General features: G+C 41.7%; 1 protein-coding gene across 1 annotated transcript; it reads left to right on the top strand.

The window, feature by feature from the left end:
• The first annotated feature begins 73,730 nt into the window (after positions 1-73,730).
• Positions 73,731-137,386, top strand: RASSF3 (Ras association domain family member 3). The gene is made up of 5 exons (XM_045553438.1): positions 73,731-74,023; positions 127,565-127,672; positions 129,591-129,828; positions 131,551-131,660; positions 134,574-137,386. The coding sequence occupies exons 1-5, from the start codon at positions 73,913-73,915 to the stop codon at positions 134,721-134,723; spliced, it is 717 nt and encodes a 238-aa protein (XP_045409394.1). The 5' UTR covers positions 73,731-73,912; the 3' UTR covers positions 134,724-137,386.
• Positions 137,387-139,490: the final 2,104 nt, after the last annotated feature.

The raw sequence follows: 139,490 nt of genomic DNA, 5'->3' as shown, positions 1-139,490 counted from the left end.
CCTCACAACAAGTTGCATAGTAGACAACTAGACATTGGTGTCTACTGAAATTATATTCTGTGATGCTAAAGAAAGGTCTAGAGAATTGTTCCACAAAGGGTTAAAGATCAAAACAGGACCTTGGAAAATATCTTTTTACACATTTCTTAACTCATAAGAATCAGTGAGTTGGTTTTTTTCCCCCTCTAGGACAAATTCCTGCCAAGGTTAAAATACCTATTTTTCCAGTAAAAAATCCACAAAGCAAATGGGATCAAGGCTATGGTTTTAGGAGATAGTTTGTCATTCACTGCTAAATCCTGCAAATTGCCATGGACAATTCTTTTGGAGGCTGAGTTAGTGGATACTGGTTTTGGTTTTTTTTTTTCACTCTAAGAAAATAATTGTGTTTTTATGAAAGAGGTCAGGAAGTTCATGCTTGAAAATTGTCACGTGTTTCCTAAGGCTAGAGTTTCTTTTAAAAAAGACTTAAAACTCTTTCTTTAGAAAGAACATCTATTAATACAGTTTCTAGTCGTGAGGGCCAAGGTCTAAAGGACAAGCCAAAGGAATGACAGAGGAAGGGGATTTAGGGCGAACAGGTGGTCCCCAGACATATTGGCTGAAAGGAAGTTCACAGCTAAAGTGTCATATGTGGGTGTTACTGTGTTCCCCATCCATGCTCTCTGTAAAGAGTCGTTCTGGAACACTCTTAGTTCTAGCCATGGCCATAAAAAGTGACTTCAACAAGACTTTCAGAAGAATAGCCCAGCTCTTTTACTGGTTCCCCAGATCACTGAACTGCTCAAAGAATAGGAAATCCAAGTTGCTCTGGAGGCAAGGTGGAGGTAAGTTAACTCAGGCAAATGCTTCATTTCAAATAGTTTTTTCTGCTACTAAAATGGAACCTCCCTCCAGTGGGGGAGAAAAGGAAGGTCTCAAAGCCTTTAGAAGGCATTATTTAACATGGAAAATAAAGAGAAAATGAAATTAAGCAATTGGAGGGTGAAGTATTGACATTTGTAATTCAATTTTATGCTTTTTAGGCATATAGATTCAGAAAAGTTTACTGGAGAGAAATGAAGAATGTTTAGTTTTAAAAACAACAAAAACAGCTTTTCATTTTCCGTGAACCTTAACTTGCTTCTAGTACTAAAATATCTTAGAAGAAACAGAAAAGAATACATAAATCACAGTGAGTTCCCCTCTTTTCCCTAGAAAACTAAAAAGGTCATGGACCTTATATATTTTTTGTGGGGGTCAGTTTATGTAGCATATTTTAGGTATTTATTTATGTGAGGGTTTTTTATGGGGTTTTTTTTTGTTTTTTTTTTTTTTTTGAGACAGAGTCTCACTCTGTCACCTAGGCTAGAGTGCAGTGGCGTCATCATAGCTCACTGCAACCTCAAACTCCTGGGCTCAAGTGATCCTCCTGCCTCAGCCTCCTGAGTAGCACGGGCATGTGCCACAACACCGGCTATTTTTTTCTATTTTTGGTAGAGACAGGGTCTCGCTCTTGCTCAGGCTGGCCTCGAACTCCTGACCTCAAACCATCCTCCCGCCTCGGCCTCCCAGAGTGCCAGGATTATAGGCATGGCAACGTGAGATTTTTAAGCACCTTAAATACGCTACTGCACAAAACTCTGCGTTTCTGTCCAACCCTGCTGGACTGGAATGTGCAAGGGCAGAAGAGAGGGGGATCGAGGGGGCAGATGACCCCTCCAAGTCTGGCATCTGAAGCTCCTTCTGCAGAGCCCAGCTTGCAGAGAGACCAGTGTTGGTTGTACCACTTAGACTACTGTAAGCAAATGCTCTCACTTCATAATGTTTCATTGCAAGCAAATCAAAATTCTAGTTATGTTTCTTCTAAACCCAAGTAGCTCAGCATCTTATGTAAGTGCTTAACAATTACCCTTTGTTTGATGTATCATCAAACATAACCTGACACTATTATAGATTATCCAGCACCAGATGCTCTTTTAATTAAAACAGAAGTGGCTATGATCTATAATCACCAAGGAAGGTATCTGATGAAGAAATTTATAAAATGTGAGGCCCACTACATTTCAATCGTCTACTTTCCCCTGAATTGATGTTTTCTTTCATTCTTGTTCTGTATCAAAATATGGAAAATTTAACTTAATGGTTTAAGCCTGTTTATAGGTGCCATCCATCAAATATGGAATAGCATAATTTGGGATGTTACAACCTCAAGGGAACTTAGAAATATCATCTTCTCCAATTGCTTCATTTTAAAGATGAGTAAACTGTCTTCAAAAGGTTAAATACCTTAACCACCCTAAACTATTACATGAGAAGCAGAACTTTATCCTGGATTATCTAATTCTTGGTCTGGTGCTCTTCTAACCACACCACAGTGTTGTGTATAAACAACAGAGGATGTGAACATATGACCCTCGCTGACTATTTTACATATAGCCTTCATCAGTGGATAATCTACACCTAGAAAATGCAGTTATCTATTTTTCCAAAGTAAAGCTCCCTAGTATTCTCATTAGTTTGGAGAGTAATGGCCTGTTTCTAACAATCTTTTTACTTATGGAAGACAGTTCTTTGTTGAGGTATTACTTATCATAATGAGATTATTTAAATATATGCCTTAAGGATTCTAGAGCAAGAGCAAGAGCTGCCTTTCATTCTGTCTGTAATGTTTAACACAGTGTTTTGTATGTGGGCAGTCAATACTATTTGTTTTACTGAATTGATTTATGAAGATAGCCACATGGGATTTTGAGGTGGATAAATTAAAAGAATGAATTGACTCTCAGAAATCTACTAATCCCTGGGGATCCCTACTCCACCCTTCTGTGTAGATTGATGGATTGTGGCCACCTATAAAATATAGCTCAACACCAGGTCATCTCTTCAGGATTAGGCTCTTTCTGTCACTCATCAATAGCCCACAGTCATCTAAAGGTTGAGAGAATTATGCCAAGGGTTCCCTAAGTACCTCAATCCCATTCAACCCCACTTGCAAACTTAAATGGTCTCAAGAGAGGGGTCCCAAGTGGCTTTACCACCTGTGACTTAACACAACTCAGCTGGCTCTCCTTCAGTTCTATCTCCCCATGTCTGCCTTAGAAGACAATAAGTCACACCAAGTATGAATTAGGAAGAAACGTAGAAGGAAAGTCACAAATCTGAATTCAATATATATCTTAAGCACGGAGCTAATCTATGGTCTTGTAGGAAAAGAATGAGGAGAGGTGGATGAGAAAAGCCCACATTCCGTAGCCTGGGCCCATTTCTAATCCAGTTGAGGAACCGCAGCTCTACACGAAGGACCAGGGCTCATGAGCACCGTAGTGTGGGGTGCTTCACAGTCAGACCTGGCTTCCGCTACTGAGAGCTACGTGACTTTGAGCAGGTCACTTAAATCTCCCGGCTTGAGATTTCTTATCTGTAAAATACGGAGATTGAACCTGATCTTAAAAGTGCCTTCCAGTTTCACAAATGCCATGAAACTAATGCAATATAGACAAAGCAGCTGCATAGTTGCTGAAGAGCGGGAAGGAGGAAAGTCAAATAGCATGTCACATGTCACTCACCTACAGAAACAGGACTTGCGTTGTTAATTGTCATAATATCTGAGACCTTATGTTAAATCCTGCTTAAGGAGCTTACATACCAAATGCAAACATATTCTTTTCTTTAAACAAATACAAGATTTAGACTCTCCATATACAGGGACAAGACTTACATTTTTACAGGCCTAGATTTTGTGAAGTCATCTTATCCATTTTCCTGTCTGTTGCCTCATTAATACACTGAGAATAAATCTAGCGGGAGGTTACACCGTACTCTCCAACAGGCAAGACACTAGTATCCATTGCTCTCCTCTGACAATTCTTCCACCGCTAAAGGGGTTGTCCTGTCCGGGGTTCTCTTCCATAGACATGTCCTTGAGAAAGCCATGCAATATTGGGGACAGTGATTGAGCCAGCTTCATTTGGAAATATGTATGGAAAACGGACTTGTTTTATGTGTAACTTGCTCCAGGAAACTTTGGGGTTCCCAGTAATTATCCTGGTCACTTCATTTGTATGGCAAGGCCATCACTTTCACAGCCCAGCTGTTCATCCATTTGCCAAATCATTACTAAACCCCAAATGAACATTATTTCCAGGATTCCTTCTTGGAGACAAAACCCTATCTTTTTTTTTTTTTTTTTTTTTGAGACAGAGTCTCACTCTGTTGCCCTGGCTAGAGTACCGTGGCATCAGCCTAGCTCACAGCAACCTCAAACTCCTGGGCTCAAGTGATCCTACTGCCTCAGCCTCCCGAGTAGCTGGGACTACAGGTATGCACCACCATGCCCAGCTAATTTTTTCTATATATATTTTTAGTTGGCCAGATAATTTCTATTTTTTTTTTTTTTTCGGTAGAGACGGGGTCTCGCTCTTGCTCAGGCTGGTCTCGAACTCCTGACCTCGAGCGATCCACCCATCTCGGCCTCCCAGAGTGCTAGGATTACAGGCGTGAGCCACTGCACCCAGCCTTGATTTATTTTTTAAAAATGTTTTCTCTTTAACTCCTTTTCGTCACTGCTCATAGAACAACCAGGCTCTCTCAGGATGGTCAGAAATCAGAGCTAGAAGACCTAGCTGGTTTTGGTGGGCTCTTTTACACTAACAATCTCTGGTTCTCCCTCTCATGCCTTCCTGCCCCGGGTTTTAGCAGTTAAGTCAATGAGATCTGATGCCTTAATGAAAGCCTATTGCTGCGTGTAAGGACGCAGATGGAAGCACAGCTGGCACACACGGAAACCCACCTCCCTCCACAGGCAACAAGGCAATGCGGGGAGCCACTCACCAGACAGCACCCCAACCGTCCCCAATATTGCATGACTTTCTCAAGGACATGTCTGTAGAAGAGAAGCCCTGACAGTGACAACCCCTTTGCAGGTAGAAGAACTGTCAGAGGAAGGCGATAGAGCGATGGATACTAGTGTCTCACCTGTTGGAGCGTAGGGTGTAACCACCCACTAGATTTATTCTCCATATATCAATGGGGCAACAGACAGACTAATGGACAGGATGACTTCACAAAATCTAGGCCTGTCCTGTTCTTAGTGGCCTATGAAAGTAAACTATCTGTCTCTAAGTGAGAAGGAGCAAGCTTGAAACAAATATGAAACTATCACTGTAAAAGGCTAGTTATCTTCCCTCTGCAAGGAGAAAGTTTAGACACAAACATTCTCTCTCTCTCTCTCTCTCTCTCTCTCTCTCTCTCACACACACACACACGTTCTTACCAGTGGTTTAACAATAACTCAGATCCTTAACAATATCATCAAGCCATCCTAATTAAAAAAATCAGAATTTATTAATCCCTGAAATATGGAAGCAAAGGATGGGGGGGGTCTTCTATATTAAGTGGAATTCTCTCTCCTTTAAACAAACAAGATAATCTTTCCCTTTTGTTCTAAAGCACCTCTCAAATGAGCGATCTTATTCACGTCCATGTTCCCCAAAGTGGTCACAACTTCAAATTGTCCTCAGTTGTAAGGGAAAATGCGTTTGTCTAGACAACAGGTGTCTTAGGCCAAACTCAGATGGCTGCCGCAGTGTTTTCTCCAGCCCAGCCCCCTGGTTAGCTGGCTTTCGGGGTGGCGTGAGTCAGCACACTCGCGTAACCAAGGTGTTATCTCCTGTGTGACTCCGTGTCGTCGCGCTTTCCCACGGCGTGTTGCCACTGTTGTTCAGAGCCACATATAAGCGCTGCCGAGTTCTCGGCCATGCTTTTCGCCGCTGCTCTATCCCACCCCCCGACAATAAAGAGCACGTCTTACCTGCCCGCTGCCACTCGCCTTTTCTGCCGATTTCCGAAGCCTGTGCCGGGGCACAACCCAGCCACAGAGCATCCTCCTCACGTCAGTGAAGTTCCAGCAGGAGGCGGCCTACGTTTAGTGGAAGACGATCCCATGAGAAATTGGCTGAAGTAGAGACGCTGCTTCTGAAGGCCTCAACCCTCAGCCCTAAATAAAGCCGTCCCAGCTGCTGAGCGAGGAGCCAGCAGCCTCCCGGCAGGTGACATGCATAAGCAGCAGCTCTCTCCCAAAGCAAAGGTCTCACAGGTGGGCTAAGAAACCTCAGAGACAAACGACGTAACGCATTGGTCAAGCAGGCAGAAGACTCAGGAGAGGGTGTTAAAAGACAGATTTCACCGGAAGATACCAAAGTCTGATTAGAACCCTCAAACCTCAGGAGACATATAATAAACCTTACACTGAGGGGCCAAAGAGATTCTGAACAGAGTCTAGATTCGATGCAAAACCTCTGCAGTTGGAGACAGAGAGGCCTTGAGCAGGTGGGACGCAAGCGGTCTCAGATATGCACATTATTACCGAGGGGAGCTCCCGTCCCAGATTTGGCAGCAGGGGTCAAATCTGCAGAACCTCCAAGTTGTTCTGGTCTAGTCAGCCTAACACCCTTGGAGAGAAACCTGTAGACCAGGTGACAAGGGAGCCCTCTCACCAGAGAAACAGTGGGGTGTCTCACCAAAGGAAATGACAGAGTCATTATATTTTAGAATTTGGGGGCAGGGTGGAGTTTAGATAAAATTGGAATGAAGCAGTGTAGGTGCAAAGCAGGGATGCTTTTTCTGTGTGAAGGGGTCAATGCCAAGTCTGGACTGCAGAGGGGCCCCAGGCTCCTGTTTTCCTTAGAAACCATACAAAGTTAAGATGAATGTTATGTTCAGAATGTCATGTTCAGAAAATCCTTATCTGAAGTTCTGCACTTGGATTGGAAATCAAGGCTGCCTCTTTGTGTCAAAGTGGCTTAGATCCTTTGGGTAAGAGTGGGATGTTTCATTCTTACTGATGTTATTTCAATTAGCAAAGTTTCTCATAGTGCATGGTTTTAGGGATTTCTCAGGGGATCATTAGGACACTTTACAGCTGCAGTGTATCTTTGGGAGAAACATTAGCGTTGTCTGTTTCTATTTTCCCAATCTGATGAATAGTAGGAGAGAGTTTAACTGTCTCAGTCTAAGCTAATGTGTACTCTCTAATTCTTTCCATATTTTTCAATAGCCTCTCAATGCAATTTTTCATATAATGAATATTGTAGATAGCCACACCCCCACCTGCACCCCCACTCTCACCTCCACCCCAAATTCCTTTCTCTTGCCCCAATATGGAGAGTTCGCTTTCCCGGCCTGGTTGAGCCTTTATCCTGGGAATTCCTTCCCTTTATGTCTTTCTTGAGTTGGATCACCTGCTTCTTGAGTCTTATTCCTTCCCCAGTCTTTACTCCCTCACTTTGATGGAGAATATATAGTAGCTTTCTGCAAAATGGGTACATAAAAGTCATTTCATGTCTAATAATCAGAAATTTCCCAAGGAAGTGCTTTAGAGTGGGCCTTTTAAACATTATTTATTTAACCAGACACTCACTGGGCCCTTTCAAACTGGAAACACATTTCTTTTAGCTCTGAGAAATTGTCTTGCATTATTTCTTTGATAATTTCCTACCTATTTCTTCTATTCTCTTTGAGGTTGTTGGACTTCTTAGATTGAGCTTATCTTTTCTTCCCAAGAAGTCACGGTTTGTCTTCTTGTCCAATGTCACATCCCGGCAGCTGGCTGTGGCTCCATGAGGGCAGAAGCGTACGTCACTTCTTCATCCCTAGTCCCTGCCCCAGGACCAGAAACTCTTGGGCAATTACTTATGAGTCTAAGAAATTCTAGAGAGACCAGAATTACTTCTTTTCTGTTTTGCAAATTCTTAAATATGTAATTACTTAAGAAAGACAGAAATATCAGACAAAAAAAGGACTGAAAGTAATGAACATTAAAACACAGTTTATCATAATCTCTTCTGACTTCATAGCATCTGGGCTGGGTGTCTACTTGCTTTTCTGTATGTTGTGAAAAAAGAGTTGGCTCAACAAACTGTTAGAGAAAGAATGTAATGAAGACTTTAAGCTGCATATGAGAGTAAAATATTTCTAATCAAAGTGCTTGATTCTATTAACCATTGCTAGTTATAAAAATAATGCTCATCAATTTTATTAAAAAGACTGAAGCTTTACCTGTTAAAACTAGCCATCAGAAAATTAGTTTATATGTGCATAAAAATAGGAAACCAAATTTCTTAAGCAATATAAAATAACTTAGACTTTTTATTTGTTCAGACTGATGTTTTCCTAATCCACCTAATTGCAAAGATTTAGGTTATCTAAGGTATCTTTGGTGTTCATTTTGGGAGTGCAAATGTGGTTCCATATTAAGAAACTATTAATGAAATTCATCATATCGATAGGTTAAAAAATAGAAAAAGCCTCTGATCTTTTCAATATATACTGCAAAGGCATACAATAAAATTCACCATCTATTTCTGATTTTTTTTAATTTAGTAAAATAGAAATAGGTAGAAATATATTTCCTTGACATGGTTTTTATACATCCCTCAAACCAAAACCCAACATCAATGTCTGATATATTCCTATTAAAGTCAGCAGTAAGGCAAGGATTTCCACCATCACACTATTTTGTAATACTGTTTTAAATGTACCATTAAATGCAAAAAGAAAAAAAAAATCAAGAGAATGTAATGTGGCCTAAAAATTTTGGAAAGGAAGTTTGCTCCCAACTTGATTATATATCAAGAAAACTCAAGATAATTAATTAACTAAAAATAATTTTAGAAACAATAAGGAATTCTAGAAGGTATCTATCTATAAAACTAGTATATCAAAATTAATAGTTTTTCTTTATAAAATAATAACCAAGAGAAAACAAATTCATAGTACCAATAAAGAAACAAAATACCTAAAAAATAAACCTAACAAGACACATATGAGGCCTATAAAAGATTTACAAATTCTAGTTAGAAACATAAAATACAACGCCAGTAAGTGGAAAGGTATCCCTTGCTCTTAATAAACAAATTAAATATTCTATTTATATTAATTCCCCCCTAAATTAAGCTATAATCTTAATGTGGTTACAATTAAATTTTTAAAAATTTGTGGGGAGTAAAATAAAATAATTCTAAATTTCGTCTGGAAGAATAAACAAGGAAGAACATCAAAGAAGATACTAACCCTACCAGATATTAAAATATATTACAAAGCTACTAAAAAGAATGGAAGAGACCTGGAAGTGTTGATGTGGAAAGAAAAGAGAGAAAACAGGTTGCAGAGCAAGATGTATGTATGATGCCATTTGCACACAAAAAAGTGGGTGTACTGTACATACATACATGCACTCACACTTTATGTAACTATAAAGTTTGTTGGGAGGCCAAGGTAGAAGGATCACTTGAGCCCAAGAGGTCGAGACCAACCTGGGCAATAGTGAGACCCTATCTCTACAAAAATTTAATAAAATAGAAATAGATGGAAATGTATTTTCTATAGTCCCAGCTAGTCGGAAGGCTAAGGCAGGAGAATCGCTTGAGCCCAGGAGTTTGAGGTTGCAGTAAGCTATGATGATGCCACTGCACTCTAGGCCAAGCAACAGAGTGAGACTGTGTCTTAAAAAAAGGAAAAAAATAACTATAAAGTTTCTATCAAGCTTCTAAATGTTGGGTTACTCTGGGTAGTGAGATTAAAATTTGGAACAGGAAAAAAAATGGGGAAGTTTTCTTTTACTCTCTTCTTTTTATGACTGCCCTTAAAAGATTAATTAGGCAATACCTCAAAATAAAGGGTTTTAAAAATAAAAATAAATAATTTAAAAAATAAAACACAAAAAAATTAATTATTTATAATTAATGAGAAACAAAATGAAGTAGGAAGTCAAAACCTTTTGCAGGATGGGTTTCAATTCAGCATATTTTATGGTTGGCAGAACACTCATTGGTCTTTGATATAGTCTATCATAAAAGATTCAGAGGTCAATGAGTTTGAGAATCGCTGCATATCTTACTGCCTTAAAACACCCAACATAAATGATCACATTAAAGGTCTACAGTGGCTGTGAGTGGTGGGTCATGCCTGTAGTCCCAGCACTTGGCAGGCAGGAGGATCACTTGAGGCCAGGAGTTCAAGGTTACAGTGAGCTATGATTGCACCACTGCGCTCCAGCCTGGGAGATGGAGCAGGACCCTGTCTTTAAAAAAAAAAAAAAAAAAATTGCAGTAGAGAAAACAGTTTAACTTTGTGGAAACATTGTTTCTAAACTTATTTAAATTTAATTTTGGCCTCCGCATATTTACTTACTTTTATTGTTACTGTCTCATACCTCCTAGACACCAAGAACAGAGGGAGATGTGGTCCCAAGAGAGGGTGAAGAAAGATAACAGATGCCAAAGTGTGATGGGGATACTTTTATCACCAAACATATAATCTCTTAGAGGGAACACATTTTGGGAAATACTGGCAGAGTCATTACTTTCATTCTGTAAGTAGGAGTTTGAAATCCCAAGAAGTCACAAGATTGTGCATGAATATATGATTTGAAGACCTCTCTCCTGCCTCCCTCATATTACTTTCAAAAATATATTAGCAGGCTGAGCGTGGTGGCTCATGCCTGTAATCCTAGCACTCTGGGATGCCAAGGCAGGTGGATCATTTGAGCTCAGTAGTTTGAGACCAGCCTGAGCAAGAGCGAGACCCCGTCTCTACTAAAAAAATAGAAAGAAATTATATGGACAACTAAAAATATATATAGAAAAAATGAGCCGGGCATGGTGGCGCATGCCTGTAGTCCCAGCTACTTGGGAGGCTGAGGCAGTAGGATTGCTTGAGCCCAGGAGTATGAGGTTGCTGTGAGCTAGGCTAATGCCATGGAACTCTAGCCTGGGCAACAGAGTGAGACTCTGTCTCAGAAAAAAAAATATATATATATATATATGTATGTACATATATATATATATATATATATATATATATATTACCTATTAGGGCAACAGAAATCAGATCAGTGGTTTCTTGGCCAGACTGGGGACAGACTGGGAAGGGCCATGCAGGTGGATGTGTCATTATGTTGCGTCTTCATTGGGTATTGGGTGTGTTTACATGGATGTGTGCATCAAAACTCACCCAACTGAAAATCTGTACATGTTACTGTATATAAACTGTACTTCAAGGAAATGAATCTAAGTGTCAGTACACATTAGCCCTGAAGAGATTTAAGAGGCAGAGTAGCATTGTGGTTAAAAGCACAGGCACTAGAACCAAACTGCCTAGTTTCATAAGCCCAGCCCCACCACCCTTTGTGTGCATAACCTTGACCAAGTTCCTCACTCTGTCTGTAAAATAGGGATGATAATAATAGTACCTCCCTTGTCCTTAAAGATTCAGTGAGTTGACAGAGATAATGCGCTGAGATCAGAACCTGGCACATCATAAGTACTCAATAGATGTTCGCTTCTAAATCTAGTCATAATGGCGCATTCAGGAAAGCTGCTAATTTGGGATCCTCTAAAACAAAATAACACCAAAAAAAATGTGTTGTAGGTTCCCAGACTGGGAGCCTAGAAATATGAGTTAAATATGAATTTAGTGTTTCAGTTCTCTGGATTTCTGTTACTATTCCTGCTAGCTGAAAAATATTGACGTCATAATTGAAAGGAGGACATTGGGGAAAAAAAGGAGAAGGACAAAAAAGCCAAGATGACTGATCGGAATTAGAGGTGTTGGTGCAGCCTCTGAGGACAGGTGGGAGATGGGGCTTAGAGCAACAGGAGCTGCACGAGGTTCTTTGATGGAGAAATCTATCCCCACTCCTCAGGCAGCGACAGGGGAAAGAGGCCCAAAGTTCCTCCTGTGAGGCTGAGGTTGGGACCTCAATCAAAATATGTCATTTCTGTTCTTTCATGCCCGCCCCTACCTGGACCACATTCCTTCTTGAGCATGTCCTCGGTGTCAGGGAGGTGTACTAATAGGGCATCAACTCTAAAAGTGGGCAAACCTCTGCCTCAGCCAAAACGAAAGTCAGAGAAGTCTGTCTTTTAATTTTGAAAGTCTTCACCTGATAATCTGATGCTGGCAAATGGCATAGGGGTCACATAACACAGGCGTGAAGGAGGAAGGAATAATTTCACAGGTGTCAAGATTGTGGGTAATATTTTCCTTCCTTCCATGTGTCTGTGTCACTGTTTTCCAACCATCCATCATGGTCATCATTACCATTTGTTGGATGGCTGCTGAGTATCTGAAGTCTATACTGAAACACTGCAAATACTATTATTCCCCACCCCACTTTATTTTGACCAAAGAAAGGGTTTCAGAGGCTCAAAGAGGCTAAATAACTTTCCCAGGTCATGCAGCTAAAAAGTGGCACAATGAGAGGAAGTAAATTTTAATTTTAGCTTTGCCTTCAGAACCCACTGGGGTCTCTTCCCCCAAATGCTGGGAACACAGCCCTTCTGCTGGCTCGGTGGATTCATCTCAGGAGGGGGGAGTCTGTGAAATTATGGAAAGCTCGACTTTGTGAAGCTCCAAAATTTTAGTTTCACACTTATGAGTTTTTTGGGAACAGCAAACTTTTTGGAACACCAGGAGGCATGAAAGCAAATGTCTTTGGAAATGAACTGTGTTTTCCATGACATGGTTCCCAGACAGATCTCGGAAGCTCAGTTAAAGGAGAACATCTTTGAAAACACCAAAAATTCTGTGTTATGGGATGGATCTTCTCCAGGCTCAGAACTTTTTTTTTATTTCTTTTTTTGAGGGCATAGAGAAATAAAAAACAGAGATTGCAACAGAACTTCTGTTCTCCAGATGTCAAATCTATTATTTGCATCTCAGCTCCTGCTGGGGGGTGTGGGGAGAAATCAGTAGGGACCCGTCTTCAGTGTCCTTTAGCCACCAGGCACTCACACTGTGGCAGGGCGTGCTCAGTGCTGCTGATGAAATATGTAGTTAAAAATGTCTATCCCTTTGTCCTGCCCTCCCTCCTCCCCCCACCCAGCCCAGCACGTACGCAGAAGAGCACAAATGTTACCCACATATACACACAAGCACCTATCAAGTATCTTGTCAAGAGCCATTTTAGGATTGGTAGCTATCAGATGGTTTGGAAGATCTACCTTCTTAGATTTTTTTGCCAAGAGGATTGAGAACTTATTCATGAGAATGACTGTGAAAGTTGTGTACCAAGAGTGCTAACCCAAGAAATTAGGAGACTAGAAGTTTTTCCCATCCCCATCCTCAAAACCATCCTCTTGGCTCTGATTTCCATAGCCATCCACCTATACCGTTTCAGCTAACAGAGGCTGGGAGGACAGAATGTCTCTGTCCCAGCAGGGGTGTAAGCTGCAACAAAACAGATAACGGAACTACTCCAGGCCATCAGGCTCCTGGACAAAAAAAGGTGGGGGAAAAATATCTTCACTTCTGTTCCCTTCCTCCTACTCTGGGTTGCTGAGTCTCTCTGGGAATCCAGGAAACGAGTATTGCCTCTAGACCAGCTATGTTCCCCAAATCCAGGGTGTCGGGTACAAGGCTGGAGGGATGGGGGAAGAGTTTTGATTCATTCCAGGGCAAAGGAGGATGCCTGTATTTTTTAAGCTGCTGCCCTGTCCTTTCTCTGGAATGCCTTCTCTGTTCATTTGCTTGAAAAAATGGGCTTCCTTTTACAGGCACTGCCTTGTGTATAAAGATGTCACCTGAAGTTCCAAAAAGCACTCTCCTTGCCCCAGAGGTCCATCAGCCTACGCCAGGAGCTCTCTGTGAGGACCAGCTCCCGAATTCACATGTGATCCGGAGTCACTTGTAGACTAAGACCAGAGACTGTGAACTGAAGGGAGGGAAAGGGGAAAAAAGGCAACAGGGACAAGCGTTTTCAACAAAGTGGTCTTCACCACCGTGGTCTGATCTCCCGCCCCACCTCCCAGCTCCTGAGCTGATCAAGGCGACCAGTTTGGGGGGAGCGGGAAGCTGGCGGTGGGGCGAAGGTCCCAAGTCCCACCCTGATTGCTGTCACCACTTGCTAGCTGTTCTTGCTCTTAATCATCCTTCCTCCCTTTTGTCCTCCAAGCTTCCCCCAGAGTGATGTTTCTGAAGTACAAATGTGCTCATGTCATCCTCACGTCACACTCTGTTGTGGCTCCCTATTGCCTAAAGCTTTAGTTCTCAGCTGTGGTTCCACGCCATTCTCACGTACAACACACTCCCAGAAGAACAGTCCCGCTATATGCAGTGATGTTAAGGTGCAGGGGCCTAAAGAGGGGTGTTCCAGTTGAGACCCACTGCCTCCTAAGGTGCAAACTCCTTTGCCTGGCACTCAAGGCCCACGTCAATCCAGTCCGCATGGCCAATCTCATCGCACACTTTCTGTGTCACATCCTCTGCGACAACTGCATTAGCGCCCACGTCATGCTCTAAACCCAGCATTGCAAACTCTTATGCTCACAGGATTCTGAGCAGAGAGTAAATGAATGAAAGGGGTCGAGAATAAGAAAAATCAGAAAGGACGGGAAGTAAGGCAAGCCAAAGAGCTCATGTTCCACCTTCATCCTCTCCGTCCAATTGTTGGGTATCAGGTCTTAGAAGTTTGAAAATATTTTCATTCATTTGCTCCCCAAACTTGAGCTACATCTGTTTGAAAATATTCGTACTTTTTTGTGGTACTCATTACCATTTTGTACTCCAAATTGCAGTTATTTGTGTACATTTCTTAGCTATTTTCAGGATTGTGGGTCTGAGGGGGAATAGAATCAGAAGATCACCTCCTCCTTTGTAGATGTTCTGAAAGCATCCTCACTCCTTTTTCCTCTTTTTTTTCTCCGTCTCACTTTTTAGCAGGGCTGACTGGCAAAGCCATGCGTGGGGCACAAGCATCTCTTTTCCTCACTGCTTCCTGTGAACAGTCACATGCACTCTCCCACCTCTTTTTCAGCCTTTTCCAGCTCCTTCTACTTGGCCCACTTAAGATCCTAATGAGCCTTGGCTGCAGACGGGGAAAGTGTGCTGGCAGGTGGCAGTGGGGACTCGTGGGCGAAATTCCTGCAGGGCCAGAATTTGTTTGAAGGAATTTAGATTTAGTTTGTCAAAGTCTACTTTCCTTTTGTTCTCTGTAGTTTCTTGTATCACTGGTGGGGTGAGCAGAAGCATGTAGATCTGCCATCAGAACAGACGTGCAAATAAATGTCACATGATTCCTCGCTGCTACTGTGGTGTATGTAAAAGGACAGGTTGGAAGATGCACACCGTCAACGTGTTACTTCTGTCCCTCAGTGTGAGTGACAAGCCAGGAGCACTCAACGTGTTACTTCTGTCCCTCATTGTGAGTGACAAGCCAGGAGCACGAGGGAGAACTGCATGCAGTGAGCTCCTCTCCCAGTTAGAACTCATTAATCTAATGATTCCTAGGATTGTCTTCATTTCTCAACAGGAGACCGTAGGTCCACCTGCTTCAGAACTACCTGGGGGGAATTGTTAAAACTTTGCATTCCCACAACCCCTCCAATGGAAGGGCCAGGATTTCTGGAGAAGGGGCTGTGAATCTGCATTTCTTAATTAGTTTATTTATTTTTAGTTGGCGAAAATTATACATATTTATGGTGTATAACATGATGTTTTGAAATATGTATGTATTATGAAACGGCTAAATCAAGCTAATTAACATATGCATTACCTCACATCCTTATCTTTTTGGTGTTAAGAACACTTAAAATCTACTTTCTTAGCAATTTTCGAGTAGTTGACATATTGTTGTTAATTACAGTTACCATGATGTACAATAGATCTCTTGAACATATTCATCCTGTCTAACTGAAATCCTGTGTCCTTTGACCAACATCTCCCCAAGCCTCGCCACCCCCAGCCCCTGGCAACCAACATTCTATTCTCTGCTTCTGTGAGTTCGACTTTTGTAGATTCCACGTAAAAGTGAGATCGTGCAGTATTTTTGTCTTTCTGTGCCTGGCTTATTGCACTTAGCATAATGTCCTCCAGGTGCCTCCATGTTGTTGCAAATGAGAGGATTTCCTTCTTTTATAAGGCCAAATAGTAATCCACTGTGTATACCACACTTTCTTTACCCATTCATCCTTTGCTGGGCACCTAGGTTGATTCTGTATCTTGGCCACTGTGAATCACGCTGCAATGAACATCGGGGTGCAGTGAGTCTGCATTTGTAACAAGTGCCCCAGGTGAAACACATGCTGCCCTCCTCTGGGAACTGCCGAATTACAGAATCATGTCATTGAGTCCCAGTGAGTCCTTCACACTCAACCAAGGTTGCCAGCAGAGTATAAGAACTAAGAAGGAGGCTTGAGGGCAGCCCCTGGCTCTGCCATGCACTGGCAGACAATTGTAAGAAAGGTATTTAAGCTCTCCATATCCCAGTGCCCTCCTCTATAAAATAAAGGCGACAGTAGCCATTGCTTGAGATTATTTCAAGAATTAAATAAATTAACGCATATACAGTGCAAGTTTCCTGTCACAAATAGTAGGTGCTCAATAAATGGTAGCTCTCATTCCCTGCCCAATCCAGTGTTTCCCAAACGTCATTCACAAACCATCTTCATAATTTTCACCATACTTACATAACCCTGTACTAATGTTTACTTAATATTTTTAACTAAATAACGTGTGCTTTTTACTTAGCATCAGCCTAAAAAGTGATACCTGAGAAATTATTTGTTACACTATTATAGTTTTTATATTAAATTTAATATAGAACTACCAAAATTTCAAAATGTTCATTTTCGGTACTGCCATGATATATCTACAACCATCAGGAACCACTGATCTCATCCAACTTTAGTTCAGGCAACTGAGACTCAGAGAGGTCAAGTGAATTTTCAAAGGTCACACAGGGAGTTGTTGGAAAAGCCAGAAATAGAGGAATTCAGGTCTCCTAACTAGGCCAGGGCTCTTTATTCCACATCAACCTGCTGGTTTTACATGTTCTTAAAGGGCACGTTGAAACGTACTGAAAAGGGAACATCCCTTTGTTAGCCTGACATTAGGAAACTGAAATAAACCTTATATATTAGATTGGCTACAAAGGAAACCTCCTTTTAGCATTAAGCTGAAGAGGAAGTTGAAAGCATAGGTTCACCTCATTTCGTCCCTACCAGCCCTTGGAGAACAGTGCACAGGACAGGGAAGGCCAAAGGGGTGGCGGGGGACAGACCCCCCGCAGCTGTGACTCCCAGACTGGTAATGCTGCAGACAGGCGTCTGCCTATGGCGAGAGCAGCTAAGAGCACAAGCTTTAGTCGGATGGGCCTTGGTTTTTAATCCTCCTCCCCACTCACAAACTTGACCTTGGACAAGTTACTTAGCCTTTCTGAACTTCAGTTCCCTCATTAAATACTACCTAGACAAAATGCTTAATACAACAGGGGTAGCTTTTATTTTTACTTCATTGTGCATTTTCCTAGACTGAATGATCATAGGCGATGAAATACAATTAGTTTTTAAGCACCACTTAAAAGGCTTAGGGGATAGAAAACCTGTTATACCGAGTGATGAGCCTTAAATGTCCCATCTAATCATGTGAGTCCACAATTCTATGTATCTTTAATACAAAATGCAATTGCTTTCCAAAAGTCAAATTTTCCAGAAATAAATTAAGCACCACATTAAACTAATTGTTAGTTCTTTGTAGGGGTTAATGTTGAAGATGTAGTGGATATCTCATTTTCCTTGAGGAAACATTTGTTCCCTACTTGCAGTTGATCCATGAGTAGACACATGACCCAAGCCTGGCCAATCAGCATTTTCTAACACCTAGACATAGACATTTGATATAAGTCTATCCAATCAGAGCCAATCCTGACCTTTCCAGAGAACTCAAGGGAATATTAATAAGTACTCTGTCTATGAGACATAGGCCTAGGGCTGCTGAAAGCCATTTGCCATCATGAGAGAAGACCTTCCTGAAAATTGAACCATCCCAGAGGAAAGGTTAGCAGAGAGATGTAAATAGATCAAGAGCCAATGATCTTGTTTGAGCTCCTGGATCCAGCCATACCTGAATGTAGTCTACCCCTGCACTTATCAGTATGTGAGCCAATAAATTCCCTTATTAGCTTAAGTCAGCTTGAGATAGGTCTCTTATTACTTATAATCAAAATATTTTCATCAGACCAGGCACAGTGGCTCACATCTGTAATCTCAGTGCTGTGGGAGGCTGAGACGGAAGGATTACTTGAGCCGAGGAGTTCAAGACCAGCCTGAGCAACATAGCCAGACTGCATCTCTACAAAAAAAATTAGGTGGATGTGCTGGCTCACATCTGTAGTCCCAGCTACTCAGGAGGCTGAGGTAAAAAGGATCATGTTTTTCTGTTTGTTTGTTTGAGATGGGGTCTTGCTCTGTCGTCAGGGCTAGAGTGCAGTGGCATCATCATAGCTCACTGCAACCTCAAGCTCCCAGCCTCGATCAATCAGACAGCCTCAGCCTCCCAAGTAGCTGGGACTACTGGTGCTTGCCACCACACCCAGCCAATTTTTTCTATTTTTTTTATAGAGACTGAGGTCTTGCTCTTGCTCAAGCTGGTCTCAAACTCTTGGCCTCAAGGGATCCTCCCACCTGGGCCTTCCAGAGTACTAGGATCACAGGCATGCGCCACCATGCCCGGCCATCTTTTTATTCTCTTAACGGTATCTTTTGAAGAGAAGAAATTCTTAATTTTAATGAAGTCCAACTTATCAATTTTTTCTTTTATGCATTGTGTTTTTGGCATCATATCTAAGAAATCTTTGCTTAACTCAAAGTCACAAAGATTTATTCCTATGTTCTTCTCCAGAAATGTTATAGCTTTAGATTTTACATTTAGGCCTAATGATCTATTTTGAATTAATCCTTTTATATGGTGCAAAGTATGGATAAAAATTTTTAAATAGTATGCAAAAGGGATATGCATATCTAATTGTCCCGATTTTATTTATTAAAAGGATTATTCTTTCTCCACTGAATTACCTTTGTACTTTTGTTGAAAATCAATTGACCAAGTATGTATGGGATTATTTCTGGACTCTCTAGTCTACCCAAACATTGCTTTCCAGTTTTTTTATTGTGGTAAAATATATAACACAAAATTTGCCATTTTAACCATTTAAAAAATATATAACTCTGTGGCATTCATTATATTGTGTTGTGCAACCATAACTACTATTTTTTCCAAAATGATCATTTTTTTAATCTCACATTTTTTTCTTTAAAAAACTTTGAGTTGCATTCCACAATAACTACAGTTTTGTTTTAATATGAAAAATAACATTGCTGCTCCAGAAAGATGAACCTTATTTAGCCCATAGCTTTGTGTGATCCCATGGCATCCCTCCCCTGACCCCCAGGGTGTGCAAACACCAATATGAGATTCTCAAAGGAAATCAGAGAATTTACAGGGACCTTAGAGGTCTCCTGGGAGCGTCCCTTCATGTTACGAATGTGAAAATTGAGAACACGGATCACACGGCTGCTAAGTGACAGAGCCAGCTGAGAAATAAGAAATGCTATTTTTGTGCTGCTGAAGGGTTTGCACCAAATCCTGACAGCCTCTCTCTTCGAGATCTGGCTTTGGTGAAATCAACTCTCCTCTGCCTCAGAACGCCAGAAAACTGAAGCAATGCAACCATTCTCAGAGCACTGACTTGAAAGTTTAACCAAGAAGTAAAAATGCCTCAAAGCCAACAAACCTTGGGAGACCAGGGAGAGAAAAGCACAGGTACACACAGGGCTTCTAACCATTAGCAAGGTGGCCGTTTGGGAGAGAAGGCTTAGGAAGAGTCTGAGCACAGGGCAAGGACAGCACTAAGCAGCCCTTCCTCCCATCGCGACATTGTTGGCTGCAAGTGGGAGTAGAAAGCAGCTCCTCTTGCAGACCTGGCTGAAGAAGGCCAGTGACAAGCTCTCCTCTTAATGCTTAATGCTTGGCTAGTATCACAGTGGTCCCTTTCCTCCAAATGCTGGGAATCATGATCTAATTTGTCATGTGAAGGGGGCTGTCCTATATTCTTGGAGGTAGTTATTAATAGAAACCAGTACCTGAATCCGTCAGCGGCACCCTGCTCATAAATACAAATTTTCTTCGCAAGAAACGCCCAGTAAGTGGTCACCCTGAAAGAGCACTTACTATGATGCTGGGTACCATTCTAAGCACTTGTCATACTTATCAAAATTCAGGGGGATGGGAACTATTGTCTTCCTCATTTTGCAGAAATAAAGGCACAGAGCAGTTAAATAAATTGCCAAAGATCACACAGCTCACCTGAAGTGTCTGGGTCCTGAGGCCTTAACCACCACATTACAGACACCTCCAACCAACTCTGTGGTCTGGGAGATGCTTCCTTGACCTCTCCTAAGGTGACTTAGGGCGTGGTTGTGAAAGCCTGACAGCCCCGTGAGTGGCGTTACTGAGCACGCCGCTGGCCGGCTGGGAAAATGCGTGAAGCCAGGGAGTGGAGGGAGGCCGGGCCTCCTGCCTGGTGGGCTCTGATCGCACAGGTCAGCCGGGGCTGGCCGGCTCAGGCTGTCACCCTCAGCTGTCTCTCTGTGCTGCTCAGCAGGGCCAGGGCTCGGAGATGGGAACTGCGATTTATAAGCTCTCGGGCAAAATCAACTTTCAGGTGAAGAAAACCCACATACCTGGTAGGTTATCCTTGCTTCGGATGGTCTGAGGGCACCAGGGCTGCTGGGAGAAACGAGTCTCCACGTTGGTTCAATTAATTGTTTGTGCCTTTGATGTTACAGAAAGGTCCAGCTGGCTCTCGGGGCCGGGGGTGCATGCCTCAGCCAGGCCTGCTGTTGTGGTTTCTTGTCATCTGAGTTCACTTAGAAGCCATTTCACAAGGAAGCTTTATTTCTTGTAGACAAATGTGCTTTCAAATTTTGCATGCGTTAAACAAAGGATGGAGACGACAGAGCTCTGCAGGGTCTTTCTATTACAGGACAGCTCAGGAGGTTTAATTTTCCGTAACAGATGTAACATTAACTCCAGCGTTATTTTGACCAGTTATAAATATCAAGGACATGTGTTTTGCAGTTCAGATTCTTCCTAAACGGACTCAAGAACTTCCAGGCTTTAGTCCATGGCTCCCAGGTCTTTCCTGGGAAGCAAGAGAAGATGCATTCAGGCTTGCCGTGCCAGGAGGAAAACGCAGGTGGGAGGTGCGCAGGTACAGCAGCGCACCTGTACGACGCCCAAGCGCCTGGGAGAGCCTGGGGCTTCCTGCGGCTTCAGGAAGCAGATAGATCTTTGTACCAACAAAGTCTAGATGAAGCTTTAATAGAAACTAAATATTAAGGAGAAGAGGGGATTTCCTACTTTTCTCTTGCCAGTGGCTGATAGATGACCAGTCCCAAGTCTAGTAAAGACCTCTGCAAGGTTGGGAGGAGGAAGGAGGGCGTTCACAAGGGGTGTGTGTGTGTGTGTGTGTGTGTGTGTGTGTGTGTGTATGTGAGAAAGAGAGAGAGACTGAGATGGAGACAGAGAGAGTGTGCGTGTGTGTAGGGTGAGAAGGGTTGGAATGGACTCAGAGAGGAATTCCACTTGATCTTAAGCCACTACCTGCTTGTTTCTTAGCATGGGTAGCAAGACGCCTGCCTTTATGCTAAGCTGTGGAAAATGTTGCTGGAGCTGTGTGGTTTGCCACGTGACCGTCTTACTACTATTATCTAGAGGCTCTTACACCACCAGTAAGCAGTTGCTTTTCTAGAATAGTTTGCCCGGTATTAGCACATTTCCTCAGATCTAAGGCACCGTCCATTGCGACAGAGGCCATCATTTTATGTATCACTAAGAATGGAAAATGCTGTCAATTACAACATGACTGGTCACCGATTGTAAGATGTATGTCCATCTCAGGATGTTTACGTGTAAAAAAATGCCTTTTAGTGTAAATGAAATTCAGTAGATAGCATTCCCAAGTTCCTTTTAGTCTTAAAAATTGGTGCTACTGCTGTAAATCAGTGCTTCCTTGTAAGAGCATCCCCATTCTATTAAAACTACATTTACAATAAGGGGATAAATCTTTCCCAAAGCTTGGGTTATGTTTTCACTTTTTTCACATTGGTTTTCAATAGAAGAAAATAGTGGGCCTGCCACTATTTCCTTGGCATTGTAAAGGTAGAGGTTAAAATTAATTATGAATGAGAAACAAAAACGCATCAAAAGAGAAAATGTTTCTTAATTCATTAGTGAATCCCTCTTAGAGTAATGTTGACTAGTACACAGCTCTCTAGTTTAATTTCTCTATGTTGGGTTTATTGTCACATAGGCACACATAAACCATAAAATAATAACTTTAATACACAGTCTGCCAAGGGGAAGCATATGGAATAAGGAATTGGAATGTATCATATATTCCATTCTATTTTGAATTTAAATAAGAAATTCTATGGGATTCCGGTTCTGGTCCCATTCTGGGGTAGACAACAGAGGATGAGCAGACAGGTGAGGGATTCAGTGTCCTTTTCCCTCTCAGTATCATGTCTGCATTTTATTGAGTAAGAAACGATGTAGCTGGTGTTCACATCAGGATCCTTTTGCAGGCAGGATCTAGCCCCACTTTCCTTCACTCCCCCACTGCCTGGCAGAGCACAGTTAGATTTCTTGAAGAAACGGTCTACTCCTGTGTCCTCATTCCCCCATCTCTCACTCACTTCAAAGTGATGTCGGCCAAATCCCCTGCACTCTGTTCCATGCTTGTCTGTGACACATCCCATTGCCGACCTGATTGTCTTCTTGAAACTTTCTCTGATCTTGACTTCCCTCCCTACACTCTTGCTTTCTTCTCCCCCTACCTCTCTGAGTTCTCCTTCTCCGTCTCCTTCCAATGCTCCCCTTCCTCTGAGCACCCCATCAATGTCAATGTTCTGTCCCTGCCCTAGTTCTTACCAACCTAGAAATAACCGCTGCTTTGTGTGAGCACCTGCAACATTCTAGAAGGTAACGTGGTGCATCATTTAAGGCTCACAAGCACCCCAGGAGGCCCCGTGATCCTCTTGGTCTCACAAATGGTAACTTGAGGTTCTGAGTGGGATAGGAACTCATGCACAGCCTTGCAACTAGTAAGAGGAGGAGGCAGAATTCAAAACTAGTCTGGCCAACCAACAGTGTTCTTTCCAAAAGTAGGTCGCTCTTTCTCAGAATGCTCTGTCACGCACGTCTTCCCACACGACTCAATAAGCTAAATGACTGCCAATCTCCAGCCCCGTCTCAGCTCTCCCCACCCGAACTCTGGACTCACATAACCAGCTACCCTCTGGACAAAGTATCTACCCTGCGTTCCACCAGCACCCAAATCTCAAATTGTCCCGAACTCAATCTTTCATCTTTTCTATCTAGTTCTATCTAGTTCTTTTCTATCTGTTCTTACTAGAGGTCAGCTTAGAATCCTCCCTACCCACATCAAAACTACGACCATATTATTGTACAGTAAGTCCTCCCTTAACGTTGTGGATAAGTTCTTGGAAATTGTGACTTTAGGCAAAATGAATGTACAGCAGATCCCTGAATAACATATTAATAGTTTAGTTCAATGCCATTTTGTTATAACATTAATGAGGGGGAAAAATGGTTGCATTATACATCATCTCATTTGAAGTCGCAGTTTCCGAGAACCTATCCAGAAAGTTAAGTGAAGGACTTACTGCATTAGTTTGCTAGGGCTGCCATAACAAAATATCACAGACTGGGTAGCTTCAAAACAGAAATTTATTTTCTCACAGTTCCGGAGGCTAGAAGTTCAAGATCAAGGTGTTGGCAGGTTTGGTTTTGGAAGCCTCTCCCCTTAGCTTTGCAGATGGCCACCTTCTTGCTGGGTCCTCACATTATTGTCCCTTGGTCTGTATGGTGTCAGTATCCTAGTCTCTCCTTCTTATGAGGACACTAGTCATATTAATTTAGAGCCCATCCATATGACCACTTTCACTTTAATTACCTCTTTAAATGCCCTATCTCCAAATACAGTCACATTTTGAGGTACTGGGGGTTAGAACTTCAACATTTGAATTTTGGGGGGGATACAATTCAGCCCATAATACTATTTTTTTTCTGGTTTATTTTAGATTTTTTTTTAGAGTCAGTGTTCAGTGGTGCAATCACAGCTCACTGTAACCTTGAACTCCTAGGTTCAAGCAATCCTCCTGCCTCAGCCTCCTGAATAGCTGGGATTACAGGCATGCGCCACCACATCCAGCTAATTTTTTTATTTTTTGTAGAGACAGGGTCTCACTATGTTGCCCAGGCTGGTCTCAAACTCCTGGGCACAAGTGATCCTCCCACTTCAGCCTCCCTAGTAGCTGGAACTACAGGTCCACACCAACACACCTTGCTTGCAATTTCTTAAAATAAGACTACAATCAATTGACTTTTCCTTTCACAAAAAAATTCTCTGTAGCATGTGATGTTGTTTGATAGCATTTTACCTACAGCAGAACTTCTTTCAAAATTGGAGTCAAGCCCCTCAAACCCTGAGGCTGCTTTTTCAGCTAAGTTGATGTAATATTCCAAATCCTTTGTCATCATTCCAATAGTGTTCACAGCATCTTCACCAGAAGTAGATTCCATCTCAAGAAACAATTTTCATTGCTCATCCCTAACAAGCAACTCCTCATCCATTCAAGTTTTATCATGAGACTGCAGCAATTCAGTCACAGCTTCAGGCTCAAATTCTAATTCTAGTTCTCCTGCTATTTCCACATCTGCAGTGACTTTGTCCACTGAAGCCTTGAACCCTTTAAAGTCATCCACGAGGGTTGGAATCAACTTGTTTCAAACTCCTGTTAATGTTGATATTTTTACTTTCTCCCATGAATTACAGATGTTTTTAATGGCATCTAGAATGGTGAATGCTTTCCAGAAAATTTTCAATTTACTTTGCCCAGATCCATCAGAGGAATCACTATTTGTGGCAGCTATACCCTTATGAAATGTATTTTTTAAATAATAAGACTTAAAAGCCAAAATTATTCCTTGATCCATGGGCTGAAGAGTGGATATTGTGTTAGTGGGCCTCAGAACAATATTAATGTCCCTGTACATCACCATCAGAGCTCTTGGGTGACCAGGTGCAGTGTCAACGAGCAGCAATATTCTGAAATCTTTTTTTCCAAGCACAGGTCTCAACAGTGGGCTTAAAATACCAGTAAACCATGCTATAAACAGATATGCTGTCATCCAGGCTTTATTGTTCCATATATAGAGCCCAGGCAGAGTAGAACTAGCATGATTTTTAAGGGCTCTAAGATTTTCAGAATGGTAAATGAGCATTGGCTTCAGGTTAAAGTCACCAGCCGTGTTAGTCCCTAACAATGAATGAGCCTATCCTTTGAAGCTTTGAAGCCAGGCATTGACTTCTCCTCTCCCACTATGAAAGTCCTAGATGGTACCTTCTTGCAATAAAAGACTGTTTTGTCTACAATGTAAATCTGTTATTTAGTGTAGCCACCTTCATTGGTACCTTCTTCCAATAAAAGACTGTTTTGTCTACAATGTAAATCTGTTATTTAGTGTAGCCACCTTCATCAATGATCCTAGCTAGATCTTCTGGATAACTTGTTGCAGCTTCTACATCAGCACTTGCTGCTTCACCTTGCACCTGTATGTTATGGAGATGGTTTCTTTCCTTAAACCTCATGAACCAGCATCTGCTAGCTTCAAACTTTTCTTCTGCAGCTTCCTCAGTCTCTGTAGAATTGAATAGAGTTAGGGCCTTACTCTGGATTAGGCTTTAGCTTAAGGAAATGTTGTGGCTGGTTTGATCTTCTATCCAGACCCCTAAAACTTTCTCCATATCAGCAGTAAGGCTGTTTCACTTTCTTATCATTCATATGCTCATTGGAGTAGCACTTTTTATTTCCTTCAAGCACTTTTCTTTGCATTCACAACTTGGCTGTTTGGTGCAAGAGGCCTAGCTTTTGGCTTTTGTCATGCCCTCCTCACTAAACTCAACTGTGTCTAGCTTTTGATTTAAGGTAAAAGACATGTGACTCTTCCTCTCATTGAACACTTAGAAGCCACTTTAGGATTATTAATTGGCCTAATTTCAATGTTGATGTGTCTCAGGGAACAGGGAGTCCAAAGGAGAGGGAGAGAGACAGGGGGACGGCTAGTCAGTTGGTGGACACACAACATTTATCGGTTAAGTTTGCTGTCTTATATGGTCACAGTTCGTGGTGCCCCGGAACAATTACAATGGTAACATCAAAGATCACTGATGACAGATCACCACAACAAATATAATAATAATGAAAAGGTTTGAAATATTGTGAGACTTACCAAAATGTGATACAGAGACACAAAGGGAGCACATGATGTTGGAAAAACGGCACCGATAGACTTGCTCGCTGCAGGCTTGCCACAAACCTTCCATCTGTAAAAAATGCAGCATCTGTGAAGGGCAGTAAAGCAAAGCACCATGAAAGGAGCTATGCCTGTATATTCCCAAATTGCCTTCTAAGAAAGACTGTTTCAATTTGTACCAATGGTGTTTGAAAGTAGCAAATTAGCATTCTTACCAGCACTGTGTATTTTCCAGTTTTCTAGGGAAAACATGTTATCTGGTTTTCACTGGATGATTATAGTCCTGGCTGTCTTACAGTGGATTCATATCTACACTACAGCATCTGTGAAATGGACTGTGGCCTAATCTAACATTCCCAGGCCTAAGGCCTGCAGTCTACCCCTCCTCTTCCACCCCCAGCTCTGGCTTTTAGCACACAGGGCCTTGTACCCTGTCCTGTGACACCACAACCCATGTGTCTAAACCCAATCAACACTGCTACCCCAACAGCTGCCCCCAGAGCAGCCCTTAGGCCTCAAGGGGAGCACACTGGCATTTCCCAGGGGAGGCAGGCCCAGCCCGAGGCCTGCATGGGCACTGGGAGCAGGCTGGAGGCCGTTTGGGCAGAGGAGTCTGAGTCCTGGGTACTCAGAGGGTGAAACCCAGAAGCAGCAATGTTAGTTCCAGGTGAGCATGTCCCTTGACCCTTGTGACAAAGGCCACGACCAAAGATCCAAGATAGGAGTCCTGGCAATGCTATGTGTGGACCCTCCAGGCCTGCAAGGTAATCCGTAAAGGACCAAGAAGATATGAGACATTCTATTTATACTTAGTTTTCAATGCCATCCTTAACATTTTTTATTCTTGTATGTCTTATTATTAATATGTATAATGCATTAGTATAGTAGTACCTGTATAAAATTATGAATAAATATACAGCTTAATCTGCCTACATTAGAGGTGCTATTCAATATTTTTATCTTTTTTTACTGACAGCAGTGTGGGTTCAAAAATGTTTAGAGACTTTACTGTAGAGATTATACTGATTATCAGTGACACTAAAGAAATGACATTCTAATTTATCTCCTTCTCTGAATCTTTATGGTTCCCTCATCCACCCCCACACTGCTATCAGAGGGACTTTTTTTTAGAGACAGGGTCTCACTCAGCAGCCCAGACCAAGTGCAATGGCACGATCATAGCTCATTGCAGCCTAAAACTGCTGGGCTGAAGTGATCCTCCCATCTCAGCCTTCCCAGTACCTGGGACTAAAGGGGTGCATCACCATGCTTGGCTAATTTGTTGGGGTTTTTTTAATAGAGATGGGGTCTCACTATGTTGCCCAGGCTGGTCTCCAACTCCTGGGCTCAAGTGATCTTCCCACTGTTGGCCTCCCAAAGTGCCGAGATTATAGGTGTGAGGGTGCAGAGGGACTTTTTTTATAGTACAGACCTGCTTGAAATATTTCCATTGTTTTCCACTGGCCTCTAGTTTAAGCCTGCAAGGCTTTTCAGGATCTCCCGCCCAGCATGCACTTGATCTAATCAACCCCACCAAGAGCCAGCCCCTGAGGTCCGTCCCCAGGCCTGCAGCACTCTATCCAGCCCCCATAACTTGCACATCATGCTTCCTCTGCTGGAGATGGCCTTTCTCGCACCTCTCCAACCCCGACTGGCTAATTCCTAGACCACTCCACCTCAAGCGTAACCTCAAGTGAAGTCAAGCCTTCCTTGACCTTCCTAGGCTGACTTGACTGTGTGTTCTGTGTCTCCCCCAGACTATTAAAGCACCTGCCACCCTGTACTGTGAGCATGAGCACTGCTTCTCTTGTCTGTTTCTCCCACCGATGGCAGAGGCTGAGTCTTCCATTGCTGCAAACTTAATTGTCTACACCAGCCCCAGTGTGAAATAGGCAGCAGGTGTTTTTGTATGGATTTAAGAATATATACATGCATGAAGAAGAAAGCTCTGCACATTAGTTGAATTTGACTCCAGAGACTGTGGCTTCTAGGCTGCCTCTCGATTGTAAGCCAGGTCCCTGTTATTCTGTATAAATTTCATCCTGCCATCAGCACATGAAACATTTGTGTAATTATGATGATGTAGATTGCCTTATCCTGGACTAGAATAAGAATTACATGTACAGCCGCCATTCTAGATTTTCCTCCAGGGATCTTTTTGCCCTGACACCACTTTAATATGTAAAGTTCTTTCTAAGAAGGCTCTTTAAGTATTCCATTATGTAAGACCCCTCTTGTGTAGGCTCCATTACCAGACTGGTGAAGAGAATTCTATTTGCTGGTGAGCAGAGTTACGGCAGTTCTTACATGTGTGTCATGATGTGGCTGAGAGAGACGTTTTTAAAATATTTACATTGGAAACAGTTTGGCAGATCCTCAAAAAGTTAAACATAGAATCACTATAGGACCCAGCAATTCTACTCCCAGGTATACACCCAAGAGCATTGAAAACATTATGTGCACACAAAAATTTGTACGTGAATGTTTGGCCATTATTCATGACAGCCAAAAAGGGGAATCAACCCAAATGTCCATCAACTGATATTTTGAATAAACAAAATATGGTACATTCATATAATGGAATATTATTCAGCTGTAAAAGGAAATGAAGTGCTGATATGTGCTACAACGTGTATGAACCTTAAAAATATACTAAGTGAGAACAGCCAGACCCCAAAGGCCACATATTACATGATTTCATTGATGTGAAATGTCCAGAATAGGCAAATCCATGGAGATAGAAAATGGATTAGTGGTGGCCAGGGAAACGAGGACTGCCTGCTAACAGGTACGAGGTTTGTTTTTTGGGTGATAGAAATGTTCTGTGATTAGATAGTGGTGGTGGTTGCAGAACATTGTTAATACACTAAAAACCACACAATTTTACTTTTTAAGGTGATGAATTTTATGTTATGTGAATTTTGTCTCAATTTAAAAATTGCAAAAAAAAAAATGATGGCAGCTTAATCTTTTGTCTTTGTAAAAGGTATTCAGTGATATTAGGATTGGATTTAAGAGAAAGCCATGACAGTCTAGGTTTAAATGGCTTAGCAGTTTGTTGTGAACAGGTGATCTCAATATAAACTCATTTTTATTACTCTGGGTCAGACGCTGGGTTTTAGGGGTGGGGGGTTAAATTTCTCTCTGCCTGTTGGATGGAGACTCACATACATCTAACCAGGAACCTCATGTGCTTTCTCTTTCAGAGGGCAAATATATATGTCACTCTCACTGCCAAGACCTGGTACATCTGGATTATCCACAAAATGGGAAGGTACCAAACAGTATGCCCACTTCTGAAGTAAGACATTCAAGCAAAAAGAACATTCAGGTAGGCGCTATTGGTGCTTGCAACATTCTGAGTGTCAGGCAGTCCCATGTGCCGTAGAACAGTCACTAGACCTCCGTGGCCTGCCTATGTGTCTTCAGAGATCCAGCTCATGTGCATCCTTTGCCATTGCGTCTTTCCTCAGGGCCTGTTGCATCAGGAGCTGATATGATAGACTATATCATTAGTTTTATCCAACAGATTTGTCATAAGATATGAGGCTTTCATCTGCTTGATTACTTGTCACATTCAGGATCCAGTCTTGTTGACAGACATACTTCCTGTTGCTGAAAAGAGAACATGAAATTTGCATGTGTGCGTGGGTTGTTTTTTCATCTGTTAAAGCAGCAGTCCCCAACCTTTTGGCACCAGGGACCGGTTTCATGGAAGACAATTTTTGCACAGGCGAGGTGGGGAGGGGTTGAGGGCGCAGAACTCAGGCAACGGTGCAAGCGATGGGTAGCTGAGCGGCTGCTCGGTTTGGAGGGGGTGGAGCTCAGGCGGTGATGCTGCCCGTTCCTAACAGGCCCCAGACAGGTACCACTGGGGACCACAGTGTTAAAGAACCTGAGCGTGAACACCCTGCTGGAGAATCCGTAAGTTTTTGCTGGTTAAAGCAAGAATCTCCAACTAGTAGATCACAATCTACCTCCTAGTAGATCCTTAGCCTGGTTTCTGCCAGCACCTCCACCCTCACTCTGTTCTCTCTGGTTTGCTGAGATTCCAGAAGGAAAGGGGTACAGTTGGCAGTGATGCCTGCTCCTCTGCACACTCTAGTATTAACAACCCCCTCCTGATGCATCAAAGGTTTTTCTGAAAAAGTAGGCTATTTTGTTCAAAAGGGCAGGATGCACTTGCAGTAAATGATCTCTGAGCGTCTTGTCAGTTTCTGGGAGCTCATTGGCATGTCTGAATAGGATTACTGAAATTAGGCAGCAATATTCATCCTTCCTTCATGTGTGAATGAAACTATTATTCACTTTGGGCCAGGAGGCTGACTCCCTACTGTCCCCTGACCAATGCTGAGTACAAAAGACCAGATACATGGCTTTCCACTTGTTTCTCCCCTAACAAAGTTAACTCTTGATCAGAACAGTAATAGCTGTTTTCAAGAGTTTGTTCAGCGTGTGTGGTTCACATATGCTAAATTCCCATTCAACTTAATTACACTTGGCAGGGACATAGGAGGCCAATGGGGAATCTGTAAAGGGCATGAATAATAGCTTTTCTGGCACACTGATGGCTTCATTTTAAGTAGTGACTGATGTGAAGTTTACAAATGGAGCCGACTGGAGTTTCTGAAAGTTGTACTAGCCTTAAAATTAACTTCAGAAAATGCCTTCATCTCAGGAAGAAAAGCGTGGATTAGGGATGCAGCCTGTAATTTAACAGGATGACTTTGGAGAGAGCAGCAAGGATAATAGAGATATTATGAGAAGAAGCTCTAGGGAGAACAAATATAAGCTTGTTCGGCCTGAAAAAAAACGTAGCGTTCAAGTGTAAAGTTTAAACAAATGCCTTGAGAAGTTATTCAAAAGGTACCTGAGCTACTGATGCTTGAATAATTTACATTATTTTCTTATATTCATTTTTTAAAGTAATACTGAGCTCCTCAATACTGAGATCAAAATTTTAGAAAATGATAAAGTAATTTGATATTTAATTTATTTTAGTTCAATTATTTAAAAATTATGGAATTTAGGATTCACAGTTTGATGTCTTAGGGAACCCCAGATTTGGTTCCCTAGACAGGGCCATGCAGATCATGTGAGAAAAGCCTTCCCAAAAGGTGGAGTATAAAATTCTCCTGGAGTAGGGTGTTAATCCCCATTTGGGAATGCCACCTAGCATGTAATTTCTTGTATATACATCTAGGGAGAATGATATGTACCCCATAAAGGGTCGTGAATATTAAATTATATCCTGAATATTTTCTTTTCATGAAGCATACCCAAAATGTGGTGCTATAATACATTGTTTTAATATTCTATCTAATCTATCTACTCTTGTGAATTGATTTGATACTGCACTTAGCTTTTTTCCCTACTGGCTTTAAAGGTGCAAAATGATAAATGCAATGGTTCTAAAGCTGTTAACAGGAGTCTAAGTCTTGGTAATATCTCGAGACTCAGGATTTTAGCCTTTTGGAAATGTGTATCAGCCGATTATGTTACAAGATCTCTTGGTCCAATTATAATCTCCAATGTTACTGGCTTCGGCCACAGAGAGAGGGATAAACTTCAGAACGGTCTGAGTTCAGTGAAGACTCTTGAAAAGAACTGTTCAAGCAGAATCTCCTAGAAGTTATAGAATTTGGCCAAGAACCAAGAAAACCACTCTCTCACTCTTATCTTGCTTCTGCTTTATGATATGGAGAGGACTTTGAACAACTGCTGAAAAGCACTTCTCAACTATGAAATATTTTAAAATATATTTAGTTGTTACTTTAGTTATATTTAGTTGTTTAGACTTTGATGAAACCTGGTATTCAGTTTCTAAATTCAATATCATGAAGATTATGAAACTCAAATTTGATCAACTTTTGAAATCAAATTGCTTTTGTATTGCATATATTATGGTGATTATGAAAGTCATGCATGATTATTGTAGAAATTGTGGAAAATACAAAAAAGTCTAAGAAAAATGTTAAAATTGCCTATAATCCCGCCACCCAGAGATAATCACTCAAGATTTTAGTGTTTTTTATTCCTCTCTTTTTTCAGTGTCCATTGTCTGTACGCATTTCTTTGTAAAACTGGAAATCATTATATGAGTAGATATAGCTACATATACATCTTTACTCTTCCTTACGATGTGACCATGTTCCCTATCACTCTGTATTCTCTGAAAACATGATCTCTAAGGTATAATATTTCATCTTATGAATGTTTCATACCTGATTTAACAATTCTCCTGTTTTGGGTGCTATTTCTTACTGTTGTAAATAAAGCTGCATTAACATTTTTGTATGAAAATCTCTTCCCACATTTCTGCTTATTTCATTAACACAGATTCCTGAAGGAGAATTACATGGTCAAGAGCTTTAATGGTTCTTGATACACATTGCCAAGTTCTTTAACAGGAAGTTTGCACCAGTTTACATCCTGACCAGCAGTTCATAAACAAGCTTAGCTCACTGTAAATATAAATTCACCTATAGTTTCCTGCATAATGTATTGCACTTAAAATTTATAAATTTTTGAGCCATTTTAAAATTTCTTTTTAAATGGAATTGATTTAAAGGCCCATTGACATTGCTGTGTACGTCTTGTACTCTATTTGAAGACAGTATTTTAGAAAAACTGGAAATATTTTTAAAATATTTTATAGTTGTAAAACTAGCCATGGACCTTTGCAAGTTGCTTAGCCTGTCTAGAACTCAAGTCTCCTCTTCTGTTAACCACAGACTTCTGCAAATCATGGTTCTATGCCAAGTTCTATGCTAATTGCGTATAAAATAAATGATTGTGTGGTTTGGTTTATTCTAATTTTCAAAATTGTAATTAGTCAAGTTAGGACTCAGAGATCAGTCATTTTTGTAACCCCTCCATCTGATCTTTCTCAAAAGGGCTATGCAGAAGGTGTGGATTCCACAATCAATTGTCCTCGAGGTCCTGAGAGTGGATCTTTTTTTTAAAGTAGGGAAGAAAAGGGAGGGTCTGAGTGAACCACGAGAAAAGAGGGCACGTTAGCCCACCACCACCTGTATTTCTGATTGAGGTAAGGGGGAGGGATTTAAGGGGAAAGTGTTAGAAGAGATACAGGAAGTCAGGAAAACGGCCCTAATTATTAAAATCCAACGTGAGGAGAGACTGTTCTTCCAGCTGTAGCTCCTATAGGCCACAGAGTCATTCTTGAAGTCTTTGTGTGTTTTATTTCCTTTGCTGTGTGTCTGTTTCCTTTGTAACTGATTTAGCACTTTAAACTACATACTCAGCTTCTTAATTACATCCCCTGTAGTAGCAATTACTAGGTTCAACCACATGAAATTGCCATTTTTTGTTGGTAATGGTTGAATACCAGCTAATTCCGTACAATTCAACGTCATACCCAGGGAATTATTCTTAATCATTAGAAGTTAATGGTAACACTTTCTGATGAAAGCACTGTGGCAACGCCCCCACCGAGGCCCCGTCCTTTGGGAGGTGCTCACCTGGAAGTCAGCAGCCCTGCAGAGCCTGTCTCTTCCTGCGTGCCACGGAGACGAGGGTGGGGACAGAGTGGTTGGTTGTGTTTGTGAAGGCGCAGCCACCAGAGGGAGCTCTAGCATTGACTCCTGTATGTGCGTTCGCCACAAATCGTGAAGAAAACCAGTATCATATGATTGCTAGTATTTGTTGAGCACTCCCTGTCCAGTCCTGAGGTTCAGGCACCACCATATCGCTATTACTTTTATTGTTCACATTAATTAAGCTTCTGTGTGCCTGTCGGATATTCTTTCATTTCATACTTACTAGAATTCTATCAGCAAGATATTATTATTCCCACTTTTACAGATAAGGAGATTAAGGTTTACAGATGTTAAGTGATTTTACAAAGGAGGAAAATAACACTGAGATTTTTACCTACAGGCTCAGCCCCTCATTAAAGTTCCTTTCCTTCCTTCCTTCTTTTTTCCCATTGGGAATCTAAAGGGGATAGATCCTTGCTTTAAAAAAAAAAAAAAAAAGATGAAGAAGGAGAAGAAATCATGCATTTTATTTTGTATAAATTATTCCTCAATATATTTAACATTTGGGGCGGGGGAGAAAAGGAAAAGGAAGGAGAGAAGAGGAAAAAAAGAAGAGAAGAGAGAGAAAAGAGCTGAGGCTCATGTCCATAAAATCCCCAAAGGTTCCAGTCCTGCCTGCTCCCTGCTAAGGTGATACTTCATCCTCCAGCCCCCAGCCCTGCCCCACACATTTCTCAGGCTACTGTTTCTGGGGATTTTTCCCCCCAACCCCCACTCCAACCTTGCCCTAGATGGCTATTTCGCCTTGGTTTCACCCTCATTCAAATTCAGAGGGTTAGGGGACAGAGAGACAAGGGGAAGATGTTAGGAATCTCCATAACCCCCAAAGATGGCCACTATTCTTCCTTTCATAGCAGCTTGCAGTCTACGTACAAAGTACCTGTGCACAGTGATTAAGAGCAAGGAGGTTCAAGGCATATATACTTGCTAGGTGGACTTGGTTAAGTCACTTAACCTCATCCATAAAATATATGTAATAATGCCTAATTCCTAGGGTTGTTGTAGAGATTTAATTAGACAATGCATAGAAAAGTACTGGGCCCAGGGCTTGGCAGGAAACTTCAATTAATGTTAACTAATATTATTATTTTCTTTAATTCTCCCAACCACCATATAAGGCAGGCATTTAGCATAGAACTTGCTGTAGACTCACAATTTGTAGTGTCTGTGGTTAACAGGAGACTTGAGTTCCAGAGAGGCTAAGCAACTTGCTGAAGATCCACAGCTAGTTTTACAACTACAAAATATTTTCCGTTTTTCTGTGAGACTGACAAATATTACCTTCAAATAGATTAAAAGATATACACAGCAATGTCATGAGCTGAGACCCTAGACCCACAAGACCTTGGGCAAGAGATTTGAACCCTGGGCTTCACCGTCCTTATTTCCAAAATTAGTGACTTGGAGTCTACTTCTAAAGTCCTGTGATTTTATGAATATTTTCTTTCTACCATCAGCCCACAGATCTTTCCACATTCTCTTTTAGATATCATACAATGTTACATATGCTCAGTATCAACTTTAGAGGTAGGTCTAAAAGTTGTCGGCTTTTTCTTTTCAGTAACTTTACTCATATAATTCTTTAATGGCCAATTCAGTAATTATACTAGGTTCAGTCACTAACTAAAGATAAAAGGTGAACTTATTTTGTGTATTGGAACTGGTGGAGCAGTAAATAGGAAGCACCACAGCCAAAGAACCGCTAGAACTGGGCCATGAGGGTTCTCTGACCTTGGGTCAGGATATCCCTGACCTTGGGTGAGGGAGGGTTGAAAGGGTAGTATTAGTGAAAGTTGTTGTATTCATAAATTCCTGCTAAGAAATTTGGAATTTTTATTTTAAATTACAGTAAGATGCATGTTTCAGGATAACATGTTTTTCACAAAGAGAAATATGTCATTTGGGATCAAAACACATCTGATGCACTATCGAGGCCACAGAATCACCAAATCCCAGAAGGGGGTGAGATCTTGGATGTCAGTCAACCTGACTTCCGTCCCAGTCAGGCTCACCACCAGCAACAGGTGACCAGCCAGCCTCTGCTAAACATTTTCCCTGAAGGGAAGTGTATTAATTTAAGAAGTTGCCTGGGACATAGGACCATAGACCTTCTGATACTGAGCATATATACATCTCCCCGTAGTTTTAGGCTGTTGGCCCAAGCTCTGATCCAGGGAAAAAAAACAGAACATGTTCTTCTCTTTTCAGACCACTGGCCATCTCACACTTCTCTAGGTCATTGCTCCTCTTAAAATGTGATGAAAACAGAGACTCAGGGTCAAAATGCAGATGGGATTCAGTGCAAAAGCCTTTGTTAGGTACAGAACTCTGGCAAATATAAAAACAGAAGTGAGCAGGTTCCAGGAGGTATCATGACAAAGTGTATGTTAAGACTAGCCAATAAGCTGGCAATTCCTTGAGGATTGTCCTTAGGAGATGCATGACCCAGACTTTGACTCAGTTCAACAATATTTATTGCATCTCCAATCTGCCTAAGGCAAAACCATCATTCCTGAGAGCCTGTGTTCTTGGCAATCATGCCATTTTGAGACTGGGGGTTGCTACGTATGTTCACACATAGTTAGAATCGAGCAACGGAGTACCAGGAGGTGCCCAAGAGGATCACACAGGTTCCACATAAGTTCTTCCCTGCCTCCATATGCAAGCACAGCCCCACCTCCTCCTGCCGACCAGCACCTACTCCTGCTGCCACAACGCTGACTCTTTGTCTCACCTGCGGGTCCTTAGACACAGGAGTCCACAGTGTCCTGGCAAGAGCTGAAGCTTTTGATTCAGTGTTCCCTTTGGAGACCAGGATCTCTAACTCTGCAGTGCCCAGAGCGTAAGGATGGGAAGCACAAATCCCCCAGTGGGTCATCAGGAGTGATGGTGAGTAGGGCCACTCCTGCTGCCATCCCTTGGTCCCAGACCTGTATATTCTTTCTATGGGAAACACAGCATTGTGGAGACATCTTTGATTTAATGCATATTCCTCATTTCAAAGACTGGCACTTCATATTTGCATAATGTGGCCTCTGAGCTGGTACTTTAGCTGTCTTTAGAACGTTCTATTGTGTCTGATTGCTTCTGGATGGTGTGATACATGATATAACCAGTGGATCCCATGGTTATGGGCCCGCTCCTTGCACCTCCTTTGTTATAAGTGGGTTCCCTGGTCAGGTGCTGTGTTGTATGGGGTTCCATACCTGTGGATCAGGCATTTTATAAGACCCTAGAAAGTGATGCTGGCTAAGGTTCTTTGGGCAGAAAGACAAACACTGTTTTATGGTCAAACACTTCTAGGATACTCAATGTAGTAGACTTGCCAAAAAGTGACCAGTTGGCTTCCTCAAGGAATAGTGCCATATGAGGGCTTGTTGTCCGTCTCTTTTGCTGACAGTTGGACATTCAAAGTCAGCATTTGCTAAATCAGCCTTGAGAAGTGAGAGTTCACACTGTTGGGACCATAGGCAGACTCCATTTCTGCCACTGTGGCTGCTCCATTCATGTGCACAAGTTGTCAGGGGGCCATGGCTGATGATGAAGGCTGGCTAATGTCACCTGGCTAAGTCATTTTGCCTACTTTGTTGATCAGTACCTTTTCCACGGGAGATGCTTTCTGGTCATGTCAACATGTGAAGCAGAATCTTCATACTCTGTGCCCATTCCCGTGTGTCCAGCCACATGCCTCTGTTCCTATTTTATGACTGGCAGATATGACAGAACCTAGGTCATAAGGGACAGCTCTGAGGGTGTGGTTACTCGGTGCACCATGGTCAAGCATTCTTTCTCTGCCAGAGCCCAGTAAAATTCAAGAAAGAGGCTGGCATACCTCCAGAAATCAAGGCAATTTAGACCTTATGTCCAATGGTCCTTGAAATGACTGTATATTACCCTTTCCCTAGTTTACAGTCACCAGAGTAAATGGCCAAAGGTCTCTTTGAGGAATGGCTGCAAGAATTATTACAGCATACAGTCTGGGAGCGGTGGCTAATCCTAGCACTCTGGGAGGCCAAGGCGGGTGGATTGTTTGAGCTCAGGAGTTCGAGACCAGCCTGAGCAAGAGCAAGACCTCATCTCTACTAAAAATAGAAAGAAATTATCTGACCAACTGAAAAATATATATAAAAAAAAATTAGCCAGGCATAGTGGTGCGTGCCTGTAGCCCCAGCTACTCGGGAGGCTGAGGCAGTAGGATCATTTAAGCTCAGGAGTTTGAGGTTGCTGTGAGCTAGGCTGACGCCACGGCACTGTCTCTAGCCCGGGCAACAGAGTGAGACTCTGTCTCAAAAAAAAAAAAAAAAAAAAAAAGGAATTATTACAGCATATATTTACTGCAGTGTTTCCGGGTCCTTCCTCCTAGGAACCCTGCCACCTCTTCAGTCAATGGGTTCTGGATCTGAAAATTGGCTCCATTGTGGAAACTTTGAAGGGATTGTGGCTTTTCACTGGAGTGACCTGTCAGCCTCCTGCTGCTCCATTCCTGCCTTCTGCAGGCTCTTGGCTACCCAGCACTTTTGCCCCTATGGACACCATGCTCTGCCAACTATCTCACAACTCCTCCAGGTCAAGCCCCTTGGCTGCCTTGCTAATCGTTATGGTCATTGTGGCCTCCTGGCTCCTGACACTTAAGTGCCACCCACTAGTCTCTACTACTCTGGGACTTCATCATCCCCACGGATATTAACAAGCCCAGTTCTGTCACTGCCACTTCTACCATCGGCCCGGACCTGCAGAAGAGGGCCACCACCAAACTTCTAGTGATGCCGGTGCCACTCTCAAGTCCGGAAGGTTTTGGTGAATGGCATCTCCTCTGGGTCTTTGTAAGTCCATTTGCCTCAGATCCTTTATTTTTTCCTCTACCATTTGCCAGGGCAACTCTAGCATTTCTCCTTTTCTGCATTGCCCGCCATTTCTCCAGGCCTCTAAGAGCCAGCAGCAAGTTTGACTCATCCTCTGGGGTCCTTATCAGGATGTTAAATCCTGTGTCTGAATAAAAGTGTCCCCTAGTCAGTAAGTCTTGCTTTTCTGGTCTTACATTCTAGCCTCAAGTGCTCTCAGATCTGATTCTAAGGCTATTCCCTGGCTCCTGTGGTATACACTAGCTAGTTCTTACAGGTCCCTTGATGTAGAATCTCTTTCCTCCCTATCAGGCCCAACACATTCCCATCTTGATTATACTTGGTTTAGTTATTGGCCAGGCAGCCAGTAGAAGAGTTGGAAGTAAGAGGCCGGGCATGGTGGCTCATGCCTGTAATTCTAGCACTTTGGGAGGCCGAGGCAGGAGGATCGTTTGAGGCCAGGAGTTTGAGTTGGAGGCAGCTCCTGAGAAGGCATCTGGCTGGGGAGAGATCTCTGCTGTGTCTTCTACCATGGTGAAAGTGCTAGCTCTTACTATGAAATGGTGGGCCAGCCCTGCAAGCTTGCAGGGTTCAGGGGGCTCTGCCAAGCCAACATTCTGAAGGGCACCCCTTCAGGTGTCCCTATGTTATGTCTTAGAGTCCCAGATTTCTCCAAATAGGGACCTGACCTTAGCCCAGCAGACTTACCTTAGCTGAGCATTTAAACATCTCTGGAGCTCTGTGACTTTATCAGATCCTCAGTCTGCTCCTGTGTCACTTTTTCCACTGCAGAAGATAAAGGCTTCTTTGTAAGTTACCAAAGAGGTTCTCTGGCTCTCACACCTGGTCTTTACTGCTTGTTATCCCTTTATGCGGCATCCGTACAACTTAGTAGTAGCCAAGCCAACTCTGCTCTCCTCGTATGCATTTTCCCCCCATATCTTAAATGCCTGGAACATTGCACCTGCCACAGCATTCTCTTCCACCGGGACATTTTCCCAGGTCGCTGTTGGTGAAATCTTTAGCAATTGTGCCATCACCTTGTCACAGGGACTATCCTCTAAGCCTCCTGAGCAATTAGTGAGCCCACTCTCCAAACCCTGTCTCACCTCTTGTTTTCTCAGACCACTGTTGGTACCACTTGGTTTAGTTCAAGTTCTTTGAAAAGCGGAAGCTAAGATGGGATTAGGTGTACAAGAAATTTATTGGGGGAACACTGTGGAAAATAAGGGGGCGGAAGCCAGAGGAGGTAGGGAGAGCCTTCAGGTTCAATACAGGCCTGACCCCTGGGGGCGGGGGGAGGACGGAGGAGCTGCTAGGAGAGTCTCAGCCTGCAGTAACAAGAACGGTTCAGCCTGGCTGATGGAGAGTCCTTAAGCCAAAGTCGCTCAGGAATTCTGCATTTTGTAGGAGTGGGCCTGCATTAGGACGCCCTCCTCGCTCAGTCATTGGCTAGGAGTATCCCGCGGGAAGGGTGGTTTCCCAGGGAGCCTCTGGGCGGGTGGAGAAGGTCTGCAGCTGGGGCCATCAGTCAATCACGCTCCATAGCAGGAGAGCTGAGGGCTGCATTTTCACGGCCACAACTTCCCACCAGGTCCCCTGAAGCCTACTTATATCATTATTGTTTGTGTATCTTGTGAGTCATGGAATAAGGAGGCTGGATCCAACCTCAGAGATGATCTCATCTAATGTCTTCATTTTAAAGATGAAGTAAGAGAGACTTGGAAATTATAAATAAACTTTCCCAAGGTACATGCATTTGGAATCGGAACTTTGTTACTTCGTGTGAAGATATTCCACACTTTGCAGCACATTCCTGGCTGCAGGGGCTAGATGCCAGTAGTCCCCCATCGCCACCCCCACCCCCGCATGGTGACAAACCAAAGTTGTTCCCCCAACCCTATTTCTGAGAGCTCCCGGGAGGCTGTAAAGTCCCAAGTAGTACCACTGAACAGCTCATTGATATCAGAGTCAGAATCACGCCCAGATAAGACCCCTGTATAATGCACGTCCCTAACATCAAGAGAACCACAAAAACAAAAAATGCCTCAGGAAGCCCAACCATCCTGACCTCAGAGAGTAGTCTGCACCTTGGTCGCGTTAGTCTTGCATATCTAAGCTCCTCAGGCAGCCTGGGTAGGAGAACCATCACAGGCAGTTCTGTCACGGTTCAGATTGCCTCCTGGGTATCTCCACATGAGCAAAGGAACGTACCTTGACACCAAACTGTTGCCTTTCTGTCCTTCCTCATACCGCTCCTCGCATCCCTACCCCAGCTTCCCCTTCTAATGACACCTGTCTGCAGCAGCTTGCTCGAGCCAAAAGCCCTGAAACCTTGCTGCAGTCTTCTTTTGTTCTTAGCCCCACCCCCGTCCAATCCATGAGCAAATTCAGTTGGCTCTGGCTCCAAAATCCAACCAATGTCTGTCTCCTTCTCTCCATGTCCACAGCCACTGTCTCGTGCAAGGCCACCGTCTCTCACGTGCACCACTATAACAGCCTCGAGTCTGTGTTCCCTGCTGCCTTGACACACAGCAGAGAATATTTTTTAAATGTAAATCAGATTACATCACACACCTGTTTGAACCCTTACTTCCCTTAAAATAAAGTGCACGTTCTTTACCAAGTCTGACAAGGCCCTGTGCGATCTAGCCCTGCCTCTCTCACTGATCTGGGCTCACACCACTGCTCCACTCGGGCACTATATACCAGCTCTGCTCACTCCTGCTTTGTCCCTTAAATATGCCAGGCTCAGCCCTGAGGCCTTCTGCTGTTCACTTTGGCTGGGATATTCTCCCAAATTCTCTCTTAACTGGCTTCTTTTTTTTTTTTTTTTTTTAGACAGAGTGTCACTCTGTTTCCCGGGCTAGAGTGAGTGCCATGGCATCAGCCTAGCTCACAGCAATCTCAAACTCCTGGGCTCAAGCAATCTTCCTGCCTCAGCCTCCCATGTAGCTGGGACTACAGGCATGAGCCACCATGCCCGGATAATTTTTCTCTATATACTTTTAGCTGTCCATATAATTTCTTTCTATTTTTAGTAGAGACGGGGTCTCGCTCTTGCTCAGGCTGGTCTCAAACTCCTGAGCTCAAACAATCCACCAGCCTCGGCCTCCCAGAGTGCTAGGATTACAGGCGAGAGCCACCGCACCCGGCCTTAACTGGCTTCTTGATTCAGGTCTTATTTCAAATGATATCTCTCAATGAGGCCTTCCCTGACCACCCCAACTAAAGCAGCTCCCACCCCACAACATCCTCTAATGTATTACATACTGTTTTATGTTCTGTTCTTGTTTTGTTTTGTTTTATTTGTTCATTTGTTTTTTAGAGACAAGGTCTCGCTCTGTCACCTAGGCTGGAGTGCAGTGGTGGGATCATAGCTTACTGCAGCCTCGAACTCCTGGGCTCAAGCAATCCTACTGCCTCAGCCTCCCAAGTAGCTGGGACTACAGGCATGCACCACCATGCCTGGCTAATTTTTTTCTATATATATTTTTAGTTGGCCAGATAATTTCTTTCTATTCTTAGTAGAGACGGGGTCTCGCTGTTGCTCAGGCTGGTCTCGAACTCCTGACCTCGAGCGATCCACCCACCTCAGCCTCCCAGAGTGCTAGGATTACAGGCGTGAGCCACCGCGCCCGGCCTTGTTTTGTTTATTTCTTGTCTCCCTCATCTAGAATATAAGTTTCATCAGAGAAGGGGCTATGTTTATTTTGGTCATGGCCCTACCCCTAACATCTATTCCAGCCTGGCACAGAGTGGGTGCTCAGAAATATGTGTTAAATGAAGCCAGGCTTGGTGGCACATACCTGTAGTCCCAGTTCTTTAGTAGCCTGAGGCAGGAGGATCCCTTGAGCCCTGGAGTTTGAGGCCAGCCTGGGCAACATAGCAAGACTCTCTCTAAAAAATAAAAATAAACTTTTAAAATATGTTAAATGAATGAGTAGTACCTTTGATATACATGATCTCTTTATATCTAATGTCACTGCAGATTTTGATCATTGACTTAGATCTTTTGGCTTTCAATATACAGCATCCCAGATGCTGATGGTGTTTTTTTCATATACTGTCAATTGTAAGTATTGACTTCAACTCTCAACTGACAGACAATATTTGCTGTTTGACAATGGAGTATGTATAATTCAAAAAAGAGTCTTTCTAAACAAAAAACTGAGGGGCCCTTGCACTCTGATAACTACTATCTTACCCCTATTGGATTTGGAGCTGATTCTTCTTTGTTAAACCTCCAAATTCAGTAAATGCTTCCTCTCTCCACCACATTTCTACAAAGTGCCATCTCTAACAGAGAAACAAACATGTTCTTTAAGAAAACAGTTTGGTTATGTCTCAACACTTTTTGCATAAATTTTTGACAGCCGCAAAGTAAGCTCTGCACAGATAAGTAGTAGATGGTAAACTACAAGTATATTGGGAGCCAGAAACAAAAGTCTGGTCCATAAATAGAGAAAAAGTTCTTCCTTCTATTTGCAGACTGTGTTAGGAAGGAAGCCACTGGGGGGACGTCTTTTTGCACCAATTACCGAAGGGTCTTGCCGATAGAACTCTATCCAGACTAAGAGATGAGGGAAGCTTTTCTAAGAATGCTCACCATTCTAGACATTTCTGCTTTTTTTCCTCCAAGGAATGCAAACCATCTTGTTTTACATTTTTTAATTTTATCATTTAATCCATTTGCATGGCACTGTTGCAAAGCATTTGAAAAACACATTCCAAAGCAGAATTCACTGGAAGCAATGCCATTGGCTTCAAAATTCAGTGTCCGGCAGTGACTTGCACCTAGTGGGCACTCAGTAAATACACTAAACAGACCCAGGAAATGGAAAAGGTACCACAAGGAGACAGAGTTCCCATTTGCAATGACTAAGTCCTGAGGTTTGTTGCTAAAATGACCAAGACTATGCCTGAAAAGGTAGGGGGCTGAGACGGGAATGAATGCATCTTAAAATGATACCACTGAGAGGGCTAAACAAATATGAATTTGGGGTTCCACACATAGACACTCAGGAATTTTCTTAGGCAGAGACTAAGAGACCACAGGCTGTCACTGACAGAGGCCACAGTGAGACTTAACCTTAAAGGGCAGGTTTCCTGCAGGTGAAGAAGAAGTCTACTTTTCTAGCATTCTATATGCATTGATTGCAAAATAGAAATGATCGTGCATGCCTATCCCTATCTCCCTTAAGGGAGACTCTTGAAACTCTGAGGTGGTGTTTTCATTGTTGCCAGGTGGGGACCGAGGGCAAAAAGCAGTTGTTCGAGTGATTAGGTGCAGATTAAGCACAGCTTTATGGGCCGAGGCGGAGACCTTGAATCCTACCCTTTGGCAGATCAGCCAAGGCTGCAGTTCATGGAGGGCAGGAATAATTGATTCTCTTGCTACCAGCTGAAGGAGTGAAGGAGCAGCTGGGGTTCGCAACTGTTGGGGCAGATCGATTTCAAAAGAGGCCTGGTCAGAGGAAACCTGTTACAGGAGCCAGGCTAGGAGACAAAGGCGTGGGTGACCACAGCAATGTCCCGTGGGAGGGACCTGGGTGACATTTTGCCTGAACCTAAGAGGGTGATAGTCACACCCTGGCTCTTGGCTCTGCCTTTATCAGTGACAGCTACAGAAGCAGCTCTCTTGCCTGAGCAAGTGCAGACACAACGAAATGGAAGGAATCTCCTCCCCATGGTCACAAACAGGCACTTTGAGACCGTGCTATCAGCACTCACCAAACCCACCTTCTCCTCTTCTCCTCCATTCCTTTTCCCGGCCTCCCTTGAGTTCAGTGCGGCCAGGTGACTGAGTTCCAGCCAATGAACTGTGAGTGGAAGGGCTGTAGCCACTCTCAGGCCTGGCCTCCCCAAACCTCCCAGGCACAACGGTCACTCTCTCTCCACTGGCTGAATGGAGGTGACTTTGGGAAGTTGAGGCTCAGTGGGGCTATGACGCTGGGCCCTGAATGACTGCTCTCCCACATTAGGCTATGGCATGAAGACTAGGCTTTGGGGGTTCCCTACGCCAGTTAAGATGCCCAGAATAATACACTTTTGGAATGGCAACTGCAAAAACCCTGATCCCAGAAAGAGTCCCACAAAGTCCCATTGATGGAGCTGCTGGCCTGGGAGAGGTGGCTCCACAGGCCGCTGCTGGCTGCAGACTCCGCCTCTGCCCCTGCTGCCCGGGTGCCCCGTGGGGAGGCAGCTCTACCTCAGGCGGGTGAGGCTGCGGCCCCTGCTCCAACTCTGAGCTGGTGCTGGAAGAGTCTTCGCAGGGACTCCCCTGCTTTTCCCCTCACACCCAGAGGTGGGTATCTGCGTCTGTGTTTGCTTGTGTGTGTGTGTGGTACGATTTATATATCAGGAATTTTCTACGTTAAACATTTGCTTGTTTTTCTTCTTTCTGTTACAACAGAGGGCCTCAGGCCTCGGTAAGGATCATTCATCCCCATTCAGGTGGGATGGGGCCACTTTCCACAGCTACCTTTCCTCATGTCCTAGCACATGATCTGGTGGCCATACCTTCTTCCTCCTGCTCTGTCTCCAGAACAGCCTCTGGACTCCACCAGAGCAGGCGCCATAGACAGGCACCCCCATCTGTTTGGGGGGCCCACTCTCCTGAAAAGGCCAAGAGGAATCTTGTTCTCATTCACCCTCCAGCACCAGCCCTAAGGTGTTATGAGTCTTTTCTGAGTTCAGTTTTAACTGCCGCCCCTCACTGAAGTAGCCAGGTCAGTTAGGGGGTCTCAAACTAGAATAAGGGAAGAGTTAGTGAGGACTAGGCTTTGCTTCCAGAAGAGGTTTTGGCCGGGGCAAGTTTCTACCCACTCAGGTGTTCGGTGGTCCAGGTATACAAATCTGCATGTACATGGCAGCTTCTCCCTTGCATCTCTCCCTCTAATATTCTCTCACCCTTGATTCCCCCTTCTAGAAAACCATCCTTTGCTGTTGCTATTGGAGCCTCTAGAGGCTCTAGAGTTAGAGTTGGCACAAGGTAGCAAAAGGCAGCCCCTCTGGCAGACACAGCCCTGCCCTGGAGCCCCTGCTTGGCGGGTGGAGGACAGGCTCAGCCTCCCACCAGCTGCCTTGTGCAGTGCACAAACTGCACAGCTGCAGTGCCAGCCCCTCCCAGATGGCTGTTGAAGCCTCCCCACAATGTTGCCATGAGTTACTGCCAGTTCCTCCCACCTCCATCTCACCACTGTCACCCTCGGGGCTCTAAGGCACAGACTTGGGGATCTTAGGGTGATCGGAGGCGATTTTTAGTTACGCTGTGCCAAATGGAATTCTGTGGACTGATCCAGGAACACAAGTATCTTAATATTATTGTTCCTGGGAGGAAATGTATTCCTGGGTCTTCTCAAACAACCAGTCTGAAAATACATCTTTAGGGGACAACCTGCCCATTAAAAAAACAGGGTCTGCCTAGAATGTGTTCGACTTCCCTCTCCTCACCCCTCAGGCTTGCAAACATCTGTAGCTCACTGGAACTCTGGCCTTGGCTGTCTCACATCTGACCTTGGCTGTCTCAGACTTTGCCCTACAAAGTATACAAGCTTTAGAGAGTAGATTTCTGGATGTGGCACTTCCTTTGAAACCTGAACCCCAACAGAGGATGTGTCTTTGTAAATGGTTGATTTAATTAAAAAGTAGGCAGATGCTGATTATACGTATTTCTTCTCTTGGAATGCTTATTTTGGTTGCGTGCTAAAACTGATGTTTAGTGGCTGATGGATGAGGAGGACAGATGTTTTAGCTTGGCCTTCTTTATGTTTCTCATTTGGGCGTAATAATAATAATACTATCAAGGGATAAACAAAGCTAAACACCATCACTTGACCTCATTTCTGATTTAGGAATTCTCCCTGCAACCATGCAATTTGAGGAGAAGGCTGTCTCTGAACTGTGTTTTGAATTTTAATATCTTCTCATACTGGCCTCTTTCTTTGTCAAACCATGATGTATGCAGCTGGCTTCACTTGCTGACTAGAAAATTGAAATATACTTCTATCCAGCAGCCAGAAACAAACGGAAAAATTGTCTTTCTCAGAGCCATTCAGCTGCCTGCATTCCCCCTAGCCCCGTGCCCTCTGTTGTAGATGAACAACCCCCACGAGAATCCAAGCTGCTTTTGTATTAACGTCGGTCATGGTATTTCTGGTGCTGTATTGAAAACGTGAGGGTTCCGCCATTTCAGCGTGGTTTGTCACAGCCCTGTGAAGTGTTCCTCTCTGCTCCAGATGACGAGCTTGAGACAGTTCTTAACCTTGGGGGTCTCAAGTCATCGGACAAACCAGATTCTGGGTTAAAAATATCTAGAAAAGCTTGCTCAAGGTTATGTCCTTTAGACTCTGCCTGTTTCCTGGTTCCTTGGAAGCCAACCAATCAACACGGTTTCAAGGAATTGGCAGTGACTTCATCTGGAAGCATTTTCCTGAACCATGTAAATATTTGTACCTCAGGAGACTCTCTGACTTCAGAAAGGCTTACACACCTCATGGACACTCCAAGGGGAGACCAAGTTTTACCAAATTTTGAATTCCAGCCACAGAAATAACCCATCACAGGAGGGGTACATGAGAATAGAGAAGCAGGGTGAGCGTGAAACCGGCAGCACCTGAAAGTCAGCCTTCCAGATGTTGACCCACTCATGGAAGTGTCCCTGGGGGGGATGTTGTTAAGAATGACAGTTTTTCTCTGAGCTGTCCTGCTGTGTGCTTTATAATGACACGCTGCAGACGCTGGGCCCTGATGTTCTGGACAAAGAGGCAGGGGCTGTCGGGTTTTTGAGGCATGGGCTTCAGAGAATTGTGAGGCCACTGGCGACAGGAAATGAGCACAAGCCCACGCCAGAGAACACAGCCATGAAGCCTGATTGTCACCGCCCAGCAGTGGCGGAGAAAGTGAGTTCAGGGAGTTCCGTCTGGAGATCCACTGGGCTGGGCTGAGGCTTCAGCATAAATAAGCTTCCTGATCATTCAGCACTCTCCTCTGCACTTTCTTTTCTTTAAGGACAGCTGTGTTTTTTGGCTGCCATGGAGGTGTGGGGGAAGCCAAGCCTGGCAGCTGCCTCTGGTCTGGCACGAACAGCATCAGACCAGTCATTTCCAGCAATTATCTCCCTATGGCAGTGGTTCTGTGGAGAGATTCGTGACATTTTCTTTCTGCAGTTCCATACATTTAAATAGGGAGATGAAATCTGTCCAAATGGTCTCCCCTGTCTCTTCCTGGTTCCCGAGTGCTTGGCCAGCCCAGCTATAAATGGCCCCGTGCACAAACCACGGTGCGCTGGCAAGGACAGGGGACAAGCAGTGATTTCTGAGGTTCTGCTGGTGCTAGAATCACTCACTTTATTCTTTCTAATAGAGGGCGAAGATCCTTCCACCAACTGTGGAATTCCTAGGTTCCGACGTTTATAGGCTTCTCCTTACCTTGGATTAAGCCTGGTCCCCTTTTGATTTCTCCTGTGGTTCGAGGAAACTTTCCTTCATAGTGCTGATCACAGTTTTTAATTGTAGATTTGTGTGTTTGATTATTTATTTTACGTCTTCCTCCCATTAGATTGTGCTATGGGCTGAATTGTGTTCCCCGAAAATTCATACATTGAAACCCTAACTGCCGACATAATGGTATTTGTAGATGGGGCCTTTGGGAGATAATTAGGGTTAGATGAGGTCACAAGGGTGGGGGCTTCATGATGGGATTAATGCCCTTGTAAAAAGACACCAGAGAGCTTGCTCTGGCTTCTACACTCTCTCTCCCTCTCCCTCTGCCACGTGAGGACACAGTGATAAGGAGGCCTTCTGCAAGCCAGAGGGAAAGCCCTTACCAGAACCTGACCATGTTGGTTCCCTGATCTTGGACTTCCAGCTTCCAGAGCTGTGAGACAATAAATTTCTGTTATTTAAGCCACTCAGTGTATGGTATTTTAGCAAGACCCTGTCTCTAAAAATATAAATAAATACAGTTAAAATCATAAAGAGATATCAGTTCACTCACTAGAATGGCTAAAGTTAAAAAGACTGTAAAGATCAAGTGATGACAAGAATATGAAGTAACTAGAACTCTCATATACTGCTGGTGGGAATATAAATTAGTACAATGACTTTGAAAAACTGTTTGACAGTATCTACTAAAGGTGAGGATGTGCAGGTACTATAACCCATCACCTCCGCCCCTAGATATATACTAAACAGGTAAGCATATGTTCATCAAAAGTCACAGACAAGAATATTGATAATGACATAATTCATAATAGCTAAAAACTTGTAACAACCTGAATATTTATCAGTAGTCAAATGGATAAGTAAATTGTGGTAGCATCATACTATGGAATACTATACAACAATAAAAATAAATGAACAACTACACTGAACAATATGGATAAATCTCACAGAGTGCTGAGTCATAAAAGCAGACCCAAACAAACACATACCTATGATTCCATTTACATAAATTTCAAAATCAGGCAAGACAAATCTATGATGTTAGGAGTCTAGGAAGTGGTTTCCTTTGGGGAGGAAAGAAGGGATTATGACTGAGAGGGGACCTGAGTGGCTTGATTCTGCCAATATTCTATTTTTTCTTTTTTTTACTTCAAAATATTAAGGGAGTACAAATGTTTTTGTTATATGGATAGCTTGCATTAATATAATGCTGAAGTCAGGGCTTTTAGTGTCCCTGTCACCAGAATAGTGTTCATTGTACCTGATAGGTGATTTTTATTCCTCACCCTCTCCTGCCCTTCCCCCTTCCAGTGTTCTGTTTTTCAATCTAGGTGGTTACCTGGGTGTGCTTATTTTGTGATGTTGTATTGAGCTGTACACCTAAGAGTTATGCACTTTTATGTAACTTCAATTAAAAGTCTTCCGATTTGAGTTGCTGGGACTATACTCAGGGAATACCAAAATCTAAATGACTAAAGATTGCCCACCTCAACCTATCACTGTGGCAAGGGCAATGAGAATGTTTTGAGTGATTTGGGACAAGTATTTTTCAACAGAGTGCTATTGCATTTTCAGAAGACAATTCTGCATTGTGCAACTGTCCCACACCATCCCTGGTTCCCCAAGCACTAAATGCCAACAGACCCCCTGCCTCCCATTTTCCAATATCCCCAGGAGATATTCTGCTGTGTTTGGAAACAATTCCTTTGGACTAATCTCAACCAATATTCTGAGCTGGGGTCAAACCCACCAAAGCCACAAATCTGCTTCATAACAAGGAGGTGCAGAATGGCTGTGGGGGGAAAACCACAAAGGCCACTGCACACTGATGAAAAACTGGGGCCAAGAAAACCACCGATCACTCCCTTCTGTCTACCTCTATTGCCTTTCATTTCGTTAAAAGGAAATTCGATCTTCCAAGTAATTCAGTGTGTTCAGTCAGTGAAAATACTGATTTAATTGCTTTGATTGTGAGAAGTAGGTAGATAGAAAATAACTGGTGAGCTGGTAAGCTTTCTCCTTTTTGCAAGATTGTCTAGTGCCTTAAATGTCCATAAACTCACTTTTGCTCACATAAAAAAGGGGAGTTAATTTGACACACATGCTTTTGTGAAAGTACAAATAACTCCTGAAAACTAAATTAGATGACTTAAAATGGGACAGTGCTTTAGTAGCATTTTCACTCAATGGTCTAAGATGCAGCCTTAAAAATGACCTTGATAATGAAATATAGGAGCATGGAAGAGTATCTACGATATAAGTAAAGGACACAGGATGCACAGAGGCACGCACACTGTAGTAGCAACTATAGAGAATATGAGTGCATCTGACCAAGGACTGAAAGGTGTTCTGCAGAAATAAAAAATAGATGTCTAGGGTGATTTTTTTTTCTCAAAATGATCCCTAAAATTCTTCCATGATCGTTACATGAATGACAAACTAAAAAAGAAGGGAAAGGCTTTCATCCCTTTGAGAAATCCCATTTTCCCCACAAATGTACCATAGGTTGTTAAGCTCCACTCTGATGAGGTTCCTGAAAGAGGACTACCATGCCCCATTAGGGTCGTTATGTCAGGAATTCTGGCTTCTATTTCCAGCCGTGCTGACAGACTGATGATGGACCTCATGCATGTCCTTTAAGCTTTTCCCATCTTTGAAGCTGGGAGCAATTCCACTTGCTGCTGCCATTTATTGCTATAACGTTTTAAAGATCAGTGAAGTGCATTTACTGCCCATGATGTTCATTAGGCATTTCAGGTGATTGGCTTTCTTTGAGAAATCAGTGTCGTGTATGAAGGAGAAAAAAGAGTAGGAGTGCTGTCATGTTGTTATATTGAATTCCTTCAACCAACATTTATTATTAGGCACCTACTGTGTGCAAGACACTGGATTCAGAGTTATAAGTATATGCAAAGATGTCTAAATCACGGTTTCTGCTTTCAAGGAACTTACAGTCGGGTAATGATAAAAATACCTAAAATTTGCTGAGGATTTTACAATGCGGCAGGCACTATGCTAAGTGCTTTATGTACATTAATTTATTTAATTCCAACAACATCCCAGGGAGGTGGAGGCCATTATTATCATTTTAAGAGATAAGTAAATTGAAGCTGAGAGAGGCTAAATAAGTACCCAAGGTCACAAACCTCAATTGACCAGGTGATGGGCACCTGACAGAAAAGTCTATGCTTCTGGCCCCTGTCCTACACTGTCTCCCAAGCATCAGCCAAACTGGGAAGCAACTGGCTCCCTCAGCCAGCTTGCAATTAATACGCCCAATTAATAAACCCTATAAGATAATGTCTTTTGGGGTACCAGTTGAACCTACTAGTCACACAACTACAGTAGAAAGTCTGCACCCCTACTCAGCTTCAGAAGAGCTTCTAATAGGGCAGGAGTTGTCATTAATCTAGGCACAGAAATTATCATATCTTGGTTACAATTAAGTGTTTTAATATCAATGGACTATGCTGAGAATAGGGTACAAAACTAGGTCTTTTTTGTGTTCTGATTCTTCTGATCTATGCCCCATTTAGGTCCCATAGACTCTCAAGTTTGGAAAGAACCTTTAAGGGTATTTCTGGTCCCATATTTTTCACACTTTGCATTACAACCCATTAGTGGATTGTGAAGTCCATGAACTGAGTTATGACAAGCATTTTAAAAAACAGAATGGAACAAAATTGTACACGATAGAGGTACCATTTAGCAAAACTTTTGTTTTAACTGTTATATTTATTTTCTAGGGCTGCCATAACAAAAGTACCACAAACTGGGTGGCTGCAAACAACAGGAATTTATTCTCTCACAATTCTAGAGGCTGGAAGCCCCAAATCACAGTGTCTGTAAGGCGATGCTCCCTCTGTAACTCTGATAGGATCCTTTTTGCCTCTTCCTGGCTTCTGATGGTGGCCTGCACTCCTTGGTGTTCCTCGGCTTGCAGCTGCATCAGTCCATGTGTCTTTGTCACACAGTATTCTCTTTCTCTGTGTGTCCATGTCCAAAGTTCCCTCTTCCTACAACGACCACATCAGTCATACTGGATTAGGGCCCATCCTAGTGACCTCATCCCAACTTGTTTATATCTGCAAAGATCCTATTTCCAAATTAAGCTCCATTCACAAATACCAGGGGTTAGGACTTCAACATATCTTTTGCCTGGGGGGGAGGGTTAGCCCCAGTCAACCCATAACACATATATATGTATATATATATACACACACACACACATACATACACTTAACATATATATTATATAAATCAAGTATATTTACATATATATGTAAAACCTATGTATTGAGTCACAATGTAAAGTGTGTTTAATATTAGTTGTGGTTTAAAAAAGAGAGAGAGGGCCAGGCTCAGTGGCTCACGCCTGTAATCCTAGCACTCTGGAAGGCTGAAGCGGGTAGACCATTTGAGCTCAGGAGTTCGAGACCAGCCTGAGCAAGAGCGAGACCCCGTCTCTACTAAAAAAATAGAAAGAAATTATCTGGACAACTAAAAATATATAGAAAAAAATTAGCCGGGGATGGTGGCGCATGCCTGTGGTCCCAGCTACTCGGGAGGCTGAGGCACGAGGATCGCTTGAGCCCAGGAGTTTGAGGTTGCTGTGAGCTAGGCTGATGCCATGGCACTCTAGCCCGGGCAACAGAGAGAGACTCTGTTTCAAAAAATAAAAAATAGGCCGGGCGCGGTGGCTCACGCCTGTAATCCTAGCACTCTGGGAGGCCGAGGTGGGCGGATCGTTTGAGCTCAGGAGTTTGAGACCAGCCTGAGCAAGAGCAAGACCCCGTCTCTACTAAAAAATAGAAAGGAATTATCTGGACAGCTAAAAATATATATGGAAAAAAATTAGCCGGGCATGGTGGCACATGCCTGTAGTCCCAGCTACTCTGGAGGCTGAGCCAGAAGGATTGCTTAAGCCCAGGAGTTTGAGGTTGCTGTGAGCTAGGCTGAAGCCATGGCACTCTAGCCCGGGCAACAGAGTGAGACTCTGTCTCAAAAAAAATAAAATAAAATAAAAATAAAATAAAAAAGAGAGAGAGCTTATAAACACTGATTTAATCTAACCCCTCATCCAATTCTTGACCTCTTTCTGTGATAACGTGACAATAGTCCTTCTGTCTACACTGAGCCCTACTTATAATCAGCTATCTCTGTAGATACTCCATGGGCCTAAGGACAATTCTGACTGTTGTCAGGGCTTTTATCAGGGAAGAATTTATTAGGACTGTACACATAGCTCACAAGAGACCTAACCAAGTGCCTTAAACCATCAGGTTAGTTTTTTATTAATAGCAGCAGTGGTTACAGGTAAATGCTCTTTTGGAACAATACAACTTCAAAGTAGTCACACCTAGTGATGGAAATGAGGACTTTTTTTAAGTTATAGGCAATTTTTTTTGTTTTTTTTTTTTGAGGCAGAATCTCCCTCTGTCACCCCGGCTAGAGTGCTATGGCATCATCACAGCTCACTGCAACCTCAAACTCCTGGGCTCAAGCAATCCTCCTGCCTCAGCCACCCCAGTAGCTGGGGCTACAAGCACACACCACCACACCCAGCTAATTGTTTCTATTTTTAGTAGAGACGGGGGTCTCAATCTTGCTCAGGCTGGTCTTGAACTCCTGAGCTTAATAAGTGATCCTCCTGCCTTGGTCTCCCAGAGTGCTAGCATTACAGGCTTGAGCCACTACACCTGGCCTAAGTTATAGGCAAATTTTAACTGTTACATATAATGAACACCTCATTGCCAAAGCCCAAAGAAGGATGCATAGTTTTGTTGTTTGTTTATGTTTTAATCTGAAAGGCTTTCAAAAGAGATCAAGACATTTTAGGCAGGTGCAGTGGTTTATGTCTGTAATCAAACACTGTGGAAGGTGGGAGGATTGCTTGAGCCCAGGAGTTCGAGACCAGCCTGGACAACATGGGGACACCTTATCTCTACCAAAAATTAGCCGGGCTTGGTGGTGTGCGCCTGTAGTCCCAGCTACTCTGGAGGCTGAGGCAGGAAGATCACTTGAGCTCAGGAGTTGGAAGTGGCAGTGAGCTATGATGACACCACTGCACTCTAGCTGGGGAGATAGAGTGAGACCCTGTCTGTGCAAAAAAAGAAAAAGAGAGATCAAGACTTTTTTTATTGTAGAGGACAGAAAAATGAACTAGGTCAAAGATCCCCCAACCAATAGATCAGAGTTCATTGTAAAATCATGAAACCTTGCCCTTCTAGATCTCCCTGCACGTTGCCCCCACCCTGCCCAGCCCTCTGAAATTTGCCAAGTTTTCCCTTTCTACTCAGAAACTTTGCTGCTAGCATCAGCCTGCTCATGCTAGTGAGAACATTTTCTCCCAAAAATATTAATTAGATTTATCTTTAGGTGATTTCTAAATAAATCATAGTCCTTGTTTTTACATTGAAAAGCTTTACTTTTTTCATCACAGAAGATAATTTAGAGCTAGAAAGACATTTTAGGTAACTGAATCCCTTTCTGTTGTCTCCAAGACATTCGGATTGGAAACAAAGTCATCAATCACAACCTATTACACTGCAGAGATTCTCTGAGGCGGGACTTTGAGGGGCATGGGAGAGGTGCATCTTAGAATGTGGTGTCCAAAAAAGATTTCATTCTGAAACAAGTTCCCTGCCAACACCCATCTCTGAGCTGACTTAGGATTCAGTAGCACCTAGTGTGCTTCTTGAAGGAGGAATCAGGCCTGGGGTATTTCATAGCTCCTGGCTGTTTTAGGCTTCACACTACATGAAAGACACAGAGGGTTGAGCCAGAGTTCTGATTTGGCTGTTACTGGTTTTCCCACAATTTTGGACAGTTTGAATGTCCATTTATTAATATTTTCTCACTTCTCACAAGGAAAGGCTAAAAGTCTAGAAGGAGCTTCAAGACACTACTCATTTTGAAGTGTCTGATCGGCCCTTGTGCACAGTGGCATAAACCTGCAAAACAAGCATCTCTCACCCCTGGACAGATCTTCTCTAACCCCCCACCCCAACCCCTGCTCTCTATCCAAGGCAATGGGAAGAATCTGAGGAAGCTTCGCGTGGTATAAAGTATTGGGTCTTTGTCCCAGAGTAGGAACAAAATGATCTCCACCCTCTGACACAGTTAATGCAGCTGCTTTGTTTGGGATGTTCTGAACTTAAAAGGAATCTGCTTTTTTGTTCACTGTTAATGGGTGAAAAGCTCAAATGTTCCATGTCAGGTAAGGGAAATCAGATTTGTGTTTCATACAAAACCAACATTTCAGTCATTCACATGATTTTTGCTGGGACCAGGCACACCTTGCAACCTCTCTGCCTCAGTTTCCCTCCAACTCCTCCATCCTATCAATCCTCACCACACTGGACTAGAAGAAACCAAGGATCCTGGCGGTGGAGTTTGCTGGACTTCTTGTCCCCCAATCACATCCACTTCCTGTTTTGTTTTAAAGCTCACCTCCAAGATCTTTTTTTACATGACAAATATGGTGGCTTTATCTGTGCTATCAATTTCTGATAAATTTACATTTTAATCTGTCACCCAATATTCCAGGCACTAATATTAGTTAAATGTAGCCGCACAGCTCTTCCCAGAAACGGTGCCCGCCAACTAAGATCATATATTCAGGCAGCTGATTGCAGACACTGACCTTGAGCTATGTTCCTGTTCTATAATCCAAACCATCTGCACTCAGAAACAATTAAAACCTTCAGATCTCTCAGGCGTTTCCTTCCTCTGATTATAACTTATGGGTTGTAGCAAAACTTGGAGTTAGAAGGAGTTGGCTGGCTTTGGTGCCAGCTTGATTTCTGCAGAGCAGTTCTAAACAGAGAAATCCCCACTTTATGGAATAGCTCTTTCCTCAGCTGAAATGCAAGTATTTAACATCTAACAAACTCTGAACATTTAATATTCTGATTCTCTTTTTTGCCCAGAGGGGAAGAGGGACCTTCTGTTTGCAGGGCCAGAGTCAGGTAAAATTATGAGATAAAGTTTGTCTGTCCTGGAGATCTTCTATCCCCCCTGTTTTTCACACCTCCCTCTCTGTCTCTCTTGCCCACTTTTCATGCCATCAGAGAGGTCTTGCTGCCTTCTGCTAAAGAGGTCCATGCTAAAAAAAACAAAAGAAAGTCAATGTTCCTTTCCTTACTTCCTTTCTCTCCCCTCAAAAATCCCACATCTTCATGATTGTGACCTTTCCTATGAATACAATAAATACAATACATACATTCAGCCATAATGTCCCAAGAAGGACATAACTGTCACCCTGGGGAGGTGGAAGTTAGGAGTGGTGAGGGAAAGTCCTTACAGAGAATAGAAGTCTAAAGGAAAGCACCCAATCCTTAGCAAATCCCTGGGGAGAGTGAAGGTTTGGTTGGCTGAAGCACAGCAGGTCACATTATACCTGCTGCAAAGTTGTTCTCAGGAGCATTCTGGAAAAGCACAGAGGATTCTTTGAACTCAGGCTCCAGCAGGATAGAGGCTGTCAACCTCACCATAGGGACACCAATGGAGATTTCTTGGGTGACCACTGGAAAATCTAAAACCACAAAGATTTCTCTCCTGATTGGGCACCAGGCTGGGGAGAGAGCTTTGGGGATGTATTGTGTTTTCTTAAGCACTAAGATTTGGCAGAATAGCTCCTAACTCAGATGCCAGTAAGTGAGGAGGGAGAAAAATGACAAGTTTCTTTCCCCAGTCTCTCATTAACACTCTTCCTGAGTTTTGCTAGACAGGTCTTTAACAATAGTCAGATAGGGAGTGTCTACAAAAACTTTAATGTTCACTCCATCCTGTTTAGAATCTTATGAACTAAGCATTTTCATTCTCTTAAAAAATTAGAAAGTGAAAATCTCCCATAAACTCACTCTCCAGAGACAATCACTGATTTATATTACAAGTCATATTATTATCCTCATTTTGCAGATGAGAAAACTAAGATCAAAAATAGTAAAGGAGTTTTCCCAAAGCCACACCGCTAGTAAGTCAAATGTGCTAGCTCCAAATTCATACGTTCTTTGAAGTCCATATTTTCCATATTTCCATATTCTCTTCCCTCCTTCTTTTGTGAAGTGGTAGTAGTTGTGTGTGCATGTGGTTATTTATTTATTTAAAGACAGAGTTTGGCTCTGTTGCCCGGGCTAGAGAGCCGTGGCATTAGCCTAGCTCACAACAACCTCAAACTCCTGGGCTCAAGCGATCCTTCTGCCTCAGCCTCCCGAGTAGCTGGGACTACAGGCATATGCCACCATGCCCCGCTAATTTTTTCTATGTATATTTTTAGTTGTCCAGCTAATTTCTTTCTATTTTTAGTAGAGATGGGATCTCCTTGTTCAGGCTGGCCTCGAACTCCTGACCTCGAGCAATCCTCCCACCTCGGCCTCCCAGAGTGCTAGGATTACAGGCGTGAGCCACCGCGCCTGGCCCTGCATGTGGTTTTTTTAAATGTTCTTTTTTAATTTTCCGCAAGGAAAAAAGTGGCTAGCAGTTGGAGAACAACCTAGTGTGCCGTTTTATCTACAAGACCATTATGCTACCTGGCTAGAGTATTTCCAAGTGGAATGTGAAATATGTCATTTAATTTAAAAGACCTTCCTTTTGATAGTGGGTCTCCATCCACAGGATCAATGCGTCTGAAACCTGGTGGTGTCACAGCATTCCTCTCCCTTTCACTTGTGGAGTGAGGGACAGATGCACCCAGTACAGAGGGTGGTATTTTGCTGGTATTTGTCAGGCTGTTGAGCTTCCACAGGTGTGGGTGGCTTCTATACCAGGATGCAAGGTCCTGGTTGGTCTTTAGGATTCCAACCCCTTCCAACAAGTAGCTGCTTGAAGAAAATAGAAATTGTAGCAGTTCTATTTTTGTTTCAAGTTAAAAATACTGCAACATAGACAATGGTACCCGAAGGCACTATTTTTTCAAGATCATGCTAGTTGGTGGTTTTATGATATTAACTGAATGAACACCACCCCCTAGCTGCATCTTTAGGTTTCTATATTTATCAAAATACATTTATTTACTAAATTAGTACATCAGGAAAGAGCAAGTTATTCCAAGTTTTGCTCACATGGTGACCAAGAATAAAGAGAGGGAATAGAGGGAAAACGCCATAGGGGAATATTTCTTTGCATTTGAACTTTTGCTGCTGTGATGAGTGGAAGATTATAAAAATGAATCATGGAATTCTCTGGTCAACTGTACATTTTGTAGGCCATTCTGCATGACACAGAGTTGCTAGGAGCTGTATATAAATACTATTAATAATATTCATTATTGTAGATTATAACCTAGCATAGAAAAGACTTTAAAATATATTTTCTTATCATAAATATATATAATAAATAAAAGATATTTATTGTAGAAAATTTAGGAAATGTAGAAAAACACTAAAAAAATTTTAAATGACCCATAATTCTACTAGGCTAAAATGATATTCATGAACATTATGATGTACTTCCATCTATCATTTTTTTCTATGCATAAATTATCTTTAAACAAAATTAGGATATTTTATATCTAGTTTTGGATCCTATTTTTTGACTTAAGATTAAGTCATGAACATCTCCCTATGACATTAAATGGTTTTAGATAAGATGCTTTTAATGTCTATATAATATAAATATATAAAAGTCATGTTTATATAACTTTTAATGTAGTTGAATATTTTTAATGGAGTCAAAATGCATACCTTGTATTCCTTTAATTTTTTACATGATTTCTTTTTTGTTTATAATTTGCAAAGAGATGTTATGACCCAAATTATAAGAAAACCTGAAGGAAAAAATAAGAAATCATTACACTGCCTTTTCAAAAATAATAAAATTAAGTATTCAAATAACACCAAATGTGCTACATAAATCAAAGAACAAGGGCAATGTGGGAATTTAAGTTGGAGCCAATTCTCTTTTTCACATTAAAAATGTCAGAGTAATCAAGTAGTTAAAGATGACACTCAATGATTAAAGACTAAAGATAGCCTTCCCACCTGCTAGTATTTCTTCCACAAACAAGCATAATTTTAAAACATTTAGGTGTGCCGTTTAAAATCAACAACTTTTTTTCCCTGTAAAGAAAAAGTTTCAAGACTTAAGCTTGTTTGCCCTGTAACAATGTGTTCTGTGACTATGTGAGGAACATTAACTTAGCTCAATTCTTCTCTACAGGAAGAAATGGGACCAAAAGACAGTACAAACACAATAGAACCACTGTGTTCTACCATGATTACTTTGTGGATGCAAGCCCACGAACCTGACTTTCAAATAAAGAGGAAAATACACTCTTCCTTTCACAGTAGTGTTGAAAAAGGAGAAAGATGAACACATACACACACACACACACACACACACAAACACACACACAGGTTTTTAACTAGTTCTAGACTATCCATTCCATATGAAATTTAGGGCTTAAAAGTGATCCTTCTAATAAATACATAAACTATTTAACCAGAGTTAATAAAAGCTAAAATGGAATAAAAGCTAAATGTTATGAATTCAAATCTCATTTCTTGATGTTAATTTCTTCTGTAGTCTGTATGTGATAGATTAGACGGTAGCCGACTTCCAACTATCAACTACGAACTGATTGCTAGGTTGGCTGACAGAAAACCTGAGTTTCATCATCAGTTCAGCTGTGATCATGGACCCATCACTTAACTTCTCCAAGACTCAGTTTCTCATCTGTGAAGTGGCGGTAATTACAGACCCTTTAGAAGGAGATAAGATAACTACCTGAGAAAGTGCCATGAGCATTTAAAAATGCATCGCCCAAGACACATCAAGCTATTATTATTTTACTCCTGTTATTTAATTTCTCCAAGTAGAAATACAGCTATTAATTGAAATACCTCTCAATGACACAGTGAAGCTTCATCTTTAAGATTTTTAAAGAGCTTTGAAGATGAAAGGATGCTAAGAATTTTCTTCACATGAATTTCTGGTCCCACCTGAATTTGTGTTAAATGGCATGAGGAGATAGTGATTGGGTTCCAGTGCAGTTACTAAAAATGAAAATCTTCTGCTTCTTTTAAAACTTTTTATTATAAAAGTCAACATGAGAAAGAATGAATCCCATACACTCCATTATGCACATTTAACAATTATCAGGATTTTGTCACCCTTGTTTTATCCATTCTTTTTTCCTTTCTTTTGTTCAAGCAAATAATGTCATTTCTCGACACATACTTCAAGATATATTTCTAAAAAATATGAACAGATAAGACAACAATGCCACTATTATAATTTACTTACTTTATCCTATAGTATATCTATAATTGTTTCAAAATGACAGTACTAGTATAATACTATGCAGTTTACTTGGTGATATTTTATATTTAGAATATATCATACTAAGGGAGATACAGGGAAAATACTCTATTTTCAAGACATTCAGAGCAATTATTTTCCTTGATTTCCTCTAAGTATTAAGTAGGTTCATTTATTTTAATTTGTTTTCAATTTGTGCAAGTTGCTTTTTCCCCTTTTTGATTAAACATAGATTTTAGTTCTATAAACATTCATACAGTTTCAAAGTCAAAACTATAAACCAAGATACGTTCATATAAGTTGTGCTTCCATTTTATGTGCCTTTAACTGATTCCCTCTATCCCCCTACAAATAACAAATTTTTATTATTCCTTAGTTTATCCTTCTGTTGCTTCTTTTAAAAAGTATTTTCTAGGCTGGGCACAATGGCTCACTCCTGTAATCCCAGCACTTTGGGAGGCTTAGCCAGGAGGATCGCTTGAGACCAGCAATTGGAGGTTGGAGTGAGCTGTGATCACACTACTGCTGTCTAGCCTGGGTGACAGAGTGAGACCTTATCTCAAAAAACAAAAACAAACAAACAAAATAACCCCACAAACACAAAAAATATTTTCTAAGTAGCTAGCGTACTATAAACGCTGATCTGCACTATTCTTTTTAAATAATTTATCCTATAGATCATTCTGTTCCATATGAATGCATTGAGAATGTTCTGAGTTCTTTTTATGGCAAATTAACCAATTTGCCCAATGGATGGATATTTGGGTTGTTTCTATTTTTTTTGTTTTCATTATAAATAATAGTATAGCCATAACCTTGACCATGAGGCATTTTATATTTTTGTCAGTGTGTCTTTGAGGTTGTTTCCCACAAGAGGAATGCATATGTCATTTTGCTAGATACTGCTGGGTTATCCTCTCTTGAAATTCTACCATTTTGCATTCCAAACAACCGTATGTGAGAATGCCTGTTTCCCTGTAAGCTCAATAATAATGTTGTCTAATTTGGGGATTTTTGACAATTTGACAGGAAAGAAGTGTTATCTCCCAATACCTTTTATTGCATTTTTATATGAGTAAGATTGAGGATCTTTTTGTATGTTTAGGAGCTATTTTCATTTATTTTTCCATGAACTATCTCACCTTATCTTTTACCCATTTTTCTATTGGGTTATTGCTCTTCTTGATGTTTGGGAGTGTTATATGAATTGTGAATATTTGCTTTGTAACAAAAGTTGCAAATACCTTTTCTTAGTTTGTCCATTACCATTCCCCCATTTAAAAAATTAAGGTGCATGTCAAAACTTGTTGAACTGTGCTCTAAAAAGGGTGAATTCTATTGTACGTAAACTATACAAATACCTTAGTTTTACATGGTGTAACCTACCATGACCACAATCAAGATTAGAACAGTTCCTGTCATTTGCCTTTTGACTCTCCTCTTGTGTTCTATTTTGCCATGAAGTTGTGGTTTTTTAGCTATTACAGCCATGATTTAATGAAAACAAGTTCTTTCAACAAATAATTTCATAATTCTCTTCTATGTTTTAAACAAACAGATTTTACAGCCTGAATGTACATTCTACCTGTGGAGGTGAGGACACATTGTTATAAGTATTATAAATGCATGTTTTTCTATTAAAGAAACCTTTAAATTTAAATTTAGAAAATCCTATAGCAAAGCTGAATAAGAACGTATTTTTTACTTAATGGGTCATGGGGTAAGCAGTAAGTTAAGGAAGCAACCAGGAATGTGGCAGCCTCTAAAAAAGACTTTTGGTGGTTTTGCTATTTCCAACATGCTACTGTATGGAATCAGATTATGCCACCCCAAAATATGCCACCTGGGTATAAGAATGATTTTGAGCCAAAGGTAATTGAGGAACAGCCAACTCAGGAAAAGCTCTAAAAACAGAGCTTAAATTTCTCATTTGCAAAGAAAATTTACATTTATAAAGGAACTTTCCATTTGTAAAGATGTCTTCTCTGGTACTGGAAAGCAGAGAATGACTCCACACAAACACACACACACACAACTCTTATCATCTGAGATGACTTAAATCATCATAACAAATCTTACCAAAAAATCCTTATATACCATAAATTTCCTAGTCACTGTCCCACAACCTACTTCCGTCCTACCCCTAAAAGTCCAAAACAGCCTTCTCCATAATTTGTTAAAATGGTAATATGATCCCTGGGGAATGTCTGCCTCTTTATCCTTTTGTTCTTTTTCTGTGAAGCTCCATATGCATATGTAATAGCCCTTCTTCTCCTGTTACCATGTCTTTTGTCAGTTTAATTTGTAGGCACCTCCCCCCGCCACACACACAGAACCTAAGAGGGTAGAGGGAAAGGTTTCTTCCTCTACACTATCCACCTCACGTGAACCTTGTGAGTTAAGTGGGAGATTGAATTTGGTTTGGTTGTTTTTGAACGATTAGCAAAGTTCAAGGATTTGGAGTCATATTTCCCAATGCCCAGCAATCACTCGTCCTCTGCACTGCGTGAGTCCCTCGCTAAACCACAAGAAGTTTCACAATGGTTGGAGCTTGTTTGTCTGCTCTTTTTGAGCTGGTGTTACGACACACCTTCCTCCCCCCAACACTCTTCATGTCATGCCCTGTCTCTGGTAGTTCCCAAATTCCTTGCTGTGGAAGTCTTAACTCCTCAGTTTATCTTTTAAGACCCTGGCCTTCACCTATCTGGTCAACTTTTCTCAATTTGAAGTGTTTGATTCCGCCTGCAAATAGAATGTGCTTGAGTTTTTGCTAGTGACCTTTCTTCTCCCTGAACTTTCTGATTCTCTTCCTCTCATCTTTCTCCTTCAAGACTCAAAACTAAATTTCACTTGCTTTGAAGGCTTCCCTGACCAAATCTTACCACATTCTTCTGACCTTTATCTTATATTTTAACACATTCTTCATAGGTTTATTGACTGGCTAACCTGCCTCTGTCATTATTATGTAATTGTTCCATGGGGTATATTTTTCTCATCAACTGATTATAAACATGGGGTATGTTTTTCTCATCAGCTAAATTATAGACTTGTAGAGGGCAGAAACCTATCTAACTCTTCTTTTATGTCTTACCCAGTTTCCATGGTGCTGTGCACATAGTAAAGTCTCAGTACTTAATGTAGTGAAAGAAAAGGATAGTACTACAGCATTGACACAGCACAGCCAGGAACAAGGGATAACAATTGCTGAACTATGTCCATTAGCAATTCTCCTCTTCTTTGATATGGACAATTTATGCTGTCCAGTTTAAGCTGCCCCTAAAGCCTCCATAGAAATTATGAAGCCATCTTTAGGTTTCTATTTGTATTTGGTAAGAAGGATCAATATCTCCCTAGAATGCTTTTCTTGAACAAAAAAGCATTTCTATTTACCTAAAGCTGTTGTCATAAGACACAGATTTCAAAGTCAGATATGATCATCAGATCTCTGCCTTGTGTTTGTGATAAACAGCCTATATTAGCCGCACTATTTCCTTCCTCTCTTTCCCAACTCCGCAGAGATTAGTTAAATCTCAAGCAAAAATTTCAGAAAACATCCTTTTATTCTTCCTAGGTTACAAAATGAGTATGTCTGCAGAGGAGACACCACTTGAGAAGTGGTGGGATTCCTCACTTTGAGGATAGCACTCAAAACAAGGAGTTGAGATCTAAAAGCTCTTAGCAAAAAGCCCAGGCTTGGGGTGGGGACTTAAATTAGTTGGAAGAATTGATCAAAATAAATTGTGGAAAGTTCGATGTCCCAGTCAATTGAATAAAAATAATCTTTTCTCTCAGTTAAAAACCTCCAATAGCAAATATCTGTCACACAAATACACTCTCCTATAACACATCAGATCAATTCACTGGAAGTCATTTGCGGCTGACAAAGCTTTCTGTTGTTCTCTGAGGCAGTCTGACTCCCGTCTCCCTCTAGGTCAGCTGGGCCCCGAAGCCAGTGTAGAGCAGTGGGTAGCACAGGGATGAGGAAGGGGGGCTTGGGAGCTGAGACTGCTTTGCTACTTGAAGCTGTTAACTCCTACTCCACGCTTCCCTTGCCTCAGGGGAAGTGAGGGTGTTAGGAGGATTCAGTGAGTTTGTACAGAATGTTGGGGCTCAGAAAGCAATACCCCAAAATGAGGGCCTCAGAAGCAGTCTCAGAAGCAAAAGTTTTTCTCTGACCTTCTGCTCGTCTGTCTCTCAGTCCCGTTCTCTACCGCTAGCCGTAGAAACTAGAATCCTTCTATCTTAAGGCAGGTCATAGAAACCAGAACTACTTTTCCCCAAAGCCAGCCATAAAATCTAAAAATAATACTCTAACTTCCCCTCTGCCTTTCTGTGTAAAAACTGGCCATAAATTATCTGACCTACTTTGTGGGACTGTAGGTAACAAGACCCCCATTCCAGAAAGGGTCCTGCCCCATACCGGAAGGAAGGAATGCAGGCTCAGGAGAGGCCAAGAAGAATCCAGAGAGACAGGCCTCGCTGGGTTTCCCCACTCAGTCTATTAATATTAGATCATACCCATTTTATCCAATCATTTTTCTACATGGCTATCCATACCTTGTTCAACCTAAGCATAAAAATGGGCAATTTCCACTGTATCTTGGGATCTTCATTCTGAAAGATCGTGTTTATACATGTTAAATAAATTTGTATGCCTTTTCTCCAATTAGTCTGCCCTTTTCAAGTTGATTTTTCAGCAAACCTTCAGAGAGCCAAGGGGAACTCTCCCCTTGCCCTCTACAAGACCAGCACACAGAATAGTGCCTGGTATATAGTAAGAGCGCGATAAATATTCAATGAGTTAATTTTTTTCTTATCTGAGGGGTCTTCTTTAAAAATAATATCCCAGAAATTAAAAAAACACAGCAATTGTTTCAGTTTTTTTTCCTTTTATGGGATTTCTTTCATTGGACATGAATAAACTAGTACTTTAATGAGGGCAAACAAAGTGTGTTTACTCAGTAAAATTCCCAACTATTTGAGGAACAACCCACCTAATTAAGTTTTAGTTTCAAATGCCCTTTGGGAGTCCTGTATCTTTACCAAAAAGATCAAAATGTTAATTTTGTTGTTGTTTTTGTATGTCCTCATTTGAGGGAAGCTAGAATTCTCCACTGCTTTCATTCAGCCTATATACATCCATCTTTTTAGCGTGGTTTAAATCATAAGAATAAAATTTTAGGCCAGGCGCGGTCGCTCATGCCTGTAATCCTAGCACTCTGGGAGGCAGAGGCAGGAGGATCGCCCGAGGTCAGGAGTTCAAGACCAGCCTGAGCAAGAGCGAGACCCCCATCTCTACTAAAAATAGAATGAAATTATCTGGACAGCTAAAAATATATATAGAAAGAAATTAGCCGGGCATGGTGGAGCATGCCTGTAGTCCCAGCTACTCGGGAGGCTGAGGCAGGAGGATCGCTTGAGCCCAGGAGTTTGAGGTTGCTGTGAGCTAGGCTGACGCCACTGCACTCTAGCCCCGGCAACAGAGCGAGACTCTGTCTAAAAAAAAAAAAGAATAAAATTTTAACTGTGACCTATGTGTAGATAATAGTAAGTGGAAATTACCAATGAACACCTTAGACCCCAGTGGTTTTGTGTAGTATTGGATTTTTTTTTTAATTTATGAAGCCACAAAGTTTTAAACTATTGTTACTATCTTTAGTTTCTCAATTTTAAACTGATTTTTGCTCTGAAATATTTCTGCTCTTTTTCTGTTTAGACTTCTAGTGGAAAATAAATTTTTAGATATAGAAGTGCTATATTTTTTCTCCTTTCTTCACAATCTTTTCTTAATACCACTGTAACCCCTAAAATGCCCAAATCAAGATCATATTAGACTTTTATTCATCTAGGCCTTATTGAAACTATTCTAATAGTTATTTCCACTTTAAAATAAAATATTTTTCACAAAATTGTTAGTAAGAGTGTGCTTTACTACCATGACTTAAGTTTTCAGAAATTTTAGGTCTGAGGCCTCCTACTCTTATTCCATAATCTACGCATCAATGAAGTTCCTCGTAGTATTAAAATGTAATTGTTTAAAAAACTGCAATCATCATCTGCCCTTCAGTTTCTTTTTACTATAAAATTAATAAATATTCCACACATACAAAAAACAGATAAAACTATAAAAATCTGTATTTTCAATACTCAGATAAAATACACATTAAAATGTTTCATATTTGCTTTAGCCTTTTTTGTTTCTTTTCTTTTTTTCCATTAAAGGCTAGTCAAGTGAAGCAGTGGTAGTGGAGAAGGAATCTTTTTCTTTTTAAAAAAATAAAATGTCAGCTGGGCACAGTGGCACACACCTGCTACTCAGGAAGCTGAGACTGGGAGTTCAAGGCCAGCCTGGGCTACACAGGGAGATCCAGTCTCTAAAAAAAGAAAAGAAAGAAAGAAAGCCTCACAACAAAATAAAGACTGCTCCCTATTTTCTTCTTGCCTTCATGCTCCCAAATTTGGGGTGTAGCTCTTCCTTCTGTTTTGTTACTTTATCTTTTAAAGGAGATGAGTAGTTATCACTTGATGAGAGTGAAGATCAACGTCAAGGGATTTGAGGGTCTGAGAAGGTGCTATGATTAAGTATTATAATGATCAAGGACTTTTTCATCAGATATGTGATTTCCCTTGGCCAGTCCTTATGGTAATGAGGTAATGCGGAAGCCTATGATGAAATCTACTTGGGCGCAGACATCTAACTATGGGATTCATTTTGGAGTACTTACACCAGCTAGTGTCCCTTGCACAAAATAGTTCAGCTCATTCCAGTAGGTCCTTGCTATGTTGGATTGGCAAATCTAGTGACAGGAAAAACCATTTGTTTTTCTCCTCCACCTTGTCCTATAAACCTGGGTAACCTCCAGGTTCACAGGTATCATATAATTTCCTTGGTTATTGAGGATGTGTCCAAGCATGGAAATACTATCCTTATATGTGATCATATTAATATTAGCTAATATTAATGACCTTTTATGTGCCAGGCATAGTGTTTTACATGCCTTATTTTATTTAATCCCTGTAAAAATAAAATCCTACAAGGTAAGAATATACAATTATCCCCCATTTTCCAGACATGGAATTGAGGTTTAACTAGATAATTTGCTGTGGATCGTACCATCTTAGCTCACATTTGAACATAGACAGTCTGATTTCCCTTTTTTAATCAATTTTTTTATTGAGCTAATATGTACACATATAATCTACCATCTTTGCCATTTTTAAATGTACAGCTCAGTGGTAATAAATACATTCATATTCTTTTTTATCCCCTTCATTCCCTGCTTCCCCTTCCCCTTTCTGGCTTCTGGTAATCACTGATCCACTCTCTGTCTTCACAAGATCCACATTTTTAGCTCCCACATGAGTGAGAACATGTGATATAAGTGTGTATACACACACACACACACACACACACCCACACTCACATACACACACCTAGGTTGATTCCATAGTTTGGCTATTGTGACTAGTTCTGCAATAAACATGGGGGTGCAGATGTCTCTTTGATAAATATATTGGTTTCCTTTCTTTTGGATATTATACCCAGTAGTGGAATTGCTAGATCATATGGCAGTTACATTTTTAGTTTTTTGAGGAATCTCCATAGTGTTCTCCATAGTGGCTCTACTAATTTGCATTTCCACCAACAGCGTAGGAGGGCTCCCATTTCTCCACATCCTCACCTGCTTGCTGCTGGCAATCTCAGATCACTGCAGCCTCAAACTCCCTGGCTCAGGACATCCTGCCCCTCAGCCTCCTGAGTAGCTGGGACTATAGGTCTGCACTGGCTCTAGAAGTTTTGAGAGAAATTTTAGCCTATCATTTTTTTCTTTTTGCTCACACTTTATTCAGCATCAGAATCATTTTTTCCTTTTTAAAGCCAATTTAAAAACCAGCCCTTTGTGATAGGCTCTTTTTTTTTTATTGTGACAGAATGACCTTTCTGAATTATTTTCAGAACAATTTAGTTATCATTTTGAAAATCTTCTTATTTTATGTCTCTACTGATTCTACCAGTGTTGATGGAGAAGAACAGAACATGGCAGAAACATGAAAGAAATATGACTCTTCCAGCAGGAAAACAAGATGATGGAAATATAGCAGTTAGGATGATAGGGCTGACTCAACTGGCTTAAACAACAAAGAAAATATATTATCTCACATAACAAGGAGTCCTAATTAGAGCAGCTTTGAAGTTGGTTAATTCAAAGACCTATGCAGTCTTCTTTTATCATTCTGCTTTGCCACGTCTGCATGGTATCAGTTTGTCCATAATATGGCTACTGAATTCCCAGTTACCACATTCAGGCATGCAAACTCCAGTGGAAGAAAAGATGGTCTTTTTTTGTGGGTCTCTTTTCAAGGTAAGGAACGTTTTCCCAAAAGCTACCTACCTAACTTTCCCTCTCATCTCAATGGCCGGGTCCAGGAGACCTGTCCACGCCTAAAGCAATCCTCGGCAAGGAGCATGAGACCACCACAACTGACTCTGAACATCAGGCCTTACCCCGGAGCTGAGATTGGACCTCTTTCCCTCAGGGGGGTATTCTTGAACTAAAGTCCTTGTTTAATTAACAAGGAAGAAGTATGTAAAGCATGTTAAGTATGCAACAAAGTCTAATATTTAGGGCAAGAAAGACTAATATTTACTTGGCCCTATTACATGCCAAGGACTTTACATGGATTCTCTCACTTACTCCTTACAGTAAGCCAAAGAGAATAAAATGAAAACATTGTTATTCCCATTTTACTGATGATGAACTTGAGGCCCAGAGAGGATAATTAAATTGCTAAAGGTTACTTAAAAGTCAGTGACAGTGTTACACAAATTCAGGTCTACCTGACCTCCAAGGACATGCTTTTTCCATATCACACAGGTATCAAGGTAACAGTCTGTCAAGGTGACCTTTTTATAAATCTCTCTGATAAAGTATCTTAGTTCCTGGCACATCTTAAGAATATTACCTATCATTATAATTACACAAATGTAATCCTATTATGCATGCTGTTTCATGACCTGCTTTAAGAACTATTTGCCAATCTCATGAGTGAAAAATGGGCCTCATTGTTTTCATTTGCTTGCGTTTTCATAAGCCTTAACAGTCTATTCTCCACCCAGCAACCAAAGAGATCCTTTAAAAAGGTAAATCAAATATTGTCATTCTTTTGCTCAAAATCTCCTGTGGTTTCTCATCTCAGAGTAAAAACCAAAGCTAAAGTCCATACAATTGCTTTCAAGGCACTACAGGAACAGTAACCTCTCTGTCCCTGTTACTTTTCTGATGGAAATTCCTACTACTCTCCTCTTTACTTGCCCACTTCAGAAACACTGGCTTCTTTGGTTTTATTTGAACATACCAAGCATACTCCTGCCTCAGGGCCTTTGCACTTGCTGTTCTTTCTGTCTACAATGCTTTCCCCACGGATATCTGCATGGCCAGCTCCCTCATCTCCTACACATCTTTGCTCAAATGTGACCTTCTCAGAGGCACTTTCAATAACCAGTCTATGTAAAACGTTCTTTATCTTTCTTCCATGATTTACATGAGAGTACTTATTACCTTCTAACATACTATATAATTCCTTTATTCATTTTGCCTGTCTCCCTCCAACTCCTAAGAAACTATAAGCTCCATTAGAACAAGGGGTTTTGTCTGTTTTGTCCAGTGGGGTATCCTTTGTGCTGAGATCAGTATCTGGCAGATAGTTTGTGTTCAATAAATATTTATTGATTGAGTGAATGTTTTAATATATGCATGACTGATAAGTTATTTACATTTCTCCTTTTATGAACTGCTTGTCATGTCCTTTGCTTATTTTTCTATTAGGTGTTCAACATTTTTATTGATTTGTATGAGCTCCTTATATTTTACATACATCAGCCCTGTCATTTATATTGCAAACATTTCCCCCAGTTTTTTCTTTGTCTTTTAACATTGTATATATGTGCAGGTGGTAAAAATATTTAAATTTTTACATAGTCAAATTTAGAAATCTCTTCCTTTGTGATGTGTGTTATCTTTATTAAGACAAGTTAACAAAAGATAAATTTTACTTCTAAATGTATTTAGTCATAGGGTGAGCTGTGTCTAAAATTTTCTCTGCATTTATTATATTTGTATTTCTGCTATTTGTGGATTTGGATATATAGTATTAATACTTAAAGAATATAATTTAAATTTTTTGATTGATAATCACATGTATATAATCATTTTTGTCATGATCATTTATCTGGTGAGTGAGAAGGATTAAAATGCTATTAAAGCCTTCATTTTATGTTAATTTAAGGGAAATAATTTGATTTGATAACATGATAATTAAAATTATAAAACATTTTTGTACATGTTTATAATATTTCCATATATTTCTTAAGTTTTAGCTGGGTGTGGTGGTTCATATCTGTAATCCCAGCACTTTGGGGGGCCAAGGCAGAAGGACCACTTGAGGCCAGAAATTCAAGACCAGCCTGGGCAACATAGCAAGACCTTGTTGCTACAAAAAATTAAAAAATGGACGGGCATGCTGGGGCATGCTAGTGCATGCCTGTAGTCCTAGCTCCTCGGGAAGCTGAGGCAGGAGGATCGCTTCCCTTGAGCCCAGGAGCTGGAGGCTGCAGTGAGCTATGATCATGCTACTGCACTTCAGCTTGGGTGACAAAGTGAGACCCTGTCTCTTAAAAAACAAGTTTTAAATATATTCGCCATTTGATATAGAAGTAAAAGGTTACTAGGCTACAAATCTAAATCATTGGGATTCTTGTATTATGGGACTATTTATAGTGATAGAGCCCATTTATGAATTCAATTGTGTGTTTGACAATAAGTCCTTTCAAAATTGAACTTGGTTGAATATATTTTATTTATTCCACCCCCTTCCCTGAATTTTAAATGTTAAAAATGCCTAGTTGCTTATGACATTTTGAGTTTTTACAAATACTATTTTCATCAGCCAAGTTTTGAAATCATAATATATTTTTAAAAAATGCTATCAGAGACCGGGCATAGTGGTACGTACCTATAATCCCAGCTACTTTGGAGGCTGGGTTGGGAGGACTGCTTGAGCCCAGGAGTTCTAGACAAGCCTGGGCAACATAGGGAAACCTTCTGTCTCTAAAAACAAAAATAAAAACAAAAAAAAACTATCAGGAAAAAATAGAAATACGATTATTATGCTGCTTTTAGGAAACAAAATGCCAATTCTTCCTTCCTTTACTTACATTTTTTGCTTTTTGTTGCTTAAAAGCAACATTATTACTCATTATTTAATCATGCCTTTTTATTATGACTGATTCTGATGGTGCTGACAGATATAAAAATTCATTGCGTCCTTTGGAGCTTAAAAATACTACTATGAAAAAATCGTCTTTATGGTGTAGTCACTGCAGGGTGGGGACTTGGGGCCACATGTGGCCTTCTGGATTCTTGAGTTTGGCCTTTTGACTGAATCTAAATTTTATAGAAAAATCTTTTTAATAAAGCAATTTGTTCTGTGAAGTTTGGAATCCATCAAGGGGCCACACTTGGGGATCCGGAGGTTCACATGTGGCCTTGAGGCCACAGGTTCCCCACCCCTGCGTGGATCATAAAGCATTTTAATGTATTTTTCCTTTTAATGTTTTTCCTCAAAATATTCAGAAACTTTAAAATAATTTGTTCTGGGTGAGATTATGTCCCACTTTCCACAATTAAACAAGTTATTTTAATTCTTTAACCTATACATTACTCTTAAATTGAAGTGTTTAATAACGACTGTGTTAATGAAATATGATAATATTTAAATAATGAAAACTAAATAAGAAAAATCTTTCATAAAGTAAGTAACTTGTCCTACTCCCTTACGTTAGGTTATGGGCATGGCACACACAGGGATCAGTTTAAACTGGGCAAAACAATAGGGAGTTAGAATTCCTGGCTTCCTATTGTTCAGTAGCTGTGTGGCTGGAAAGAGGCCTTTAACGTAGGATCTTGAACATGGGCTGTAACTCTAAGGCCTGCCTTCTGGAGTTGTGACTCACTTGGAGTAATATATTATTTTGCAAGCTGGATGTGTAAGCCTGAAGGAAGGTGGAGCAGGTTTACAAGCCTTCTTTCCGCCAGAGGATAGAAGAAGGATGACTCACTCACAAGCCAATTCTTCTTCCCTCCCCCCCCATCATCTCTGGTCCACTTCTCCCTCCCACTAGTCCACAAATGGGCATGGCTGACCAGGACCAACCACAGAATCCAGAAGGGTATGTGACAACATTCATGTCAGCAGAACACAGAGCAGAGTGGTCCCAGCCACTTCACCTACAGCTCGCTACCTTCCTCCCTCCCTTCCTTCCTGCTCTAGTGTGAAGCCGGCATAAAATAGCACTACGCCTTACAGAGTTGCTCTGAGGATTGAGGGAGATCACATAAGAAAGTTTAGCTATAATGGGTGAAATTTTACTCTTTTCTAACTTTTCCCTTCCTCTCCTAATGAAACCTCTGCTGAAGCCTGCTTACCATAGCAGTGCTGAAGCTTCAAAACTTTTCAGTCAAGATCTATGCAAGTAAATTAGTATAATTTAAATCATTCCAATAACGCCCAGGTGTAAAAGACTGGTACCCACAGATGGCTTTTAAAAGAGGATTAGCTGACTGGAAGGATTTATGGAAATTTTGGTACGTGGGTGAACAGAATTCCCTGATCCCCTTACCCCTACCATTTAAGCTATTCCTTGTGAGTGACCGTACAAAGCTGATTGTGGAAGGGGACATTAATAAAGCACATTTAATTAATAAGTACTGTATTAATAAGACTGTTCTGTAACTATAGAATCAGTTCACCCCCTTTTGCACTAAGTGGGCGTCTAAGATCATAACGACATTTGCCGTCCTTATTTAGGAATGAGCCCTCACTAGGGAGAAGGGGGAAAGGGTAAGACCGAAGCTCAAATGAATGACCAGAAAGGATGTTTTCATTCGAATAAACTTAACCCAGTTGCTACCTCCCCACCCATTTCTGCTAACTTTTAACTCTCCAGGAGGGGCGGGCTGCGGGGGTTCAGGACGGGGCGTTACGCCTGCAGGACGCCCGCGGGTCTGGGGGCCTCTCGGCCGGGCAACCTCCACCGTCCCCCGAAGGGGCCCGGGAGGGGGCGAGCAGGGCGGGGACCGCGGAGACAGCTCCCAGCTCTGCTCCCGCCCTCTCCAAAACTCGAGCTAGCGGAACAGGGGGAGGGCGGACGGATCGCAGAGGAATTTGCAGTTTCCGGGAGGTTGGGGAGGCGACCCCGAGCACGGCCCCACCGGGACCCAGCCCTCAAACCCGGCTTTCCGGGTTCCGCAACGCCGCGAGGCAAGCGCCGCGCGCCTGCACGGGGGTGGCTGCGCCTCCCCCACCTGCGGCCCCGCGGGGAGGGGCTCTGCCGGGGCCGGCGGGCCGGGGCGGGGCAGCGGGAGGCGGGATCGCGGCGCACCCGGGCCGGGCAGCGCCTGGAGCCGAGCCGGGAGGCGGCGGGAGGGGCCCGGACGGCCGGGTTGAGCGGCGGCCGCAGCTGCAGCAGGACGGCCCGCCGGCGGCTCCGAGCCGCACGCCGGGAACCTCGCGGGGCGGGCGGGCGCGGCACCCCCTGCCTGGCCGCCTGCGCCCCGGGAGGCCGCCCGCGCGCGACGGGGCCAGCAGCATGAGCAGCGGCTACAGCAGCCTGGAGGAGGACGCCGAGGACTTCTTCTTTACCGCCAGGACCTCCTTCTTCAGGAGAGCGCCCCAGGGCAAGCCCCGCTCTGGCCAGCAAGTGAGTAGCGCGCGGCGGGCGCTGCAGCCTGCGCCCCGGAACTCCGGGGGTCCCACCGCCCCCGGCCCCGACTCTGCGAGTCTCCGCGGGGCGCTTTGGGGATGCTTGTCCGGAAGGAGGAGGGGGCCGAGATGTGGCTTCTGCTGTTTTGGGTCTCCGGAACGTGCCTGGAGCTCGTGCATGTGGGCGTGGGGCTTTCTGAGCGCGGCGAGGAGGAGGAAGGGCGGGGAGGCTGGGGCCGGCTCCTGCCTCGCGCGCCTGATGGCCTCTGCCGCTCCGCCTCGGGCCGCCGGCTGCGGGGCGCAGTTCCGAGAGCCAGGAGGCGTCCCCGGGCCGCTCCCGGCGTTTCCCCCTTCGCGCCCCGCTGGCTCAACGGTCGGGTCCTCGCGCCCGGCCTCCCTGTTAGTCCGCTCAGTGGCCTGTGGCCCCCTGCATGGTTCGGGGCGCCATATGATGCCAGGGTGGCAGCGATGACCTGGCCTCCCCGCTTCCCGGCCCGGGCGCTCTGGAGGGGAAAGGGCGCCGAGGGCCGCGGGCCTGACCGTAGCAGGCGCTCACCGAAACCCAGTGGTTGCGGGACTCACGGTTGTGCCTTTGCTGTAAAGTCAGTGTTGTCGGTGCCCAAATGTTTTGCAAACAAGCTCCGGTGCTAGGTAAATACTAGCCGGCGAGGACTAACCTTTAGCCGGTTTCTTCCTTTTTTGGAGGTAGCACGCCGTGGGAAGCACGACTTGAGAAAAGCTGGGAAGGGAACTTGTGCCAGTTTCGCCGACCCGGGCAGAGTTTTTTAGGGAGGCCTTCCCGAAGCGGGGCGCGTCGGCGGGGCGAAGTCTGGCCTCCTGGCCCTGGGAACCTCACCAGGGAGCCGGGCCAACCCGGCCACGCTCACATCAGATTGCACAGGGCTGTAATGGAACAAGTTTGTTGCTCTTAAAAAACAACAGGCGCGCAGCAAACATTTCTTATCAGACTTTATCCTGGAGACCAGAAGCAAGAAAAATCGTTCAGAGGACGAATGATGAGATTTTGCGTGTGTGTGTGTGTGTGTGTGTGTGTGATCTGTCAGGGTGTCCTTGCCAGACCTTTTACGTTTAACCATTTTCTGACCTCAAATTTCTAAGATTCTGGAGTTCTAGTCTTTTCATCCTCTTAAGTCCCAAACCAGAAGAGGGAGAGGGGATGGTGAAAGGTAAACTGCAGTCAAGTGCCATTATTCAGTAGCCACAGTGAATTCTGAGTGAAGTTGTGGTGCAGTAGTTGTCCAGTCTGTATTGTGTCTAAGACTTAAAGCTGCACTATTTACTAATCACTTTGGGTGATCTGTTATTTTCAGTAGAGTGTGCTCCTACGGCTTGAGATCTCTGTGAAGTTTGGAAGTCATAAATACCTCTCCACACCCCCCATCAGTTATGGGAAAATTGCATTTCCCTGTGCTTTTTTCACTTTTCTTTTCTTTCTTTCTTGGACTTCCCTCTTTTTTCCTTCTCCACTTTGTATTTTCTCTTTCCATTTATGTTGCTGTTACCATTTGACATGAAACTAGTCTATTCTAGAGGTGTCTACTAATGTACAGAAAACTTATTCGTTCCTGGATTCTCTAGGTGTAAGATGCTCCTTCACAAGAGCCAAAGTATCCAGGTTGGAATTGTATGAGAATCCTTTAGTGCTTTAAAAAGTAAAGACATCATTTGTTTTTCAGGTTTATTTACAAATAGTGTCTCTACGTCATGTGCATTAATTTATGTAATATTCATCTAGAATGTATATAGTATACTCATGTAATATTGCTTATTTAGCATTTAGAACTAATCTAACATTAATGTGTATTTTGCAGTGTTGTGTTAGAAATCAGGACAGTAAGACATAGTTCCTAGCTTGAAGAGTTGTATTTTGAAGCTTTATTGCTTATATATTTCCCCTTCTATTATAATACATGTAAGGTACTGAGTTATGAGAATTATTTGCCAGGTGGAGAAAGTGTTCTAAATTCTGAATTTTAACGGGCATTTTCATTTATTTAAAGAAGTGATGTTGAGTGTTTACAATTCTTGATAATATTTGTGAACTAAGGAAGTAAAACTTATCATAAATGTAAAGCAAAGCACTCTTAATGTAGCACATTTTTTTAACCCAAGGTTAGTAAGCCTTTTTTTTATTAATTTCATTATGCTGATTGTAAGAATAGGATAAGCACTTCTGACATACAGTGTAATAGTAGTGAAATTTATCTTTTCTCTAGAGAGGTGGAAATAGAGGTGTTGCCATAAGGATAATAGTGATTTTTTTTTTTTTTGATGTTGTACCACCCAATAGAAAAGCTAGGAAAATGAGATTTCTAGGACTCTTGAAAATATCCAGAGAAAGCAAGGTGTTTGTGGTAAATGCAGGATGGGGAAAAAGGGGTTGGGGGAAGACTAGATATTTCTTTCTTCTTTTGCCAGACAAGGGAACATAGCCCAACTTCTTTTCATCCTCCACAATTACAAAAACCTTATAGATATAAAGGTTTATTTTGTACCCTGTTCTCTTTCTGGGGGGAAAAAGGAGGAAAAGGGTTAAAAACCTGCCTAAGGGATATAAAGGGAATGGACACATGGCCTTTTTGTGGCAGTTTGAATGTCATGTGTATTGCTGTATCCCCAGGGCCTGGACCAGTACCTGACACACAGTAATTGCCCAGCGAATGCTAGTTGAATGAATGAATGCTTTCCTGGTTTGATAATAATTGGACTTTTTTTTCTATCTTTTTTTTTTTTTTTTAATAAAGAGATGGGTCTTGCTCTGTCTCCCAGGCTGAAGTGCAGTGGTGCCATTGTAGCTCATTGCAGCCTGAAACTCCTGGGCTTAAGCAATCCTCCCTCCTGAACCTCTGGAGTAGCTGGGATTATAGGCATGTGCCACCACACCTGGCTCTTTTTTTTTTTTTAAGAGATGGGGTCTTACTGTGTTGCCCAGGCTGGTCTCAAACTCCTGTCCTCAAGTGATCCTCCTGCCTCAGCCTCCCAAGGTGCTGGGATTAGAGGCACGAACCACCATACTTGGCCAATAATTGGATCTTTACAATTTTCAAATATATCCTATCTTACAGTTCTCCCAAGAACCCTCTAAAGCAGTAACCTAATGAAAGTGAGTTCTTGTTTAGTGATCGTCTAAGGCCCACACTTAGCAGGAAGGCTGGAAACTCAGGTTTTCTGACTCAGATTCCATGCTCCTTTTTGTTACTTCTCAGCTATAAAAAATAATTTTAAAATTCCATTTTCCCTTTGCAAATATGCACATCTATAATTTAGGAGTTTTGTAAAATTTCAACTCCCTGACATGCATATATTGTCATTACATCGTTCATAATTCATATTTGTGGATTTACTGGGTTTCAAAGGATCCACCTAATTGTTCTGCCAGAGATGTAGACAGTTCTGTAATTCATAATTTGCCTTTTCTGATTTCCCAACAAAATCAAATTATCTATAAATACAGGATGCATTCAGATTGCCAAAGGGTAGAAATGGCCTAAAATTGTAGAGCATGTCTTCTTACTTCTTAGCTAAGGTGATTACTTTTCTTCCTGAGCCTTTGGTAGTTAATAGGAATAAGGATATGAGAAACTATTTTTGCTTTAGAGTTAGAATAGACAAGAAGTCTTAAAAAACTTGAAATTATCTTCTGAACCATCCACACTTTTTAAAATCTTATGCTGAAGAATTGTTTGATAACATAGGCCTGTGTGATTCCATACAACAGGCTTCAAATTCTCCCTTTGAGTTTTCTCCTTCTGATTGTTCAAATATTTTTGTGGCTCTTTATTTGGTTGTATCTTACTGCTAGAATCAACAGTAATGAGTTGCACTCTTTTATTTGCATTTCCATTAGGAGTTGTGAAGGCAGATCACTGGGGTAAAAGAATAATAGCGGTTTATAACATTAAAGGTATTTTGGTTATATTAACTTTTTATATTAACTTTTAATCCCTATAATATTGGATATAAACATTCCAATCAGCCATTTTGAGTAGTGCAAGGTGATTTGCACATCTCTTCTGCATGTCTGATATATTCTCTCTCGTGAGACAGTATTAATCCATTGGAATTTTGTGTTTGTGTGAGCAAAACTCACAAAGGCATATTCCTTTAACTCAATTTCAGAAGAAAATTATTCCACAGTCTTCTGTAATCTCATATATGAGCAATACACTCTTTATCCCATTTCTTCTTCTGGCTAACTTGCAAGATTTGGGATTATTTGGATAGCAGTGACACAAAACATTTTTGAAAACAAAGGCTAAAAATATCCAATAATGTGGTTATTCTTTTTAGAGTTCCTTTGGCAGTCAGTGCATGTCATACTGTTAACATTCTTTTTCTGGGAGAAAAAAACTCAGGCCAAATGCTTTCTAGTTTGGCCTGATCACCAGCTCTTAGCCCTGGGCATAGCCCATGCTTCCCCCCACCTCCTTAGAGTAAATAACTGTCTTTCCATTAAGGCCCCAGTTTGAGACTTGCTTTTCACTCCTAATTTGGCCCAAGGCCATTAGCTAGCAGTCTCTCTTCTGAAGGGATGATGAAAAGACAAAATAGGATATGTGATAGATGCAGGCAAAAGAGCTTCTCTTATGTGACAGGTCTTGGAAAACTTTGCCTGTTTGCATCTTCATCTCATCGAAGAGCTTCATTGCTTAGTAGGGCATTTTTATTCTCAAGGCAAGCAAGCATCACCGATATTACAAGGCCCAGCTTGTTGTTTACCCTCTGATGTAATAGCCTTATTTATTTATTTGTTTTTGTAATAGCCTTTAGATAATAGCGTATAACTGGGACTCTAGTCATATTAGTCTTCTCTCAATTCCTTTCAGGCTGCAAGTTTTTCCCCATCTCAGAACCGTGGCCTGTAGTTACTTCCCTCCATTCTCCTTCACGTGTCAACGTAAATGTCATCTTCTCAGAGAAGCACCAATCTGAAATAGGCACCCCTCCCCTCTTAAAGCCCTCAGTTCCTTCCCTTTATAGCAAACATTATAATTTGTTATATTTTGTTTAATGAGGACAGACATTTTCCTGTTAATCTAGCACATAAAATAAATGCCTAGCGCTTAATAGATGCTTGAATGAACGAAAACCTCATTTTGGATGGATGTCTCAGTATTTGGTACTTTTAGGGTTTTTTTAATATACAAGTACACACAATTTCTCCTTCCTTCCTTCCTTCTTTTCTTTCTTTCTACCCTTCTTTCTTTCTCTTCCCTTCCTTTCTTTTTTTTAAGAGACAAGGTCTCACTCTGTCACCAGGCTGGAATGCAGTGGTGTGATCATAGATCACTGAAGCCTCCAACTCCTGCAATCAAGTAATCCTCCAGCCTCAACCTCCTGAGTAGCTAGGACTGCAGGTTTGCCACCACCATGCCCAGCTAATTTAAAAAATTTTTTGTAGAGACAGGGTCTATGTTGCTTAGGCAGGTCTCGAACTCCTGGAGCAATCCTCCTACTTTGGTCTCTCAGAGTGCTGAGATTACAGGCATGAGTGAGCCACTGCACCAATTCCCACTTTCTAAACTAAACGATAAGCCTACACAACAGGTAGTAGTCATTTAAAATTGGATCATATTGGTAATAGCTGTTGTTTGTTATGAGTTAGGGATGACTCACTTTATTTATTTTCCCCTTGCTTTAAGAAAGCTCATCATTTATTCATTTATCCGTTTTGTTGAGTGCCCTATTATCTGCCAGACACTGTTCTAGGCTCTGGGGATAGGGCAGTGAACAAAACAAAGTCCCTAGCTTCATTTAGTAATATTTTTAAAAAGCTTACCCAATAGGCAAAATATCTCTAATTTTCCTTTAAATGGTTTGTTTCTTTAGTGTATTTAAGGAAACTTTGAACTGTTGATGGTTTTTTAGGAACACATCTATTGTGTAAAGGGTGGTAAAGCCATACATCTATTTAGATGGAAATGTTGACATGGAAGTGTATCCCTGTAAAACAATTGTAATTTCCTTATTGATGTCTGTGCTAAAATGTAGCCCATTTAGTCATTTGGTAGATGACTGCTTCCCAACAGAAACACAGCCATCTTCAAGGATAGAAAATGCATTCAACCAAGTTAATAACTCTCACGAGAGTTAACCAGAAAATTTCCAAATCTGGTTTATTTTCCAGGTTTTTCTTTTTCTCTCTCTTTTTTTTTTTCAGATATGGAGGGGGTCTCAGGGTCTCACTGTATTGCCTAGGCTGGAGTACAATGGCTATTCATAGGCACGCTCATAGCATACTACAGCCTTGAGCTCCTGGGCTCAGGTGATCCTCTTGCCTCAGCCTCCTGAGTATTCCAGATTTTTCTTAATAACTTAAACAGTTCTGTTGTGGCTAGCAGTAGCTAGTCAAATGACTTATTTGCTTGTTAATTTTTTTAATGGTGAGGGCCAGATAATGTTCTAGGAAGGATGTCAGAGCCCATAAAAAGGATTAAATTTTGAAATATATGTAAAAATATTACCATTGGTTCTGAGATAGAAGTGACCATCCTAAAGATGTTCTGTTTAATACAGTTGTCACTGGCCACATGTAGTTATTGAATCCTCAAAATGTGGCTAGTCTGAATTCAGATGTGCTGTAAGTGTAAAATACATGCTGGATTTTTAAGACCTAACAACAAAAGAAAGAAAGAATATAAAATATATCAGTAATTTTAAAATACCAATTATGTGTTGAAATGGTAATATTTTAGGGATACTGGGTTAAATAAAATTAATTTTACCTATTTGTTTTTTAACATAGCTACTGGAAAACTTAAAATTATACACATGGCTTGCATTATATTTCTGTTGAACAAGGCTGCTTGCTAAAACAGAGCTGGTAGTCCTTGCCAAGGGTTTGAATCTCCATCAACTTGGTGGCTGCAGATGGATGGATTCAGGGGGTGGTGCCAGGCAGGCAGGCTAGAAAGATTTTTTTCTTTTTTCTTTTCTTTTTTTTTTTTTTGTGAGGAGGAACTTGCCCTTTACTGTTGGGAATAATTTCTTCTCAGCCTATCTTGGGTCACACATACCAGCACTTAAGGGTTGTGAAACTTGTGTGGGGAACTTCCCTCTTTTTTTCACATACGAGCCAATAGGATAAAACTGACCTAATGGCATTCTCAATGCAATTCTGACTTTGGTTTACAGAGAGAATCGGGTCCATACTTCATGGATTATTAAAACAGCCATCTTAATATGCATTTTATGGACTGGAATTGCTAACTGCTGCTACATGATTCAGTCAGCTAAGAATAATTTACTAATTATATATTGCAGCACTCAATTCTCTCTCCAGATGCTAAACAAAGTGAGATAATTAGAGGAGGAAAAGGATAAATTTGGGAATTGGAGACCAGAAGAATAGATTTAGAAGATCTTGGATTTAACAGATTTAGAAGATAATCAGCAAAGTGTTCACTTGAAATTAGTGCAGGTTGAGCGTGTGTGTGTGTGTGTGTGTGTGTGTGTGTGTGTGTGTGTGTGTGTTAAGATTGATGAGGGTAGTTTTCTTCATTTCTCAAGTATTTATTGAATATTAGCAATGTGCTAGGCTAGGTGCTAGAGATTCGGTGTTGAACAAAACAGATTGAAATCTGCCCTCATGGAATTTGGTCTGTATAGGTTCATCTGAGTTTGACTACTCTAGATATCTTTTTTTTTTTTTTTTTTTTTTTTGAGGCAGAGTCTCATTCTGTTGCCCGGGCTAGAGTACTGTTTTGTCAGCCTAGCTCACAGCAACCTCAAACTCCTGGGCTCAAGTGATCCTTCTGCCTCAGCCTCCCGAGTAGCTGGGACTACAGGCATGCACCACTATGCCCAGCTAATTTTTTCTATATATTTTAGTTGTCCAGATAATTTCTTTCTATTTTTAATTGAGACGGGGTCTAGCTCTTGCTCAGGCTGGTCTTGAACTCCTGAGCTCAAACCATCCACCCACCTCTGCCTCCCAGAGTGCTAGGATTACAGGCATGAGCCACTGAGCCTGGCCTTCTAGTGAACATCTTGAGCATAAAACCTTTTCAATTATGAATTAATTTTTTAGGGTAGATATACAAAAATGGAATTTTACTGATTATGAGGGTGTGACCATTTTTGTGGCTCTAGTTATATATTGCCAATTTATGTCTATAGTTTTAATCAGTGTCATCGGACCTCCATTGGATATAGTCATTAAAAAAAGAAGAAAACTTCAATATTAAAGTCACCTCATTGTTATTTAATTTGCATTCTTTTCTTTTAATTAACAGTGAATTTAATATTTTTCTACACTTCTAAGTAGATTTTCCTCTGTGTGAGAATTATTCATGCATGGCCTTTGACCATTTGTCTGTTAGGTAGGCAGAAGTCTTGAGACAGCACTACTCTCGAGGCCTATGCATGTTTAGCTGGGTAGATGGTTCTCCTTTTTTGTGGTCAGCTGAACTTCATGTTATTTTTTGACTTGCACTGTTTGTACCAAAGGGACATTACATACTCTGGCATTTTGAAACACTTCAGAATATGTTTCAGGCTGACATCACTGAAACTCAGCAAAATGCTTTACTTGTTAGTCCTGTAGTTACAGCATAGGAAAGGCATTCCTAATACAGCATCACCGTGAATAAAGTGTGGAATACAGAGGGTGGGGAATTGGATGGTGTGTCTTTTACTAATCATGTAAAATAAAAAAGGGTGACTGGAAGTTCCTGTTTATCTTTGAATTTCAGTAAATTTAGAGCCAGTTTTCTAACCAATCAGGTAGAGTTCAGAGGAACCTAACTTTTATCTCATAAATACACTAGGTATTGAAAAAAGGACAGTAGGACAAACTGCTAGAAACCCCACCCGCCAAAGAGAATTTATGCTGTTTACTGATAGGCTTACTCTCTTTCGCTGAAAAATTACAGTTAGAAAGGAAGCTGGCATTGCCATCTACTTTAAGCCTTGTTGGTGCCTTTGTAGAAATTGTTGCTTAATATTATTCTTATACTCTGATTAACTTCTAGTTTGCCTGATTTAATTTTTTTCTTCTTTCAGAATATTTTTGTCAAGTGGATCTTTTAAAAAGATGTGAAGAGTTATTTCTGATTTTATGATAGATTATGAACCCTCCTTAATACTCCTACTCTTTTTTTTTTTTTTTTTTTTTTTTAAATAGGATCTTTCTCTGTTGCCCAGGCTAGAGACAGTGGTGGGATTCATAGCTCACTGCAGCCTTGAACTCATGGGCTCAAGCAGTCCTTCTGCCTTGGCCTCCTGAGTGGCATCCTGACTATAGACATGCACCACCACACCTGGCTAATTTTTCTTATATCTTGTAGAGATGGGGGTCTCGCTGTGTTGCCGAGGCTGGTCTTAAACTCCTGGCCTCCCAAAGTGCTGGGGTTGCAGACCTAACCCACTGTGCCCTGCCGTTTCCCATATTCTTAACTCAAACAAGCTCACTCTGAAGATTTCCTGCAAATGCTTGTTTTGATGAATCTTTTTTAATATTTTGCCAGTAGTATCATAGAAATTTATGTGTATGTGATATTGTTCTCAAAAGACAAAAACAAAAAATTTTATGAAATTAGAAAACAACGTAGATAAATGTATTACATAGGAGGAAAAGTACCAATACTAAAATGACGTTTAGCATTACTTAGTGTTTTACAGTTAATGGAGCATTCCAAGGGAATTAAAATTCAGTTGATTTTATTGGACTTTAAATTCAGTGGAACTTTGAGATGAGAAATCAACAAGTTTTGTCTACTTAGTCCATAAGCAGATGCAGGTTTCATGGCATGTGAGAGGTAAATTCAGGGGTACTTGGCTGTAGTGAGTAATTTCCTAGCTATGGGAAAATGTAAATATTATGTAGATGGTTTAAAGAAACAATAATATTTTATCCATTTAAGGTCTGTTTCTGTTTGTTTAAACAGGCGTGTGGATTGCTTTTTTCTTGCCAGTATTCCTTTGGTGGGAAGGTACTGCCCTTTCAGATCTTTGTGAAGTTAGACGTTGCTTTCTTACTTTCATGTGGCACAGTCGGTTAGCGTGAGTGAGGTGCTACTGCCTGGCTGAGGTTAGATCCTTGGCTGTCCTGTTGGTCTCTGCTAGAAATTTGTTCTATGAACTGTACCCTGATAAGTATTCCTGACATTTGAGTGCAAGGATTTGGACTGGTCATATAGGGGAATGAGTACCTTTAAAAAAGGCAAACCTAGCACCAATATCAGCAAGTTAACTTAAAATTCGTTCTTAATATATGTAGCTCTGTTACAGTTTTAAAAAATTGACACTACATCTGATCTTCTTTGTTTGAGGTGAGGGCTTACAACTTAATTAATATTGAAAAAGGAGGGGAATTAGGTTTTGTTAGGAGCTTAATGGGTGTGTGTATTCTTATTAATTGATTAATTGTAAGCAGCTGTGTAGGGCAGCCTTAGTTTAAAAATCAGTGCTAGGTTTGTTATCTTGGGCAAGTCATTGTACCTCTTTAAGCCTAGTTTCCTCTTCTGTAAACTAGCAGCATGCCTGGGAGGTAATAAGCATTAATAAATGTTAACAGTGGTTATTTTTAAAAGATCCTACTGTCTATGACCATATACCTCTTTGCATGTGAAGGTGGTAAGCTGTCTGGAGAACTGACTGGTTGAGAGATGTGAAGTATACTAATGCATAGACCAGCTAAAGAAAGATGGCAGGAAATTAGGTGTCTCTTTGGCTTTATTAACCAAAATGAATTGGGAGTCTCAGTGTAATTGATCAGGAAGGAGCTTCAGTCATTCCTGGAGGCTTAATTTTTTTTTTAACTGCTTGCCTTGTCACTGTGGAGCCTTTGTTTTCGGGTAAAGGAACTGATGAAGCCTGAGGCCACCTAATCACAAATCTTTACCAACTTCTTTTTCCTTTAAAGCAAGCTGCTCCATTTGAAAAAGAATGGTCAGGCTTATGAAAGTGTGGTTCTTTTGCCCAAGAGTTTATGTGTAAGTTAGTACATTGTACACTGGGGTATTTTTTTTGTTTTTAATTTTTTAACTTCCTCTGCCTCTGACCACAGGATCCTGGCTGTTGAGTTCTGCTCACTGCTCACTTGACCCAGTGACAAATTCTGCTTCTTCCTGGGGGCTTTCCTTTTTCCTCCAGATGGTCTTGTGCTCATTGTTTAGGGACTTAGTCACTGTCTTCTTCCTAGTTTTCTTGAGATCAAATCAAATAAGGTGATATATGCAAACTTTATAACATGCTGCTGCTGTCCTTAGAGTTCGGTTCCACGTGCTGTGGCTGGGCTCCCAGGCCCTCTTGTCTCCCACCCACAGAGTGTCTATCTCAGCTCTGAGGGATTCCAGGGTTGCTGGATGCTTCCACAGTTGTGAAACAAGCTTGCTTATGGTTGAATGCAGGCATTAAAAAAGCTCAGTGAGTCATGTGATCTGTTTGGCCAACACTTCAGAGTTCATTTATACTGTATAAAACTGGTATGAGGTTTGGAATCTGGTGGGAAACCTCTTCCTATGGGCCAGATAAGCCTTCTGGATTTTGATATTCCCTTCCCACCTCCAACTTCCCCTTTGTGTGTTTCTCACAACACATTGGTTGTTGGAAATTGGCTTTATATTAATTCCAAGTGCTATTGTGAGTATTTTTAATAGCCTTTAAAATTTTTAATTTGAGCTGTAGTATTATATATATATTCTTATATAAATAATATTATCATTAACTAGTTAATTCATATAAAAGGGTTGGAACAGTATCTGGCATATAAGTACATGTTCAATAAAGATGAACTTATTTCTAATGGTATTAAAATTATTAATTAAAACAATTTGGTAGGAATTTTTACTAAGGAAATGTGGTTCAGTAGAAAGGTCTGGGGATTTAGAATTGGGAGACTCTTAGTTTTGGATCTGTCATCTACCAGCTGTGGGAGTTTGAGCAGGTTCCTTAATTAACTTCCTTGAATATCAGCTTCTTAAACTTTAAAAAACAGATATTGTAGAGAGTAAATGAGAAGTGAGTGTGGAAAGTATTCCTAGGTTATAAATTGTTACATATGGACAGGCGCCATAGCTCATACCTGTAATCCCAGCACTTTGGAGGGCCAAGGCAGGAGGATCACTTGAGGCCAAAAGTTCAAGACCAGCTTGGGCAACATAGTGAGACCCTGTCTCTAAAAAAAAAAAAAAAATAAAAACCAAATTAAAAAATTGTTATATAATTGTAAGCGTGACAGCATCACAGGTATATTTAGAGACTAATATAAAATTGTTTTCTACTCTTAATCTTGTCTCATTTAAATTGAGTATAAATTCTCAGCCTATTGTGGTGTTGGAGGTGATACTTAATAAATAGTTGTTGAAAATGAATGTATTCCCCCGTCTCTTCTTTGCCTGTTTTCATCTGCGAAGTGGTGATTTGTGTTTGGGGATTTGAACCATTGATATCTAAGCATCAAGTTTAAATTACTTTATGAATTGATTGTTGTGTTGACTAAGCACTCTGATGCTTTGGAGAAAGATGACATTCCAGCTCATTGTTGGATGCATCAGGGAACTTGAGTAAATTTGGTTTTAAGCATTCTAGATTATCCTACCAGTGAGTTTCACAAGGGCAGACCACATCTCTAGTTCACCATGATATTTTCAGCGCTAGCTTGATACCTGGCACAGGTGACAGAGGGGGCCACGTTTGATATTTGGTAATTGACCACACCTGGTTTTCATTTGATCAGACTTGTGTCAGAATTATAATCAAGAAAAAGGAAGTTGGCTGAAGGCAGTGAAACAGGTTTCTTTTGGTTTCTGGGGGAGTAATAATAAAACAATGGTAATAGCTTCTGTATTCATGTGGCAGTAAGACATTTAGGTGAAACAGCAGGTATATTGGGCTGGGTTTTGGAGACCTGGGACCTAGGCCTAGTCCTTTATTAACTAGCAGAGGTAACTTTGGGAGAGATGCTTAACCATATTGGGCTTCAGTTTCTTCCTTAAAAGCCCTGTTCAGTTCTGTGACAAATGATTAATTTATTCTGGAGCTGAATTACTGATTGGAGGGAAAGTAACAGTGGTAAGACTTAACAGGGATTCAGGAATGTATTGAGATGCCAAATGAATTAGTTTAGGAACAGCTGTATTATTGAGTCGCGTCTGCTTGGGTGGGGAGAACCCAAGTGAATTGATCGGTGTTTGAGAAATAAGTAGAATATGTAGAATTCTTTCTTTTCCAAAAGAGGGGGCCATGGGTGCTATACTTCATTCATCCATACATAGTGCCAACAAGAATGGGTTTCATGCAAGCCAAAGGGAACACTTAATTGTTCTGAACTTTGCATATTGCAGGGGTTATAAATACTGCATCAAGAACTATTTAAGAAAGAGCCACCCAGCAGTGTCATATTCATCAAAGCCTGGGCAGGATGAATGTATGAGAATCATCTACTTACTGAGAATACTAGGACAGTAGGGGTGGTTTAGACACTGTGCTTCTTGGAAGGGTCAGTACTTGTGGATTGATGCAGCATTTGGGAGTAAGGAAGTATGTCCGTTTCCATCTTCCTTTGGAAAATTTAGTTTTTTCATTTGCTTCGAATGTCTCCTTTATTCCAGCTGGTCTGCACATATTCTTGTTAAGTAAATGTTCCTAGAAAACTTCCTTTAGCAAGTTAAATTCTATTATAAAATGCCAGAGTCTGTTGTCTAATATGACATATCCAAACATGAGACTTCCAGAGACTTCTGTTACCCCTCGCACACACTGTCTAGAGTTGCCTTACCCAGCATCTCCATTCACTGGTTCTAGAATACTCTGTTCAAGGCTCATTTCTTACAATGTTTTGTCCTCTGAATGCTACAGTTTTAAGTATTGCCTTCCTGAAGAATGAAGACTCTTGAAGACTAGAGACTTCTGCCTTTACGGACATGTCAAATGATTCATGAGTATGATGATTAACTTGATTCATTCTTGAGATACCATCTTTCCAGAGGAGAATTATATTTCATTTGGGCACTTTATTGACAACATTTCCTCTCATGTTTCTAACTTCATATTTACATCAGGGGGTATTTCAACAAGGCCCTACGGAGAAAGGTGGTTCTTTAAAATTGGACTTTTAAACATTTAAGGGATTATTGATATTTAGAATGATGTAACTCCAAAAGAATGGTCTAGATAGAATAGTTCCTTTTAACCTGAAGAGTCTGACATTCCCTGCTGTTCTTCTAGCTAGAAGGAGCATGCTTAAATGCATAATTATATAGTTTTTTTTTTTTTTTTTTTTTTTTTTTTTAAGAGACAGGGTTTTACTCTGTCACCCAGGCTGGAGTGCAGTGGCATGATCTTAGCCTACTGTAATCTTGAACTCTTTGGCTCAAGTGATCCTCCTGCCTTGACCTCCCAAATTTTTGTTTTTAGCCATGAAAATCATAAAAAATTATTTTTCTAGCAACTCCTGCTCTTTTCATTAAACACATCCTAGTATTCCTGGAATTTTGTGGTACATTTTGGATGTGTGATGTGGTAATATGAAGAGATGGATGACTTAGGTAGCTGCTCATATTTTGTATTTGTTTTAATTTGAAAAGTTGGTCTTTGAAAATGAATATTATATAAAAATGGTTTATGTGAACTAAAAGATTGTTAGCATTTTGTGGCAAGTAAAAGCACCAGATTTCCAGATCCTAAATGTTACAGTTATGAAACATTCGAAGTATCTCTGAATTTACTTATAGGCATCCTATTCATTTAGGTACATGTTGATTTTTAACAATTTTCATAATCAAAGGGAAATTGTGGGCTGAACTACAGAAGTAATAGATTCCGTCATATGTGTAATTTATGTCACCAAAAAAGGATAGAAACACAAAGTTAAAAAGCTGTTTAGAAATACTGAACTGTTCTTTCCGCTCTCAGGACATGTGATATCCAATCATGTGTCCATCTCAGGAGTAAGTTCTAGCCAGTCTTCAGTTGCCAGTTAGATGTTAAGTTGGAATGAAGGCAGTGAGAGTGGGGATAAAGTAGAGGAAGGGCTGGGTTGGAGACACTGGTGAATTGGGAGGATTTAGTAACACTGAATGTGGGCATAGGGGTGGTGTGAGAGAGGAAAAAGAGAGTGGTGAGGGCGTGAGCTATGGGTTTCTGATTTGAGTGCCTTAGAAGATGATGCTAGCAGTCATTCACCAAGAAAGGAAATAGGAAGAAATATCAGATTTAGGAGAGAGGGGACATTCAGGCTATGAATGTGTGGCAGACACCAGGCAGTCATTAAACTTTGAATGAATAAATCTGCGTTTGTTTCTTGTCAAGAAGGTAGACCTGATCTGCAGAGAGAGCTTTGGGATTTGCTGAAGCCATGGGCTTCAAGAACAAGGGCTTTGTCATGGGACAAGTGCTGCAGAAAAGTTAAGAAGGACTGGCATTCAGCCATTAGCAGGTCTCTGGAGACCTTGAGGGGAGTCTTTTCAGTGAGCTGGAGGTGGAGTGGAGGAATGAATGAATAGTGCAGAGGAAATGGGGAAACTGAGTGTAGGCTGCTCTTCCGTGAGGCTTGGCTGGCAAGGAAGGGGTGGTGTATAATACAAGGGGGAGGCCACAGGTCAAGGGAGGTGGTAGGATTGTTGTCATCATTTTTGTTTATTTTTAGTTGAAAGCCACATGAGTGGAAAGAAAGGCTGAGTGTCAGGAGAGTGAGGATGCAGGTGAATGGAAGGAATTGTTGAAAGAAATGTCTGCCTTTGCACTGGAAAGGGTGGCATTTGGACTCCAGCTGGAAGAGGACTGCTTAGAAATAAGACAGCTCCTTTGTGGTTGGGCAGAGGAGGAGTCCAGTCTGGAAATGTGCATATGATACAAGACAGGAGTGATAGGAGTTGAGTTGGTGGCAGATGGGTATTGGTGGAGGAGGTGGGCATGCCATGGTGGGGGGTACATGGAGAGAAACCCACGAAGGCACCAGGTGGAAGGTGAAGTGCTGGAGTATCTGGTGAACCAGCTGGTGCTGTGGCTGCAGCAGGGGGGTGACACCCCTTGGGTGTGGTGGGAAACTAGACTGGAAAGGGAGGGTTGGCAGACTCCAAAGGTCCTTGCTTGCCAGCTTGAGGACTTTGGATTTTATTTTCTGAGTAAGGAGGAGCCATTTAGGAAGAAGTAAAGTGGTCAGATCTATGATTTTGAAACCAACAGCAGTTTATGGCAGAGTTGAGAGAGAGAGAGAGAGAGAAAGAGAAAGAGAGAGAGAAGCAGGGATATTGTTTGGGAGGCTATTGCAGTAACCTGGGTAAAGGTAATTAGGGCTAGAAATAGGGTAACTGCAATGGGAGAGATGAGGTAAGGATTGCAGAAGCTGAGTTGGCATGTTGGCACCTGATTGACCAGGTTGGGGCTAGGGAAGGAAGGAGAGAAGAGGGAGGAAGAAGGAAAAAGGCAGCTGAGAGGATGGCCATGCCACTGTGGAAATAGGGAGCACAGGAGGAAGAGAAGCAGGTTTAGCGAGATGGTGGAACAGGTTGGTTTTAGGCCATGCACTGAACATTGTGTAGCTTCCAGCAGGCAACCAGAATTAGGATCTGGAACTCAGGACAGACCTCAGATCTCATGGAAGCATGAGATCATCATCTTTGAATTGGAAGTAGTTAAGATTTATTTGAAGGAACAAGAGAAAAGTAAATCTTGATGTGGATATGGACTGGAAGAATAAACTTTGCAGACCATTTTGAGTATATTTTTAACTTTCTTAGAGAAAGCTGTTGATGACCAGAATGTAGTCATATCCCCCAAATAGCTCCAAATTAACATGATAAAAATAAGTTAGAAAATAAATTTAAGAAGTTTCAATAAAAATGCCGTTATCTTGATCAGGCTCTGAGCTTTTTCTTACCAGATTAAAATCTATTTCTTCAATCATTTTATTTTGATAATTTTATTTTGATAAGAGACTGATAGGGACTAGCTGGTGGTAGTTTTGAAAAGTCTTTGAAGATGAAACATTCTGAGTGTGGTGACATTGCATTTTATTCCCTGGTTTTGACACCAATGGATGGATACCTAATAATTAGATACTCCAATGCAATGTCTAGGGGATGGATTGGATACTCCAATGCAATGTCTAGGGGATGGATTAAAAGTCTATCTCTTTTGGGGGAAATAGGCTGATTATAATATATCTTAGCTAAGTAATGATTTGTAGGGCCTTACTTTCTATTAGCCATAAAATCTACATTTTTCTGCTATCCTTCCCAAAATGTATCAGAAAATAATACTGCTATTCTTTGGAAATGTTAATTAAACAGAGTAAATTCTTTAAATCCTCTGGAATTTCCAGCAATGTGGTGGATGTTCTAGAATTTGTGTAGGGATGTGTAATTTGGTTTGTTCTCCCCAACCCGTGCTACTTTCTGTTGAACTATGAGGGAACTTCAAAAAGCTCATGGAAAAATGGAATTAAAAAATAAAAACAAAAAATGTGAATTTATTTCTTAACATAAGCTCCATCAAGTTCAAGACACTATTGTAAGCAATGATTTTAGCCATTTAGTCTATCCTTAAAGAGCTGAGGGGCCTGGGAGCTTAACTGCATCAATGTAGTCTTTTTACATTATTAACTGAAGAAAAATGAGTGCCCTTTACAGACTTTTTAAGATTAGGAAGCAAAAAGAAGTCAGAAGGAACCAAATCAGGACTGTAAGGAGGATGCCTAATGATTTCCCATCCAAACTCTTACAAAGTTTCCCTTGTTTGATGAGAGGAATGAGCAGGAGTATTGTGGTGGAGGACTCTCTGGTGAGGCTTTCCTGGGCATTTTCCTGCTAAAGCTTTGGCTGACTTTCTCAAAACACTCTCATAATAAGCAGATGTTATTGTTCTTTGGCTCTCCAGAAAATGAACAAGCACAATGCCTTGAGCATCCCCCAAAAAACATTTGCTCTTGACCAGTTAGCTTTTGCTTTGACGGGACCACTTCCACCTCTTGGTAGCCATTATTTTGATTGTGCTTTGCCTTCAGGATTGTCCTGGTAAAGCCATGTTTCATCTCCTGTTACAATTCTTCAAAGAAGTGCTTTAGGATCTTGATCCCACTTGTTTAAAATTTTCATTGAAAGCTCTGTTCCTGTCCACAGCTAATATGCGCACAATGGTTTTGACAACCATTGTGTGGAAAGTTTGCTCAACTATTTCAGTCAGAATTATGTAAGCTGAACCAATTGAGATGTCTGTGGTGTTGGCTGATGTTTCTGCTGTTAATCAAAGGTCCTTTTAAGTTAGAGCAAGAACAAGATGAATTTTTTCCTCAATAATTGATGTGGATGGTCTGCTGCTGCAGGCTTTGTCTTCAACATCTTCTTGTTCTTTCTTAAAAGGAGTTATCCATTTGTAAACTGCTGATTTCTTTGGGGCATGTCCCCATAAACTTTTCATAAAGCATCAATGATGTCACCATTTTTTCACCCAGGCTTTGCCATAAATTTGATGTTTGTTCTTGCTTCAATTTTAGCAGAATTCATGTTGCTCTGATAGGGGCTCTTTCCAAATTGATGTCTTACCCTTCTTAGTGCCTCAAACTAGATCTTGTTCTGCCCTGTTGTAACAATTTAGTACGAGTTTATTTTGGCGCCCAAAAGTTTTGAAATCCATGTATAGTTTTTCATAATATGCATTTTCCATGAAGTTTTTGAAGACCCCTCGTATCTGTTTTCCTGCTTTTATGATACCAACAAACTTTTATGTGCCTGCTTTATAACTACTGCTGTGCTTGACTCTGGGAATTCAAAGGGGAATAAGCCAGTATCTCTGCCCTCAAGAGCATGTGGCCTTGTGGAAAGTCATAAGGAGCCATTTTATTACCATTGTCCGGGCCGTGGAAGAGCAGTGAAGAGCACACTGTTGATAACAGTGTGGCTCGCATCTACGGCACACTTACAGTGTCTTTTACCTATACCCATTTGTTTCGTTCTCACACCAACCCAGTGGAGTGGGACAGTTGTTCTCTTTGTACAGGAGAGGCAGAGAGAGCTTAAATAGTAGCTGGAAATAAGAGGAACCAGGAGTAGAAACTGGGCAGTCTGGTGCAAGAACCCACAATTTTTAGAAGTGGTGAACAGTTAGGGAAGCCCCAGGATAGTTAGGGTGACTGTCACATTAGCAAGGATCAGGGGATGAGGACTCAATTTGGGTTGTGGGGGTTGAGGGAATAATGGGAGGGGAATTCACAGGGTCATGATTAAATTAAGCCTGCATGGATTAGTCTGAAGTCGAATAGTAGAAGGTAAGATGGAGAGGGGCATGGGGACCAGATTATGAAAATAGACAGTGTCTCCTTTTATATCAAGGGTTACCATGAAATTCCTAAAACTATATTTATAGTTTTACATATATGAACATTTACTGTGGACATTCAAAGAAGCTGAGGACTTTTTGAATTTCCAGAATTCTTATTTCCATACTAATTACATTCATTGTTATTCAAAAAATATCCATGTATATGACATGGGTGGAAATTGTAATGATTATAATGAGAGTTGCTCACAACTGCAAAGAAGTTGGGGATTTCTGCATAGTTTATCATAATTCACAGAGCAATCTGTAATTAGTAGGCTTTGGAAATTTGTTCAAGGAATGGTAAGTGAAGGCATTACAGAGGCTGGTTGTACAAACTGTTGCATATTTGTTTTCCTCTCAGATCAGAAAGAAAATTTAAAAGACCTGGGTGAGTTCCAAAAATCAAAGTAAGTCTTACCCACCCTTATTGGCACACTGGGATTGCTCAGATGTTTGCGGTGAGTATTATTGAGCACAGACAGTGTACAGAGCTTTGTACTAGATACAGTTGGGTTATAAGAGAGTCCTGCTTCCTGCCTATAAGGAATGCACCAGGTTTATATGGGGAGACCAATATAATATGATGCAACTTGTGAGCAGTAACAGCTGTGTAAATGAGCATAGGACAACCCAGAAGAAGTTAAAATAAATACATTTAAAGAGACCCAGTAATACTTGGTTGATTTTGTTGTTGAGCAGTGAGCACCTTGGAGGCTGAGTAGAAAAGGGCAGACCTAATTAGGAATACCTCCTGAAGGTGAGAGAAACTTGGATTTGGGGTTTGGAAGGATAGAAGCTCAAATAGTGACTGAGTGGGTGTCTTTTATTTTTCTGTAGAAAAATTTTGAAAAGAGTAGGATTGCCTCAAAAGCAAAGGCCATGTGTATTTTTTTTTTTTTTTTTTTTGAGACAGAGTCTCACTCTGTTGCCCAGGCTAGAGTGAGTGCCGTGGCGTCAGCCTAGCTCACAGCAACCTCAGACTCCTGGGCTTAAGCAATCCTTCTGCCTCAGCCTCTCGAGTAGCTGGGACTACAGGCATGCACCACCATGCCCAGCTAATTTTTTTCTATATATATTTTTAGCTGTCCAGATCATTTTTTTCTATTTTTAGTAGAGACGGGGTCTTGCTCTTGCTCAGGCTGATCTCGAACTCCTGACCACAAGCGATCCTCCTGCCTCGGCCTCCCAGAGTGCTAGGATTACAGGCATGAGCCACCACGCCCGGCCGCCATATGTTTCTAATAGGGATTATCTCCAGGGATATAGGTGGGTAGTATGAGTAGTCACTTTCTGGAAATACTGCAAAGTGTATGTATGAGTAGGATAGTTCTAAAATTAGGATGTTCCTTTCTATTCTTTTCTGTAGTTATCAAATCAGATATTTCTACAAGAGAATCCCAGATTGTAATGGAAAGAAAATTATTATTATTATTTTTTTTGGGACAGAGTGTCACTCTGTTGCCCGGGCTAGAGTGAGTGCCGTGGCGTCAGCCTAGCTCACAGCAACCTCAAACTCCTGGGCTTAAGCGATCCTCCTGCCTCAGCCTCCTGAGTAGCTGGGACTACAGGCATGCGCCACCATGCCCGGCTAATTTTTAAGAAAATTATTTTTGAACTATTATATTGTTAGGGTTTGTTGAAGTAAATCAAAATATTAGGAAAGAGAATTTTCTTTTTTTGCTATTATGAAGTAATTCAGGCATATATTAATTATATAAAAGTAGTATGAATACCTTTTAGCTACTCTCTAGCTTAAAAGATAAAACATTGCACACATAGTTGAAGCTCATAGATGTCTCACTTTCTGGCCCCATTTTCTCTTTCCCTCCCTTTCCCCCAGTTCATTTTTATCATTGCCGTTCATGTATTTTTTACTTTTACTGCAGGCGTCTATATAAGTATTCATCATTAATAGTGTTATTTTGTGTGCTTTTAAAACTTGTAGAAGTTGTGTTATATTGCATGTTTTCTTTTGTAGGTTGCTTCTATTGTTCAACCTTGTTTTTGAGATTGTTCTTTGTTATTCAAGTTCATTCTTTTGAACTGCTTAACATGCCATAGTGTATCCATTTTCCTGTTGATAGACATTTAATTATTATTTCCTCTCATTTTTCTCTATTACAAATGATATTGCAATAAACATCTTTATGTGTGTGAGTGGAGTGGGATTGCTTAGTCATAGGGAAGGGAATGTGTCTTGATGTTCATAGGCTACAGCCTTAGGTATGTTCTTCAGTTCCATCTTTGAAATGGGAAGCTTTGAGAATAATTTAAAAGAAATTACATTTTAAACTTGGATCCTGATATTTTCTTGAGGCTGTAATGGAACTATGAATAGAGTACAGAATAGGTAATATTTATTGTGTGTTAATAGTGTATAGCTTGTGACTTATGTTAAGTTCCATTTCATTTAAATAATACCCAGTGCATATCTTCTCCAAGAACCACAATGAGAGACTGTAAAAAAGAAACTCCCAAACTGTGTTTCTTTGGTTTATCAGTGCCCCCTTGAAATTTGACTTACAGTGAACGTGGCTTAGTGGGGCAGGGGAGACTTTTGAACAGATAATAACATTTTTTGTGGCTTTTAAAATTTCCATAATTTAATAGTGGTGACATGTTCCTGTAGTGCCAGTTCCTTGGGAGGCTGAGGCAGGAGGATTGTTTGAGCCCAGGAATTCAGGACCAATGTGGGCAACACAGTGAGACCTTGTCTCATTAAAAAAATTATATAATTTATTTGAAACTCTCTTTTTAAACCCTCATGTCTCACAGTGATCAAGTAGAAGGGAACTTGTGCCTAAATTATGAAGAATGGCTTAAATCACGACAGGGTCTTTTTGAAATCACCTGGAGTGCTCCCCTTGGGTGAAAGAAGGTTCTGTTTTCTTATCGTGTCCTTCTGCTCAAGTTGCCCAGGTGAAGTTTGTGGTTTCCAAGATACCTGTTGGACTGGCTTTAGGCTGATAATACCAGTTCCTTCATATTTCCCCACATCATTTTTAGAACTTTTATATAACTGCCCTCTTTAATAAGGTCCTAAAACAATTTTGCTATTATGGTGTAGTTGCTTCTCCAAATGTTTGTCAGTTACTGGAAGGAATCAGTAAGGGAGCTACTTTTCTTGGCTCTTGGCCACAAGTTGTGTTGGCAGAGATCTTTTGAGGGAATGTGACATGAAAGATCTCCTAGCCATTCTGTGATGAAGAAATGAGAGGTAAACTGAATTTATGCAGATTGAATGGAGATGACTTATTTGATCCATCTGAGGCTTCTGAGGGTCCTTCCAGCTAGTTTGGCTTAGAGCCTTTTTAAAAAATGGACCACATTACTTTCACTTTAATGTATTAATTTTTTACAACTTTATTAGAGTATAACTGTTATACAGAAAGCCTGAAAATATTTAACATATACAGTTTGATGAATTTGGACATATGTACACACCTGTGATACCATCACCACAATCAAGGTAGTAAACATCTACCGCCTCCAGAAGTTTCCTTGTGTCACTTTTTTGGGGGGTAAGAGCACTTAACATGAAATCAGGCCTCTTAACAAATTTTTAGCGTACAATACTGTATTGTTAACTATAGGCACTATGTTGTATAGCATATCTCTAGGGCTTATTCATCCTGTGTAACTGTAACTTTATACCCATTGAACAGTAACTCCCCATTTCCCCCTCCACCCATCCCCTGCCAGCCACCTTTTGATTTTCTGCTTCTCTAAATTTGACTATTTCAGATACCTCATGTTAGTGGAATTATGCATTTGTCCTTCTGTGACAGACTTATTTCACCTATACTAATGTCCTTAAGGCTCATCTAAGTTGTTGCAAATGGTAGAGTTTCCTTTTTTAAGGCCAAATAATATTCTACTGTATATATACAGTGTACACACACACACATTTTCTGTATCATTCTTATGTAATGTCTTTGAGTAAAACCTTCTTAATGTCAGTGATCATTTGGGTTGTTTCCATGTGGTTTAGAGCTTTAAAGCAGGTGATGTTAAAGTGGCAAGTAAATGGGAAACCCTGTGGATGTGGGGTCTAGTGGCTCTGTACAGTTGTCAAGATTGGATTTGAGAAGTAACTGACTTCAAGGGGCATTTAAGCAGTTAATGTGTTCTTGAATACCAGCATTTCTTTAGTTATCTGTAGCCTCCCTTATGATTCTTTAAAGTATGGAGTTATCCTTATCCCTATACTTGAAGCCATCTATAATAATTACAATTATTTGTTACAGATTATCTTTTCTGCTGTATTAGGGTCCCTTATAAGCAAATGCTCTAGTTCACAGATCACCTGGTTATTTAAATTGTTTGCTTTATCTCTAACCTAGAAATTCTACTTCTAAAAATGTATCCTAAGGAAAAAAGTCAAGGACATATATAAATATTAAATATCTCTTACAAGAAGGTTTATCAAAGCATCGTTTTTAATAGTGGAAAATCTGGAAATAATTTAAAGGCCCAGCCTCAAATATGAACCTGTCAGATATGTAGGCATTCAACTATTTAAGATTATTTGTAGAGTACAGTGGTTTCTGGATCTGGACTATGTGCGTTCTTTTTTTTTTGCTTTGTTTTTAGAGACAGGGTCCTGCTCTGTCGCCCAGGCTGGAGTGCAGTGGTACAATTGTAGCTCACTGCAACCTCAAACTCCTGGGCTCAAGCGATCCTCCTGCCTCAGCCTCCTGAGTAACTGGGTCTACAGGTGCACACCACCACACCTGGCTAATTTTATATTTTGTAGAGATGGGGTCTCACCTGTGTTGCCCAGGCTAGTGTCGAACTCCTGGCTTCAAGTAATCTCTCCTTCCTTGGCCTCTCAAAGTGCTGAGATAACAGGCATGAGCCACTGGGCACGATCTTAGACTATGTGAATTCTAATACATATCCCCACATCCATAGGGTTTCCCATTTGTTTCCCATTTGTTTTCAACTTTGACATCACCTGCTTTAAAGCTCTGAGTCACATGGAAACAACCCAAATGATCATTGACATTAAATAAGAATATCTTACTTAACATTAAATAAGAATGATAAAGAAAATGTGGTACATATATATGGAAAATGTGGCGCATGTATATGTATGTGTGTGTGTGTCTGTGTGTATACAGTAGAATATTGTTCGGCCTTAGAAAAGGAAACCCTACAGCCACTTAGAGCTTTGTGACCTTGGGTAAGTTTCTCAATGCAACTGATAATTATAATTGTTTTCTGTCTCGGGTCATTTTGAATATCAAAGAAGTTATTAATACATGTGAAATGCTAAGAACATGTTTGGTCTATAGTAAATGCTCCATAAGCATTAGCTGCTGTTATTATTAAACTATTCTATGTACAGATATTCACAAAATTTTTTAAATGGAAAAGATTTTTAAAACAGCATGTATAGTGTGTCATTAAATATAATAATAAAAAAAGTGGAAGGATCTGCCTCTTGGGTGAGAGGATAGTCTCTTTTTGATTCTGTGTTTTTTCTTTCCCACAACGGTCCTATTTTGCTTTTGTAACAGAAAAAATTTGTGTATGAGTTTTATTCTGGAGTCTTTGGGTAAAAACACCCAGAAGTTTCTGGCAGGTTAGTCCTAAAAAGGACAATTTGATTTTTCACTTTATCTCAGAGTTTAATTTGTTCCTCAATGGTTGACTAATCATTTAAATAAAGATTCATTGTGGTGGGTATACAGTTGTGTCAAAAATACATTTTCACACAAAGTCAACTTCCTACGTGTAACCTTAAAATTCTATATAGTTTGTTAATCTTATTGTGGTGTATTGTTTTTCTTAAATTCAGTTTCCTGTTCTTTTGCTTTTGCATGTCAGCATTGCTGAAAATAAATATTTTGTTCTGCAGGGCTAGTAAGCCAAACAAGGTGGTATTTATAATTTGAGGAAATAGCCTAAACTATCATCAGTTAAAAGTGCATTAAAAGTCTGGACCAGCACTTTGATTAGAGTTTTATAAGGTAGGGAACCAGGAATATTCTAAATAGTCTGTGCCTATGCTGTTAACACTGTTCCTGAAGGTAAAGGTGGAGAGAGGGAAAGAGTTCCAGTGGGGCTGGGGGAAGCCGAAAGTGAACAGCGGCTGAAAGCTCAAGGTTTCTCTGGAGCATCCTGTGCTATCTTAGCACAGTTTGTAGTCTTAATATCTGTTTACGTAGAAATATGTTTTCCTCTAAATTTTTAAGTAAGATGACCTCGGATACGTATGCCGCATTTATCCTGTGACTTCTGGTATCCCTGGGAACACCCAGAGGTCTGTGATATGCTAATGTGAGGCCTGGACCACATAAGGATTTTTATAGGGATTAAGGTGGGAATTGTGCATGGTTTGCATGCTGTGAGAGAGGTTCTCTGAATTTTTTCCATAAATATTGAACAAATTCACATCCTTGCCAGCAAGTTCTCTGCTGGGTTGAAAATTTTTCTGGGTGGACTGAAGGGGAGCGAAGGAAATGAACAAATAATTATGGCAAACCATTATGGAGTGACAAGTATGTGCCAGGTTCTGTATTAAGTGCTTAATTATGTCATCTCTGTAACTCTATGAGATAGCTTCTGTTATCACCCTCATCTGTAGGAGGAAGTACCTGACATATGAAGTTTTCTTTTCTTTAAAAATATTTTCATTTTGGAAAGGTTGTATGCTCTAGGCATATATTCTGTTTCATTAAGCCAAACCTATTAGCCTTCTGTCCTGCCTTCCCATCTCTTACAAGATAGGAAAAGGTTTTACTCCTGAGGTTAAGAATGGGGTATGTTGTATCTTTACAGAATCTTCATCTTTATTTGTGTAAATATTTGAATTTTTTAAATTGAGGTGTAACTTACATACAATAAAACACACAAATCTTTTTTTTTTTTTTTTTTGAGACAGAGTCTCGCTCTGTTGCCCGGGCTAGAGTGCTGTGGCGTCAGCCTAGCTCACAGCAACCTCAAACTCCTGGGCTCAAGGGATCCTCCTGCCTCAGCCTCCTGAGTAGCTAGGACTACAGGTGTGTCACCATGCCTGGCTAATTTTTTAAAAAAATATTTTGTAGAGATGAGGTCTCACTATGTTGCCCAGGCTGGTCTTCAACTCCTGGCATCAGCAATCCTCCCACCTCAACCTCCCAGTGTTGGGATTATAGGAGTGAGCCACCATGCTTGGCAATAGTCTTTATGGTTATAAAGACAGTTATTGCTGTTTTTCCCCAGTTTTCCCTTTTCCCCACACTGAACATCCCCACTGTACTCTTGTGTAGTTTTCAGAGCCTTCAGTATGGTTTCCTCTAAATTGTTCCTCTTTACTAGTATTGCTTTACAAATAAGGCACCCTCAAATGTAGGTGTTTTGACCAGCACTAAGTTGAATAGGACCACTCATTCCTCTCCTGGTTATGCAGATAATACACATCTGAATTTTGGGGGAGGGGATGGGTGAGGGATCCTAAGTGTAGACCTTAAATGTACCTTTAATTTCATCTTGGGTTCACCCTTATTTGAGCCTGTGTCATCTGGCTCACTGTCTTAGGTGTCATTTGCCAGTTTGATAAGCAAATTTGATCGTCTCTGTGCAGAAGAGGAAGCAGTGCCTCAGAGCAAGACTGAGGCTGCTCTCCGTGATGTCTCCGTCACATGACTCTTGTACTGTCCTCAGTGATGAGCTGACTGATAGGGCCAGAGTCACATATTTTGTCAAAATCTCACTAATGGGTTGTCCTCAGCATGCTAAAATAAAAATTGCTTTTTTTTTTTTTACTTTGGGAAATGTTTATTTGTAAAGGAGTTTTAGGAGTCTTGCAAAAAGCCTTTTCCTGTACCTTAAAGAATAGTTTTGATAAACTCATTTGCTGTTTTAGATGTTTTGTGTTATTCTTAACACATTTTTGCTTAAAACATATCACACTCGTTGGAAAATCCTTGCACTGAGTATTTACTTTTAGTCACACTTTCCTGTGAACTTTATGACTTGTGCATGTGAGATTGTTTGTGTGGCTGGCTCTTTGCCTTTTGCCTGTTCCACCACTAACACTGATTCCTTACGTGCTTATGAAGTGGTTTCCAAGAGGTGTTTGCTATGTGTGCTCTGCTGCATTTGATAAAAATAGTTTTGATGTTGGTGTTTGAAAATGCCATATAACCATGTACAGAGCTAACTTACTAAGGGTATACTAGTGCATTTCAGACGCTTAAATCTAGTAATAGAAAAATCAGGGTCTTAATAGGCCGTACCTCTTTCTCATGCTCCCCTCTCCCCTTTTAACTTTTATTTTTAAATTAATTATTTATGTTTTAGAGACAGTGTCAGTCTCTGTCACCCAGACTGGAGTGCAGTGATGCAATGATAGTTCACTGCAGCCTTGAACTCTTGGGCTCGAGTGATCCTCCTGCCTCAGCCTCCCAAGTAGCTGGGACAAGGGCATGTGCCACCAGGCCCGGCCCAAGGACTGTGATTTTATAGACATTGTATCCATCTTGTAGAGGAAACAGATGGGTTAATTTATTTGCTCAACTCATACTTTAGAAGACTCTGGGAATGTCCAATGCAGAGACTGATGAGGACTTCTTGCTCTTCATTCAGTGCTGTTTTTTGCTTTACATTACTTCTAGGAGAGTTCCTTGAATGTACGATGGAATTATGTTGTGGTTACCACAGTAATCACACTCTTAATATTTTCTAATTGTGTGGAACTTAGATAACTTTGATTCTGTTTCAGTGTGTAATGCACAGTATAATTTTATTTATAAAGTCTTGAGGGCTCTATTGACTTGCAGGGGCTTCCCTAATAAAGTACCACAAACTAGGTGGCTTAAAACAACAGAAATTTATTGTGTTGTAGCTCTGGAGGCTAAAAGTCCTAGATTGAGGTGTTGGCAGCGTCGCTTCCTTCTGAGGGTGTGAGGGAAGGATCTGTTCCATGCCTGTCTCACTGGTTTATTTATAGATGGGTGTCTTCCACCAGTGTCTTCCCGTCATCTTCCCTCTGTGCATGTCTGTGTTCAGATTTCCTCTTCTTTATTTTTTTAATTTTTTTTACTTTTTTAGAGACACAGTCTCACTCTGCTGTCCAGGCTGGTATACAGTGGCACAATGATCATAGCTCACAGCAACCTCAAACTCCTGAGCTCAAGTGATCCTCCTGCCTCAGCCTCCCAAGAAGCTGTGCACCACCATGCCTGGCTGATTTAAAAAACATTTTGTATAATAGGGTCTTGCTGTGTTGCCCAGCTGGTCTTGAACTCCTGGCTCAAATAATCCTCCTACCATGGCCTTCCAAAGTGCTGGGATTACAGGCTTGAGCCACCATGCCTGGCCAAATTTCTCCTTCTTATAAGCACACCAGTCATATTGGATTAGGGACCATCCTCGTGGCTTCATTTTAACTTGATGACCTCTGTGAAGACCTTATCTCCAAATAAGACCACATTCTGAATCACTGGTGATTAGGACTTCAACATGTGAATTTGGGGGGCAGGTGCTAATCAGTCCTTAACAATCTTTAACAACCCACCAGTAGCATATCACTGTCTGTAGGGTGAAGGCCATGGATCCCAGCTCAGAGGTTGGCCCTCAAGGATCACCAGGTTGGCGGAGGGCAGTTGTTAGTGGGTCCCCTTCTCCATGGGTCACAAGTAAGTCCATTTCAGAAAGGATAATGTCGCTCCAGTGTAAGCTTGCCAGTGCTCTCTCTGTTCTCCCTACTCTCATTCTGGCTAAGATCAGTTTGGTAGCACTGGGAAGAGTCATTTCTACTTTGGCACAATAATCTTGCCAGTTGTCTTAATTCACTGACGAGGCTGACTTCTCTCATCTCCAAGTAAATTATTTCAGTCATTTTCTCCTTTGTTCTTTGCATTAACTTCTGAGAATACTATCTAAAAAACTGTTCATATGCTATGATTTACTGGCTTTCAAGAACTGATTACTATCCCAAGGGAAATCAGCTCCAAAGGGAAGTGAAAGCAAGGGAATTTAATTCAAAACTGGTTTATGGATGAAGTACAGGTTTTCCTCTAAGTTGCATTGGTATAGATCTGTAGGGGTTTTCAAATCTATGTAATGCTCATAAGTTTTTTATTTAGTATTTAGCTCTGTGATGATAAGTAAATAATTTACTTTTTTTTTTTTTAAGCTTGTAATGTCTCATTTCTTCATTGCTTACAGCATCATCACAGTTTTTTTTTTTTTTTTTTTTTGAGACAGAGTCTCACTCTGTTGCCCGGCTAGAGTGAGTGCCGTGGCGTCAGCCTAGCTCACAGCAACCTCAAACTCCTGGGCTTAAGCGATCCTACTGCCTCAGCCTCCCGAGTAGCTGGGACTACAGGCATGTGCCACCATGCCCGGCTAATTTTTTCTATATATTTTTAGTTGTTCAGCTAATTTCTTTCTATTTTTAGTAGAGACGGGGGTCTCGCTCTTGCTCAGGCTGGTCTCGAACTCCTGAGCTCAAACGATCCACCCGCCTCGGCCTCCCAGCGTGCCGGGTTTACAGGTGTGAGCCACCGCACCAGGCCCAGCATCACAGTTTTTAACAACACGTTACTAAGTGAAGTGTTGTTTAGTAGCCTGTACATACTGTCTTTGAGGGAAAGAGGCAGGAATCTGCATAGAACAGGTGCATAGATCTGCTCTGCCCCACGGGACAGCAAAGAGAGCCTTGATGCCCTGAAGAGGAGCCCTCTCCTGAAATGCATATCTTAGCCACTGTTATTCATTTTAAATTTTTTACCTGTATAAAACAAAACCCATGAAACAAAAATGTCACTGTTTTAGGAACATACATCTATTTTTAAAAAAATCATAAATTCATTTTTTTTCCTACCGGGATCTCAGTTTAATTGGGATATGCCTGGTAACAAAATTTCTGAACCCAACATTTACTGGAAAGATTATTTTTGAGTTTTTTGTGATGATATGTATATATGCATTTAATGGTAGTGGACAGGTGTTCATTGTACTCTTAAGTACTTGCTAGATACTGTGGGAGTTGTAGAAGGAGTGTAAGAGTACCTATGAACTAGATTATAAAGTTTAAGATTGCATTAATGATAACGAATGTGCTGTGACTGGGATTTTGGGGTTTATTTTGGATTGATGAAAATGTAAACTGAAATTGTGGTGATGGTTGTACAACTTTGTGAATATACTAAGACCGTTGAATTGTACACTTATGGTCAAATTTTATGATATGTGAGTTAAATCTCAATAATGATGTTTTTTAAAAAAAATCTTAATGAATTTACAGTGCTGAAAAGATTTCAGAATTGTTTGTGATTCCCAGCTTTCCTTTTTCCAGTTTTCCATCTCTCCCAAAGCAGTTGCATTGAAAGACACAGAATAGCAAACATTCTTATCTTCTGGTGGTGGGGAAATGCTGAGTAGCCCCGAATTTGTGCAGTGAAAGTTGTTTACACAGCCTGAGTCTGTAAGCTCAGAGATAAGAAAATCACACCAGGCTGAAGGCCCACTCAGGGAAAATCCTACCAGAGAAATGGCCCTGCCTACCTGATGGAAAATCCAGGATTTCCTGATTTTGGTCCCTTAATTTGTGGACCATTCTAGGCCATCATCAAAGTGGTAGTCTAAAGTAAGAGTAAAATTCCAACACACACGACAATGTCGATGATCCCTGAGGACGTTATGCTACATGAAATGAGCCAGTCACAGAAGGACAAGTACTGTATGATTCCAGCTGCATGAGGCACCGAGAGTGGGTAAATTCACAGAGAGAAAGCAGAACGGTGGTTAAGGGGAAGGGGAGTTAGTGTTTCATGGGTATAGAGTTTCGGGTTGGGAAGACAAAAACATTCTGGAGATGGACGGCCATGATGGTTGCACAACATGGTGGCACTCAATGCCTCAGAGCAAAACACTTAAAAATGATTAAAATAGTAAATTTTATGTTGTGTATATTTAACTACAATAAAATAAAATTTTAAAAGGTAGGAGCAAAATCACTTAGAGGAAAAGAGAGGGTGGGACCAGGGTACTTGGATTCCCACCAGATGGGGCCCCCTTCTGGTGGTCTTGCCTCTGCTGCTGCCCTCTGGGTGTCACAGGGAAGATGAGGATGCTCAGGCTAGTCCTCAACCGTGCCACCTCCTCGCTAGTCCTTCCACCAGTCACTCTCGGGGCATCCCCTGTGTTCCAGATACCCCAGTGCCTTGGCCCTGGGGCAGGGTGAAAGTGTCCCCCCGAGGCTCTTGTAATCCAGAGGGAGTTTGGGAAAAATGAATTTGCTTAAAAAATGCAGTCAGGTTTCATTGTGCTCCTCTGTTCTTAGAAGTACGGGTGGTGGTATTTGGGTAGGACTTGGGGAGTGACCATCAGATGTCTGGAAACTGAATGTAAAGTGGTAAAATCAACATGTGGTTGAGACTTGATACCTGCAGACATACTCTTTTAAAAGACAGAGCGTCTCTAGTAGAAGGAGAATTGTCTGTAGTAAAAATTCTTCATGGGATGAAGATCCTCCTGGTGTCAGAGGAACTGTGCAGTTTTGGTGAGGAGCCACCAGCCTGAGGTTCTCTGCTGGCTATGGTTTCCTGTGGCAGCGTGTAAAGACAGCCAGTTCCTTAAGGAATTGATGGACACGTCATGGAAGAGATTAAAATACAAATGTGAAACAAAGCATGCATACAGAGCATTGTATAAATACATGCAAGTGAATTTACTAGGAACACATTATGGAAAAGAATCATGAGAGTCTGGCGGGCCAGGGACCAAGAGCCCAGAGACATTAGTTTCAAACATTCCTTGGCCCCCTCAGTGTTTTTAGAGAGGGATCATTCTCAGAGGCAGCCTTCATCGGTTAAATAAGTTCTTTACTGGGGACTTGGGAGGCAGTGAGAGAGAGGTGGAGTCAGAGGTGAAATGGGGTAAGGATGTAATATTTTTAGAACAGTTTGAGATACAAAGTAATTTCCTGAAAAGATTAGTTTCTTCCTAAATGAAACCTGAACTGTCTGTGGTCATTCTCTACTAATGAAAAAGTCAGAGCAAACCAGACAAGTTTGGAAGAGCTGTGTCCTGAGCACACTGGAAAAAGTTGGCTTTAGGATGAGGAGGGATCCATTTTTGTGGACTACCTTGTTTTGTTTCATTTTGTTTTTAGAGATGCGGGTGGGGGAGTGGGGTGGGGTCTTGCTCTGTCACCCAGGCTGGCGTGCAGTGGTGCGATCACAGCTCACTGTAGCCTTGAACTCCTAGACTCAAGTGACCCTCAGCCTCCTGAGGAGCTCCTGAGTAGCTGGAACTACAGGTGTACCATCACACTTGGCTAATTTTTCTTGTTTTTTTTTTTTTTTTTTTGTAGGGATGGGGTCTCACTATGTTGCCCAGGCTGGTCTCAAACTCCTGGCTTCAAGTGATCCTCCCACCTTGGCCTCCCACAGTGCTGGGATTACAGGTGTGAGCAACAATCCAGAATATAGCAAATTTTGAAAGGAAATTTAGAAAAATCAAGTGCTGACAATTATTAAACTAATGTTGCTGGAAACAAATCCCTTGTTTTTTGGAGAAGAGAAAAACTAGACAGTAATGACACTAAAAGTGATACTTCTTTCTTTTCACTTGCTCACAATCTCAGTACCATTAACTAATTCAGGAGCCATTGCAATAGGCACTTTAAAGGGAACTATTAAAGAGAGACCTCATGGTGTCTAAGGGTGAGTATACTGATGAGTTTATATTGGCTAGTATTGTGAGAAAACTGCTGCTTGAACCTGGCTTGGTGCTATTAGGGACAAATACAACTTTATATTTCATAAGGAAGGTTAATACTTTGTCATGCTTCTAATTTCTTGGCCTTTAAGGAGAAGGTCACAAATTTTTTTTAAAAAAAGTAGTAACTGTCATTTGCCTTTTCCCTATAAAAGCAGGGAAATTTCTTTTTAGCATGTATTTTCCCCTAAATGACTAAAATAATATATACTCAATGCAGAAGACTTGGAAATTAGAGAAAATGGAGAAGTTTCTGAAAAAAGTGTCTTTCTTTCAGGATGACTGTAGGTTTTGCTTTGAGGTGAGAAGTCCCTGCTGACTTACCTCATCCTTAGCAGACCTTCCCCTGCCTCCTCTCTGATCTCTTGAATTTGGAGGATTTGAGAGACAGCCACCTGGCCAGCTCTCCCCATCAACTTCTGGTCTTTTCCATAGGAGCACTGGGAGCTTTCCTTTGATTCATTGTTAGACACTGACTTCAGTGGTTCTGGTTAATAGACTGCCTTCCTGCAGCCCCTTACTTGTGAACGTGTGCTCCCAGGGTTTGTTTCCAAGTCTGAGGCTTGACGGTTAGAACGCATTTATAGAGGGAAAGAACCTTTGTTCTGGAGGCATTGGGTTCAGATCCTGCCCTCAGTTGAATGGTAGCTGTGAACAAGTTAAACTCAGTTTGCGCATATGTATAATAAGTGGCAATAATTCTTAGATAAAATTATCTGATTTACCTGGTGCATAGCAGGCTCTCAGAAAGAGTTTTCTTCATGGCTGCCATACCCACAAAAACCTGTTTGTCCCTTTCATTCACAAATGTGTATTGGAGGCTGAGGTGGGAGGATCACTTAAGCCTGGGAGCTCACATGTTCAGCGTGGGCAACATAGTGAGACCTGGCTCTTAAAACAAATTATATTGAGCACCACCTGTTTGCCAGGCCTTGCTCTAAATGCTGGAGACCAAAATAGAAGGGAAAAAAATCCCTGCCTTTGCGGAGTTCAGATTCTTACAGGGAAGTAAGTGTTAGACAAGATAAATGTCTAAATATATGATATGTTAGATTAGCGGTAAGTGCCAAGAAGAAAGTAAAGCTTTGTGAAAGTAAAGGAATGTGGGAAGTGTGTGTGGTCTTTGGATATACATAAAGAGTGCTTAGAATAGTGTCAAGCATTCAATAAATTTTAGCTATAATATGTGTTAACACTGTATTATATCTTTTGTTGTAAAACTCAGAGCTTTAAATAGAAATTGGAGGGACCACCTTCTTGGAAAAAGTGTTGAGTGCTAGAAGCAGTAATTATGAAAGTGCCATATTCGGAGTGTGCAGGTAATGTTGACCCCCTCCCCCCATCCTTCCCACACTGCACTTCTCTCTTCAAATCTCCCAGCCCCTTTCCTCCTCACCCTGTTGTTCCCTGGGGCCATTTTGGAGGACTAGGTTTTAAGGCAGGAACCACAGATTTGTATGTAACAAAGGCTTTCTTGTGTTACTATCTAGTGAATCAGTAGGCGAAAGGAAGAAGACATATTCTCAAAGCGTGGTCAGGTTTCTAACAATGCACTTGGATAGATGGAGGAGGATAAGAAATCTAGTAAAGGTGTGGTGCGTGCTGATTGATGGGGAAAAAGGGTATAGTGCTTTGCGGAACTCTAGCCATATCTTGTTTAGTGACTAAATTTGTGTTTTGGAAAATACAGAAATCGGTTCAGGGATGAGGGCTTACTCTACGTGGTTTATACCTGCAATTTCTTATTACTTCTTAGTGGTGCATTTTAGCTTAAGGAATAGAGATTCTATTATCAGTATTAAAAATTATATTAATACTTCTGAAACGCTACTGAAGGCTACTGCTAATTATCTCAGTTCAAGGTACAGTATTTGTACCTTGGTTTAACAGTGGTTACTATTAATAAGTCATTTTAATAGATCTCTATTGAAAATATTAGAATTGTCCTTCCTCCCACCTCTAAAAAATCGGAAGTCTAGAATTAAAAGGTACGACGTTCTCTGTTGGTTTTAGTATTTGGGGGCTAAATCATCTTCTAAAATCAGAAAAGCAATGTTCTAGGAGTTGGGTGGATCTGGGGCAGATCAGTCCATCTCAGCTTTCTCATGTGAGAAGCAATTATTATTTCACAGGGTTCTTGTGATGATTGAAATGAATTAGTATATGCATATCTAGCACAAGGTAGATGCTGAAATTAAATCTTACTGATTTGGTGTCTGTCAGAAACAGTTAGTTCAATTTTAATATTGATTTTTGAGAGCCTCCAGTCAGATGGCCCAATTGATGCACATTAGTTTTTACTGTTAGATTTTTAACTTAACATTATTATTAAACACCAAGTTTAATAATAGTAATAGTAGTAGGAATAATAGTGATGATGATGGTAGCCAGCCAGCCTTTGTAAAGTGTTCTGTGTGTATTATCTCAGTTACTCTGAACAAGGGCCCTCAGAGAGCAGGAATTTTTATGTTCGTTTTTACTGACAAGAAACAGGTTTAGTGAGATTTGGGGTTTAGAAAATAATGAAAGAAAAAAGTTATGTTAAAAGTTACTTTTTGTTGGTCAAGATAACATCAGTTGGAAAGGCATGGGAAGTTGTTCATAAAAGGCTGCAGTCAGAGCTTTTTTTTTCAAAAGATTCACATTTTTTGAGCCAGAAGCCAAGTTTCTCATCCTCTTGTCACTACAACACCTAAGGGCTCCCTGAATGCTGATGGAATGGAATCCTACAGGTCTGATGTATTTGCTTAGTCTTCCTGAAAATTCCTGGGGAGTTCCTCACTGCCTTCTTCAAGCTGTTTACCTGGGAAATAACTGGATTACTGCTGGTTATTCTTAGTTCCCACAGGAATGAGAGTCCAGCCTGTAAACTGTGTTTTGCAGGGAAGGAAGTAGGCTGGCAAACCACAACAGACAGTTGGGTCAGCACACACCCAGGGTAGGCCTGCACGATTTGTGTCACAGGCCTCTTTCTCTGGGATCCCTGATGTTGGGACGCTCTCCAGGCCGCTGGTAACTTGCAGCGAGTCGCTTAGCAATGTAGACCTTTTGACACACCCAATACTCCAGTTATCTGCAAGTAAACCATTTAAGTTGTAGAATGGTTTTTTAGTTGTAAAAGTAATGTAAAAACATTACTTTTTCTGGTTATGATAAGGAAAACCCCCATCTATTACTTAGCACAGCAGCCACCTGAGACCCCCACCCCTCACGGAAGACTCGCATCAGCATAATGCTAACCTAACACCTGGCCCATCAACTGATCTATTACCTGGCACATCAGCATAACACTAAACCTATTACCTGGTGCAGCAACATAATACTAACCTATGACCTGGCGGGCATTAGTCACCTGAGACCCCACCCCTTGGATCACCCCAACTTAATAAAAGTGGGAAAAATTGGGTAGATGGGGCTCAGAATTTGGTGGCGAGACCCCTCTGAGCCCGCCGGCAAATAAACCTTGATTCTCCGACTCTCTGTGTGCCGCTCGGTTTGTCCTCGGGACCACTCGCTGTAACACTTGCTGTAACAGTTACATTTGTGCTTATTTTTCTCTTTGAATGTTGGCTGGTTTGTGAATATGGAAAAAAGATTATTGATTTCGCAGTGCTTTAAAATAAGACCAAAGAGACGTAACAAACTAATATGAGAACCTTGATTGGATCAAAAAACAACTATCAGAGATTTTGGGGACAGCTGGGAACTCTGAATATGTGATGGATATTGGATGATATTAAGGAATTATATTTGATTTTCTTAGGTATGATAAGGGTGTTTTGATTGTATAGGAGAATGGCCTTATTCTTGAGAAATTCATGCTTTAAGTAGGTAGGGGTAGAGTGTCATCATGTCTGCAATGTAGAATATGGCTCTGCAAAAATGAAGCTCGCTCCCTACACAGTGGGGATTAAACCTAGTAAGGGACCACACTTGGCCGAGTGCCTAGCATATAACATAGTAGTGCACACAAGTGAGCATTTGCTGAGAGGCAGGGGGAGTCACTCCAAAGAAACCAGCCAGCACTGTCACCCTGTCCTTCCTCTACGCTGAGCTCCTCAAGGGTAGGGTCTGTCTTTGAATTTCCCAAAGCACCTTGTACAGTGCTGGACACTCATTAATCTCTGTGGAATGAACAACAACAAAAAAACGTGACTAGCACAGGTAGTATAACAGCAGTGACTATTTGAAAGGGGCTGTGTTGTTTTCCTTGCAGAGTTGCCAGCTGGCAGGAATCCAAGGATGAGGGGCAATCTGTCAGGTGGGCATTTTCAGGAAAATGAGGCTGAGTTAGTAACATATCTGAAACAGGCAAGCAGGGCACTGGGAGATCCAGCCTAAATCTCCAAGGCCATTGTATTTTTGCAGAAAATAAGCAGGTGCCATTGTGCATAGTGAGAGCTGAGCTTTGTGGAAGGTCCCATCCCAAACCCTGGAATTTGGTTTGGTCTCAGGCTGGGCCAATCAGAGAAATTTTAAGAGGTAGGCTTGGAGTTGCTTGTTGTTTAAGCCCATTCTTAGGTGGTATTGTGAAGGAAAATAGAACTGTTTTGTGCTTATATTGTCTATTGCTCATATGTGTTTTATATTGTTCAATGTTTTCTCAAGATAATACATCCAGAAATAATAGCTGTAGCCAACGTTCTTCCCCTAGTACTAAGCAAATACTTATGGTGTTTAGGCATAGAATGGAATTATTTATGGAATGCTGATTGCTTATTTTCTGTTTTAGGATGAAAGAAATGAGGCACAAAGAAGGAAAATAATTTTTTACTTGCTATGGATTTGAGATAGTTTTCTTTCTCTCTTTTTTTTTTTTGCTTGTTCGCTTTTTTTGAACTACTGAGTTCAGAGTGGTTAACTGAAACAGACTCTAAAAATACGCATTAGCAGCATGCTAAAGTATTTTCTCTTTGTCTAAAATTAGCCAGTTTGAGCTGTGTACTCTAGTTTTCCAAAGCTTTTCATTAGGTGCTCTGGCTGCTTCTTGCTATGGTGTTGTGCGCTCTGGATAACACATTTGATGGGGAAGCAAGCTAGGAGTGACTGTCTTTTACAGAAGAATTTACAAAGCTGTTTCCAGCTTAGACACCACCTCCTCCAGGGAGCCTTCCGAAGGTGTTTCCTTCTTTTGCTCCCTTCTCTGTCACCTGTCACTTTGTCCTCTCTTAGTGGCACTTTTCATGTCCCACCCTGGCCCTGAAGGGCAGAACCTGTTCTCTGTTGTATCTCGGTTCCTCACACAACTATTTACTAAATATTTAGATGCTTAACCAATATTTGTCGAATGCCAAAATTGGTCCATTTACTAAGCAGAAGCAGAGGAAAATCTTATTTGTTGGTGGTATCTGCACAGAGATTTGTCTTTTCACATGAGAATTATGGAAGTGGGAACAGAAAAGGCAAGCAAGTTGGAAGCAAAGTAGTGGAGAGCATAGTGGCTCAGAAGTGATGACAGGGCTGGTTGTGCTAGAAGCCCCTTGCTGGGTAGGAGAGCCAGCTAAGGAGGCTCCCCTTGGCTGGAGGGTGGGTCTGGAGGAAATGAGGGGTGGGTGGAGAAGGTAACCAGCTGCTACTTGCATTTTCCTCTGCATAGGGCGTTTACTAAGGTGTGTTTTTGTTTTTAAAACGATATCTGTGCTTTCGAAAATGTGGTTTATCTGGTGCATTTGGGGAACAGATTTATTTTGTGAAAGTAGGTGTACTTAGTTAACAGTTTTATTTGTTAGTTTCTGAAATAGTTTTTCAGTTATCTGGTATGTGTGTTTTCTATTACAAGTTCTTTGAGAGAAGGGGGGGGGTCATAGCTTTATATTTTAGACTAGTAGAATTTCTCTTAGAAATGTTCCGATTTTATAGGCATTGGAGTATTCAAGGAAAACCAGATTTCATCCTACTTCCCTGCCTGTGTCCTGAATCATTTGAGAAGGAAGATGGGAGTAAGGCAGATGGAGATCAAAATTTTCCTTTGGCATCGATACCAGATATAGCTGATGTTGGGGAATGTGGCTTATCCCTGTGGGCAAGTAGCCCTCCTGAGGCTCATCTCCTCCTGGGGTGGGTGGGGGCGAGGTTTGGCCAGGCAAGCTCACTTTCTCCTTCCAGACTCACTGTTCCTGTTAGTTTCCTTCCCTACTGAGAAGTAAGAAAGTGACACCTGGGGGATTGTACACTGTCCTGAGGTCACACAGCTAGCTGGCAACTGATTTTTCTCCTGTGCTCTAAAGGCCATGTAGTATGAGTAGAAAGGACATGGTTTTGGAGTTGGCCATGCCTTGAGTTCACATTCTACCGCTGTGACCTTAGTCTTGGTTTATGCATTTATACAATGGGGTTAAAATTTCTTCCCCAAGGTTCCTAGGAGGGTTACATAAGATATAAAATGTGTTGAATAATCTGAACCGGTGCTTGGCCCTCCATTTCCTCAGAACCAGCAGTGCAGATACCACCCAGGCCAGTGTGGGGCATGTTCCTCTATACCAGACCATTACCAATCCTTTTGTTCTTTCTTTTAATCACCCTTGTTTGGCACCTCCGAAAACTTGGTGATTGCGGGTTGGTTCTCAGCAGAGTGGGACTTGGATGTTGACTGTTTTAATTTTGATCTTTTGGGAGGGGAAAAGAAGTTTCTAAGGAAGTAAAGTCATAAATTAAAAGAATTTTATATATTACACACACCCCAGAAAAACTTGGGTTATGCCTGGAACTGATTTTGCAGTCAGGCCTTGAACTCTGTGGCCTGTTTAACCTTGAGGAACAAATGCCTTTCAATTGTAAATTGTCAGGCGTGTGAGAGGACTCATTCTGAACAAGCTCCTAGGGGAGGAAATTGGGACTTAGGTGAAAGGGTGAAAAAAGCGAAGCCTTCACATCTTTTTGTAAGAGATTGGCCCAGAACGTGTAAAACACGATGCAGGCCTTCTTGCCTTCGTGTTTCCTTAGACGTCCTGAATGAAACAGTTCCCGTGTCCTCAGGGACACTCACTCAGGCCATGCCACATGTGGGGACGAGGATGTGGCTCTAAGCAGCGCACATCCTGTGTTTAAGGCTGTGTGTGTTGACCCTCCTTTTTCAGCGTCTGCTACTTGCTTCCTGTCCAGATCTTTAGCTTAGACTGTGTATGACTGTGAAGCCCTGTCCACACCACTGTGACCCCACACCACTGTGACCCCACACCACTGTGACCCCACACCACCGTGACTGCATGGTTGTTTCAGACTCCTACTGCTAACACATTCATTAAATTGAATTCAGTTTCTCTTTTTTTTCTCCACTTCCACTCAGCCTTTTACTGTTAGCAGGTTTCCAGTCCAGCCTTGGTAGCTTGGCTGCAGCTCTCCTTCCCCCTTCCCCTGGCTGCTGCAGGCTGACCTCACCCCCGGTGGGGGTGTGGGGGACTGGCTGGGCCACTGGCCCCCAGAGCAGAGGAAAGGTGGAGCAGGAGGGCGCTTCCTCCTGGCCTTGGACTTCCTGTGCACACCACTGGGGAGGAAAAGGAGCTGCAGGGCGTGTGAACCCTCAGGTTACACAAGCAACACTCTGCACAACAAAGAAAACGTAAATGGCTGTAGATTACCCTCCTCGACCCCCCAAAACGAATGCTGGCAGTTCAGTTCCAGGGCAGCTGGAGGGTAGCTTTGATTTATAAATTGGTCAACTGATTGATGTTTAAAAACCTACCTTTCCTTTTCACACCATTGGCAGTAGCAGTGTAGGTTTTTTAATGGCTAGAGAAGCCATTTTTATTTCACAGTTTACAATAGTTTATCTCTACCTAAGGGAGCTCTGGTTTGCTCTCTCTAACAACTTTCATAGGTCGGTTTCTGTAAGTGCAACTGGTGTCAGTGTTAAGGAAAACAGATGGCTTGCAGCATTAGTGCCTCTGTTCTCGTAGCTGCTTGTTTGCGGGTGGTGCTCACCCCGCAAGCCCCAGTCGGCACTTCAAAGTGGCGTTCAGTTATGCTGGCAAAGTACTGAATTGCATGTGTTTATTTTTGTTTCCAAGGCTGTTTTGTTTTTTAATACATGAAAGCCTTTTCCCCTCCTCTAGATTTTACTTTTTTTCTGATTAACGAAGTTGTACAGACTCTGGAAAAGTTTTTGAAAATTTTGTAAAAATTCTGAAATTTTTTATAGAAAGAGAAAAGGGGGGACCCATTCCAAATCTCATCAATCAGGCATAAACACTGTTAACATTTTGGCATATTTTCTTCCAGTCTTTAGGCATTCCCTTTTCTTTACATTGTTTGTCATACTGGATATAGTTTCTCCTCTTTTTTTTTTTTCCTTTTCATTAAAAACTTTTCTGTAGGCTTCATGTTAACAGCGCTTGTATGGTCCTTAGGATATGGAGATATTTAGCCATTTCCTTAATGCTGCACATATAGTTTTCTGATTTTTAAATTAATTCCTTGTGGTCCCGGCCAGATTACTAATTCCCTAGTAAACTGCCAGTTATGTTAGTACCCTACCCTTCAAAATTCAGATTGCATATACTGTACCCATACTGTATCAAAATGTCTAAGCTTCCAGAAGCCAGCAGTGGGCACACGTGAGGGTTTTTCAGCGTGCGTTCAGTGTCCTTGTCCATGGTTCTTTCCTCTTTTAGTTTACTTGCTTGGGTTTATTGGCTTTGAATCAGACAGACCTGGGTAGGAACCTCACTTAGCCCCTCCACTAACTGCATGTCCTCAGGCAAATGAAACCTCTAAATCCCCATTTTCCTACTCGCAGAATAGGGACGCTAGTAGTACCCAATTCCTGGGTTATTGCAAGAATCCAGAGGCAGGTTGCAAAGGGTGTGGTGTGATCTGGTGTCTGGAATTCAGGGATGAGAAGATTCCCCAAGGGGAGCTACTGCTACCCTCTCCCCTCATCTGCCCCCTCCCAGGAATTTGGGTTGGCTAATCCTGCACTGTCTGGTTTTGGACAGGGACCAGGAAAGAAAGGGAAACAGAATAGGGCAGGTGTAGTTGAGAAGACCCTTTTTCCCTTCTAGGTATAGAAAGTTTAAGTGTTTCAGGCAGTGCCTGGACCCTCAAAGACAAGTGTGGGTTGGTACTGGGCCACCTGGCTGGGCTCAGTGAGGTGGGCAAGGGGCAACTTGCCCTCGGCATTCTCCCTGCCAGGGATCTGCCCCCACTGGTCCCTCCTCTTCTGGTCTTGCTGTGAGTGTGCCTGACTCACCCCAGGCCTTCTGACTCTGATCACCCTGTGTTCCTGACCTTCTCCCGATGACTTAAATGTTTCTCACCCGATCTACAACTGAGTGGGAGGAATGGAGAGGATTTCTGTAGAAAAGTGTATCTTAAATTGCTTTTGTGAGAGTCTTTCAGGCACTAATTCACCTGGTTTTTTTTTTTTTTGAGACAGAGTCTTGCTGTGTCTCCCCAGCTAGAGTGCCGTGGCGTCAGCCTAGCTCCCAGCAACCTCGGACTCCTGGGCTCAAGTGATCCTCCTGCCTCAGCTCCCGAGTAGCTGGGGCTATAGGCTTGTGCCACCACACCTGGCTCATTTTTCTATATTTTTAGTTGTCCAGCTAATTTCTTTCTATTTTTAGTAGAGACGGGGTCCTGCTCTTGCTGAGGCTGGTCTCGAACTCCTGACCTCAAGTGATCTTCCAGCCTTGGCCTCCCAAAATCCACCTGATTTTTATTTGAATTGCTCTGACTTACCTTTTAATTACTCCAGAGTACTTTTACCTCCTTGATAGGAAAGAGGAAGGTGATTCTGTTATCGAATTTGACACTTGTCCCCAAGACTGCATCAGAAGGATGAGGACAAGTGGCTTGAGGAGAAGGAAAGGGAAGTTTATAATTTGCTGGCAAATGAGGAGGATGGCAGATTATAGTCTTAAAGTACTAACATCTCATCTATAAGCAGAAATACAGAGCTTTTAACAGGAGTTTCAGCTTGGGGTTATTGCTGTTTAACTATATGTTAATATCTGATGGTCCAGATCTCCTGCAGAGACAAATCTGGTGACCTCTGCTGTTTCCTATGGTACAAAGAAACAAAGAACACTCCCCTTCCCTTCTGATTACTGGCCTCTGGGCAGGGATGCAGGTTTTTATTCCCAATAAGAATTGAGGGGGTTTTAAAGACACAGCTTGTAAGGCATTTTACCCCTTTTCAGGCCATTCCGTCTGTTATAATTCCTCAGCTACAACCAACACCTGGATTTGCACTTCTGAAAGAAAGGGCTGCTGAGGTAGAGCTGGGTATGCAGATGTTCTCCATCGACCTGTTCTGTGCATGTGTCAGTGTCTTCCCGAGAATGGAGGGCAGCAGCGGGTCTTCATCACGGATTGCCCCAGGCAAAGAATGAGTATTTGTACACTTGGTACTTCAGCCAGGCCTCTTAAGGGCTATGAACAGACTTATCAAAAGAGCCATCTTGAGTGGACTGTAGGGCAGAGGGGAGGAGAATTCAGGACTAGAGGAGGATGGATCCAGTTAATGGGATCTGGAGTGATCTAGCCACTTTAACCCCTTGTAGCCCTCTTCAGACCTGCAGATTTGTCTGTTTTTAAAAAAAACAGTCATGGTCTGAATATCTGGCTTGGAAGGACTATTGGTTCTCTCCCCTACTCTGTGATGCTGACTGTACATCAGATGGTATGAAAGGGAGCTATATAAATATATTTGGACTGGTGTATTAAGGAGGCTGCAGTGAGTAAGAATTGAAGATTTACAAATCCAGGCCTTAAAAGAGTTAAATGTGACTCTCTCCCTGGACATTGTCGTCCCATTCAAGTTGTTGTCATTTACATTGCAACTCTGAACGCTTGTTGCCTGAAAACAGAATCTAGGTTGGTTTTAAATCTCCTTTTATTATGTAGTGGCAAATTAGACCTAGGATTGGCAAGGAGGAAGACACCAAATATCTTTCAGATAAGCTTGTTTCAGATTTTTCCTGGAGTGCTGGTCTACAGAAATTTCAAATTTTCTGGAATCTCTGTTCTCTCTTCAGATTAGGTTTCATTTGGCAAAGTGGCCACTCCCTTTGTTTGCAGGCTTCTGCCCTTGATTTTTTTTTTTTTTTTTTTTTTTGAGACAGAGTCTCTCTGTTGCCCAGGCGTTAGCCTAGCTCACAGCAACCTCAAACTCCTGGGCTTAAGCGATCCTACTGCCTCAGCCTCCCGAGTAGCTGGACTACAGGCATGTGCCACCATGCCCGGCTAATTTTTTCTATATGTTTTTAGTTGTCTGGTTAATTTCTTTCTATTTTTTAGTAGAGACAGGGTCTTGCTGTTGCTCAGGCTGGTCTTGAACTCCTGACCTCGAGTGATGCTCCCGCCTCGGCCTCCCAGAGTGCTAGGATTACAGGCGTGAGCCACCGCGCCCGGCCATGCCCTTGATTTTGATTCCTGGTGTTGGTGGAGCTGGAGTGACCTCGAGCCTGCTGAGTTTCCCAGATGGGCTCCACCTGCCTCCTTGGTTGCTGAAGCATTCCTTCACGCTTCCTGTCTGGCTCTCCTCCAAATGAGCCTATTCATTTCCTTTCTCCGGAACCTCCCCATATCACCAAGGTTCAAAGGTTCCATAAAGGATATGGCAGTCTCGAGACCTGACCCCCTCCTAACTTTGACCTTAGTAAAAACCTCTAGTTTTTAAAACCTGGGCTAATCTGAATTAGTGAACTGCACCTCCGGAGCCATAGTTGTAATTGCTGTTAGCAGAAGGACATAGATGGCTGCTGGATGACCTGTAGGGCCTTGAACAGTGAGATGTTCTAATCAAGAATCTGGGATGCACATTGTGTCACCACGTGGTGTTGTCTTGTCAGTCTCACTTTCCTCCTGGCTTCAGTGTTCTCGTATATTAACTTTTTCAGTTAATTTTCCTAGTATCTGGTGGACTGACTTTGTAGGTACTTGATCCAAGGTAGTGCTGTAGATGGTATGGAATATTAGGAAACTTATTGTTAAAAGGGACCATAGTCCAATATCCTCTTAATTATCAGGGAAACTGAGTCCTTGAGGACTCACCTTCCTTTGAAAAACCTAGGGACCACTGGTTCCACTGCAACAGAGACAACAGAGACCTCAGAGGACGGTGTGGCCTCAGAGGTCAACCCACGTGTGACCACATTCCTTTTCTAATGGTCAAAGCTGATTAGCTGGATTTGGATGTGCCAGGCTGAGGCCTCTAATAATCTTTCCTTTCTTACCTAGCTCACCTAGAATTTGAAGAAAGTTAAACCAGTTGTGAAGTGTATTACCTTTCAGAAATGAATAGCATCTTAATTGACTCCCTTTGGAAACATGTCTAACTGGGATTTCTAAGTCTGAGTGTAATCTGGTATGCCTGGAGGTTGGGACCTCAGGCCGGGGCGCTCTGGGAGACTGGTCTACCTCCAAGTTTGTTTTCTGGCTCCAAACAAATGACTGGCTGTTTGACTATTGGCACACTACCCGGTTTTAAAAGTACAACCATATAGGGTATGGCGGACTGGTAACCAGGGGGTTTAAAAAGTGAGGTCATGGAAGGCCCAGATGAAACTCTTTTAATGTGTATCACAACCGCAGTTAATCTTATTAACATGCTGGGCCAGTGCCTGCTTCGCTGCCCCGGGTGTGTGAGAGTGTTTAAGGGGCATGCTTTGAAGGACTCTTGTTCTTTGATGATGCACATGGATAACAGAAGCATATAAAACTTTGTGCCTGGTATTATAAAGGCCTTTTGTATGCCTCTGTAGATCCATTCAGTTTGGAGAGGCGAGCAAAAAACTTCATGCAGATTGATAAGATGTACAAAAGAGGATGAATTGCGATTGCACTCTTGAAGCAGTGGGCTCTGTGGCCAGATGGGAATCAGTTGGATAGGAATGGAGCCCTCTGTGCCCAGCACTGAGCTAGCGCCAGCTCAGTATCCTAGTTGGAAAGCAAGAGCACACAGGAAACAGCAAACCTTAGAAGGTACCTTGCTGCTAAATCTGAATCATTCGGGTAGCATGGGGGTTCCGAGGGTTGTTGTGGTTAGGATGGCTTCCTGGGTGGGGTGGGTACGGAATTCGAAGGATCACAGGGTGGGGAATGCATTTGGTGCTCTAAGTGGGGGAGGGTTAAGCTTCCACTGACTAGTAGGGCTGTACAGTGGTGGTAGGTTAAGTTGGGAAGAGTTTACCAGCAGTAGATGGTACACTTTGCTTTTCTGTGCGTTTTCTTGCTGTCTTGTTTTTCTTTCTTACAAGTGTATTTAAGAGAAGGCTAGCACAGTACTCCATCCTTATAAGGTTGCTGCCTAGTTCTATTTTTATAGTCCATTTTTTAGAAGTCATCTAAAATACTCACCTAGACTCCCCTCTGCTGTTCTTTTTGTTGTTGTTTAACAAGTAACCTTGGGGACAAAGAGGTTTGTTAAAATTGTCACATTCCATAGATAGTTTTGGGGTGCTCTTAATCCCCTAATGAATACAGAATCTGCCACTTAAGTGAATAACAGAAAAAAATTATCTGTTCCTTTATAATGTCATTTGCTCATAAATAATGAACGTCACACTCATAACATTAAACGCCTGTTTTCTTAATGTTCTTCCCTGGTTTCTTACCTGTAGGATTTTGCAGAGCCTTTAGCATTCTAAAGAATCCTGGGAATCTCTAAGGGGGCTGAGGGAGGAGGAGAAACAGAAGCACCCTTTCTGTCCTGAGAACATCTCGGAGGATTGGTGTTCCATGGAGCACACTGGGAAACGTGGCTCCCTGCTGTTTTGCAGTGCTACAGGCATTGCTCTTGTTCATTCCAGTTGCCCAATGTTTTCCCACTTTTCTACCCTGAGAAAATAGTGATGATGCATCTATTGCTACAGGAGGATTGTGATGGGGGTTACATCCCTCTCAGATCTTTTCTTTGCTATTGGAAGCATGATCAGGGTGATCATATACATACATGATCGAATGTATGGCTGCATTCGAAGAGTTGGCTGCCTACAAGCTGAATTTGGGCAAGACAAGTTCCTGAGTCTTCACATAAATGAACATATAGATAGAGCTCCAGCTCTATATCTTGCCATTTAAAAAAAATCCTCCCATCTGGCAGGGAAAAAAAATCCCAGCCCCAGAGCAGCCAGGATGAATCAGTATGCCAGGGCCATACACCAAGATAAGCATTGAGTCTTTAGACGTGGTACCCTGGTGGATTGTCAACACTGGTGCCACCAGAACACTGCAGCAAGCAGCACACTGTACTTTTAAGGTCAAGAACAGCAGCGCCGAGCACCCCAGAAACAACTGTTGTGATTCTTTCATTCAGGAATAGAATTGTGTTTGCTCTAGAACAGTTGACTTTCTACTTGTTAACATTCTGTTCTACGCTGTTTTCTTAGGGGTTTTTTCCTTCCTTGTTCTTTTATTTCCACCCTTGTCCATTATAGTCTAGATTTGTGCTGACCAGTACAGTAATTTGATACAGTTTAAAATTCATTTCATCATTTCAAATGTTCAGAAGCCACATGTGGCTTGTGGCAGCTCTGATGGACAGCACAGATAGAGGACATTTCCATCATTGCAGAAAATACTGTCGGATAGTGTATATATATATCCAACAATGCTGATCATATCCAACAATGCTAATCATAATTTGAGAACATTTCTGGGCTCCTGTAGCGCCTCTGCCTACTTTAATATCTTAGAGGTTGTAGTACTGAAAATGAGGACCACTGGACAGACATCGCACGTAAATGTAAAACTCCCATGTGGCCCTTCTCATGCATATTCATTAAGGTTGAGCAAGACATGCTCCCCACCTAGAAGATCCTCTAAAGCAGTGGTCTCCAACATTTTTGGCACCAGGGACCAGTTTCATGGAAGACAATTTTTCCATGGGGGGGGGTTAGGGGATGGGGGAGGGATGACGAGCTTTGGAGAGCGGCTCTAGATATACATGAAGCTTCGCTCACCTCCTGCTGTGCGATCCGGTTCCTAATTGGCCACTGACAGGGGAGGGGTGGTGGTGGTGGTTGGGGACCACAGCTCTAAACACTTTGCAGATTTAGCTCTGTGTGACAACCTTTCTGTATTTATCAAAAGAATCTCCATTTTGCACACCTAAAAGACATCTCAGAACAGTATTTTTCTCCTGTTAATCATACTTTAAAGTCTAGCTCAGGAGCATCTAACTTGACATGTTCAAAATTTCTTTTGAGATTTTCTTTTGAAGCCCCCAAACTGCTTGCTCTCTAGCTCCTGAAAATCACTTGTTTACTTAATAATACCATGCTTCAGTGCAAACTTGCTTTGGTTTATAGGTCCCTTCCTAATTGTGCTGAAATGATCTCACCCAGAGAACGTTTTTCTCTCTTGGTGAGGCCCACGGTAATTTATTTTGATGTCCTCATTGGAACACGGCCTGGAAGGAAAATGTCTAAAGGAGTCATTACTAGACTTGATTCAGCTTGAGCTAGCCCTGACTTCCATTTTCAGCAGGGACTCTCTGCTCCAAGAAATGTGCTGCTTTGGGTGAGAAGGGTGCTTGACATTTTATCTAGTATACAACTACAAGGTTGGAACTTAGGTTCTGTTTGTATTGCATTGGGTACCCCAGTCAGTTGGAACATTAGTAGGTGATTGCCTGTTTCCAAAACTGGAGATGAGATGAAAAGTAGGAATTCGTGATGTTGGAATCTAGTCTCACTTGGAGAAAGCACCGGCTGGCCTGGTAAATTTACCCTTCTCCACTGATACGGGTGGACCCCAGATCTGGCCAGGTGTTGGAGCAGCTCCACACGAGAGCTGTGGGACCGCTCAGTGGAGGGGTGGTGGCACCATTTACTGAGTGTCGTGCCCTGGGATCAGGCACTATGCATGTATTGTCCCTCCACAGCATCAGAGAATCTGTGCTGTTTGTTTTTTGGGGGTAGGAGAGGTCAATAGCTTTATTTCTTAAAAGATGTCTGTGATGAAAGAAAAAAACAACAACAACAAAAAAAACACCAAACCCACAAGGAGGTGGGGTGAGGCTGGGGGAGTAAGGCAAACTGTACTAGGCTGTCAGCCAAGAAAAGGTGGAAAGGCAGAGGCCACAACCGTCTCTCTGCCAGTTGTAAGTGCTTGGCACTGAGCCTGGCCCCAGTAGGCACTCAGTAAATAGTTGTGGAATAATGGCATGTATTACATCTTCATAATAGTTGCATTAAATAGATATTGTTTTGCACATTTTACAGAGATAAAAATACTGAGGCTCAGAGTAATTAAGTAACTTGCCTTTGGTCACACAGCTGGAATGTGGCAGAGCTGTGATTTTAGACTTAAGTGTGTCTAAATAGTCCATGTGCCTCACTAGGCTAAAATAGAGGGTGTGGTAGGAACATACTAATATTTATCTTATTCTCTTTCGAACGGTCATTCTCAACTGCTCTATATTTGGTTTTCTTTGATGGTTATATTCATATTTTTAATTTTGATATAATTTCAGAGTGACAGAAAAGTTCAGAGTATGAACAGTTCTCAGACTCTTTGCCTGGATTTGTAGGGGTGTATTCTTGGAAAGTGTGATTTGTGAGCCTGTGGGATCGGGCCACACTCCTTTAGCACAGTCTGGGCCACTCGGCACGAGGACTCCTGAGTATCTGTGAGGTCGGGTGTGTCCCTTCTGAGAAAGTTCACTGGTGAAAAAGCAGTGAGGTGACCCCACCCAGGACCTGAAGCTGACCCAAGAGCAGCTCTCCAGGGCTCGCTGGTTGGAAATATGACCGAGTCGTCTAGGATTTATAATTTTGCAAGGAAGAACTCTCCCTCTGAGAAACTACTGGAGGGTTTGGGGAATATAAAACAAAATTGACTTATAAAAAGATGACTTTTAACTTACCAAACAGATACTCAGGTGTGGCATCATACCTGCACTGGCTGCCAAGAACAGTCACCACGGCATTATTCACGGACGGCTGCACCCAGTGCCATTTCCTCTCCTCCCATCGCAGCAGCGAAAGGCTAATGTTTACTATTCCACACCTGCCACACCAGTTTTTAAAAGCGCTTCCTTCTTGCTTTCACCTTTTTACCTGTTGCAGCTACTTCGCCCCTTCTGGGTTTCATGTTCTTCTCTCCCTTTCCCCTGCTAATTCCCAGAGGCTGTGGTTCTTAATTAATATTCAGCGTATTTGGAGGAAGGAGGCGGATTCTTACCTATGAGGGTCTCTTTTAAAGGAGTAAACAATTTGAAAGTTTTCAAAGTTGGGGGTCTTTCTCTGCTCCAGGGCTTTGTGACCCCTCCCCCGCTGCCAGACTCAGAAACAGTGCTCAGTTACCATTTTGGAAACGTTTTGTTCTTTGAGACGTTCCTCACTCCACCTGTGTAGGCAGGAAGCACCGGGAGGGTGGGGTGGTGTCTGCCTTGCCCAGCTGATTTCCCCACACTCAGGTAAGTGCCTGGTGCACGGCAGAAGCTCAGCAGTGAATGGTCAGGCCTTGGCGTGTGATTGCTTCCTTAGTTGACTTAAAAAGTACAGCGTCACAGCCCTTTAGGTAGGTTTTAGCTGCTTTTCTGGGATTTACTTTCCAGGTGATCTTTTAATAATCAGATGATTAGCCTGAAAGGGATTTTGGAGATCCTTGGGTCCAACTCTTTTCTGTTATTGCTGTGGCCTTAGTTTTTAATCTCTGAGAAGGAAAGATAATTGCTAACATAAGAATGTCTCCATTATCTACGTGTGGATGACCCAGGGAAAATTTGTCTCTCCAGACAGGCTTGGTCTTTTGATTTTCCAAAAATCAAAACAAAATCAAAAGAGCAAGCCCGTGGCCTGCTGATGTGAAGGGGCCTGAGGATGGGTGTTACAGCACCAGCAAAACCTACAATTAGGAATTGACCAGCTTTACTTAACCTTGTTCTTTGCTCTTAGTCACTTCATTCTTGGGATTCTCACTTACGTGCTAAACTCCTAGGATATAAATACACAACTAGCCCTTCCTGTGTTTTTAATGGCGAGGCTTTGTGATCCCTCAGATGGAACCATTTTGCCACCCTTGGTCATGCCAGTGAGAGCAGGATCAGATCTTTGCAATCAGATCTTGCTAGGCCAGGAAGCACCTAGAGGTGATCTGTTCTAGTCCCTTCATTTGGTAGAAAATGAGGGAATGGGCTCAGACAGGTTAGTAAGCCCAGGGCATGGGGTTAGTTGGTGACAGACTCGGGAAGAGCCCAGGTGTGGCTGGAGGGGTGCACTTTCCACAACACCCCTTTGCCCTGCCAACTTCCCATCCCACATCTATGAAGTTGTAAGTCCCTTATTATATACTTTTTAACATATGCCTTGAAGAGTCTTTGGACACTTAATACTTAAAAATGAATGAAGAAACCAAGACTACCTCATTTTCTACTTCAGCTATGAGCAGTATGCAGTTGTGGATGGGGGAGAGCAGGGCAAGCAGAGAGATGCGATGTGTGTGTTTAAATTTTCCTAGGAAAATTTCACTGAAGCTTTTGAAAAGTTATTTTTAGGCCGGTGAGGTGGCTCACACCCATAGTCCCAGCACTCATTGGGAGGTCAAGGCGGGAGGATCACTTGAGCCCAGGAGTTGGAGGCTGCAGTGAACTGTGATTGCACCACTGCTGTCCGGCCTGGACGACAGAGCATGATCTTGTCTCTTAAAAAAAAAAAAAAGAGAAAAGAAAATAGAAAAGTTATTTTAATCCACAGCTTTCCTCCCCTAACCAGTAATACCAAAAATAAGATTGCTTTGGGGTTTTACGTTGGCAAATAGAATGCTCCCGAAGGACTTTGAGGCCCCCAAGCTAGGAAATGAACATACTATCTTGAGCTGATATTTCTCCAGTATGACCCAATACACTGACCCACCAGACTTTGCCAGGACAGTGCTGAAATTGAAAAGTTACTGAGATAATTTATAGTCAGCACACCCCTTTGTAGGGTCTAAGGTCAAAGACGTTGAGGCTTGAATGGATTAAGAGGAATTCTATACGCCTCTGTGGTGTTCGTGCAAGTTCTGTCGTAGCCATTCCTGGTGTATATCTAGCTCATAGTAACAGGGAAAGTGCCTGCTTGGTGAATATCCAGCTGTGAGGGTGGTGTGATGTGCCTGGCTGGAAAAGGCATGTTTTCAAAGGCTTTATTTTGGGGGGGATAAATCATCAAGTTTTAATTACTCTTCCTCTCTTTGTCTTGAAGATATTTAGGACCCTTCGTCTTTTCTGAGTTGCTGCTTAGGTTAGAATATGATTATGCAGCCTTTTTTTTTTTTTTTTTTAAGTTTTCAAATGTTTACCCGCATCAGAACCGTGGGTTACAAATTCAGTGTATTCATTTGTTTTGTTTTTTTTTGTAGAGGTGGGGTCTTGCTGTGTTGCCCAGGCTGGTTTTGAACTTCTGGCTTCAAGCAGTTCTCCTGCCTTGGCCTCCCAAAGGGCTTGGCCTGGCCCCAATTCAATTAGTGAAAACAACGTAAAGGACCTGGATTAAAATGGAGCTTGGTCTCTTAACTACTTGGATTGTCCTTGGACAAACCACTTGACTTCTGTAAACGTTGATGTCATCTGTGACTTGGGGATGCTAACTAGCATTAATTAGCTCATTGTTGGGAGGATTAAGTGAGAACTTGAATAAGTACTTAGAGGTCTCAGTGAACTGTGGGTGTTAGTGAGGGTTGGGAGGCTTTGGGGTCAGCCTTCAGGTGAATTCATTTGCTTCCACGGAACAGTTAAGATTCTTTTGGCAGGTTAATTTAGTTCTTAGAGCTTAATCTCATCTGGAACCCGGAGTAATAATGCCTACTTGGTTAGGTTGTTGGAAGAATTAAATGCTATACAAGGTAGGTGCTTGGGCAGGGTTACAAAACACTGCAGTGTGGCCTTTTGTGACCCCATGTTAGTTACTGCATAGTGTCTTGCACTAGTCCAGCGCTTCAGACAATAAATTATTGGTGAGTTCTTCACAGTGATGAGAGGATTTAACCAATATTTTCCTGTCCAGAGTGTGGGGAAGCAGAGAGGTGGAGTGAGACCAGAGTGGGTGGGCAGGGCATGTCTGGCTGTTTGTATCTTGGCATGGGGATTAGTTGGGCAGATAAATTGCCCTCTGGTAGTTGTGTGTAATGTGATAGGTCAGTGATTAGTGCTAGTCAATAAGCAGTGCCAGTTAATATTTATTACCTACTGTACTTTTTGCTGATACATACTGTAAAGCTATAAAGACCATACAGTTAATAGAATTTGCTAAAGAGAAACTTTTTATTTGTCTTTAAATATTGTTTAAAATAGAAGTGGCCAATCTAGCGGGCACTCTGAGGGGATATTTTTGCAGAAGGGAAATTTAGCAAAGACCATTTTGCAAAACAATACTTAATGAAGTATTGCCTCTAGGTGCTGACAAATCAGTTGTATTTGCTATATCCCTAGGAACACTGTAGTCTGAAAGAATGAGAACCATAAAATAGGTGGATGAGCTGGGAGAGTTTGAAAGTGGGAGAGGGAGAGTTCAAGGTAACGTGTATCTGGTTATTTTGTATGGAATGTGAAAAGGATCCTGGCTTATCTGCACTTTTTTCTATGATTGCTCATGTGTGGCATGGCTTATTTTTCTTCTAGGATGTGGAGAAAGAGAAGGAAACCCACAATTACCTCAGCAAAGAGGAAATCAAAGAGAAAGTTCATAAATACAATTCAGCAGTCACAGACAAGTTGAAGATGACCTTGGTGAGTACCCATAATACTGTTTAGGTTGACATCTGTCAAAAGACAAATATAAGTTGTTGGTACTATAATCTGTGTATTTTTAAATCTCTGAATAACATTTGCAGACATTTGCAGAAATTCAGCGGTCAGGGTATGCAGGAAAATGGAATTTTTCTGCAGCTTTCAAATCAAATCTGTCTTTTGTCTCAAAATCAGGTACTGGCTTAACCTTAAAAAAGTGAAACACTTTAGATTTTAAAAGATTTTTTGACATCCTCCCCAAATGATTTTTAGCATTATTGCCTAACATAAAGATGGTAACTCAGATTTTAACAAAACCTCAGGTAAGTTTTACCTTGTATAAAATAGATATGGAAGTTATCAGGGAAAGGACTTTGTGCCCATGGCTTGGAATATGGATATATATATGTATATATATAAAACTGTGGCTAAGACTTCTCTCTACTTGTTGTCAGGGTAAGATGAGGTAGTAGTTAGTATTCAGCTTCCTGTGCGTTGTTGTCCCACACCGTTGGAGCTCTGTGGGGAGAGGGGTGTGGGAGGAAGACGGGCTTGGCAGAAATGAAACAAGAGCTGACAACAAAGCTGGAGTGTTCATGTTTCTCTAAACTGAACTGACATCTAGGTCTCGCCCACTTGTTTGGTGGCCTTCCTCGCAGCACGTGTCATCCTTGGTGCCAGTTTCCAGGGCCCTTGGACCCCTGCTTCTCAGTCTCTTGACTGTGAACTGATGCAGTTTAGTAAAGGACAGGGTCACCCATTTAGAACAGGCCCTACTGGATTCTGTGACCCTTGGGGAGGAGCTCTTAAATATACACCCTTGTGATAAAGGATCCCTTCCCAGTGGGACTGCGCCAAAAGAGGAGAGGTGGCAGAGAATCCCAAGATTATTCTTCTTGCTCCACCAGTGATGTTTCTTTTTCAAACACATTTTTCATCAAAGGGGGAAAATTCCACTCCCTGTGTTTTGTTTTTTTCTTTCGCTATGGAGATTAAAACAGATACACGTTTTCCTATTGTTTCAAAGATAGCAATTTTAAGTATTGTACAAAATACTTTGTTATAAGAATGAACAAGTGAATTAGTATTGTAAATTGATCTTGTGGAAAGGAAGAAAAATAATGGACCATAAAGGAGGTTTTTAATGTTCTACTTTAATTGCAGCATTTACATATAAAACACCTGACAATTTGTTTTAATAAAACATTACAATAAATCTTTTCTAAATGTACTGAATGCAAAAGAAAAAAGGTGAAGACAAGACCATTATTACTATTTTTGGCAACTAAGAAATAGTAATTCTACCATAAATTAAGTGTTTATAATATCTATAGTTTACAAAGTAGCTTGAACTTGTTTTCCTTCCATATCATAGGATATATATGCTGTTTGAAAAATTTAAGCAAAAGTGGTAATCTGGTACGTATTGTAATGGCCACTAGGAATGAAAATAGCCTATTTTCTTACTGTCAGCTCACTGTTGACTTAGGTATTTCACAGTCCTAATTGTGACCTTCCTTTTTTGTATATTAGTCATCAGTTGTGGATGTTGTTTCCTTTGAGCATTTAGCCTAGACATACCCCAAGCTTTAATAAGTTTTGTAGTTTTGCTAGTATCTGCACCACTGGACTGTAACCTCACAAATGGGCCCTGACCTTTTACTTGTAGCTTCAGAGGCGTCTTCAGTTGCTACATCTGCCCAGCAGACCTTGCCTCTGGAAGCCCTTTGCAGGGGTGTGTTAACCTCCCTCTGAGGTCATTCCCTCGGGGGACACTTTTTAGCGAAGTTATGGCACCACAAAGCTCTCAGAGAAAAAAGCAAGAGAGTGTTTCACTTCCCTGTTTTGTTTTGATACGCTCCTTCCCTAAAATGCTTCTGTCCACTTGGCTAAGTGTGTGCTTTTCTCCCTGCTTCAGAATTCAAACGGGATTTACACTGGCTTCATTAAAGTACAGATGGAACTCTGCAAACCTCCCCAGACTTCTCCGAAGCCTGGAAAACTCGCTCCCGGTAGCAATGGCTGTATGAACACACTTCATATCAGCAGCACAAACACTGTCGGGGAAGTGATCGAGGCCCTGCTCAAAAAGTTTCTCGTGACTGAGAGCCCTGCCAAGTTTGCACTTTATAAGCGTTGTCACAGGGAAGACCAAGGTATGCTGCCGCCACACTCAGAATGAAAATGGGCTCTGCCTCTGCTTATATCTGGTGTCCTCATTAGCAGGAGGAAGACTGGTGGGTCCATCTGTGTCAGCTGTGTCAGAGCATGGAGTCAGATCCTGGAATTGTGGCATGCACTTAATGTTTCCTGGCTGTCCTTGTTTCTGAGTTGGGCAGTTGTGGGTCTGAGGAGCTTAGAGGCATCCACATGTGATGGCCATCTCTGGAGGGTTTTGTGATGGGGGAGCTTTTTATTTTTTTAAGAGGAGTGGCTTTGAGTTTAATGCTCTTCAGGACACACAGAAGAATACGTCTGTCGTTGAAATTTTAGTAGCATATTCCATATTTGATGTGCATCTGCACATGGAGTGGCTTGGTGGACCTGTGCCCTGGCAGACCTTGAGGACAGGGAGGTACTTGTGTGGCACAGCCCATTTCAACTTACTGATGGAAATGGCCCAGCCCTGTGCTCTTCTGTTTCATTGGCTTCTCTCACTTGGGATTACACTGGGGCATTTTGGCCCCCTTGTGCCCCAGAGGCACATAAAGTGAGTGAATAACTCTTTGATGTGGGTTCTGTCTGTTGGAAATTCCTACCCACATTCAGGGGATAGAAAGAAAATATTAATTACTGCATGACATTGAATAAGATATTCCAGGTCAGGAAGTTGAGCAGAAATTGATACGAATGGTGGACAACAGTGATTCACTATGTGCAATTTGAAAATGATGTGTGTGTGAGAGCAATAAACTGTTGAAGGTTTTTCTAGTTTTTCTGGATAAAGCCTAAAACAGCTATAAAAGAAAATATATTGACTGTGACATGATAATATTGTTCTTCAATTACACAGAATGAAACCCAGCTAGTTGCTGAGTGTGCATACATTTTTTGAACACATACCATGGGGCTAGATCCTGTGGAATACAAAGATGAATAGGCTAGAGTTCCTGTCTTCCAGAGCCCACAGGCTTAGCAGTGTGGGGAAAGTTTATATCTTCAGGGAAATTGGCACCTACAAAGCAGTTGCATCTGGAAGTGTCAGAATAACAAGCTCAGGTGGCATTTTTATCTTGGCAGCTGCTTTGCCTACTCACCTGGATTTCAGCTGTACAATCTGAAAGTAATAGCATCCCAGTGAAATATTACCCCCATGGCTGGCAGATCTTTCAACACTATAGGCAATGCCAGTACACTGTGTGTTATGTGTGCGTGTGTGAATGTGTATAGCATGAGACACATATAGCTGTGCTTGAAGCCACCAGAGCTTGTATTCTGATTGTTTGGTTTATTTGTAGTTGCTAATTCGAAATTAATTTGTAGAGAGATTTTCCTTTAGAGCTCTGATTTCATGTTCTTTGGATGGTATATTTTATTATTTTTAAAGGGGTTGTAGATCCTTTTTTAGGTTTTTTATCTTGCTTTCTAAAAGGTAGAGCAGGCCTAATCATGAGCATATTTTGGGACTAATACCCACTTAAATTTATTCTTAAATGATTTCCTCCTTAATCAAGGCACAGTTCATATTGGTCAGAACAGAAATAGAGTAGATTTCATTCCCCTGTGGGCTGTTGGTAGTAAGGTGAGGAGGTTGGTGACTTGGAGGCTGGGGTAACATAGCCTGACACCTTGATCTGGAGGAAGGGATCCTATTTGGGGGGGATTGGTCTCAGGAATGACTAAATACTCTGCAACGTGCTGCTTGTTTTCTTACCCAGTCTACGCCTGCAAGCTCTCCGACCGGGAACATCCACTCTACCTGCGTTTGGTAGCAGGGCCCAGAACAGACACGCTGAGTTTTGTTCTTCGTGAACATGAAATTGGAGAGGTAAGTGATTCTTCATTATTGCTTTAAACTCTACGGAACAGCTGGCCCTGTTTTATTGCCTTCGTGACTTGACCACTGAGACGGGGGTGGGGTGGGGTGGGGGGTGGGAGACAGATTTTGAATCAGAAATGAACCCAAAGTTAGCCTACGGTGTAATTCTCTTACAGCATTATGTTGGTCTGTAATTCTCAGAGGTGGGAGAAAATAAAATTTTTTACTTGATCTCCATCCAAAGAGTCATTTTCACCCCTTCCTACCTTCAGATTACTCTGATTCAGCTGAACTTTGAAAGCTGACACTCTCCATATGTTTGCTACTAACAAAAGTCTCCAGGCTATTCCCTTCTAAAGAGAAAGAAAAGGAAATCTGATCTCTTTACGGGGAAAGACATTTAACTTTCTAGAATCTTTTTTCCCCCTTTGTCCAGTCAAATGATTAAGAAATTATGTTTCCATATGCATCATTTGCCATGTTCTCTCCAGGGAGGATTGTATTTAGCCAGTTCAGTAGAAGAAAAAAGCACTTGGGACTGCCCTCTAGATCAAATGTCAACTTCAAAATGACACTTGAGCAAATCTCTAAAGCTCTGTGTCAGTCTTCTGTCTGGAGCAGGAAATGGTATGTAATATCCCTGTAGGACATTTGGTGGTACAGTGAGAATAGGGTTTCTAGGTTAAAAGTTAGGAAACCAGGACTCTGTCTCTTTCTGTTTGTTAAATTGGAAGCATGACCTTGGGTAAATCTTCTAATCTTTCAGCCCTCACTATTAAAATCTGTAAAGTGGGACTAAATTTAAAAGGTGGTTTTGAGTCACAATTAGAAATGTATGTGAACATGCTTTGTAAGTAGTACGTTTATATATAAACGTTTATTCAGGGAGTTTTAGGAAGACAGTTATCTTAAACATTTTTGAAGTTTCTTTTGATCTTGGTGTTTTGAAACTTTTGAAGAAATTCAGACTCTCGTTTTGGGGAGAAAGTTACTGCACAAGTCTACTTTGGCTTTGCATCTCTGCAGCTTTCGCTCTGAAAGCTTAAGCCAGACTCATTAGCGTAATCTAGTCAACGCTTTATTTTTCTTGTTCTTGGTCTTTTGAGTATTTCAGATAGCTTAGTGCAACTTGAGCTACATTGTCTGGGAAGGAATTAATGTCAAGTCAGTTTTGAAATTTACTTTGCGTTATGCTTTAATGTTCTAGACTGCGGTGTGGGACCTCTGTGTGGTGTTCTTGTTTCTTAGTTATTTAAGGAAGACTGAACTGAGGGAAGAAACTTTCCACAGCTGTTACAGGGTGGGAGAGAGAAGATATTTTATATGATGTCTTTATTTTAGAGACCTCAACATATGTGAAACATAAAATGTTAAATTTTAAAAAAATTAACAAAATATTCTAATGTAGAAGGTTTTGCTCCTTATTCCATGTTTCTCATTTTCTTTAATAACCATCCTCAAACTCCACTCCAGGAAGTCTTCTTCATTGAGACCACTTAATGTTTTTGTCACTGTCCTCTGTTCATTGGCAATTAGGTTGTCCCATCAGACAGTGATTCTCAGCCAGGACCCAGGGTCCCCTTTGGGAGAGGAGGATGTTTTTGAAAAAAACCTCCCAGATGATGCCAAATACCCCACTTGTCATTCACTACTTTAATTTTTAAAGAGTTTTTTTTTTAAAAACGTATTTTGTGCCTGCTAAGTACCAGGTGGTCTTAGGGAAATGGAACTCAGGGCCTCAAGAGCAAGAGGTAAACCCCAGAGAGTGAGAAGTACAGCAGCTGCAGTATAGGTTAAGGTATGGGTGACATGATACTAAGCAAATACTTTTTTTGGTTTTTTTTTATAAGAGACAGAGTCTCACTCTGTTGCCCAGGCTAGAGTGTAGTGGTGTGATCACAGCTCACTGTAACCTTGATCTCCTGGCCTCAAGTGATCCTCCTGCCTCAGCCTCCCACAGCACCTGGCTAATTTATTTTATTTTACTTTTTTAAAGACCAGGGATCTCGCTATGTCACCCAGGCTGATCTTGAACTCTTAGCCTCGGGCAATTCTCCCACGTAGGCTTGGGATTATAGGCATGAGCAACTGCACCCAGCCTGTAGTACTTTTAAAATCTTGGTTGTCTTCAGGGCTGCCAGTGCTCCATGAGGGCTTCTAAGAGACTAAGTCCTGGGTGGGAAAAGAGGGGGGAAAGTGGTGGAAGGCTTCTTAGAGAAGGTGGCATTTAAGCTGAGATGTGAAGGATGAGTAGGAGTTCACAGCCAGGCAGAGTGGAGGAAGGGAGAACATGTACCAGGCCACCTGGGGCAGAGAGCGAGGCTCAGTGTAGGGAAGACGGGGCTGGAGAGGTTAGGATCTTTCATACTTTTCCTGAACAACTAAGGGAAGCCGTTGGATGGTTCTAAGCAGGGCAGAATCTTGACCAGATTTGCATTTTACACAGGGTATCGTGTTTGGGGAACAGACTGGGGAGTGGAAGAGTGGAATGAGGAAGACAGGTAGGAGGCTGTCCCAGGGGTGCAGGAATAGATGATGGTAGCCAGCCCTAGAGGGCAGTGGAGAGGAAAGCAGGCTGAATGGAGAACTGTTTGGGAGGTGATAAGATTGATTGTGGGAGGTGAGCAAGAAGGCAGTGACAATGAGGGCTCTCAAGGTAAGATGGAAGGAGTGTGGAGTTGTTTCTAATGCCTCTGGGGGTCAAATCAGGTGAAGAACGAAAGTGTCTGATGGACTTAGGGAGAGCCAGCTTGGAGGGTGGAGGAGCGGGTAGAGGGGTGACTGGAGCGTGGGTGGACCGCACCTTCTGAGGCTCCGGGCTGGGAGGGAAGGGCGGCCACAGCTGCATGTGCCCGGTCAGCATTCCTAGGTCCTGCCTGTGAGTTAGACACCTGGCATTTTTCTGTTTGTGTTCTCTCACAGTGGGAAGCTTTCAGCCTTCCAGAACTACAGAACTTCTTGCGCATCTTGGACAAGGAAGAAGATGAGCAGCTACAGAACCTGAAGAGGCGCTATGCGGCCTACAGACACAAGCTGGAAGAAGCCCTCGGCGAGGTGTGGAAACCCGATTAAAGGCGGGGCTCTCCGCCAGCGCGGCGCCGTGCAGGACCCGTGTACAAACAGCAGCAAGTGCCTCACCTCTCCCAGGGCTGCGTTCTTGCCCTGTGATGCTAGGGTCTTGCCCTTTGATGTCTAGATGTAGTTCTCCAAACCTGGTCACGCAGCATCCTGCACCTTAAGCATCCCACGTAAGGGCGTCTGCAAGCTTGTTCTGTTACAGCACCGCAGTGTTACCTCTCGGCAAGCTGTGAACTGTAGTCTCTTCAGGAGCATTCTAGAGTGCTTGGAAGCATGAACTCGGGGGTTTTTTTTTTTTTTTTTTTTGTCCTTAATTTTCTTTTGGTTATTTTAATTATGTGATGATGATGTTAAGCTTAAGGTTGTGCAAATGATTTTTTAAAAGCTTAACTAGGAATCTCTCTGAATACTTGTCCTATTTTGAAACTACCTGTCTGTTTTTTTTTTTTTTTTTATCTGTCAGAGGAATCTATCCATGTGAATTGAAAGGCACAGGAATCTAGGAACTCTTAAGAAATTTGTGAAGGATTTTGTAGCATTTTGACAAAGAAAGGAAAAGCAGGTTTGGAAGAAGGCATGTGTTGTGGTGGAGCACTCAGGGCTGGGGAAGGTGGCTTGGCTATAAGCTGAGGGTAGAGGAGAAAGGGAGAGGTAGTTGCTTAAAAATGAATTAAAAGCATTCAGTGTTGAGATGTTAAACCCATTTTAGGATTGCTTGATTTCCTGGTAAAATGTGGGAACAGAGCCAAAGAGGCAGGAGCTGAACCAAAAGGAGGGACCCGTGAACTCTGCAGTTGACCAGAGATTCAAGCAGGTAGATCTTCAAAATCTAGGTGCAGGTGAGCCTTGCGCTGCTCAGTCTGTCCCCTGATTCTGCCCTCTTGGAGTGGAGGTCGAATTGGTGTAGCTTCTCTGCATAGGCAGGGTAATGGCCATGTGCTAATAACCCCTAGCAAGTTACATACAGTATATAGTTTTTCCCCTAGAGGTTGTTTTCAAAGTTGAAAAGCAATTTGGGTAGAAGCAGCTATTTATCCCTTGATTGTTAGCTAGGAGATTTGTTATCAAGTAAAGGGCTCACAGCAAATTTTTGGACAATCACTCCCTTTCCTTTTATTCCTCTTTTTCTTCTCGTTATCTTCCCTTTTTTCTTTCAGTTTCCTCCCTCCTTCCTTTCCCTTCCTTCCTTCTTTCCTTCCTTCCTCCATCTCACTGCTTTTCTTTCTCCCTTTCTCTTACACATTGGAGGCTGCTCTTACCTAATATAGAAAAAGGATGTTGAATAAAGACCCAAACCTACCAGATCTTCAGTTCTGAGGGTCGGCTTGACTGTGAGTAGGAGGGGCCCAAGAAAGGGAGGAATGTCTATACCTGGCTGACCACACAACAGGGGTTCATTATGGAAATATTTTAACAAAAGTACATGTTCCTGCCATCCAAAGAAATGCATGTGCAATAGAAGCCTTCCTTAAAATAGGCTAAATACCCTTGTTTTGTGCAGCCATTTATCTGAGAACAGAGGGAAAGGCGCGCTGTGGTTCCAGAGGAGCCTTACATTCTATTTTTAGTCTAGGTATTTTTTTGTTTACAAATTCCCAAGGAATTGTTAACACTTTGGTGACACCTAATGGATTCTTTTTGAAATTCCAAGGTGCTTCAGTTCTTTGCCTCTTAAGTGAACTGTGCCTTTTATTGCATTTCTGTTCCTCTCTTGGTGGTTCTTCTGACTTTTCAGAGAATACCCATCTTGTTGGAGGCAGATTGAAGTGTCGGTTATGCTGTGCCACACAATTGACTGAGACAATCATATCTTCATAAGCTTTTGAGGAACGTTGGGGGAAAAAAAGTAGAACTAGCTTATAAAATATGTATGGCACATCTTGTTTAATTTTGCATGTAACTTCTTTTTAGTGCATTGATGAGGTTTTAGTGACATTGTTATCCAACACTTTACCTTTATTGTTCAGGGAATGCCTTTGTGATTTTTTTATACCGGTTTTACCATTCAGACTGTGGCTTGGGTTTGAGTATACTGTTATCAACCACCTGGTCTTTTAATTACTCATTCCAGTAAACTTATATTTTGTGAAGCATTTGTTTCTCAGATTAAGACACTGTTAGAACCTAAAGTAGTAGCTGATGGGTATCTGTGAATTTTTTTTTTTTTTTTTTTTTACTTGAAGTAGATTGTCTAAAATAGGCATCCTCATCTGTATTTATCCAGAACCTTGCTCACTGGCATGTGCACTACAGGTTGCAATTTGGAAAACTTACTGTATTGAAATTCTGTCAGTTCATGGTTCTTGAAGACTGATATTTTCTAAACACTGGTTACTGCAGTAGCATTTTTAATGTGTAAAAGAAAAAAGGCCACTAAGTCCAAATATTTTTAAAAATCATCATACAAATCCTTATTAAACTGTCTAAGCTTTGCCGTAATACTGTTTTCTCTTCAGTATATGTGATGGTACAGGAAAGGTGTTAAATGGAGCGGTGGTCTTACAGGGGAGCATTTTAAATTGCAGAAATAAGGAAGTTATAATATTTATAATTTTGATGAGTTGAAGTTTATTTTTATAGGGAAGATTTTTCTCCCCTGAATTGTTTCTGGAATGACAAAATTATTTCCATTATTAAAAATTAAAGTTGTTAGCTGATGTTTGTGTGTTTTTATTTACAATAATATGCTAGATAAAAAAAAGAAGGTTGGCCAGGCACGGTGGCTCATACTAGTAATCCTAGCACTCTAGAAGGCCAAGGTGGGAGGATTGCTTGAGCTCAGGAGTTCGAGACCAGCCTGAGCAAGAGTGAGACTCCATCTCTACTGAAAACAGAAAAAATTAGCCGGGTGTGGTGGTGCACGCCTGTAGTCCCAGCTACTCGGGAGGCTGAGGCAGGAGGATTGCTTGAACTCAGGAATGTGAAGTTGCTGTGAGTTAGGCTGACGCTACAGCACTCTGGCCCGGGCAACAGAGCCAGACTCTTGTCTCAAAAAAAAACAAAACAACAAAAAAACACAGGTATGGGATGAGCTACTTTTGCAGATACCCCAGGATACATGCTGGAATGCAGGTTTTACTAGGTTTGGGTGGGTCATATTTGTTTTCCCAAATTCATTTTTCCTTTGCCTTATCCTCTGGGGAAGAATAACGCTAACTGTTCATACAGCACATTCCTATTTTACGTGAAACAATTGCTTTAATTGTGAAATATACATACATTCAAAAGTATGAGGCCAGGAGTTCAAGACCTGGATGGGCAATATAGCAAGATCCCATCTCTGCAAAATAGAGTAAAAAAATTAATTGGGCATTCCTAGCTACTCAGGAGGCTGAGGCAGGAAGGTTGCTTAAGCCTGGGAGTTTCAGGCTGCAGCAAGCTATGGTTGTACAGCTGCAATTCAGGCTGGGTGACAGAGTGAGATCCTGTCTCAAAAAACCAAAGAAACCCAAAAGTGTATAAAGCATGTGAACAGATTAAAGAAATATTATAAAGTAGACACCCTGTGGCCACTACCAAAATATAACCTTGTCAATTCTTTAGCAATCTCTTTCTGCCCTCATTGCCCTGAAGTCTCCTGCCCTTGAAACAGAGGACTCCAACATAAAGTGAGTATCTGTATTTTGGGGTCAACACAGGTGGGTTGGAGAGTGTTTGGGGAACCTCAGTGGCTAAGGGTTTCCATCCTGTGTGCATGCCAGGGCTTTCTGGCGTTTTGCCTGGGAGTCGTCTTGTGGGGACTTTTTTTTTTACTATTATACTGCCCCCTGGAGGGGCTGCGGAAATAGCAAGGCTGGCACCGAGTCGTGAGGGAGACTATTTCAAAGAGGATAGCTGCTTTATAAGTGAAAATGTGATAGAAAATTATGGCTCTATGTAGTTCTCCTTTTTTGCTGAAATATTTAGAGGAATTTAGTCTGGGAGTTTAGCTTTGGTTACTACTCAAGGTGCAAGGGGAGTGTTTTGGAATTTTTATCCCTTAAAGGGAGTTTGCTTTCCGTCACTAGACTTCTTTTCAGTATTTGTCATCAGTTGGTAACTGTTACTGAAATAACTACTCATGTGTTGCAAAATCAGTTCTCAAGAATTGTATACTGTATTTAGGACACTGTCAGATGATCTTAATTAGGTATTTTATTGAAAGAAGGGGATGAAATCTACATACTGTATTAGCCAGTGCCAGCTAAGTGCTTACCATGTGCCGGGCATTATTGTAAAAAGCTTAATATGTATTAACTTATGTAATAAGTCACGCTTGCGGTAGGCATTATTCGTATCCCCATTTTACAGATAGGAAACACACATTGGGGTTCCGCAGCTTGCCCAGGGCCACTGTGTGAGTGAGTGGCAGAGCTGAGAGCTGCCCGGTTTCTCCATCTATCTTCTGTACACTCTACCCAGTTTTTCAGTTTAAATGCCTGTTAATTAAAAGATAAGGCTGGTGCAAAGGCAGTGAATTATCTCGATTGTTCATAGTCAGGTACAGATTGAACTCCTTGTTCTACTCTTTCTCCCTTTCTTACTACTGCACTTGACTAGTCTGAAAAATAATAATCATAATAATAATTAAAAGCCTGTTAGATTGCCTTGAATGGGCAGTTCATCTGAAAGCGGGCCTGTTTTGGTGCAGTTGGGCTTTGTTGATATCAGTGTGCTTTCTCATCCATTGTTGTTCGTTTATCATTTCGTTTAGATGATTATATGTAGATTGAAACACCAATCTATGTTTTCATTTAGAGATTCTGTTGCATGGGAGAAACT

The sequence above is a fragment of the Lemur catta genome, chromosome 6 (genome assembly GCF_020740605.2).
Source record: "Lemur catta isolate mLemCat1 chromosome 6, mLemCat1.pri, whole genome shotgun sequence".
NCBI classification, from domain to species: domain Eukaryota; kingdom Metazoa; phylum Chordata; class Mammalia; order Primates; family Lemuridae; genus Lemur; species Lemur catta.
This window is presented reverse-complemented; position numbering and strand designations above follow the sequence as displayed.

Excerpts from the sequence above, each read along its gene's own strand:
- RASSF3 (XM_045553438.1), top strand. The coding sequence starts at position 73,913 with ATGAGCAGCGGCTACAGCAGCCTGGAGGAGGACGCCGAGGACTTCTTC. Across the intron at positions 74,024-127,564 it reads AGCCCCGCTCTGGCCAGCAA|GATGTGGAGAAAGAGAAGGA; the intron begins GTGAGTAGCGCG and ends TTTTTCTTCTAG. Across the intron at positions 129,829-131,550 it reads TTGTCACAGGGAAGACCAAG|TCTACGCCTGCAAGCTCTCC; the intron begins GTATGCTGCCGC and ends TTTCTTACCCAG.